The 144,179-nt window shown below is 39.8% G+C and overlaps 4 protein-coding genes across 10 annotated transcripts in view; 3 read left to right on the forward strand and 1 right to left on the reverse strand.

Moving 5' to 3' along the window:
• Positions 1 to 9,021, reverse strand: part of LOC117805454 (proton myo-inositol cotransporter-like) — a 158,126-nt gene extending 149,105 nt beyond the window's left edge. Inside the window, exons 1-3 of the mRNA XM_034674185.1 lie at positions 8,873 to 9,021; positions 5,984 to 6,208; positions 3,993 to 4,195 (exon numbers count right to left, since the gene is read on the reverse strand). Coding sequence (XP_034530076.1) covers positions 3,993 to 4,195; positions 5,984 to 6,208; positions 8,873 to 9,021 — 577 coding nt within the window. The remainder of the gene's footprint in view (positions 1 to 3,992; positions 4,196 to 5,983; positions 6,209 to 8,872) is intronic.
• A 32,007-nt stretch (positions 9,022 to 41,028) lies between these two features.
• LOC117805366 (mucin-2-like) lies at positions 41,029 to 92,050 on the forward strand. 7 transcript variants are annotated; one of them, XM_034674063.1, is made up of 44 exons: positions 41,029 to 41,093; positions 42,127 to 42,171; positions 42,601 to 42,826; positions 48,212 to 48,341; positions 48,451 to 48,514; positions 48,650 to 48,732; positions 49,071 to 49,266; positions 49,394 to 49,519; positions 50,435 to 50,555; positions 56,547 to 56,682; positions 56,768 to 56,845; positions 56,951 to 57,020; positions 59,123 to 59,260; positions 59,389 to 59,538; positions 62,806 to 62,900; positions 62,997 to 63,129; positions 63,385 to 63,628; positions 66,079 to 66,119; positions 67,666 to 67,754; positions 70,734 to 70,888; positions 70,974 to 71,112; positions 71,313 to 71,417; positions 75,397 to 75,588; positions 75,733 to 75,805; positions 75,886 to 76,055; positions 76,798 to 76,954; positions 77,376 to 77,483; positions 77,733 to 77,874; positions 80,498 to 80,526; positions 80,647 to 82,210; positions 82,900 to 83,108; positions 83,876 to 84,114; positions 84,239 to 84,425; positions 85,180 to 85,402; positions 85,544 to 85,710; positions 85,829 to 85,898; positions 88,029 to 88,138; positions 88,313 to 88,344; positions 88,454 to 88,604; positions 88,706 to 88,743; positions 90,174 to 90,281; positions 90,601 to 90,640; positions 91,431 to 91,539; positions 91,715 to 92,050. In XM_034674063.1, the coding sequence occupies exons 1-44, from the start codon at positions 41,045 to 41,047 to the stop codon at positions 91,881 to 91,883; spliced, it is 6,900 nt and encodes a 2,299-aa protein (XP_034529954.1). In that variant the 5' UTR covers positions 41,029 to 41,044; the 3' UTR covers positions 91,884 to 92,050. The 7 variants fall into 7 exon arrangements, with proteins under 7 accessions (XP_034529954.1, XP_034529959.1, XP_034529958.1 ...); XM_034674068.1 differs by lacking the exon at positions 80,647 to 82,210 and having other exon boundaries at positions 82,905 to 83,108; XM_034674065.1 differs by lacking the exons at positions 41,029 to 41,093; positions 42,127 to 42,171; positions 42,601 to 42,826 and adding an exon at positions 46,343 to 46,392 and having other exon boundaries at positions 80,647 to 82,272; positions 82,905 to 83,108.
• A 1,993-nt stretch (positions 92,051 to 94,043) lies between these two features.
• Positions 94,044 to 110,287, forward strand: LOC117805081 (solute carrier organic anion transporter family member 1C1-like). The gene is made up of 14 exons (XM_034673664.1): positions 94,044 to 94,162; positions 96,290 to 96,431; positions 97,589 to 97,721; positions 100,387 to 100,511; positions 100,680 to 100,826; positions 100,952 to 101,050; positions 103,405 to 103,665; positions 104,481 to 104,645; positions 106,015 to 106,210; positions 106,340 to 106,505; positions 106,742 to 106,926; positions 107,043 to 107,107; positions 107,267 to 107,384; positions 109,111 to 110,287. The coding sequence occupies exons 1-14, from the start codon at positions 94,112 to 94,114 to the stop codon at positions 109,322 to 109,324; spliced, it is 2,067 nt and encodes a 688-aa protein (XP_034529555.1). The 5' UTR covers positions 94,044 to 94,111; the 3' UTR covers positions 109,325 to 110,287.
• Positions 110,288 to 116,676: 6,389 nt separating this feature from the next.
• On the forward strand, positions 116,677 to 139,717 carry LOC117805082 (solute carrier organic anion transporter family member 1C1-like). The gene is made up of 15 exons (XM_034673665.1): positions 116,677 to 116,809; positions 118,781 to 118,915; positions 124,560 to 124,701; positions 124,863 to 124,995; positions 125,100 to 125,221; positions 128,953 to 129,099; positions 129,356 to 129,454; positions 131,686 to 131,901; positions 132,058 to 132,222; positions 134,512 to 134,707; positions 134,843 to 135,008; positions 135,142 to 135,326; positions 135,692 to 135,756; positions 138,558 to 138,675; positions 138,835 to 139,717. The coding sequence occupies exons 2-15, from the start codon at positions 118,814 to 118,816 to the stop codon at positions 139,349 to 139,351; spliced, it is 2,373 nt and encodes a 790-aa protein (XP_034529556.1). The 5' UTR covers positions 116,677 to 116,809; positions 118,781 to 118,813; the 3' UTR covers positions 139,352 to 139,717.
• The last annotated feature ends 4,462 nt before the right edge of the window (positions 139,718 to 144,179 follow it).

Genomic DNA, 144,179 nt, shown 5'->3' on the forward strand with positions numbered 1-144,179 from the left:
ACTCTATGTCAAATTATGAACAGAGACCCAACACCAAGACAGGATAAGATCCAGTCTCCTCCCTACTGACTCGATCTTATCTCACCTTAATCCACCATGAGCATTGCACCTCGCAGTTTTTAGCAGTAAGGAAAAACTTCTTTTAACAGGCAGAAACCTTGAGCAGAACCAGACTCATGTTAGACATGTTAACCGAGTTGTAGTGGTAATAATATTAATTTCCAACATCTTAAAAGTAGCACAATTAAACATGCAGGGAAGCAAAGCAAAAAAGCTACAGAGGCATACTTTATGTAAAGACTCCATTCATAAATGAAGCTCTAACATAAGTTCAGTCAGGAAGACTATATCCTCCATGCTATTTCAGTCTTCATTCCACTTCATTGATTGCACTCACTTCACCACACATGTTCACTCCTATTTCCTGTTCTCATCACCTGGTCATAGGGCTGGGGGATAATTCGAGAACGTAAATTATTGTGATATAATTTTTCTCAAAATAAATATAACAAATGTTTGATGAATCTAATTTGATTTGTGATAATTATGGATGTTGACTGCTATGAAAAATGTTATGGTGAAAGCATCTTTTTCAATATCGCCAAGCTTTACCTGGTCGTATCTATCCAACAGCACTGTGACACACCCTCATTGTTAGTCTATTATCTTAATACTGCCCTTTTTAAATATGGTTCTCTCTTCCCTCAGTCATTCATTTAATTGATGCGTGCGACCTTCCACCTCTCCATCACCGGACAGTTTTGCAACTGCATCAGCGCTACATGTAATTTCGTCATCACTGCTCAGCTTCATCAGCCCTGGATATCTTTATCAACAATCTCCCGATCGCCACCTCGTCTTTGCAGTTTTGATCAGCTCCTTATGTAATCAGCCTCAGACATCATCAATGACACCTCCACCACCAGTGTCTGAACTCTGCGGAGGGATAGGTTTTGCCGATCCCCCTATCTCCCTTGTGTTCAAGTGCCAAAGAGACTAACATTAATTCAAAATCACTCAATCTTTGTCAAATGAAAATTATATTTACTTCATTAACCTGTCTCTCCTGAAATACATTTTCTAGTCCTCCCCCTTCATCCACTTTAAATAGGTAAATTAAATCCACTAAACAAGGGCAGAGGCATTGAACATAATGAGAATCCAGATGGAAATAAAAGCAACAAAAAATGCAACAAAATAACAAGTCCATGAGTACACGGTACACATAGGGCCCGATCTACTAAAGGTTTGTGTGTATAAAAACACGTGCAAACTTGATAGTGTGCGCAAAGCAGATGTATTAACCGGGAGCACCGAGGATTGCGTCTGACAAATGAGCAAAATAGCACTCGCTATCCATTTAGCGTGTTTGCCTTCATGAATATGCAGAATACATGTAGATCATCAGAACGTGCAAAATACTGGGAGGAGGAGATGAAAATGTAATCATTTAGCACACGCAATGTGATTTATCAAACCTGCAGCAGATAGCGGGCGGTATTTTTGCGTCTACATTTAGCACGTTTGAAAGGCAGGTGCAAACTGGCACAGCGGTACACACACATGGCTGCGGTCACTGTAAAGCTCATCATAACTTTACAACATGCCCGCAACAGCGGGGCTTACAAGCATTACTACAGTTTTTACACACGGTTATGTCATTTTGAAGTCAATCAAATGGACATGAAGTCTAACAAACCAAGAGAACAACACAAATAAGTAAATAAAACAACACAAATTCAAAGCAGTTCAGCACCACGGATAGCGACCGCATCATTCTGACACCCACTTTAACTTTTTCATATAATGAGAGCACAGTAGGTCACTGTATCAACAGATATAAAGTTTAGTAAAATTGGCACAGCGGCCCACATGTTCACATACAAACAAAAAATCAACATGAAGTACTCGGCCTACTCACCACTGTTTGGACGAGCCTTAAGCTCCGCGAACTTTTCCACGATGCGCTGTATGTCCATTTTCTTTGCTCTGTCATTCTCAGTAGATAACATGACATGTCCACTCAGTCTCTCCTGTCCCACCGTGCTCATCAAGGGGTTTTTAGTTAGTTTTAACTTGGAGAATGAGCGCCCAGAAGGTGCAACGTTGATGGGAAGAGTAAAATATAAAAGCAGGGACAGGCCTCATCAAATTGCTCTATGAACTCCATCAAAACACTGATTGAGTTTTGGAGAAGAGTAGATGTGTTTATTTCATCAGCAGATCTTCTGTTTTTTCTCACAGCATTCACCTTTTCACAGATGGCCTCCCAAATCGCGTTTCTAACGCTGAGATGTCTCTGCTGGAGTTCACCGATGTGTTTATTTCCCTCCTCCACAAAGACCACCAACTCCATGTCTTCAAACTTCATTTATCACTTAAGGCCACTCTGTTCTCTCAAACTCTCCATGGTGACAGCCGATAGCACAAGCAAAATCCTCATTAAAGGGCTGTCCTCATCACTTTTGCACTTGTTATCATTTGTGCACGCAGTCTTAGTAGATCACCTGCAACACGCCCAGAAATAACACGTGCAAACTTATTATTTGCACACGCAAATTAGCGCTCGCTATTTGGGATCTTAGTAGATCAGGCCCATTGTGTTACAATTTAACCCTTTGTTCTTCCAGTCTGTAACTGTTAAATATCTTTATCTCTTATCACATCTTTATGATGTTTATTGTCACAATACTGACATAAGTTCTCAAACAATCAAAGACTGTGAAATTGTTGATCATGTGATCATTCTGTTTTGGTCTGTTGTGGGTTGTGGTGTTTGTTGTCTCTCTCCCTCCCCTTTCTGTTCCCCTTCTCCTGCAGAGTATGTGTGTGGCAGGAGGTACGGCTGGCCTCTCTCCTGACAGCAAACAAGGCACACCTGTTTCTACTCAGCTCATCAACCTGACCATAAAGGCACGGTCTTCTCGTTTGGTAGTGCTCTGTCTACCACACTGTTTAAGCTGACAGTTTTGCAGCAGAGCTTGTGATTTTTTGAGCTTACCTGTGTTTTTTCTTTGCGCCCAGGTAAGCCTCTGCGTCTAGTTGCTGAGCCAGCCTTATAGTGTCTACAGTGCCTGAGTTTCTCCATTTGTTCAGCCCTTGTGTCATCTCTAGAAACCCATCCTCCCCTCACTGGTGATTATTATCCACAAGCCACCCAGCTCCCTGCCTACACGGCCTGCTCTTTTGTCTTTCTTTTGTTCAGTAAACTCTTTTCCTGAATACCTTCCCACGTCAGTCTCTGCTTTAGTGTCCAAAATAAACCAAACTCTAACTAACAGTAACATACTCCCCACATTTCCTATCTCCCTTCAGCTTTCCAAACCGTTAAAGGCAAAAAAAATTAAACCCCCAACCACTGGATGTCCACTGCGACCGGAGTACAACTGAATCACTCCGCCTGTAACCCCTTATTGTAATCCTATGTTGTGTTCACGCTATTGCTCCAACACAAACGCACAAACTCACTTTATTCTCGCTAATGCCCCCCGAACTGGAGACCCTCCTCCCCCCGGCTGCGCCTTGAGATCCTGTCCATAAAAATTACAATTAGGATCGGTGACAAGGGGCAACCCTGGGGAAGGCCAACACTGAGAGCATGTCCGACTTTGTGCCAAGTATGAGATCCCAGCTCTCACTTTGGTTGTATAGGGATCAGATAGCTCGCAGTAGTGGCCCCCCGAACCCCATACCCCCACAAGAGCCCCCGTGGAACACGATCTCAGGCCTTCTCCAAGTCCAAGAAGTTTATCAGAGAACTAAATCCCAGATATAAGCTAACAAACTATCTTCAACTTTCACTCAAGGGCAAAAATCTGCCTCTAAATTTGAATGAAATAAGGATTTGATGTTATTGTGATAACATATTTCTAAATATAGCCCAGCTCTACGGACAAAGACAAACAAAAAATGTTGCTGCTATAAACACAAGGAAAACCAACATGCATGTGGTGCCCTTTTCCCCCCATCCTCTCCCCTTTCCCCACCTTTACCTCCTCCGCTTTCCTCCTCGTCGATGCTGTTCTTGATACTATCATATTCCTCGTCAATGTTCTGGTTTCCTCGGATCTGGCTGAGCACGCGACGGGCCTTCTGGGTCAGCCCGCACTTGATTAACCAGCGAGGGCTCTCCGGCAGGAAAAGGAACCCGATGAACTGAAGTACAGCAGGAAGCACGGAGAGACCCAACATGTACCTGGAGATGGAAGCAGATGAGATATGGAAAAGAGAATGTTCCGATTAAAAATGTCTGAAACCAATCTGTTTTTCTCTAGGTTGTGAAAAGGTTGCACTCACATTACGTTGTGCTATTGATAGAAGCATCAGGTGGTTTACTTCATTAAAATTTTATGCATGGAATAAGGTCAAGTCTATATGCAGCCTCAGCAACTGCATTGAGCATTCTACTTTAATCTTTAACATAACAGATGAGGTGATCAGCAGATGTACATGACAGTGTAATGTGGAACAGCTACAGTGGTGGATAAATGTGAGACTATAAGTTATGTTTTTGGGGCTTTTACACCTTCATTTTGAGAGAACAGGACAGCGGTAAGGAAGGAAATTGGGAGAGAGCAGGGGAATGACACTCGGGGAAAGGGGCTGGAATCCAATCCGGGCCGCCCGCTATAAGGGCATGCGACTTATCCATTTGTCAGGACTAGAGAAACTAGGAGGAGGAGCCAAGTGCATATTTCAAGAAAAGGTTTTAATTTACTAAAGAAACGGCACAGAATGGAGAAACACAGAGGGTGCATCTAAAAGCTCTAAACTTCAGTTTACTCTCTTCTCTCTCCTCTGCCAGACCAGAAGTAGTTACTAACCTGCCATATTAAGTGGCGTCCCAAAGCTTTTAAAGGTGCTTGGAGGTCAGAGGAAAGAGTACTTGGGAGACCAATCTAAGGAGGGATGATAGTGGATACACGAGAACAGACTTTGCAAGAGACTTTTCGCTGACAGACATGCCCCCTTATAGAATATCACTCACTGATTGGACGCTGGAGCGGCTCAGACTTCTCTTAAACTTCACATCACCAGAGTTTAATAACAGCGAAAATACAGACCTTAAAACAGTCACTAAGGGTGTCCTGAAACAGATCATAAACAAACGGCAGTTTCTAAAAATTCAGTATGTGATGCGCTGAGTGGTTTTGGGGTGTAATAACAGGTAACATATATCAAATTTTTATCGAACATTTGTTATATTTATAATGATAAAATTATATAACAATAGTTCTAGTTATCGAATTATTGCCCAGCCCTATTTGTCCATGCAGTGGGAAGCAGTTCATTGGATATCTGTGATCAACTGTTTGATGTGAGTATTAGCACAAAATACTGAACATAAAAGCAAAATCATAAAACCAAAATAACAGGATCACTCCCAAGGTTTAGGAACTTTAGAGCTTTGAGATGCACCTAGAGACTATATACACTGAGTAACGAGTAACGAGACAATTGTAGACAATTATAAAGGAGGGAAAACAGAGGAAGTAAAATTAGACTTAAAACACACAGGAAGAATATGCTACAAAATAAAACACTGAAAACCAACTCAGCAGCAAGACCACAGGAAATCACATCGGGAGTAAACAGACAAGAAACTAAACACACAAGAGAACACATTAAGGTAACAAATTAAACTAGGGCTGGGCAATAATTTGAAAAATCAAAACAATACTGTACTAAAATGACACAGCATATCATTTTATATATATATCTTTGTAGTAAATTTAAATCAAATTATGCAAATAACCCCCTCTCCATAGGTCGCCACCTTAATGTGGTGGAGGGGTTTGGGTGCCCTAATGATCCTAGGAGCTATGTGTTTCGGGGGCAATTGCCCCTGATAGGGTCTCCAAAGGCAAACAGGTCATAGGTGAGGGGTCAGTCAAAGTGCGGCCCCTAGACACCTGATGAAGGAAAACAACAAGAATGCCCCACCCTGGAGCCAGGCCTGGAGTTCAGGCCCACAGGTGAGTGCCTGGTGGCCAGGCCTTTACCCATGAGGCCTGGTCGGGCCCAGCCTGGATGGATGAGATGGATTTGTCCTCCTGTTGGTTCACCACCCGCAGGGGGAGTCACAGGGGTCTGGTGCAGTGGGGATTGGGCAGCAGACAAAGACTGGGGCCTTGGCCGTCCGATCCCGAAACTGGCTTTTGGGACATGGGAGGTCTCCTCTCTGGTGGGGAAGGAACCGGAGTTGGTGCTGGAGGTTGAGAGTTACCGGCTAGATATAGTCGGGCTCACCTCTATGCACGGCTCGGGTTCTGGAACCAACCTTCTCGAGCAGTGGCCTCCAGCTGCGACGGTTTGCAGCTGAGTGTAAAGCAGTGGGGATGGGGATCAGCACCTCTAAGTCTGAGGCCATGGTGCTCAGTTGGAAAAAGGTGGCTTGCCCTCTCCGGGTCAGAGGAGAGTCTTTGCCCCAAGCGGGGGAGTTTAAAGGCTGATTTATACTTCTGCGTCTCCCCTACGCAGCAGGGGCTGACGCGGACATGAGCCCCACATACTTGTGCGTCGATGTGTCCGTGTCGCGCAGCAATTCTCCTCCGAAACGCTTGAGGTCTCTCTGATAGCCGGTCGCCTGCTTCTGGTCCTGCTACGATCTCTGTTTACTTTTCCACAGAGATTCAGAGCGTGTTCTGTTAATCTACAGCTGATACATGTTGCTGTTTATCATACAGACATGATTACATGAAGAATAGAGAGGAGGAGATGAAATACGCGGCCGATGTGCGGCCGATGTCCGGGATCCCGGAAGTGCTGTGAATGCGGGAAAGACAAAGCCGTCGAGCGGACCAATCACAGAGCTTGCGGTCCGCGTCGGCTCTACGCTTAGTTACATTTTGGAGGAGGTGCACGTCAGCTACGTGCGTAGGCCTCTGCGTAGGTACGGGAGCTACGCGGACCTACGGCGTAGGCTACGCTGTCGATTCGACGCAGAAGTATAAATCAGCCTTAAGTGTCTTGGGGTCTTGTTCACGAGTGGTGGGAAGAGGGAGCACGAGATTGACAGACTGATCGGGGGAGCGTCTGCAGTGATGCAGACTATGTACCAGTCTGTTGTGGGGAAGAGGGAGCTGAGCCGAAAGGCAAAGCATTCAATTTACCAGTTGGTCTATGTTCCAACCCTCACCTTTTGGTCATGAGCTGTGGGTTGTGACCGAAAGAATAAGATCTTGGATACAAGCGGCCGAAACAGGCTTTCTCTGCAGGGTGTCTGGGCTCGGCCTTGGAGAGAGGGTCAGGAGCTCAGACATTCGGGAGAGGCTCAAAGTAGAGCCACTGCTCCTTCGGATCGAGAGGAACCAGATGAGGTGGTTCGGGCATCTAGTCAAGATGCCTACGGGGGTGTGTCCCTGTGAAAGGTGTTTCATGCATGTACGTCTGGGAGGAGGCCACAAGGCAGACCCAGGACACGCTGGTGAGATTATATCTCTCAGCTGGCCTGGGAACGCCTCGGTATCCTCTCAGAAGAGCTGGTGGAAGAGGGAGAGGAGGGTCTGGGCTTCCCTGCTGAGACTGCTGCCCCCAAGACCCAGACCTGGATAAGTAAGGGATGGATGGATGGATGGATAGATGGATATGCAAATACCCTCAACCTGAGAGAAACAAGAATCTACAAACTACAACTTCACAAAAGTCTCATATTATACAAAACCTGTTTCCAGTTTGCACCGTCAAAAATGATGGATTCAAGAGGGTAATCAGAAAACTAAATCCCAGATACAAGCTAACAAACCATTTAGTTTATTCAACTTTCACTCAGGACCAAAAATTTAAAATTTAAACGAAATAATGATTTGATATTCATCGTGATAATTATCGATATCAACTGATATTAAAAATGTTATCATGATTACATATTTTTCAATATCGCCCAGCTCTAAATAAAACACAGTACATGAATCACGAAATCACAACACTGGAAAGTCCCAAGGATAACTGTATTCATGACCTAGCCATTTCTCACAGCACAGCTAAACTGTAAAGCACTAAATTGTAATAAACATAATACATGTTATTTCTTCTAACAGTGCCACACAAGTCAAAATATCTCTGTTTCCACTGTCACATATGAAGGATGAAGCAATTTCTGTAAAAGGGTGGTTCTACAAATCTTAAATGTAATATGAAATGAAGACAGAGAAGGAGGAAAAACTAATTATGATTCAATGTTAGCATTAGCAGTCATAAAAGCGGAGGAACAGCAGGTTGCCATTTTTCTCCAGAGAGGAAAAAATCCATGAAATCTCACTGAAGTGAACACACAGACATCTGTGAGGCTTTTCTTCTGCCGGGCAAGCAAAGACGTCAATCAGACAACATTCAAATGCTAAACTCAATCAATGTCTGAGGAAAGCCATTATCTTATATGAATCACATCAATCTGAGGGCTCCTAAACAATCTCAACTATCTCCATTAGTTGAAGCAAGTCCTCGCAAACATGAAGATTCTTATCTACAATTCCCAACAGCTCAACATTCAAATAAGCAAGACTGTAAACCTGATTTCAGTGTGACAGCAAGGAAGAGAGAAAATAAAGGACATGAGTGAATAAGATAACAAATAAAAGAGAGGGAGAACAGAGGGACAGACATGTCTCATGTACAGTGGCTGCAAATGTTAGGGATTGACCCATGCATGTGTTGACATTTAGAAGAAGAGTGTGAGCCAGCCTGACTTTTCCTGGCATTTGATATGATAAGAACCCAAATAATATATGCTGCTCATATCATATCTAACTGTATCACCATCCATCAAATACAAAGGAGCCCTGCAGCCTTGGGCAAGAAGCTAAAGCATGAATTCATCCATATCCTGTGCATGTTTAGAGTGGGGGTCTTAGTGTTTGCCTCCAGGTCTCACCTCCAGCCATCCCGCTGCATGTAGCTGAAGGCACCATCGATGAGGCTGGCAGTGAACTGTCCACCGGTGATGAAGAGCATGTTGACTGTAACCAGCTGACCCCTGAGGTGTGGAGGAGAAGCCTCAGCAATGTACACCGGCACTGTCATAGAGGCAATACCTATACAGCAGGGAAAAGAGAGAGAGAGAGAGAGAGAGAGAGAGAGAGAGAGAGAGAGAGAGAGAGAGAGAGAGAGAGAGAGAGAGAGAGAGAGAGAGAGAGAGAGAGAGAGAGAGAGAGAGAGGCAGTGGTTAGAGGGTGTTTCTGCTCAATGAGGTTTCTGGGTTTACAACACTCTGTAAACCCAGAGTAAACTGACACTCTGGATTGTGTAGTATAGATGTTGCTGGTTCATAAAATACAGACTAACATGAAAAGGAGTTAGCTTTATGTGTATAACATTAAAAATGTACCACAGCTCATACAAAACGGTAACTTTTGGAAAGCATCAGTAGAAAACCTGGAGGGCATTTTTAAATATTTCTCTCAATTTATTCGGAGCAGAAAATGTAAGAATGGTGATTAGTGGATGGCCGGTCACCAGCAGAGAAAAGAAGTGGGACAAAAAAGCGTGGAAATAAGGAAGAGACGTTGAAACACACTAGAGGCTGCAAATGAAAGAGACATTGACCAAATTGAAGAAAACAGACTTGAAGCAATGACAAACCTCAACATGGTATGGGCTTTGGCAGTGTTATGGGACTGGTTGAGTGAAAAGAAAGTACAGATTGTAAAAGTTACTGGGGACGGGACGTTATGCCAAATCAGCACAACTAAAAAGTTCCTTGCAGGAGCTTTAAATGTTAATTAAATGGTCTATTTATTTTATCCTGTTGTTTTATTTATTGTGTTTTAATCTGTCTGTAAAGCAACCTTGAGTGCTTTGAAAGGCGCTTCTAAATAAAATGTATTATTATTATTATTAAAAAGAGTGCCTTAAAGTTAATAACTCCCACCTTTGCCACAATTAGTGTCCAAATTGTACCCCACTAAATCACAATTTCAGGGACGCACAGTATGGACTTCTTTGAGTGGGTACGAACAACCAATTAATTAACACAACTATTAATTTTCACAAAGTCTGCTGTTTCAGTTTTTATAATGGCAATTTGCATATACTCCAGAATGTTATGAGGAGTGATCAGCTCAACTGCAATTAATTGCAAAATCCCTCTTTGCCTTGAAAATGAACTTTATCACCAAAAACACATTTCCACTGCATTTCAGCCCTGCCACAAAAGGACCAGCTCACATCATTTCAATGACACACAGGTGTCACACACATTAACACAGGTGTGGGTGTTGATGAGGACAAGGCTGGCGATCAATCTGTCATGATTGAGTGACTGGACACTTTAAAAGGAAGATGGTGCATGACACCATTGTTCCTCATCTGTTAGCCATGGTTACCTGCAAGGAAACACGTGCAGCCATCATTGCATTGCACAAAAAGGGCCTAACAGGGAAGTTTATAGCAGCGAGTAAGATTGCACCTCAGTCAACCGTCTATCCAATTATCAAGAACTTCAAGGAGAGAGGTTCAATTGTTGCCAAACAGGCTCCAGGGCGCCCAAGAAAGTCCAGCAAGCGCCAGGACCGTCTCCTGAAGGTGTTACAGCTGCGGGATCGGGCCACCACCAGTGCAGAGCTTGCTCAGGAATGGCAGCAGGCAGGTGTGAGTGCATCTGCACGCACAGTGAGGCGAAGACTTTTGGAGGAAGGCCTGGTGTCAAGGAGGGCAGCAAAGAAGCCACTTCTCTCCAGTAAAAACATCAGGGACAGACTGATATTCTGCAGAAGGTACAGGGACTGGACTGCTGAGGACTGGGGTAAAGTCATTTTCTCTGATGAATCCCCTTTCCCATTGTTTGGGGCATCTGGAGGAAGGCTTGTTCGGAGAAGACGAGGTGAGCGCTACCATCAGTCCTGTCTCTTGCCAACAGTGAAGCATCCTGAGACCATTCATGTGTGGGGTTGCTTTTCGGTCAAGGGAGTGGGCTCTCTCTCAATCTTGCCTAAAAACACAGCCATGAATAAAGAATGGTACCAGAACGTCCTCCGAGAGCAACTTCTCCCAACCATCCAAGGGCAGTTTGGTGATGAAGAATGCCTTTTCCAGCATGATGGAGCACCTTGCCATAAAGCAAAAGTCATAACAAAATGGCTCGGGGAACAAAACATTAAGATTTTGGGCCCTTGACCAGGAAACTCCCCAGATCTTAATCCCATTGAGAACTTGTGGTCAATCCTCAAGAGGTGGGTGGACAATCAAAAACCCACAAATTCTGACAAACTCCAAGCATTGATTATGCAAGAATGGACTGCCATCAGTCAGGATTTGGTCCAGAAGTTGATTGACAGCATGCCAGGGAGAATTGCAGAGGTCTTGAAAAAGAAGGGTCAACACTGCAAATATTGACTTATTGCATGAATTCTGTGTAATTCTCAATAAAAGCTTTTGATACTTATGAAATGCTTCTAATTGTATTTCATTATACCATAGAAACATCTGACAAAAACACCTAAAAACCCTGAAGCAGCAGACTTTGTGAAAATGTAATATTTGTGTCATTCTCAAAACTTTTGGCCATGACTGTAGTTCTGATAAGCTGATCATTATTTTTAATTTTGTTTATAAAAAAAAAAAAGTTTATAATGTGTAGAATATGCAGACGTCAGGACAAGGAAGGCTAAATTAGCAATGATGGATATATATTAATATTCTATACTGGTTAAAATGATCTTTATGTCCCGATGGTAATCAATAAATAATGTGTTCTTAAAAAAGAGAATAAAAGAAGCTGCTATCTAGTAACCTGTAAACCTGGGAAAACACCAACCAATCCCTGCCATCAGGAGCCAAATGATGAAACCAATCAAATCCTGTCCTGCCGTTCTGCCCGCCTCCTGCAAAGCGTACATTTCATGTTTGTTTGTGTTTTTAACTTTCACTATGAGAATGTTTTGGTGTTTTCTTACCGCTGAGTGAGACATGAGTTGACATAGTGCAAAACACAAACCATGTGTTGAGGACCGGTCTGGAATCAGTCACATGCATGTGAGTGGGGGCGTCGTTTTAGAGGAGCTCCGAGGGGAGGGGGGGGGGGGGATTATACGGAGTCCTGAGGAAATGATACATTTACCCTAACTTGAACTCTCCCTTAGTGAATTATTTAGTAGTTTGACGTTCTGTGTTGTTGCTAAAATACTGTTGAGACTTCTGGTAAAAGCACCACTTTCTTAATGATTGGATTGACTTTGGTTAAATTTCATGTAACTGATTTGTTAATTTACTTCTCAAAACACTCACAAAGCTAAAGTTTAAAAAGGGTATTGTCAATATTAAAAATAAAATTTTTGATTATTAAAGCTCCTGTGTGAGCAACTTTTTGTGTATATTGACTTTGGCACTCCCTGTTGTCAAAGTGATACCTCTCTTATTGCTGATCTTGACTTGTACATGTGGAAAGCATATCATCCTGCTTTATTTTCAGTCATATGGATCACTCACTCTGAGTATTTGCTCTGGAAAAGTCCATCGTCTGGTCAGACACCTACCCCTCTACAATGGTTGCAGGCACCAAAAGTCACATTTATAAATTATCAATCTTGTTCCTTATGGTCTCATTTGCTTTTGTAGATCATTAAAAAAAAAAGCATAATTAAGAATTTAAATATTTTTCATTACTAACCAAAAACTTCTCACAGGACCTTAAATTTTTACTTTAAACCACTTTGACATTTGACTCTAGAGTCAATAACAGCAACCGCAATGTCCCATCAATAATGGGCTCTGCACCGCTCCTATCCAGAAAACATGCTTTCAAACACACACTCTATACAGCATCACAACACACTTAAATATACACCAATAGTCACATGCGCTCTTCTCTCTCTCACACACTCTGAACGAACAGTAAGTGTTTTTCCAGGATGTATCTGATGAAGTGAGACCTCAGCTTTGTGCAGCTGGCTTCTGATAAGCTCTATTAATAGTCTTGCTACTGCTTTCTCTTACACCCCTCCCCTACTGCCACACACCCTGCCCTCGATGGCCGCCATGACTACGTGGCTACCTGTTGCTATGGCAACCACTTCCTGGGAAACCGGCCGTGCTGTCTCCTAGCGGGCACCACACTGTGGCAGCTCTTGGAAGGTAAATCAATAACCAAGCGCATGTTTGTGTGTGTGTTTGTTTGTTTCTTTAGTGAGAGAAGAGAGAGGAGCTTTTTGAGGAAATCCCCATCATCAACATTTTAAAGTCTATTTACATTTTTAGAAAGAGTACACAGCATCACAACACACCTTTGTCAACAAAACACAAGAGAAAAGGCACACAGTCAAAGGTTTAAGTCCTGTGTTGACACTGAGAGACACTCTGGGGAGACTGTACAGTTCTTCAGCCTGCAATCATCAACAGAGCTGTCAGACTTTTTCTTGATTTGAATTGATTTCCTGACTGTGCAAACACACCCCAAGGATTTCAACTCAAGTCTTTATCTTGGTTATAGCTTAAAAAAAGATTAGCATCTGACAGCGGAAACCCTAAGATCCAGATCACTGCTGAAATCAAATCAACTGCTCTTGGCATGAAGCCTATCTTCTGAGGAAAATTCTGCTTAATGAGATCATTTCATGTGCGTTTGATAGATGGTAGGTGGTATACTAGTTGTGTAATGCACAGAGCATTGGTTTCATGTCATGGAGCATCTGCAGCACCAACTAAGACGTCTACAAAAGTCTGATTTAAACAAAAAACATACAAACAGTGCCTATAAACTCTGCATCTTAAAGGGGACATATCACACTTTTTTCATCAATATATATTGGTCTAAGAGGTCCCCAAAACATGATTTTAAAGTTTATGCTCAAAAAAACACTTTGAAATCAGATTTTGGTCTGCCTGAAAAACCCTCTTCTTCATTCCTCATCAGAACACTGTTTTCCCTCTGACCACGCCCCCTCAGGAAGTGGGTGTGCCTCGGCTCTCCAGCACGTTGATCTAATGTTTACATGTTGGCTGAATATACAAGGCTGCTCAGAGATCACGTTACTTCAACCCTCTGAGTCTGATCCAGAATCTGATCCTGATGGAGAGGCGCCTGTAGCAGGACCTTTCTGAAGGATTGGTCACAGATTTAGTGTTTCTTGTTGTTTTATTTATCAGTATGTCGACGTGTGTCTTGGTACACAGCTACGAACATGTAGCTATGTGGCTATGCTAACTAGCGCTAGCACTTATCCATGATAAATAAAAATCATCCACTAGATCTTCAAATCTGCAGACGTGGGGAGTAAAACCGACCTCTGCCAGAAAGGCAGCGGGACCTTTCTGAAGGATTGGTCACAGATTCTGTGTTTCTTGTTGTTTATTTGTCAGTATGTCGACGTGTGTCTTGGTACACAGCTACAGGTATGAACATGTAGCTATGTGGCTATGCTAATTAGCGCTAGCACTTATCCATGACAAATAAAAATCATCCACTAGATCTTCAAATCTGCAGACGTGGGGAGTAAAACCGACCTTTGTGTTTATTAAGACAGCCTACAACTAGCATGCCTCCCTCCTAAGCTCCTTGTTAGCACACATTTGTGCAGGTAATGAAAAACGAAGGGGGGATTCAGTATTATTTTATACAGTCTATGGGCTGAACAAGCTCCGAGCTCTGACTCCGTGACAGACCGGATATTGTTGTTACGTAACAAAAACACTGAAGTCTGAAACGGCTGGTTTCACACACATTTACAGAAAGGTGTAGAAATCAGAACAGGGGCAGAATGGATTTTTTTCATTCTCGGGGGGTTTGTAGACATGCCAGGGACACATATTTCAGGTAAAGAACCATTAAAAAGTGGATTTTGCATGATATGTCACCTTTAAAGCAAACTTCGTCCATGCTGGGACTCCAACCGGCGACCCTTCGGTTCCCAAGCCAAGTCCCTATGGACTGAGCTACTGCCGCCCCAAGTTGAGTTATCTAAATAAATGACTTAAGCATTAAACTGGAAGTGAACACCCAATTTTATTTTCCCATATCTTGCATACTTTTTACAGGTTTAGAGTAAAAAAATTAACTGAAATGTTAAACCGGAAGTTCAACCTGGTGTTGTTGAAACTTTTGCATGTGTTTCCGGCCTTGACTGCGTAGGGGCTTCACTGGGGAGGTCTGTAGAGGTAGGGGCCTGGTTGTGAAGGCCTTACATTTCACTTTACTGCCTAGTTTTTTTGCCTCTCCATGAGACTTGTTTCTATTAAATAAAAATCAAAGTAGCTTCTTGTCACTACATTCAGTTGTACATAAAAAGTCATATCTGTCAGGAAGTGTTTGAGCAGTAAAACAGTTTATGGGCAATTGAACCAAAGGAAACTGCGACTCATTTTCTTTGAATGGAAAAAGCAACATGTGAACAAGTATGACCTTGGGAATCAATAGTGAGAGGGATCGTTTGCTTCAGTCTTTTCATGGCATTTGTTGACCAGAAAAACACACAAACTGAACTCATCTTTTTCTATGTTGAAGGCTAATACATGGAAGTCGTCTCTGTGACATCACATTGTTTTTTCTGAAGCAGAGTTTTGAAGAGTATCGTCGGCTGTACCATATTGGAACTGCTGACTCAACCTAACTTTAGTCGACCTAGCATGAGGCAAAGAGGTGGCGTTGAGGCGGGCCAGCTACAGTGTACCCTCCTGTCAGTCAAGCTTCATAGAAGTTTGAACTTTATTATTGTGTCATGCAGACAATCATATCCCCAGCACGCATGGGCTTACAAGACACCATGAATTTGTGCAGTCCAGGATCAGAGCGTACAGCACGGTCATTCCTTGTAAGGAAACTGAGGGAGAAAATGATAACAGAGAAAAATAAAATAATACAAGTAAAAAAGCACACTACTTCAAAAGACTATCTTGTCTTCTCTTCTAGGCTTTAGATACAAAATTTGAAAGTTAAACAACCAATTTAGTTTTTGTACATCAGTTCACCACAATATTTCAAGCTTTTTACAGGCAATTTCTTGAAACAATCTTTCTCTGAGACCATGATAGTTTGTACAGTACAAAAGAAAATGGGACTTCATTGAAATCACACATACCACAGTCTGTTTTCTTTTGGGATATTTTCAAAATCGACCGACCTCCATGGCCAGAGGAAGAATACCAGATCTTTACTTATCTTCATGTCTTCTATGTTACTGAGTTATGAAAAAAAAAACACCCCAACAGTGTGTGCTGTTAGAAAAATAAGCTATTCAGACCTAAATCATTTTTAGTACCAGGCTGTAAACATGTTTATTTTGCTGTAAAGATGGACTTTTTCAGTGTGTGTGTGTGTGTGTATCTTCCTGTACTTCCAGAGGCAGCATCAAGCGGGCATCACACTTTTTTTCGGCTAAATTTCTCACGGCAGAGGTTGCAGCTTGCGTAGATTTTGGTCTTGAAAATTATATCAATTTACAAAAACTGAAATACCCCTGAAAAAAATTACAACATATTTCCTGTTAAAGTCAAATAATTTTGCACTGGAGTAACTGCATTCTGAAATTAAGTTGATCATCATCTCTCTGAGGACTATTTAACAAATCACTTCTATCACCGTCCTCCCTTCCATCCCTTGCTACGAACGTGCCGAACTCCAGCAGCAACAGCAACTACTACTATCCGATCTCTCTCTCTCTCTCTCTCTCTCTCTCTCCCTCTCTCTCTCTCTCTCTCTCTCTCTCTCTTCCTCTCTCTCTCCCTCGCCCCCTCTCGCTCTCTCTCTCTCTCTCTCTCTCTCTCTCTCTCTCTCTCCCTCTCTCTCACTCCCTCTCTCTTTCTCTCTCTCTCTGTATCTCCCTCTCTCTCTCTCTCTCCTTCTCTCTCTCTCTCCCTCTCTCTGTCTCTCCTCTCTCTCTCTCTCTCTCTCTCTCTCTCTCTCTCCCTCTCTCTCTCCCTCTCTCCCTCTCTCCCTCTCTCTCTCCCTCTCCCTCTCTCCCTCTCTCCCTCTCTCCCTCTCTCTCTCCCTCTCCCTCTCTCTCTCCCTCTCCCTCTCCAACACAAACTTGGTCGAGGCAGATGGCTGTCTAACATGAGTCTGGTCCTGCTCGAGGTTTCTGCTTGTAGCCTGTAGGCTACAATACTCACAGGGGCACTCAGATACACAGATGTTTGAGTGGATTCCTGTACTACTCAAGCCATTGGGACAGAAACAGCCAGCAGTTTTGCTCTCAAATGAGGCTCCAGTATGTTGCACTCTGTAAAGCAAAACCACAACATCATATCTATCTCTCTTTTCATCTCCTCTATCCATCTTTCCAACTCTAACTCGGTCTAGGTTTGAGGTTTCTGTCTGTTAAAGTGACGTTTTTCCATGCCATGAGATAACTTTTGTTGTGATTGATTGATTGATTGATTGATTGATTGATTGACTGATTGATTGATGAGTTGAATTAGAAACACAAAGGACACAATAGCTTCAAAAAACAAACAGTTAAATCTGACAAGCAGTGTGTAATTTAGCTTAAAGCTGATGATTTATCATTGAGCTTGTAAAGCACTATGTGATTAGTTATATGAAATTGAATTTTTTTGTCCAGACTTTTCAGCTACATCATTAGTGGCCTCCAGACCACAAAGTTGTCCTAGTTCACATAGAGTCATTGTAGTTGTTATCGTGCGATATCATTATATTGTTTATCTAATTTGATTTAAAAGGTAAAAATAACTGGCTAGAGACATGAAGTTGGTGAACATGTTAGGAAAGATCATGCAAGGAATTCAGACCACAACACAAAACCTGAACCTTGAACAGAGACTGTGGTAAATACTAGAATATGTCGTTTTCTGTAAGCGCTATCAGAGATACAGTAAAACTAATAATCTCAACCCAAGGTCCAGCTTGTTTGAAAAAGGCTATACATAATAAGATTGAATGATATTTCAATCAGAAGAGAAAGATGCTGATAGGACTCAAGTGGAGACTAAAAACATCGAAAGCCATGCAATCTGTTTCAGCATCTCTGTTTGCACACTTAGAATTAGAGGCACACACACACACACCAACATATGCACAGATTACCGCACACTTAACCCAAACAAAATCCCACAGCCACAATGCCTCTATCTGTATTCACTTCATGCAGCTAAACCTCTTCTTCTCCTCTTGTTTGCTTATTTCCTATCATGTTCCTGTTTTATCCATGTTAGCCATATGTATCAGCAGCTTGTCTCGGTCCATGTCACATCTGCTGCCACAGACACCCCACTTCAAATACCATATACAGTGATAAGTACGCTGGTGGACTACGCTTTTCAGTCATATTTTTAGCAAAGATATACAATACAGGAACACAGACCGCACATCAGAAGAGAAACGACGCGTCCACAGCCATCTGCAGAATATGGATGCCGATGCATGTCAGTAATTAGAACAGTAGCATGTGAAGGGGCTAGAGTAATGGATCATTTCATTTGCTATTATGCTGCAGGTGGTAATGGGAAAGAGTGCCTGAGCTCATTGAAGCTAAAACTATGGCACATCAGTAAAGAGGATAGCACTTCAAAGTGTTGCGTCAATATGCTGACTCTTTGATTTTAATTGTTTATTGGCTGAAAGTCTTGACTGTCCAGCTTCCCAGACAGTTTTGCATTAGCTGTTAAAGTGCAGTGAGTATCTTCATTTTGATTTGATAATACTTTAAATTGTAGCTACATCTTGTTGCATGAATAACATTCTGTATTCTTCACTTTAAGAAAAAGTATTATCCTCTCTGAAACAACAAGGGACTAAAGTCATTTTATCAAAAAGGATGGGTCATTTGCGAGCATACTTTTATAGCATGTTTAGCCTTACTATTTACTTTTTTATCAGGGGGTAAATTACTATTCATGGCAAAATAAAGCTTATCAAGAGGGTTAATTTCTGTGTTCCACAGCTGTGACAGTCATGCATGAATGAATGAATGAATGACTGAATCAATGAATCAGTGAATCAATCAATCAATCAATCAATCAAATCAATCAATCAATCAATCAATCAATCTTTATTTGTATAGCCCTTATTTGTAATTTTGTAATCCACTATGAGCATTGCATCTTGCAGTATTTAGCTAGTTATAGCGGCAAGGACAAACTTCCTTTTAACAGGCAGAAACCTCCAGCAGGACCAGACTCATGTTAGACAGCCATCTTCCTTCACCAGGTTGGGGTTGGAAAGAGGGATAGAGGAGAATAAGAGAGAGAGAGGGAGAGAGAGAGAGAGAGAGAGAGAGAGAGAGCGATGATAGTGAGACGGATAATAGTAGTAGTAACGTGCAGAAACCTCAAGCAGAACCAGATTCATGTTAGACCGCCATCTGCCTCGACTGAGTTTGGGTTGAAAAAAATACAAAGAAGCATGTTAGCTGTGCTTTGTGGGAAACAGAACGTGAGGGAGACTGGTCTGCCTACTGAGAGATTTTCCTGAATAAGTATGGCATCCGGGTAGTTTTGGTCGAGGCAGATACATGAGTTTGGTTCTGCTCGAGGTTTCTGCCTGTTAAATATATGTTTTTCCTTGCTGTTGCAACTAGCTAAATACTGCGAGGTACAATGCTCATAGTGGATTAAGATGAGATGAGATCGAGTCCTGTCAGTAAGAGGGGACTGGATCTTACCCTGTCTTGGTGTTGGGTCTCTGTTCATAATTTAACATAGAGTGGTCTAGACTTGCTCTGTTTGTAAAAGCATCATGAGATAACGTTTGTTGTGATTTGAGGCTATACAAATAAAGATTGATTATTGATTGATTTATTAATTTTGGTATACCGCAGATTTCGCTCTTGTTCACATACTGCATTCTGCATACTGAATTTTGGCCAAATCAGTACATACTGCTAGTATAGTAGGTGGTTTAGAAAACAGCCAAACTGCTAATCCATGTTTGCATTTCCCAATCTTGGAGGTGAGCAAGGGGGAATGAAAAACTAGTCACAAAGGCAGAGAAATATCAGAATTCTACTTAAAGCTTTTGATTGTTTGTTTGTTTTGCTTTGTTTTTTGTGTATTTTGGACATGCTCTCTAATGCTGATTAACCTGGCAAACCTAACAGGTTAAATGTATTTCTATTGATGATAATAGCTAGTATAAGTGACATTTTTGGTGAAGTGAAGCCACTCCTAATATTCATTTTCTGTTTGAATTCCCCTCAGGGTCTGAAACTCATCTTAAAACAGACAAAATTAGCTCGACTAGGGGCAAGATTTCTTTACTTGCTTGAACTCTTTACACAGTTGCAGTTCTCCCTTTCTTGTTAATGAGCTCTCTTTTCAGCACCAGGGACAGCTCCCAGCGCTCCCTTCATTACATACAAACACACACACATACACACACTTTCTCTAAAGTCATCGCCTGGTCAGACTCTAGCTCAAATCAGGCCTGACCACTTGAACAAAGGAAGTGTCTGGTCTTGTGAAAGCAGCCTCAAGGCACTTAGTATGAAGCTCAGGACTGACTAACTCAATCAGAGTATGAGGGAGATACTTCATGAGACCGTGTGTAAGAGTGATGAAGTTAAGGAACAGGCAGGACGTTTTCTGGTGATAAGAAGATGGTTGTGATGGAGGAGGCTAATCAGAGGCTAATGGAAGGTCCTTGAAAACGCAGGGTGAAAAAAAGAATCTCAAAGTAAAGCAGTTGCTTATTTTCCAATAGTTCTGTCAAGTGAGGGTTTTTTAGATCCAATGATATCTATTTCTTAATCTAATGGAGTAGAGTGTGCTGAATTTCCATTATGCCAATGGAGTGTTTTTTGTGTTTTTATTTAAAAGCAAATAAAAACCTAAGATAGACTTACTGTGTGACTCCAGTTTCATTGGGTTTTCAATATATTAATCCCCTTTTTAACTAGAAAAGCCACAAGAGGTCATTTTGACTGCCCAATTCCAAATTGTAATATCTATTATGATAGAGACACAATATAGAGAATGATGTGTTTGTAGTTTAAGGTTATGTTGTACTTTTTCTATATATGATGAAACTTTCCACTACAAGTCACTTTTTTTCTGCTTCTTCTTCACATAGATCACCAGACTGCGCTGTCCCATTCCTGGAACAACTTCCAGGCTAGAGCTGAAGATATTGAAGATATCTATCATTTTAAACGGTCTCGGGTCGGGCTCAGGCTTGCGCGGTAAATGAGCGGTCAGGTGAATCTGGACTCCCCTCAGCAAGCAGTCGTGCGTCAACGGCTCAAGCACTGACTCGCACATAAAGTGATAATACGGGACCTCTATAAGATCGCATCATTCCTCTGGCCAAAATTTAACCAGCTGAGAATGTTGTCACACTCAGACAGGGATGCCCGCACTCTTCTGCATGTGGAGACTTGAGACCCAGAGCGCCTCCAGAGACGAGCGCGCTCATCCTCCGGCCAAAAGAGCGACTTTTGAGGAGTGGGAAAATGTACAGCGAGGTGACTGGGAAGATGACGAGGTATCTCACTACATTAAAACAACTGCAGACTGCAGGAAGATGAAACTGATGTTCTTGGCTGGTGGAAGATCAATAGACCATCCTACCCAAAACTCACAAAATTAGCCAGATCAGTAATGAATAATGTCGGGGCAGTCGGGTTGTAAACGGGTGCAGGCTTTAAAAAAATCTAGGTCATTGGAGTTTGGACGGGTTCGGGCAGAATTCTGTTGGGCTTGGGTCGGGTCGGGTCTAACTTTTAAGGCCCGACTACAGCTCTATTCCAGGCTTCCTCAGCAGTCATCGCTCTCTTTTTGCTTCTCCTAGCTATTATTGCCAAGAGAGAGTTGTCAAGCAACCAAGAGGTGCAATAATGTATCAATCTAGTCACAGCAGTCGTTATGACTGCCTGTGGCCAAAGTAGGTAAACATGATAATATCATTTTTGACTTTCCTGCAATTTGTATAAATGACATTTTAAACTTTAGGAAAAGTCAGGAACCCACAGCACTGTAATCTTTAATTCAACAAAGTTACATTACGTATAGGGATGGGTTCCGAATTCGGTACTTTTATAGGTACTGACCGAATTCTGTCGGTATGACCGAGTGCCGATTCATGTAAAATCAAACGGTACCATGTTTCGGTACCCAAACGCATCCTTGTGACTGTGAGGGAGTGGAAGAGGAGGCGATTTTCCATACTTTCGCCCTGTAATAAATACAGGTGGACATCTCTGCTCTCTGCTCTCTGCATCTGCACGGGAGCGTGCCAAACGGAGCCTGCAGCTGACAGGCGCGAGCACTCACTCGAGGCAGAACTGCAGGAGGGTTAAGTTCAGACTGACCCTCTCGCTCTGACTACCTGCCCTGTTTATAACCGTTCCTGTGTGCGTGAATACCCAACAAGTAAGTTGTGTGTCCTGTTATTATAAAGAGACGGAGAACTGACTTTTTCCCATCCGCAGGCGTTCACATGTGTTCATTGATAAACTCCTGAAAGAGCAATTAGACGCCACGAGCACGTGTCAGCTAATATATCTAATCACCTATATAATCCTGTTTCTGTTCATTTCATGTTAAATGAAATAAATGTTAAAGGGGACATATCACGCTTTTTTCATCAATATATATTGGTCTAAGAGGTCCCCAAAACATGTCTTTAAAGTTTATGCTCAAAAAAACACTTTGAAATCAGATTTTGGTCTGCCTGAAAAACCCTCTTCTTCATTCCTCATCAGAACACTCTGTTTTCCCTCTGACCACGCCCCCTCCGGAAGTGGATGTGCCTCGGCTCTCCAGCACGTTGATCTAATGTTTACATGTTGGCTGAATATACACGGCTGCTCACAGACCCGCGTTACTTCAACCCTCTGAATCTGATCCTGACGGAGAGGCGCCTGTAGCAGGACCTTTCTGAAGGATTGGTCATAGATTTAGTGTTTCTTGTTGTTTTATTTATCAGTATGTAGACGTGTGTCTTGGTACACAGCTACGAACATGTAGCTATGTGGCTATGCTAACTAGCGCTAGCACTTATCCATGATAAATAAAAATCATCCACTAGATCTTCAAATCTGCAGACGTGGGGAGTAAAACCGACCTCTGCCAGAAAGGCAGCAGGACCTTTTATGAAGGATTGGTCACAGATTCTGTGTTTCTTGTTGTTTTATTTGTCAGTATGTAGACGTGTGTCTTGGTACACAGCTACAGCTACAGCTACAGCTACAGCTATGAACATGTAGCTATGTGGCTATGCCAATTAGCGCTAGCACTTATCCATGATAAATAAAAATCATCCACTAGATCTTCAAATCTGCAGACGTGGGGAGTAAAACCGACCTTTGTGTTTATTAAGACAGCCTATAACTAGCATGCCTCCCTCCTAAGCTCCTTGTTAGCACACATTTGTGCAGGGAATGAAAAACAGAGGAGGGATTCAGTATTATTTTATACAGTCTATGGGCTGAACAAGCTCCGAGCTCTGACTCCGTGACAGACCGGATATTGTTGTTACGTAACAAAAACACTGAAGTCTGAAACGGCTCGTTTCACACACATTTACAGAAAGGTGGAGAAATCAGAACAGGGGCAGAATGGATTCTTTTCATTCTCGGGGGGTTTGTAGACATGCCAGGGAAACATATTTCAGGTAAAGAACCATTAAAAAGTCCATTTTGCATGATATGTCACCTTTAAATAAAAAAAAAATGGAGATTTTATTATTAAACAAATGAACATTAATTACCACATAAACACAAAAAAGTACTGTAAATTGGTACCGTTGAGTACCGGTACCGATTCCAAGGTACCGGGTATCGGTACCGTATCGGTTCAAATGTGAAAGGTACCCATCCCTAGTTACATATAAATGTGAAAACAGTCAACATGACCCCCATGGCTGTTCTAGTGTTAAAAGATTTCCCACACAGTTAGTAATAAAGCATAGAGTACAGTCTAGAACTGGGAGATAATTTGATAATGATAGTTATCGTGATAATGCCTGTAATTACTACCCCTAACCACTGGAAAGGGGGTAGGGGGTGGGGGGTGGGGTGGGGGGGTGTGTGTAATGTGCCTTAAAAACTAGTTGCCACCCAACATGAACAGAAGAAGAAGACAGCATTGAACAGCCAATAATTTTGCTGGGTAAGAGGTAGGCGGAAATGTAAACACAGCTGAGACGAGCGACAGTGACTCTGAAGAAAACTGAAAACCTAGCAGCTCAAAGCAGAGTCGTTAGTCTGACACTGAGTCGACTCTGCGTTAACTATTAACTTCATACACTTCATTAAATCTACTTTCAGGATGTGGGTAAAGGAAGAGCACAGAGACAACTTCTGCTGTGAACATGTTTAATGTCCACTGTGACTGTAGGACAACTGAACACTGAATAATAGTGATACATTCACTGCACTAAATCCAGAGGCAAGATAACAAACCATCTGGTTTCTTCAAAGTTTACTCAGGACCAAAAATCTGACTTTAAATTTAAATGAAATAATGATTTAACATGTATCATGATAATTATTGCTATTGATTGACGTGAAACATTTTATCATGATAACATCTGTTCCAATACCGCCCAGCTCTAGTACAATCTAGAACTACTCTGTTTGTAAACCATCTAAGGAAAACATTTGTTGTGATTTGGCACTACATAAATGAAAGGAACAAAAGGTAACATCACTCCATGTTTTTAAAAGGCCACTTTTGGAAGAAATTAAAAATACAAATAAATAAATTAAATGCCAAGCCAAAAAAGAGACACACATGTTTGAAATACTTCAGAGATGTGACTTTCACACTGCAACAAAAATATGCACAAAAATATCCTCATTAAGTCTTCACTTGTCATCTACCCAGTTATGACGAGAATTGCGACTTAATTATATAAACCAACCATTTAATCATCAAGCCTCCAGGTATAATTAAATGTTATCACAATGTAATTAGCTGCACCGTTTTTATGCAGAGCCTTCATCCACTGTTTCCAAGGACAAAAATATTCCAAACTCGCTACTGCTTAATTATCTCGCCAGAAAACTTGATTATACACAAACTGTGAGGACGGCTGTGGGCCTTCAGTTATGTGAGTAAATAATTAGTGGCTGAAGGCATGGGGCTGATTTCTTTTAAGAACAACCTTTTGTAGTGTCTGTGTAACCCCTTAAATCAAAAACATTGTTGTAGAGAGCATACAAAGAATCCATTACTCAAGAGAAAGACCAAATAAGTCTCTAAAGACTCTTCAGCTGCTCCAAAATGCTGCAGCTCGAGTACTGACTAGAACTAGGGAAAGAGAGCACATCTCTCCAGTGTTAGCTTCTCCACACTGACTACCAATAAAATCTAGACTAGAATTTAAAATCCTTCTTCTTACCTACAAAGCTCTTAATGATCAGACACCTTCATATCTTAAAGAGCTCATAGTGCCCTATTACCCCTCTAGAACACTACGCTCCCAACATGCAGGCCTGCTTGTCAAACCTAAAGTCTCTAAAAGTAGTATGGGAGGTAGAACCTTCAGTTATCAGGCCCCTCTCCTTTGGAATCATCTACCAATCAGGGTCCGGGAGGCAGACACCCTCTCTACTTAGACTTCAAACTTTCCTTTTTGATAAAGCTTATAGTTAGAGCTGGATCAGGCTTGGACCAGCTCTTAGTTATGCTGCTATAGGCTTAGACTGCCAGGGGAACTGACACACTGACGCACTGGGATCCTGCCTGTTAAAGGAAGTTTTTCCTTGCCACTGTAACAAGCTAAATACTTTGAGGTGCTCTGCTCATGGTGGATTAGGATGAGATTAGACTGAGTCCTGTCTTAAGAGGGGACTGGATCTTATCCTGTCTTGGTGTTGGGTCTCTGTTCATAATTTGACATAGAGTGGTCTAGACCTGCTCTGTTTGTAAAAGCATCTTGAGATAACGTTTGTTGTGATTTGGTGCTACACAAATACAGATTGATTGATTGATTGACTGACCACAAAGTGCTGCACTGTCACATAGCACATACAGGCCCTGACAAACTATCCAGTATGTCGACTCCACTGCCTTTACCTAATTCTTATAACTTATTCTTATAACATTCTTATACCAACTTTCTCATATCATTTATGTTACAAGCATCATTACAAAACATACTTAGTTAATTCAATCAGTTTCTACCGATGATGGTACAAACCAAAATTCAAAATGATGCTAATACATAGCATAGTGAAGATGCTAGCAGAGTTGCTTGTTAGCTCTCATTCTAGTGCTAGCTCAATCCCTACCTCTGAAGTGAGAGTTGTCCTTACTTTTGTTGTTTCATCGTACCACATGAAATAACTGACCAAATCTTATAAAGAAGATTGGTAAGTAAATAAAAAATGTCAACTTACTTCCATTACACATGAAAAACTGCACATCACTAAGATAGCTAACCAGATGAGAGTTTTCCTTTCAAGAGAGAGCCATCGCTCTACCAATACCCCATGCAGCAGACAAACATCTTCATTTAAATGAAGTAATGAAATTAAGCTGTAAACCCTGTTCAGTCCTGGTTCAATACTGTCTGTTGGCCCAGACAAGCAGTGGCTCGTATCTCACGACAGCGCCTGTGCACAGACAAAGGTCAGATCAACAATAACCAGCCAGGAGCAGACAAACCACAGGCTTCTTGGATAGAAATATGGAGAGGCAGGACTTGGTGGTGCTTGGCCTTTCCCTGGTTTGACAAACAGCTCTGATGACCTTTAAGGCGAGTTAGGTTCAGAAATGCAGAGTTCTCTGGAGAAATGGGGGTCATGATAATGGGAGTGTGCAGGTGACACGGCTGGAATAATTGCATGCGATGAAAATTGTTGCCTTATAACTGTCTTCGTTGTGTTTTGTTATCTATGAGGGCCGGCTCGTGCACACTTACACTACCGTTCAAAAGTTTGGGGTCACTTAGAAATGTCCTTATTTTTGAAAGAAACGCAGTTTTTTTCAATAAGGATAACATTAAATTAATCAGAAATACACTCTATACATTGCTAATGCTGTAAATGATTATTCTAGCTGCAAACATCTGTTTTTTTAATGGAATATCTACATAGGTGTATAGAGGCTCATTTCCAGCAACCATCACTCCAGTGTTCTAATGGTACATTGTGTTTGCTAATCACGTTAGAAAGCTAATGGATGATTAGAAACACGTTGAAAACCTTTGTGCAGTTACGTTAGCACAGCTGAAAACGGTTTTGCTGGTTAGAGAAGCTGTAAAACTGGCCTTTCTTTGAGCTAGTTCAGTATCTGGAGCATCACATTTGTGGGTTTGATTATACTCTCAGAATGGCCAGAAAAAGAGAACTTTCATATGAAACTCCACAGTCTATTCTTGTTCTTAGAAATGAAGGCTATTCCATGCAAGAAATTGCCAAGAAACTGAACATTTCCTACAACGATGTGTACTACTCCCTTCAGAGAACATCACAAACAGGCTCTAACCAGAGTAGAAAGAGAAGTGGGAGGCCCCGGTGCACAACTGAACAAGAAGACAAGTACAGTAGAGTCTCTAGTTTGAGAAATAGACGCCTCACAGGTCCTGAACTGGCAGCTTCATTAAATGGTACCCGCAAAACGTCAGTGTCAACATCTACAGTGAAGAGGTGACTCCAGGATGCTGGCCTTCTAGGCAGAGTGGCAAAGAAAAGGCCATATCTGAGACTGGCCAATAAAAGGAAAAGATTAATATGGGTAAAAGAACACAGACATTGGACAGAAGAAGATTAGTGAGATGCAGAACAAGTGAAAAGATGCTGGAAGAGTGCCTGACGCCATCGGTCAAGCATGTTATAGGTAATGTGATGGTCTGGGGATGCATTGGTGCCAGTAAGTGGGAGATTTGTACAAGATAAAAGGGATTTTGAATAATGAGGGCTATCACTCAATTTTGCAACGCCATGCATCGCTGTGGACAGCGCTTGATTGGAGACAATTTCCTCCTACAACAGGACAATGACCCAAAGCACACCTCCAGATTATGCAAGAACTATTTAGGGAAGAAGCAGGCAGCTGGTATTCTGTCTGTAATGGAGTGGACAGCGCAGTCACCAGATCTCAACCCCATTGAGCTGTTGTGGGAGCAGCTTGACAGTATATGGTACGCAAGAAGTGTCCATCAAGCCAATCCAACTTGTGGGAGGTGCTTCAGAAAGCGTGAGGTGAAATTTCTTCAGATTCCCTCAACAACTTAACAGCTAGAATGCCAAAGGTCTGCAATGCTGTAATTGCTGCAAAGGGAGCATTCTTTGATGAAAGCAAAGTTTGAAGGACAAAATTATTATTTCAACTAAAAATCATTATTTCTAACTTTGTCAATGTCTTGACTATATTTTCTATTCATTTTGTAATTCATTTGATAAATAAAAGTGTGAGTTTTCATGGAAAACACAAAAATGTCTGGGTGACCCCAAACTTTTGAACGGTAGTGTATGTCAAAAGGAAAAGATTATAATGGCAGAAGGGGAAGGGAAACATGGCATAGAACACCTAGTTTACATGTGACAGCTGACATAGCACAGGTAAATACTATTATTATCTTTCTTTCCCCTGTATTTAGAGCATTTATCAGAGCTAGTGCATTGAAATGATTGAACTACCATGATTGTTTGTGTTGATACCATGCAACATTTTGTTGGCTTGCATGTCATATGACAGTGAAAAAACAACAGATGGAGACCTTCTCTTTAAAAAACGTGTGGTTAGTGACTTTCTGTATGCAAGACAGAAATGTACTCTTGATTCAGCTTGTGATAAAAAAATAATAATTCTGAGATATATAAATTAGATGAAGAAATAGTGCTGGGCGATATTTAAAAAGATGTTATCACCATAGCATATTTCATATCGGTCCATATCGATAATTATCACCATAAATATGAAATCATTCTTTCATTTAAATGTAAAGGCAGATTTTTGGTCCTGGGTAAAAGTTGAACCCATAGGAAAATAAATTTAGAGAGGAGATCTCAAAAGTGTTTCATTTCTGTCTCCTAGACAACAATGAGATCTATTTGAAAGCAAAATGAGACTATAGCTGATGTCTCCTGTTTCTCATTCTTGCCTCCAGAAAAAAAGTTTCAAAAAGTCTCAGCTTAGTCTCCCTTTCAGTTCCAAAGGAGATCTCGTCAAAATCTGAAATGATTCTCAGGTATTTCTCAAGTGTTGTGACTCCTTTTGAGCTCAGGTGGAGAAATCAGGGGGCTCTCTCAATTGTCTCAATCTAACCTCATCCATTTGTTTTTGTCAGACTCAGTTTTTGGGTCTCAAGCTGAGCTCAGATGGAGCAAAGAAAGAGCCTGAGCTCATCTTTCCATGAACATTTATAATGCCCTGCAAATTAAGATTTCAATGGAATTGTCCACAAACTTACAATTCTCATTAGAACATTTCACTTCACAAAGATTTAGTGTATTCCCGGCTTTAGTGTATCGATTCCCGGCTGGTTGACCATTTCCTGCAAGTCTTTCCCCGCTCACTACTCCCCACATTTCCTGTCTCTCTTCAGCTGTCCTGTCAAATAAAGGCAAAAAGGCCAAAAATATATTTAAAAAAGAGAAGAAAATTAGCCGTTAATGAGATCTCTCATTTAAAGGTGACATATCACGCTTTTTTCATCAATATATATTGGTCTAAGAGGTCCCCAAAACATGTCTTTAAAGTGTATGCTCAAAAAAACACTTTGAAATCAGATTTTGGTCTGCCTGAAAATCCCTCTTCTTCAGTCCTCCTCAGAACACTCTGTTTTCTCTCTGACCACGCCCCCTCAGGAAGTGGATGTGCCTCGGCTGTCCAGCACGTTGATCTAATGTTTACATGTTGGCTGAATATACACGGCTGCTCAGAGATCACGTTACTTCTGAATCTGATCCAGAATCTGATCCTGATGGAGAGGCGCCTGCAGCAGGACCTTTCTAAAGGATTGGTCACAGATTTAGTGTTTCTTGTTGTTTTATTTATCAGTATGTCGACGTGTGTCTTGGTACACAGCTACGAGCATGTAGCTATGTGGCTATGCTAACTAGCGCTAGCACTTATCCATGATAAATAAAAATCATCCACTAGATCTTCAAATCTGCAGACGTGGGGAGTAAAACCGACCTTTGTGTTTATTAAGACAGCCTACAACTAGCATGCCTCCCTCCTAAGCTCCTTGTTAGCACACATTTGTGCAGGTAATGAAAAACGGAGGAGGGATTCAGTATTATTTTATACAGTCTATGGGCTGAACAAGCTCCGAGCTCTGACTCCGTGACAGACCGGATATTGTTGTTACGTAACAAAAACACTGAAGTCTGAAACGGCTCGTTTCACACACATTTACAGAAAGGTGGAGAAATCAGAACAGGGGCAGAATGGATTTTTTTCATTCTCGGGGGGTTTGTAGACATGCCAGGGACACATATTTCAGGTAGAGAACCATTAAAAAGTCCATTTTGCATGATATGTCACCTTTGAGTCTCAAATAATACTCATGTCAAGGTCTCAACTATTTCTCCTAGTGAATTTTAGGAGAAACTAATGAGAACAATTTGAAACTTGAATGAGGCTGAAGTGAGAATCTCAATTTTGTCTCCGGAGACTTAGAAGAGAAAGCCTTGAGCAGTAACATTTTCCTCTGGGAAGAAACCAGACAGTTTCTTAGTTTGTATCTGGATTTAGTTTTCTGATCAGCTTCTTGAGTCCATCATTTTTGATGGTGCTAACAGGAAGCAGGTTTTTAATGTAAGATGAGATTTTTTTGAAGTTTTAGTTTGTAGATTCTTATTTTTCTCAGCTTGAGATAATTTGCAGGATTTGATTTGGATTTACAACAAAGATATATGAAATTGTGGAATGTGTATCAGTTTAGTAGAGTATTGTTTTGAGTGGTGCCCCTTTAAGATTACTACACGTTACAGGCAGAGTGATGTTGTTCCCCACAGTGCAGTGAATGCATCACGGTTATTCAGCGTTCAGTTGTCCTACGGTCACGGTGGACATTAAACGTGTTCACAGCAGAAGTTGTCTCTGTGCTCTTCCTTTACCCACATCCTGAAAGTAGATTTAATGAAGTGTGTGAAGTTAATAGTTAACACAGAGTCGACTCAGTGTCAGACTCTGCTTTGAGCTGCTAGGTTGAGGTTAAGTTTTCTTCAGTTGCTGTTGCTGTGTTTACATTCCGCTCAAAGCGTCTTTAAGCCCGCCTCTTCCTCTGCAAAATGATTGGCTGTTCAATGCCATCTTCTTCTTCTGTTAATGTTGGGTGGCAACTAGTGGTTGGGAGGTATAATTAAAGGCATAAATTAATTAAAATTTTATCACAGATTTGTTATATTTATATTGAGTAAATTATATTACGACAATTATCGTTATGGAGTTATCGCACAGCCCTAGAAAGAAGAGTTCTCAGGTCTCTTCAAATCATTATCTCTTGTTTTTCCCACACTTTCCTTTGTTCACAGGAAGTCAGCTAAATAAGCATATGCTAATCAAAGTTGGACTAGTTTTTAAGTCACACAAGAAACCAAATTGCTGCCTTAAAAAACATTACACTTTCTAGTTTTTGGTATCTACATTGAATGGCTTTGGTCGGAAGCAAAAACAGCATTCTTTATTTAAGATCTAGGCTTCCACTCCCATCCCAATGGGGACAAATGGTCTGCAATCCCTTCAGGTATCACTGCTCTAAGCTTTTACTACTCTCAAAGGAGGCAGCAGACGTGTGCCATCAACGTGGCACTCAGCCTGGAAAACCTCAAAGGATGTGAGTCATGAGTAACAGCAGCCTGTGCAAATGATTTGGGGTACATTGAGTTCTGATGAAAAAGGAGCATCACATGTAAAAGCATGCAGAGCGCAGAGGAAGGAACGGGAAGAGGAAGGAATCAAGAGAGGAGGAAGCATAGTGTGAAAAGTACTCATGTAGGAAAGGAAATAGTACAATGGATTGTGCAAAAAAGAAGAGGAAGCATAAGAAGGGCCAGCAAATAAGAAAGAGCTAGTGTCCACAGAGTGAGATATTGGTACTAAAAGTCTCCTGTGTGACTTGTAGCTCTGTCTTTCTACCTCTAGGTAATTTGTAATGGACTCAACCTCTTACTCACCAGGACTTAGCCTTTCCAACTTAACAGTACCTTGATAAATTCAATATTCACAGTGATAATAAAAGTAAGAATAATAATAATTTGTATTATTATTATAACAATAAATATAATAATAATAATAGCAAGCTGTGTAACAGGCAGGCACAGGAGGCTTTTCAGTCTGAACAAGCAAGGGCCACACTGTGTGATTAGAAGCTGTGTGTAACTGCAAATGCCAGTCTAGAGGCAGGGACTGCCATGAGAGACAGAGACAGAGACAGAGACAGCAACAAACCAAATCCCATTAAATGTGAGTTAGGGGGAAGAGCAATCTGTGACCCGTATGTGCACTTAGTCTGATTCTGACCTCTGAACTTTCTGATTTTGCTCTTTCCCTCTCAGTCGAGGCAGATGGCTGTCTAACATGAGTCTGGTCCTGCTGGAGGTTTCTGCCTGTTAAAAGGAAGTTTGTCCTCGCCACTATAACTAGCTAAATACTGCAAGGTGTATTGCTCATAGTGGATTAAGATGAGATCAGTTCGAGTCCTGTCAGTAAGAGGGGACTGGATCTTATCCTGTCTTGGTGTTGGGTCTCTGCTCATAATTTAACATAGAGTGGTCTAGACCTGCTCTGTTTGTAAAAGAGTCTTGCAATACCATTTGTTGTGAAATCTGAGAGTATCCCATTAGTGCTGCCAATTGGGATATATAATTACCCATAATTAGCTATTAGTCTTTATTATAGTGACAGTTATGGAGACTGAGTTTGATCTTAAAACATAATGCAAGAGCTCAAACAAGTTCTTTTTGAGACCAACTGTTGTAACAAAACTACAATCAATCAATCAATCAATCAATATTTATTTATTTATTTATTTACATAGCGCCAAATCACAACGCTTTTGCAAACAGCAGTTTTAGGTTTAACTTCCTTTAAGAGGCAGAAACCTTGAGCAGAACCAGATTAATGTTTGAAAGCCATCTGCCTCGACCGACAAGAGTTGGAAGCTTTTATGAAAAAAATAGGGAATCAAACAAGCTAGACTGATACTGAGGGTCAGAGGGCAAATTCAACACATCTCTTACCAAGTCCAACTCCGACAATGAGCCTCCCCGCCAAGAGAACCTCCTTCCCCGGCGCAGAGCTCAGTACGATCCCCCCGACGGTGAAGAAGAAGCTGGCCAGCAGTATGCAAACTCTTCGGCCGAACAACCCGTTGAGGAAGCCCCCCAGCAGAGCTGACAGGGCAGCGGCGGCCACAGTACTAGATATGAGCAGCTCCTGCCACAGTGCGCTCAGGTCCAGCTCCCTCTTCAGCAGAAGCATCGCCCCGGAGATCACCCCGGTGTCATAGCCGAACAAGAAGCCTCCCAGGGCGGAGAAGGCAGCGAGGACATAGACGAAGCCAGGTGTGACATCTTGCTGGAACTGTTTGCGGGCAGCTCTCTCCAGGTCCCCCGTGTTAGAGGGGGGTGCTGCGGGCGCACTGGCGGAGGAAGCCGCGGATGCGCCCTGCTGGCTGCTGATGCTGGCATTGGAAGGAGCCTTGATGAGACTCCGCTCTCCTCCATCGTTCACTTTCTTCCACCGCTCTCCCATCAGGTTGCTCATACTACGGAGATTGTAGTCATGGTCGACCTGCTTTCGCGACATATGGGAAACACAATGATAGGACCACTGAGTTGTTTTTGGTGCTTCAGAAAGAGAAAAAAGAAAACAAAAGCGCACTCACCCACTAAACTAATCCGCCCCCTCTTCCCCACGATTTTAAGAGTTACTACCGCGTTGGCTATTCAAAACTAACACCAATAAAGTTCTTCAGCCTTGTGTGTATCCGTGTTTTACATCCCCGTGGTCCTGATGGGAGAGTTGAAGAGGAGTGGGGAGGGAAAGGTAAGATAGGAGGAGTGTAGTGGAGCAGTTCGTCACTACCAGCGTCGGCATGACGCAAAGAAATATTGTTTTGGAAACGTAATGCTGTAGTGGGGACAGTGGATCATTTAATGATGAATTATTAGTCTGCAATAATTTGATATATTTCTGAAGATTATATTCAGTGGAAAAAAACATCCAACTGATAATACAATGTAGCCTTTAGAGCCCAATACGTTAGAATGTATAACCCACAGTATAATCCTGATATAATAGGTGCCGAGTGATCACGAAGAAACCAATGACATTATTTGTTTGTTTTTTGCAAGCAATATCAAAATTATGCAGTAGGATATATTCCTGTGCGTAAAACCAATATGCCATGTACCGATTCTTAAGAATGAGACAAACGAGGTATAAATGTAAAAAGTAACAGTATAAACGTTTCTGATACTGATCTTGAAAAATATCCACTTGTCTTCACCTGATGCTGTTTCTCAGCTTGTCTTTGGCATGTAAGTGAAACGGCTACCCCCTGCAGGACACACGCATGTATTACAGGTCCAAGTTTCCATGGACCACATGCTCAACACACAATTCCACCACAATAATCCAGGGTTAAGATACTTTGACGGTTTTACTTAATGTCTTAATTAGAAAGCACACATCGGAATACCTTAAAACTATGTTAAAGATTGACGTCTGAAAATCTGAAAAGGCCTTATTTCTGTAGGCTACTTTTTAAAAATCAAATCTGTCTTACAGATTTATCTTTAGAAATGACTAACAACGAGCCTATTCTATTCTACTTTCTTTTTAAACTTAGTCAGTGCGTCCACTAAATTATTGAATCTAAAAGAGATCATTCAATTCTTTTTGATCAATTAGGGATTGACCGGTATGGTTGTAACATCTCTCTCTCTCTCTCTCTCTCTCTCTCTCTCTCTCTCTCTCTCTCTCTCTCTCTCTCTCTCTCTCTCTCTCTCTCTCTCTCTCTCTCTCTCTCTCTCTCTCTCTCTCTCTCTCTTATTCCCTCTTTCCAACCCCAACTTGGTCAAGGCAGATGACTGTCTAACATGAGTCTGGTTCTGCCTGAGGTTTCTGCCTTAAAGGAAGTTTGTCCTCGCCGCTGTAACTAGCTAAAAACTGCGAGGTGCAATGCTCATGGTGGATTAAGGTGAGATAAGATCGAGTCAGTAGGGAGGGGACTGGATCTTATCCTGTCTTGGTGTTGGGTCTCTGTTCATAATTTAACATAGAGTGGTCTAGACCTGCTCTGTTTGTAAAAAAGTCTTGAGATAATGTTTGTTGTGATTTGGTGCTATACAAATAAAGATTGATTGATTGATTGATTGATTGATTGATTGATTGATTGATTGATTGATTGATTGATTGATTGATTGATTGATTGATACAACCCCTCCTACTGCTAGCTAAGGACTACTGTTAAAGGAAGTTTGTCCTCACCGCTGTAACTAGCTAAATACTGCGAGGTGCAATGCTCATGGTGGATTAAGATGAGATAAGATTGAGTCCTATGGTCTAGACCTTACAGTGGCCCTGAAGGACAAAACAAATTTACAAAAGATGAAACACTTTTACAATGTTGGAGACAAATTTACATTTTGGAAAACATTTTTACATTTTATAAAACAAAATTACATCAGCAAAACACTTTTACCAAGAACAAAAAAAAATTACATTTAATGAAACAATTTTACAAACGACGGAACACTTTGACCGTTAAGTCTGACACCTTTTAACCCGACTCCGTTTAGCCTGAGGCTATGTGGTCTGAGGCTGTTCATCTGAATTCTGACACTGCTTTTCTGGAGACATGATGCTTTTTCATCTGAGGTCTGACACCTCTCTCTGAGACCTGAGGATGTCCTTAAATGTAAACCATGTCCATCTCAGTTTGGTTTTTCTCCATCAAAACAAACTAATTGACCCCTCACTACATCACTTCCGGATCACTATTTGGTACATTCCCTTTCCGTAAAAATGAAATGTTCAATTGTTTCAGAAATGGTAAAAGTGTTTCATCATTTGTAAAATTGTCTCCAGCTTTGTAAAAGTGTTTCATCTTTTGTAAATTTGTTTCCTTAAATGTAATTTTGTTTTGGCCTTGGTAAAAGAGTTTTGCTGATGTAATTTTGTTTTATAAAATCAAAAAATATTTTCCAAAATGTAAATTTGTCTCAAACTTTGTAAAAGTATTTCATCTTTTGTAAATTTGTTTTGTCCTTCAGGGCCACCATAAGACCTGCTATGTTTGTAAAAGCGTCTCAGATTATCATTAACCTTATTGAGCAGTGTGTGATTAGTTGTATGAAATTGAAAAATTTTGTCCAGAGCTTTCAGCTGTACCATTAGTGCCCACCAGAAGACAAAGTTGTTGCTTAGATAGAGTCACTGTAGTTGTTAGCGTGTGATTTCATAATATTGTTGAACTAAATTTGATTTAAAAGATAAAAATAGGTGCTCTGCTCATGGTGGATTGAGATGAGATCAGACTGAGTCCTGTCAGTAAGAGGGGACTGAGTCTTATCCTGTCTTGGTGTTGGGTCTCTGTTCATAATTTGACATAGAGTGATCTAGACCTCCTATGTTTGTAAAAGAGTCTTGAGATAACGTTTGTTGTGATTTGACACTGTACAAATACAGATTGATTGATGATTGATGATAAGAGCCGGAGAGTTGTGACACTATTTGCACCAATCAGTGATAACACTGGAGTCACATGATCATTTCAGTGTTTACTCACTCTTTCAACATGTGGGATGCCAATTTTAAGTAATCTCTGTGATCGATCTTTGGGAATGTTAATAATTAATAATGGATGAATCATTAAAAAAAAAACATTTATGAGTTTTCTCATGTAAAAAAAAAAATGCTAACTACGTTTTTTTCCCCTAACTAATTTTTCTCTGCGACACAATGTTTATAACTGACAGTGTTGAATATCTACAGATCTTATATAGGGGTACAAAATGTTAAACACGTTGAATATCAACTTGTAGGGCAGGCTTGTAAAAATAATCTCTGCAGACTCACAGTCATTGACAGTGAGGGCTCAGGCTACAACATGTTGGTTTACTGCAACAAGAGAACTGAACAGAAACATATTTCAGACTCAAGGTGTCCAGATTTCTGCCCACTAGTTCTTATTGAGAAAATTAAGCATGCATGTGTATGTGGTCAGGTGTCAGTCGGGAGCCCAACTGGGTTTAATCCGTTAAAGGTATAGTCTGCTAACATAGCGTGCCAGTAACATTGGTGCCATCTCACCAGTCTGTTGGCTTTGTACCAAAAGATGGGGTCCTGTGTAAAATTCTCAACCTACATGTCCGTGTCTTTGCTGGCAACTGTTGTGTATTGCTCCCTTTAAAAAAGCGCTTGTGGAGGCCTGGCACACAGCCACAGACCCCTGCTGATTCACATTGAAACATCTTTTAAAGTTAAGACACCACCCTGATAGCTGAAGGACATGAGACCACATGATGTTTGTTCCACGCAGAAAGAAAATTGAAAACAAAAATGCATTTTCAAGTAAGTTCTTAGCAATCAATGAATCAATACTGGATCAATTGTCAATTGTTAACACCCCTAACAATGGCAGAAACTGTAATCAAGAAAAATGTATTAGATGTGCATTTTAATTTGATAGTTTTCCATCTATGAACACGGAGGAGGCAGGCGTCATGACCTTTACTGAAGCCAGCCAGTATGAGGAGCTCCAGATATTGTTGTCTTCACTTTAAGGAAGCCGTCATGACATTGATTTTTGATACAGTCTACGGATGTGTTTGAAACAACAGACTTGTATACTACCTAAATTATTATTACCTACTACATATTCAAACAGTAGCCGTGTAATGCATTCTACCTAATAACTTGGTGGTTAGTATGCCATTGATGATATAATAATGCGCTTCATCTCTTGTTTATATGACTAAATCAATCAATCAGTCAGTCAGTCAGTCAGTCAGTCAGTCAGTCAGTCAGTCAGTCAGTCAGTCAATCAATCGCGCCAAATCACAACAAACGTTATCTCAAGACGCTTTTACAAACAGAGCAGGTCTAGACCACTCTATGTTAAATTATGAACAGAGACCCAACACCAAGACAGGATAAGATCCAGTCCCCTCTTACTGGCAGGACTCGATCTGATCTCATCTTAATCTACTATGAGCATTACACCTTGCAGTATTTAGCAAGTTATAGTGGCGAGGACAAACTTCCTTTTAACAGGCAGAAACCTCCAGCAGGACCAGACTCATGTTAGACAGCCATCTGCTTCGACCAAGTTGGGGTTGGAAAGACGGATAGAGGAGAATAAGAGCGAGAGCGATGATAGGCAGGAGACGGATAGTGGTAGTAGTAGCTGTTGCCACTGGAGTCCAGCACATCTGTATCAGCTGGAGTCTAGAACGTCCACAGCAGGAGGACGTCTACAGCAGCTCAGAGGAACCTTCGAGACAAGGGAGTTCAGGGACTCCAGAAAGGTCTATGGTTAGCAACTTTAATGGGACAGGGAGAGTTAAAGTAAGTGAGGGGGTTGGGGGTAAGGGGGGTGAGATAGGATCCCAGTGTGTCAGTCTAAGCCAATAGCAGCACAACTAAGAGCTGGTCCAAGCCTGATCCAGCTCTAACTATAAGCTTTATCAAAAAGGAAAGTTTGAAGCCTACTCTTAAAAGTAGAGAGGGTGTCTGCCTCCTGGACCCTGACTGGTAGATGATTCCAAAGGAGAGGGGCCTGATACCTGAAGGCTCTACCTCCCATACTACTTTTAGAGACATTAGGTACCACCAGCAGGCCTGAGCTACATTGACTAAGCCAAATAAAACTGAGAACAAATGTAATGAGTCACAGGAGCTGAAGCAGAAAGTGTTACAACCATACCACTCTCCTCAAAGACAGATCAATAGGCCTCGGTAGACGTGATGTTTATCATTTGACTGACAAAAATGTCTCCATAAGAACCCATGATGTTTGGAACTATTTATTCACACACTTTAGCCAATGTTTACCTTTTTCAATATTGAACAAGCTGAAAGGAAAGTAAGAAAAAGAATCTCTGTAAACATGAACAATGACTGTCAACTGGAGAAACGATGTGGTTGTAAATGCACTCATGGGGAGGGGATCAATTTGTGGACAGTGGTGTCACACAAAATGTAGAAGAACAAGCTGATAATGACTCTTGAATGAGCCCATTAGTGAAAGAGGATAGCAATAAGACATCTTTCCTGTACATATAGTGGTATACATGGCCCGATGGTGAAAAACTATAATGTCTCTAATGGACAAATTAACTTTGTGAGTTTAGCTCATTAAGAAGCAGCGTCTAAGGGTGACGTACAGATATTCTGTCCATCTGGCTCTCTCTTTACAACTAGTTTGCAAATCTTTTGACAGCTTTGTATAAATTGCAGTGAAACAATATAGGCAAAATGTAGTGTATGTACTAAATGTACTAAAGTCAAACTATGGATATGGAGAGTACAGACAGATACAACTGTCCCTGATAACATACATGTGAGGTCACACAGGTCACTTGTACTTCCTGTAAACACTCCACCATGTGTTTTCCATCTGCTTCTGTAATCCCTGAGGTCTGACCAAATGAGCAATACAATTAATTGCATGTATTACAGGTCCAAGTTTCCATGGACCACTTGCTCAACAAACACACTCCCAACACAATAATCCTAATACTTTGACTGTTTTACTTCAGGTCTCAATCAGTTGGAAAAGCATCTGAATTATCTACCTTATCCAAAACCATGTTAAAGACCAGGTCCGACAATCTGAAAATACCTGTTCTATTTCTTCAGACTACTTTTCAAAGAAGAACATAAGTCTTAGTCTTAGTCTTTTTAAAGTTTGAAGTGTCACTTTGTTTGAATGTGTGTGTGTTGGTGGATGTGCTTGTGTGCCTGTGTGTATCGGTACTTGGGGTGCCCTTCTTTTGTTTTGTTTTACTTTTATTTTTATTTACTTATTTGTTTTTCCTATATCTCTCCCCTTCAATTTATTTATTCCTTTTTCTTACTCCATCAATTTTGAAATGACAAATTTTCAATTGCTCCAAGATCCATTACTACTACTTACTACTAGCATATCCTTCTTCTTCTTCTTCTTCTTCTTCTTCTTCTTCTTCTTCTTCTTCTTCTTCTTCTCTTACAATAGTCATCTGAGCTTTGTTGAAACACCAGTATACTTTCTATTAGTTATTCTGCTGTTCCCAGTTATGTGTTGTGTATAACATTGTTAATTGTCCCTCTGCACATCTGTCTGTGATGAAAATTACAATTAAATTAAAAAATAATATTAATAATGATAAAAAATGACAGGGGGGGGTTGTCGGTGGATATAATATCAGCCTATTAACACTTTTTTTTTTATCACTACACTGGTGTAATTTCAGGGACTTGTTTTGATTTAAGCTCAAAGTACTTAAGAACAGGACAAATCTATGCAGGAAACCGTGGCAAAGAAAAGAAATGAGTAGCTTGACAAGACGTCTCTTATTCCATGTTACATTTTCCCTCAGATCTCAAATTGAAAATTAACTAACAACATCCTGGTTCGTGCACCCTGGTCATTTACCTAACCTCATTTTATACTCTCTCATTGGTCCCTTGGCCCTGTGTTCAGTGGCAGGGTATTGTCTGCATCAACAGTGTTTGCCAAAGACAAACATGGCCATTTGTTCGAAGAGATGACTGCCCATCAAGTTGGTGAAAAACGTATTGAAAGGTTCTGTCATTTGAGAAAGTTAACCTGTTTAAAGGTATAAAAGAAACGGCTCGAGTTTCAAACTGTCCTTTCACTGTTTTTTTGGGTGTTTAATGAGACTGTGTTTATGCATATCATACATGTTTTAAGACAATACCGTGCACACAATTTCCCACTGGAGAAAATATCAGTGTAATTATGTTATCATGGTATACATTTCCTTACAGTAAATACAACTTCATAGAAGGAAATGATCTTTGATAATCATTTCCCTGTCCCTGCCTGATTATAATCCAGTTGAATGTTTAATCTGCTATTGTTTTTCTATTTCAAGTTTCCTGGTAAAACTCAAAGAATGCATGTGTGAGTGAGCAGGTCCATGAGTACAAGGTGGGTTGTGTCTGTGTGCACAGACACAGCATATAAAAGCCATGTTAAGGGGCTGTTTGTGCAGTTTATCTTAAGATTACCTGCAAGACAGCATCAGGCAGCATGACAACACAGCAATGGCTGCTTGCCATGTGCTTTTCTCTGGCCTCAGGTGCTATAAACTCTTTTATTTATAATTAGATGTTCAATTATTCTGCATGGATATTGACAAAAAAGTAATTTGTTTTCATGGTTGTAGAGCTAGTCTTTAGTTGTACTATTTTTTCAGTTATAAAAGGTAGGGAGAGTTATTCTAAACAGTTAGTGGTGGTTTGCTAAGATTTTGTATTTGACCACAATTTTGTGAGTGACTTAATGCCATGCTACTTTGTGTTTCCTTCAGAACGCAAACATTTAAGTAGCTGTTATAATAATTTTAAAATTGTACTTAGATACCTAGTATAATACTGTCAAAAGCTAATGTTATGGATTGGATAACTTTTGCTCATTTATAATATTACAGTTTTAATTATTTGACATTTTCAAAGTAGGACTTATATTTTTAAACTATTCCCATATTTTTTAAGTAAGCTGCCACTTTTACATGAAGTATGTTCTTATGTCTGTATTTGTATGCATCATCCATACAATTCAAAAATATGTGTAAGATTTATATTTTTAAAAATGATAATTATTATTACTATCATTATCAGAATTATTATTATGTTATTATTGTATTAGTAGTAGTAGTATTGTGATTATTATTATATTATTATTATCATCATTCTAATTCTTCTTCCATGTACTATTATTATAACTATTACTGCCATTATCATCATTATTGTTATTTCATAGTTATGTTATTATTATTAGTAGTAGTAGTAGTGTTGTGGTTATTATTATCATTATTTTTAATATTATTTATAATATTATTGTTATTATTATAAGTATCATGATTGTTGTTAATAGTATTATTATCATTACTATTATTACTATTCCTATCATTATTATTGTTATTATAATTGTATTATTATATTAGTAGTAGTAGAAGTATTGTTATTATTATTATAATCATTATTATCATTACTATTATCACTATAGCTATAATTATCATCATTTTTATTATTTTATATAATTATTATTATTACTTTATTTTCATCACAAATGTTAACCTTGTTAACCATGGTGTTGTATTTCTCTCATAGTTTTAAGAACAGGAGAATCAGTCACAGCAGCAGAAACTCAGAAATGTAAGTGATTTATAATTTTTTCATTTCACATTTTATCAATGCTTAGATCAGTTACCTCTTTTAAGTTGTATTTTTGGCGCTTATTATATCTTAATTTGGAGAGGTTGGGACAGTGAATAGAGCAGGGAATCAGGAAAGAGAGAAGGTAGTGAAATGTGGAATAGGGGCCTCAGTTTGAAACTGAACAGCCTCTGTACAGGGGGCATGCAACTTAACCACTAGGCCAAAGTGGTGGCCCAGATGGGTTCATTTTAAAGGTTACCATTATAACACTTGAAATAACATCTTCATAACTTCTGAAATTTGACACCAACATTTGAAATGTTACACTATAAAAACATATAAATGAATGTAGCGCTTCATTATTCTCTCCATTTAGTCTGCTGGCATTGATTAGAATTACTCATTGAATCGCTCTGTTATAATCAGACACTTGCAGGACATTTGGCAGCGGAGTTGTTCAGCCTTTCAAAGGGTCAAGTTTTCATGTCCGGTCCAATTGTCCTTTTACCCTGACCCACTTCACCCACAATCGGGTGGAATGTGATATCATCATACAACGAGGAGACAGTGGACTCCTGGTTCAAGTGGAGATCATCATCAACAAAATCAGGACTGTTCTGCAGAATGGAAGTATTCTGGTGGAGAAGAAAAGGTTTGGGCTTTACTTTGACACACCCTGATACAATCTTATTACAACACAGAAACTACATTACTGATCACCATGGAATTTGACTGACAAGCATGTTCACTGATACTGTTTTAGTTTGGATCAAATATCAAGTGTCATAAAAATGAGCGAGTCCCATCAACTAAGAGTAAGGAAACAACAGAAAGGTGTTCGGCCCAAAGACATTCACTCAATTAGAAGTAATGCCCATTCACACAGTCAGCTGCTTGATGTGGTAAGCATTGTTAATGTGCATTTACAATGACTTAGATGGAAGTTGATTATTGACTTCAAGTCTGGTGAAGTGTGAACTTTAATGGTTTGTATCTTTGGTTGATTTAAAAGAAAACAAGCTTCCTTAACATTCTGCAAGGTGACCTAGAGCATTTCACGCTCCATGTATTTGCTCTTAAACAGTGTGTATTCACAATGAGGGTACTTACTTTATACTAAAGACTTAATAGATGACTCATTATTATCATAAGCATACTTTTAATAGGATGTATCATTAATTCCTGTTGCTCACGAACCAAATGATAAGGTCACTATGACTTTAACTAGTGGGTTCGCCTTAAATGAGTTATCAGTCATCATCATATCATCAGTTGAGGAACAATAATTTACTGTAACTTCATATAGAAGTTGGTATGGACCATATTTCAATCAGGAGAGACACAATTTGAATATTAAAGGTTATTTATTAAAACTGAATGAATAATGAAACTTGACAGAAATCTTTGGAGTCAGGACTCTATGGGCCCGATCTGCTACAGGTTTGCGTGTATAAAAACACGTGCAAACTTGATAGCGCGCGCAAAGCTGACATACTAACCGGGAGCACCGAGGATTGCGTCTGTCAAATGAGCAAAATAGCACTCGCAAATCATTTAGCGTGTTTGCCTTCATGAATATAATAATAATAATAATAATAATAATAATAATAATAATAATAATAATAATACCTAAGTTTTATATAGCGCTTTTCAAGATATGCAGAATACATGTAGATCATCAGAACGCGCAAAATACTGGGAGGAGGAGATGCAAATGTAATCATTTAGCACACGCAATGTGATTTATCAAACCTGAAGCAGATAGCGAGCGCTGTATTTGCGTCTATATTTAGCACGTTTGAAAAGCAGGTGCAAACTGGCACAGCGTTAAGCACACTTGGCTGCGGTCACTGTAAAGCTCATCATAACATCGCTTTACAACATGCCCACAACAGCTGGGCTTGCAAGCATTACTAAATGTTTTAGTCAATCAAACCAAGAGAACAAAATAATAATAATAAAACAACACAAATTCAAAGCAGTTCAGCACCACGGATAGCGACCGCATCATTCTGACACCCACTTTAACTTTTTCATATAATGAGAGCACAGTAGGTCACTGTATCAACAGCTATACAGTTTAGTCAAATTGGCACAGCGGCCCACATCTTCACATACAAACAAAAAATCAATATGAAGTACTCGGCCTACTCACCACTGTTTGGACGAGCCTTAAGCTCCGCGGACTTGTCCACGATGCACTGTATGTCCATTTTCTTTGATCTGTCATTCTCAATGGATAACATGACATGTCCACTCAGTCTATCCTGTCCCATCGTGCTCATCAAGGGGTTTTTAGTTAGTTTTAACTTGGAGAATGAGCGCTCACTGAGCTGCGCCAGGCAGCTCTGCGTAACTCCTCATCTCGTGCTTGCAGCAGTGTGTTGGGGTGAATTGACTCAAACATGTTCCCAGTTCCATTTAAGCTGGTGAATCTTTGGGACAGTTGCTGGATGATGATATCAGGCATTGAAAACGTTCACCTGAAAGTTGCTCCCTGGGACAGTGAGGCGACTGTCTTCATCCAAGTGACGCCTAACTTTTCTAGAGCAAGAGTGGCAGACTAAGCCTCATCAAATCGCTCTCTAAACTCCATCAAAACACTGATTGCGTTTTGGAGAAGAGTAGATGTGTTTATTTCATTGGCAGATCTTCTGTTTTTTCTCACATCATTCACCTTTTCACAGATGGCCTCCCAAATCGCGTTTCTAACACTGACATGTCTCTGCTGGAGTTCACCGATGTGTTTATTTCCCTCCTCCACTAAAACCTCCAACTCCATGTCTTCAAACTTCATTTATCCCTTAAGACCATTCTGTTCTCTCAAACTCTCCATGGTGACAGCCGATAGCACACACAAAATCCTCATTAAAATAGGGCGGTCCGCACCACTTTTGCACTCGTTATCATTTGCGCACACAGTCTTAAGGCTGATTTATACTTCTGCGTCTCCCCTACGCAGCAGGGACTGACGCCGACGTGAGCACCGCATACTTGTGCGTCGGTGTGTCCGTGTCGCGCAGCAATTCTCCACCGAAACGCCTGAGGGCAGTGTGGTCTCTCTGATAGCCGGCCGCCTGCTTCCGGCCCCGCTACGATCTCTGTTTACTTTTCCACAGAGTTTCAGAGCGTGTTATGTTAATCTACAGCTGATACATGTTGCTGTTTATCATACAGACATGATTACTTGAAGAATAGAGAGGAGGAGATGAAATACACGGCCGATGTGCGGCCGATGTCCGGGATCCCGGAAGTGTTGTAAATGCGGGAAAGACGAGGGCTGTTTCCGAAACGGCCTGCTACATACTACTTACTAATGTAGTAGGCAGTAGGTATTGCCTACTACATACTGCGTTTGAATTTAGTATGTAGTATGACTGTTCTGTTCGATCTGTCATGCAGCATGCTGAGACAGACTTCGCTGGATTTCCGGTTTCGGAAAGCGGAAGTAAACAACGGCGAAGCCGATAAATAAAAAGCTTATTTAGCATCCATTTATGATTTAAAAAGTTAGGAAGTGGTTTATATGTAATTTGATAACTTTCACAGCACCCAAAAACGGATTTCCTCCCGTCAAAAAATGAGGAAAAAGAAAAAGCAGAACGAGCGCTGTGCATTATGGGAAACAGTACGCGAGGCAGACTGGTCCGATGCACACTGAAATGTTTTCCCGAATCAGTAAACATCCGGGGAGTTTTGGCATACTGCAGATTTTGCTCTTGTTCACATACTACTTACTACATACTGAATTTTGGACATATCAGTACGTACTGCTAGTATAGTAGGCGATTTCGGAAACAGCCAAAGCCGCCGAGCGGACCAATCACCGAGCTTGCGGTCCGCGTCGGCTCTACGGGGAGTTGGAGGAGGTGCACGTCAGCTACGTGCGTAGGCCACGGCGTAGGTACGGGAGCCATGCGGACCCCCGGCGTAGGGTACGCCGTTGATTCAACGCAGAAGTATAAATCAGCCTTTAGTAGATAACCTGTAGCACGCCCAGAAATAACACGTGCAAAATTATTATTTGCACACGCAAATTAGCGATGGGGAGGTTGAGGGGTGCGCACCCTCAATGCAAGAAGGAACTAGCAAGAGAGAGACACATTTAAAAAGACAGCAGAGAGTTGATAGGCTGATGATAAGGGCGTGCCACTGAGCTATTGGATGACGCCGCTGCTGATTCGCCAATGACAGCTCCGGAGCAGCAGCTGGAAGCGGGTGAGCTATTGAATGAGGGAGAGAGTTAAACAACTGCTGTGATTGCTTTTATAGTCTTCCTGTCTGAACTTTCACTAGAGGTACATTAGCTGGACATCAGTTTCTTTTATGTCCATACATTGTCTTATGTTCTCTGATTAAATATAAAAAACTTAATTTCTCTGAATGATCCATACCCTGGAAAAAAAATGGACGTAGTATCCGTGACATCACACATCTGTTCCCGAAGCGCTGTTCTAAAGCCAGGCGGCGGCGGCAGCCATATTGGAAATGCTGAACATGACTTCTTCCAAGTTAAGGCTGATTTATGCTTCTGCGTCGAATCGACGGCGTAACCTACGCCGTAGGTCCGCGTAGCTCCCGTACCTACGCAGAGGCCTACGCACGTAGCTGACGTGCACCTCCTCCAAAATGTAACTACGCGTAGAGCCGACGCGGACCGCAAGCTCTGTGATTGGTCCGCTCAACGGCTTTGTCTTTCCCGCATTCACAGCACTTCCGGGGTCCCGGACATCGGCCACACATCGGCCGTGTATTTCATCTCCTCCTCTCTATTCTTCATGTAATCATGTCTTTATGATAAACAGCAACATATATCAGCTGTAGATTAACAGAACACGCTCTGAATCTCTGTGGAAAAGTAAACAGAGATTGTAGCGGGACCGGAAGCAGGCGACCGGCTATCAGAGAGACCGCACTGCCCTCAGGCGTTTCGGCGGAGAATTGCTGCGCGACACAGACACACCGACGCAGAAGTATGAGGGGCTCATGTCCGCGTCAGCCCCTGCTGCGTAGGGCGACGCAGAAGTATAAATCAGCCTTTAGCGTGAAGTAAAGAGGCTGACCTTTAGCCTTTTCGCTAACAGCTACAGGGTGCCTGCCTGTCAATCAAGTCAGCTATGTCCTTATTTGGGCAAAACTCGTAAGTTTAATGTCTTCCAAAATACTGTGATATAAAAAAATTCACCTCCCTTACAGTGTGTGCCGATAGAGGAATCAGCTATTGAGACCCAAACAGTTTTTGAACCAGGCTGTAAATGTTTTTATTTTGCTGCAAAGATTGTGTTTTATGAATGGGTGTGTATGTGGTTTCTGGTGTTTAGAATTGAATGACTATTATTATTTCTTAATATTGATTAAAATGATTTTCATTGCATCATCATTGTAAATGTTGTATATTGATTGTTCTTGTTGTTGATAATAATATCAATCAATCAATTAATCATTATTCATATAGCACCAAATCACAACAAACGCTATCTCAAGACGCTTTTGCAAACAGAGCAGGTCTAGATCGTAGGCCTCTCTCTCTCTCTTATCCTCCTCTATCCCTCTTTCCAACCCCAACTCAGTTGAGGCAGATGGCTGTTTAACATGAGTCTGGTTCTGCTTGAGGCTTCTGCCTGTTAAAGGAAGTTTTTCCTCGCCGCTGTAACTAGCTAAATACAGCAAGGTGCAATGCTCATGGTGGATTAAGGTGAGATAAGATTGAGTCCTGTCAGTAAGAGGGGACTGGATCTTATCCTGTCTTGATGTTGGGTCTTTGTTTATAATTGAACATAGAATGGTCTAGACCTGCTCTGTTAGTAAAAGTGTCTTGAGATTATGTTTGTTGTGATGTGGGTCTATATTAATAAAGATTGATTGATTGATTGATTGATTGATTGATTGATTGATTGATTGATTGATTGACTGACTGATTGATTGATTGATTGATTGATTGATTGATTGATTGATTGACTGATTGATTGATTGATTGATTGATTGATTGATTGAGGTATCTGTATTTGTTCTGAATTGTGTATGTTTGTGTTCACAGTGTTTCCCTTCCGTATGATCACATGTATCAGCACATCTTTCAGTATGGCATCTACACCAAACTAAGGAGCACCCTGCTTCCTCTGTCCATCACCTGGCACAATGTACCTGGAGGAATAGACACTGCATGGGTTAGAGGACACAAAGATTTCATATTTGTTTATATTCACAACATGATGTAGACCTATAGAAGAGTGACATTAAACTCACACAGAAATTAAAAAACCTCTTTTTGTACAGGTGGAGCTTGATCAGGAGCTGAGCACAGACATGACTGGACTGTGTGGGGAACAAAGCATCCAAGGTATGATGGTTAGTGAGCCAAGTGAGCTTAGACGCTTCTTAAGTCATCATTGGAGGAGTTTAAGTTCTTAAACTTTGACAGAAATATGTTTGCATTCAGTTTGCTCAAACAATGAACATTTTTTAATGAAATCAGGCGACATGCAGCAGTTGATCACAGAGAGTGTGCTAGCTGAGGACACATGTCAAATCCGAGATCCTGTCTCCACTGAGAATGAAGTAAGTTCACTGTTTTAGTGACAAACAGTTATCATTTTTAACACAGGTACATCAGTATCATCACAACAATGTGTTTATTCAGTCTGCTGTAATTTGCACATTTTCTACACACTGATCACTTGAAGAAAAAAACTGGTGCAAAGTAATTATTGCCGCAAGCTTTTATAAAAAGTGTTTTTACATTGGATTAAATATTTTTGATAACATTTTAAAATTTTCATTTGATATAAATACTCATAAACATTGCTTTATTTGAAAAGACGTAACAATAGTATTTAGAATAGGGGTAAAAATGTCAGTTCCAGAGTTTAACATGGTTCCTTGTTTGATTTTTGTAGGACTGCATGAGGTTCTTATCCTTCACATATGATTGTCTTCAAGCCAAGACGCTTCATTACCTTAAGCTCTGTGAACAGAACATCCACGGCTATGAAAATAGCGAATACGTTAGCTGTGCTTTCTTCAAAGAGATCGTCCAGCAGTGTGGAAACGACAGCTTCGCCTGGAACCTTTGGAGAACTGTTTCTCAATGTGGTAGGTACATTTTAATTCTTGATTTTATTTTTCTTCAGATTGATTGGCTCAGATTTATATTTGGACTTTGATAGCATTGACTGAATGGATATTTGATATGACTGTATGTTTCGCTGGGTTTATATAGCAAAACCAACTTGTCCTGGAGACCTTGGATATGTAGAACAAGGCGAGGCCTTTATTCCCAGCTGCTCCAGCCCAGGCCCCTCATACTCCAACCAGGAACTCATCAGCTCCTGTGTCTGCCCAGAGGGTGAGTGTTATCTAATTGGGACAACTATCTCAGTCCTTACATGACTCTTGTGATTGATTGTATGTTAAGCCAACAAACTACTACTGCTGCTTATTCTTCTCTATCCCTCTTTCCAACACCAACCTGGTCGAGGCAGATGACTGTCTAACATGAGTCTAGTTCTGCTGAAGGTTTCTGCCTGTTAAAGGAAGTTTGTCCTTTACTAGTGAAATACTGAGAGGTGTAATGCTCATGGAGGATTAAGATGAGATAAGATTGAGTCCTGTTAGTAAGAGGGAATTGGAGGGGATGCCCATTATTATATTATCAATGGCATACTGACCGCCAAGTTATTAGGCAGTATGCAGTACACGGCTACTGTTTGAGTATGTAGTAGGTAGAACATGAGTGTGTTGTTTCAAACACAGCCTTAGACTGTATCAAAAATCAATATCATGACAGCTTCCCAAAAGTGAAGACAAAAATATCTAGAAGAAGAATGTTAGTTGTGCATTGTGGGAAACAGTACGTGAGGGAGACTGGTCTGCTGCATACTGAGACATTTTTCTGAATTGGTACGACATCCGGGTAGTTTCGGTAAAGGCAGATGGATGTCTAACATGAGTCTGGTTCTGCTCGAGGTTTCTGCCTGTTAAAGGAAGTTTTTCCTTGCTGCTGTTGCTTGCTAAATGCTGTGAGGTGCAATGCTCATGGTGGATTAAGATGCGATCAGATCTAGTCCTGTCAGTAAGAGGGGACTGGATCTTATCCTGTCTTGGTGTTGGGTCTCTGTTCATAATTTGACATAGAGTGGTCTAGACCTGCTCTGTTTGTAAAAGAGTCTTGAGATAACATTGTTGTGATTTGGGGCTATACTAATAAAGATTGATTGATTAATTGGGGAAATAAAAAAAGTTGTACTAATTTATGTTGTAGGTAAGGTGGTCAATAATTTTGCTGAAGGATATCAGTGTGTGAGTGCGTCCAGCTGCCCGTGTGAGTTTGCGGGCATGACCTATTCATCTGGAGACATACGTCAAACCAAGTGTCAGTCATGGTGAGTAGGTTATTTAAATGATCTTACAATTCAAATCCTTGAGCAATTATGTCTTTGAATATCACTGACGCAAGGTTCTTTTCTCCGCTCACTTATTTGCATAAAACACAGGCGTAATTGGAAAATTCGATATAGGTGGAATTGTATTGCTTGTCGGCCTCCCAAAAGTGCAGAGCAAATATTTACAAAAAAAGTGCAAAAAATTAAAATACTATTTACAAAAATGTACAAACAAAATTCAAACATGGTATGACTCTACAATCCCTCATAATCACGATAGAAGAGCTGTATTTGGAAAAACACGGCTCAGCGACTGATCTTCTTTGTAAGCCAGACAAGACTGAGAGAGAGAGAAAGAGAGAGAGAGAGAGAAGAGCTTCTTCTTCTTCTTCTTCTTTTTCATGTATCACGGCGGTTGGCATCCAGCTTAATGCTGCATTACCGCCCCCTTCTGCTCGGGAGTGTGGATCAAACAGTGAGCTCAAAAAAACTAAACTAAACAAAAACAAAACAAAAAACCTAACCAAAACCACAAGCACACGTTCATACACTCCCTATTAGTGATGGGAATTCCGGCTCTTTTTAGAGAGCCGGTTCTTTTGGCTCGGCTCACTACAAAGAGCCGGCTCTTTCGGCTCCCAAGTGGCTCCTCAGATTTTTTCTTGTTTGAATGAATGTATTACCTAAAATAATGTTAAATTATATGTAAAATGAATTACTAATGTAAAAAACATACATTATATGAAATGTGCATCATTTAAAAGGCTTTATTTATATTCTCAACATGGAGCAGAGTTCTACAGAAATTAAATTATAAAGTACAAAAAACAAGACCCATCACAATTAGACAAAAAGGTCCAATCTCTGATTGTATGTATATTATTTATAAACTTTTAAACACCTTCATTAACAGCAGGTTACCTTGACTGTCTTTATTCTTCACTTATTGCTCTGATGGATAAACAGCTCTAATGTCCATGACCTGGATGACTGAGAACCTGCACAGACACTTCTAATGTGCCTTTGCAGGTTTTTTGTGGAGCCTGATTGATGACACTTTCACCTTGCAGTCTTCCCTCTGCCGTTGAACAGTCTATGCCTTTTAAATGTGTCTAAAGTTTTCTGTGTTTTCTGCAGTCACTCACTTTCTCACCTTTCCAGTGCGTTCTCTCTGTCGCGCACATTCTCCCTCTCGTCTCCCTCCTGTTGGTGTGCTCACTGTCCTGTCTGTGTCTCTGACCCCTCCCCTCCCCGTTCTGCTCAATGTAGACACGTGATTGGTCAAGACGCCACCATGTCTTGACCAATCACGTGAGGCTTTCACAGAAAAAGACGAGGAAAAAAAACCAAAAACGGCTCCCTGTCAGGAGCCGGCTCTCATCGTTCACCTCAAAGAGCCGGCTCTTAGAGCCGGATCGTTCGCGACCGACACATCACTACTCCCTATACACCCCTTTACCCCAACTTCCCTCTATCTAAACCATCTAACCCCCTCATTATCCTCCCAATTCACCTCACACTCTTTGAAAAACCCCTGTGCTCTTTAGGAATGCTAACAAAACCCTGACCTGTGCTCTCTCACCTATACTCAATACCCCTTTCAATGTGAACTCCCCTACTCTATATTCCCCTAGCTCCCTCCTCATCCTTTCTCTCTTAACTTTTTTCCACCAACATGAACTGGGTTGTATTTCTGGGCTGGTGCTCGCGCTGATTTGGACCTGGTTGAACTCCCAAACCAACACAGCACCTGTTTGTTTTCCCGCCCGCTCCAGCCTGTGGAAGAGGCACGTCATGATGTCAGGTTAACGTGACCACTTTTCCCAGCAGTGCTAGCGCAAACTTTCCCTCACAACAACCACGATGGGGGACAACGGCAGCTTGTCTTCTCGGCCGACCGCTGCTCTGCCTTGGAATCCATTAGACTCTTTTATTTTTTCGCTGCAGGATAATGACGGAAACACATTTGGTTTGTGTTTTGGATCACAGCAATAAGTGGTTCGCGGTTCTAGATCAGCAAAGAGTTGGAGCCACTCTTGAACCAATTTTCCTGGCCGGTTCACTCGCAGTCAAAACACGAAAAATGGTTCTCAATTGAGTGCCGGCCCCGAACCAGCCCCGGACTGCACCTCAAATAACGTTCTCTACAGACTCCTCCTCCTCCTCGTGACATCCCTCACATGCTGAGAGAGAAAGCAGCCCAACTGGGTTTCAATAATTACACAAAAACTTTTCTTTTTAACATTTAAAGCATAAACATTTAGAAACAAAATCACCTTTAACAGTTATATTATTTCACATTTTTTGGTCGTAATTTATTTAAACAAAACCCCCATTTTTACGCTATAAATTACGACCGACACACAAAGATTATATTTATAAACCCATGTGGCACCTTTCGCCCGCCATAGCCGCCTATTTATTGTGCAGAAACAGAACGCTCTGTTTCCTCATTTGAAATATGAATGGCTATGGCGGAGCGCAGATTCAACGCCACCTAGCAGGTAATTGAACTCTATAGTGTATAAATGTATTCCCTAAGACAATAGAGAGAGGGACAGTTGAATACTGAAGTTGTTTACCGGGTGGTGAGTAACTGACGGTGATTGAAAGTTTAGTGTGTGTGTACTGTATAAAATATGGACGTAGTATCTGTGTGATGTCACCCATCTGCTTCTGAAGCGCTGTTTTGAGGCCAATCGGCGGAGGCAGCCATATTGCTGCTGTCGAGCGATTGTGAGGTAAAGAGGCGGGCTTTGAGCCTCCTAGCCAACAGCTAAAGTGTTCCCGCCTGCCAATCAAGTCAGCTGTGCCTCTAATTGGAAGACTCGTAATCTCAATATCTTTGAAATTGCCGCGTTAGAAAAAAAACTCACCCCTGTACAGTGTGTGGCGATCGAGAAATGAGCTATCCAGACTACACTTGTCTTTTGAACCAGGCTGTAAACATGTTTATTTCTGCTGTAAAGATCGGCTTCTTTGAATTGGTGTGTATGTGGTTTCCAGTACTTCCGGAGCCAGCCTCAAGCGGATCCTCCATGAACTGTAGTTTTAAGCACCCCGCATTGGACTCGTACTTTCAAACCGGAGGTTGCCGCTTGGTGTGTGTCCCTGAGCACAGTTTTTTTTTTTGGGGGGGGGGGGGGGGGGGGGTTAGAATTTTTTTTTGGAAGTCACCCAAATAAATAAAAGAGATGAGGAGAAAATATAAAACAAAACATGAATGGGAAATATAACTCATATTAACATATGAATAAAAATATATGCAATTTTTCAGATGAAAATCCTGTTCAAGAAACTCATTCAAAAGATCTGCTGTTTTGTTTTTTTGTTTTCAACTTTTTGTTAATGTCAACACAACGTCAATCAATCAATTCAAGGGTTTCAAAGTATAGTTTTAGTTCTTGTAACTACACAGGGGAATAGGAGGTGCATTTTTCAGTTTAAATTTGTGAATATGAAATTTACTATATAGTATCATTAAATTTACAATCAATTCTGTATTTTTTAAGATTTTTAAAATACAATGTAACAGCCTTACAATCAATAATAATATTATTTGTAGTTTTGCTCATCAAATATCTCGTCTCATTCGGGACCAGAGAGGAGTGGATTATGTACAATTATAAAACAGGTGCTGCAGGGATTCTGGTTCATCGTGACAAAAAGAACAATTACGATTAATATCTAAGAATTTGGACAGAAGCAAATGAGACGGATAAATGTTATATGATATGTATTCCTTTAATCTTATTGGATATACAGAACTTAAAAGGGAATAACCTTTAGCCTGTTGCCAATCCGAATCATTGAAAAAGTGATTCCAGAAAGCTTTTCCTCTCGGACCAACTCTCCTTCTTTCAGTCAAGACATTACTTATGTGTTTATCATTACATTTCTCATTTTTAAATCAATACCATTTAGTGTTAATGTGTAATTGTAAATGACTTTTCATTAAGTGAATTAAACCTTAGCCTTCATTACAGAGTTGAAATCTTTGCTTGTAACAGAAAATTACTTCACGTAAAGGAATCGTTCAGAACTAAATAGCTTGCCATTGTCAGCAAAGTGATCACTAATATGTATAATATCTCGCTCCACCCATTCTGCTTAAAGAGAGATTTTTTTTACCAATGGCTATGTGTTTGTTATTCCAAATGATAGTTTTGTGGGGAGAAAATGTATGTGAGTAGCACAATTTCCATGCAAACAGTGCCTGTTGATAAAACTTAGATCATTTAAAAGGTCAGTTGGTATGGCAGAAGTTGCAGGTAAGTAAGAATTGAAAGCCTCCAATACTACTATATACAGTTGAGGTCAAAAGTATTAGCCCCCCTTGTGAAATAAGATAAAACCCTTGATTTCTCCATGAAAATGACCATTAAAAACAATGGTTTATAGTTTATTTGTTTCCAAAAGAACAAAGTCAAAATGTTCACTATGTTTGATTTGGATATTTTATTGATGCAATGAATTGAAACAAGAAAAAGTAAAAATGACATGTCCAAAATGATTAGCCCCCTGGCCCTAAGTAGTCAATAGTTCACCCTTTCTGAGCCACACCAGACAACAACCTCTTCAAGTAGTTCTTTACAAGGTTGGCACATGTCTCTGGAGGGATTTTGGCCCATTCTTCTAATGTAAATTGTTCCAGCTGGTCCAAAGTACATGGTTTCTCCACAGGATTTAGATCTGGGCTCTGCACGGGCCACTCCAGGACCTTGGTTTAGGTGTTGTTTAAGAACTGTTGGACCAATTTTAAAGTATTCTTTGGGTCACTGTCTTGTTGGAAGACCCAGCACCGATGGAAGCCATAGACTAAGAGCAGAGTTCTTCATATTATCCCTCAAAATGTCAACATAACTTTCTTTTTTCATGATGCCATGCACCCAAACATGGCTCCCTGTGCCTGAGGCTGAAAAACAGCCCGACAGTACGATGCTCCCTCCACCATGTTTAATTCTGAGGATTGTGTTCTAAGGGTTGAAGGACTCTCCCTTTCTTGGCCAAACATGAACAACATCCATATGCCCAAAAAGTTCCATCAGAACAAAAGATGGACTTCCAAACTCATCTTTACCTTTCAAATGTTCACGGGCAAACCTCAGTCTGGCTCTGATGTGCTGCTCTTTGAGTAAAGGGGTTCTTCTGGGATGATGGTCCTGAAGCCCACTATGATGAAGATCCCTTACAACTGTGTTCCTTCAAAAATCAAGTCCAGGGGAGGTCAGGTCAGCAACCATCACCTTGGAGGATGTCTGGGGCTTCTTGTTGACATCTTCGACTACTTTCCTCTCCAAAGTTCTTTAAATATTGTGTTTTCTACCACGCCTAGGTTTGTTTCTAACAGAGATAGTCTCCTTGTACTTTGCAATGATGCAACATACAGCTGTTCTAGACACTGTAAAACGCCTGGAAATGACAGTATAGCCTTCCCCCTTATTATGAGCCTCCATTATCTTCTTTCTGAGCTCAAGACTGATTCTCTTTGTCTTTGGCATGGTTAGTATAAGTAGTCTCTCTCAATAACGTGTTCAAGTGCCCTGTTTGGAGTCCCTTAAGTAAATCTCAAAGCTGTTTGAATGCTCAGATGTTGTTAGGAAGCCAACAGACATACAGGTGTTGTTAGGAAACCAGCTGACTGCTCAGGTGTGTTTTAAAAGCAAAAATTCACAGGGGGGCTAATATTTTTGACCACCCCTTTTTTCACTATATTTGATATAAAGTTATACTGAAAATGTATTTTACATTCCAAAATGTACCAAATCTACTAAAGAACACTGGTGAATGTTTGCTTATATCAAGTTGTATCAATGATGCAAACATTGGGCAGAATTTAAGGAAAATGTTCCAGACTTCCTGGGGGCTAATAATTTTGACCTCAAGTGTATATGGTTTGGAATAAAATTCCTCCATGCATGCACTGCCTTCAGTCAGTGACGATGCGGCTCCGTCTCAATCACCCAATTTCCATATCATTCCTCTTCACAGTATGTGCGACAGTGGGAAATGGCAATGCTCTGAAAACTTCTGCCCATCCAGATGTTTAATCGAAGGGCATTTTGTGACCACATTCGATGGCAAACAATATGTTGTCCCTGGTAAATGTTCTTATGTAGCCTTGCAGGTAAATTTTCCTCAATATTACAACATTTAATATTTACCAAGTCTGTCTGCTTTTGATACTGATTACTCTTTGAATTATTTTAAAGGGTCTTGACTGGAAAATTCAAATTGAGTTTTCAGCAAAGGCTCCCTTTTTGAAAACAGTTATACTACAGATTTTTCAGGTATGAGCCATGTTAAAGCTATATTTAAAAATAAAAACTATCCAATACGTGTGAAAATAACTGATGTCTCTAAATAAATGTGTGCTCCTATTTTGGATTTTACAGGAAGAATATACATTCTTAACCAACAAGGTTACAGTTGGAGAAGAGGAGATCACTGAACTTCACCAGTCTGGTAAATATAATGCAAAGAAATGTGGTCCAATTGATTTTTGTCAGTCCTTAATGCAAAGGTCTATAAATGATAGCTTGATTAGTTACCCACTAGATTCAAGAAAACGTTGCCTATCACATAGCTATAGCAATAATCTTTAGATAGATAGGGGCTCAAATTGTCTCACTGGGTTACAAACAAAGGAGGAGATGTGGAGATGTATTAATAAATCAAAAGGGCAAGAGATGAAACAAAACCTGCTTAAAAAATGTCCATAATAAATCCATTAATCCATAATAGAATCTCAAACGGTCCAAACAAAAACACCAGGAAACGATGGAGGTCATAAGAAGGATTGTCATAAAGAACAATGATAGCAGGAAACACAGACTAAAAACACACATGGTAACGAGCAGCAGGTGTGGACACAGGTGGAACTAATAAGGGTAATCAAAGTGGAGGGAAACACAAGAGCAGGAAGTAAACCAAAAAAATAAAAAGAGGGAAAGTCCGCACAACAGAGAGTGCCCCAATAAGCATTTCATGAAAGCAATTCATTACACAATTATATACATACACACACCTGCAATCATATACACATAAAGATATGGTCAGAATTTATTAATTTATTTATTTACAGTCTATGGTCAGAATCAATTGTTGTAATACTGCTGCAGTACCAGGCAGCGCCACAAGGTGGTGCCACCTTTCTGTTTTGGTTTCATACAGACAAGTTGCAACCAAAGACTGTAGAAATAATGGACGCAGTATCCGTGACGTCACCCATCTGTCTCTGAAGTGCAGTGTTGAAGCCAATCGTTGGCGGGAGACATATTGGAAATTCCGAAGAGGCTTTGAGACCACCTAGCCAACAGCTACAGTGTTCCCGCCATAGACTGTATAAATATGGACGTAGTATCCGTGGTGTCACCCATCTGTTTCTGAATGCTGTTTTGAAGCCAATCGGCTGCAGCAGCCATATTGCTGCTGTTGAGCCAGTGTGACGTAAAGAGGCGGAGTTTGAGCCTCCTAGCCAACAGCTGCAGTGTTCCCACAGTCAGCTGTGCCTCTCATTGGAAGACTAGTAATCTCAATATCTTCAAAATTGCTGCGTTAGAAGAAAATTCACTCCCCTCACAGTGAGAGGACATCGAGAAATGAGCTATTCAGACTACACTCATCTTTTGTACCAGGCTGTAAACATGTTTATTAATGCTGCAAAGATCGTCTTTTTCCCATTCATGTGTATGTGACTTCCGGTACTTCCGGAGCCAGCCTCAAGTGGATCCTCGATGAACTGCAGCTTTTAACACTTCCTCATTGACTCATGTTTTTAGACCAGAGGTTGCCGCTTGGTTCCCCGCCTGTCAATCAAGGATCCAATAAAACAAAACCACACACATAGGGATCAAGAACTACAAAATATAACAGGAAGCACGATAGCCTTAACTAAGAAACAATTACAAAAACAATTAAATTAAGTAATTTCTTATTTTTAATTTTTTTAAATAGTGTATTATAATTATTATTCCGGTTGTTATTCCGGAGTATCATTATGAATTTTATTATAATAATGTTTATAATAATTATTATTATTACTATCATGGTATCCATTCAAACTTACTCAATTTGCTACTTGCCCACTGAAGTATTTACCTTTATTTATTTATTATTATAATTGTAGAATTCTTCATTTGTATAACTATGGTTAGGGTTTATTTATCTTACATTTATTTATTTTATTTATTATTACTTTTATTATTATTATTACTACGATTATTATTATTTTTTAAATTCCACTTTATTGTTAATTGATTAATTAAAAATCAAATGATGTATCTAGCTCAACCAGAATTACAATTTAAAAAAACTAAGGACCACAAGAGTAAATATACACCCACAAGGAATACAACACAAGACATTGACACTAACAAACAACACAAGGAAGACATAAGGATAACCTGTAACTAATACAGAATAGTCAGGGAGGAAAGAAGACATGAAACACAAGGTGATCAACAACATAAAACAGGATACCAAAGACAGATTACAACACAAAGAAAGATCTGAAACTAAACAAGTGCAACTCTTGACACAACTTGCCATCCTCTGTCTTCTCCCAGATCATGTTCTGATTTACTGGCAGTCATCCATGTACATTCAGGTGCATACATCGCTTGGAATCGACATCCAAATCCAGATGTCCCCTGAAATCCAGCTGTACATCTCATCGCCTGGAAACCACACTGGTGTTATCTCAGGTTAGGATCTCAGAAATACAATGGTATCGTCACTCCCTTTGAGATTTACTCTCTGAAATTGACTCTGTCTCTGTACTCTGGGGTGTCACCAAGTTTGATTTTTGATCATCATTTTTTTGATCTTTCAGGTCTTTGTGGCAATAACAACGATGACACCACAGACGACTTCACCACCAGTAGTGGGATTGTTGAGAACTCGCCTCAACTTTTTGCTATGTCCTGGAGTGTTGGTGCTTGTGTCCATGGCATACCACCCACCTGCATCAAAACAGACTATGGTACATTTTAACAATACACATTTGCTCCAAAAACACTAACAATGTTTATTTAGGCTTCTACATTGAATTCTCTATATGATAGAGTTAAAACGCTATTAAGAGTTATGGAAAAGGATAATTTATTATTCCATGATGATTCAGAGTCTGGGTTATGGGGCCCTGTCAGCTTAAAAAAAAAGATGTGAGAAAGGGATCTTAACCTGACATTGGATGATGAGGTGGTGGGACTGGATTTAAAGTAGTCAATGTAATGTCAAGGGATGCAAGAGCATGCCCCATCCGATCAGTAAGACTGTGTATCCCATTTATCAGAATCTATGCAGGTTGTTTTGGTTAGGATTAACAGACACATTGAATAGTCAATGAGGATGTGATGCCAATCTGAGTAGTGTCATTTCATTTGTTTCCAAGTCCAACAGTTCTTGTACAGAATATGTAATAATCAATGAATCACTCAATTAATCAATCTTTATTTGTATAGCGCCAAAACACAACAAACGTTATCTCAAGACTCTTTTACAACAGAGCAGGTCTAGACCACTCACCAGACAGGATAAGACCCAGTCCCGTTTCACTGACAGGACTTGATCTTATCCCATTGTAATCCAACATGAGCATTGCACCTCACAGTATTAAGATAGTTACAGTGGTAAGGAAAAATGTCCTTTTTAGCAGGCAGAAACCTTGAGGAAAGCCAGACTCATGTTAGACAGCCATCTGCCTCGACCGAGTTGATAATCTCTGAGTCTTTAGACACCAAAATTCCATGTAGCCCTATGTAATTGATTGTGGGTGATATATCAGCCAAAACTAGGGGACTGAAAGGGTAACCTCAATGCAGGATGCGCTGCATAGATGGCAAGAGTAGCAGCATTTAAAAACGGTAATCAAAATTGTATGAGTATCGAGTGAAATGAAATGCATCTTTTATTTAAGGGATAATGTATGGTTAGCAGGTAAATATTGGGAATAGAATCTCAAAAGGATGTGACAAGTCCCCCACGTGAAGCTACTATCATCACCACTGCTCATGGTTTAAGTTTCTTTTTAGCAACTGGTAACCTTGAGTTTCACTCGACTGCTCCGCTCGTTGCTAGGATTGCTCGACAGGATCCAATACAAAAATGTCCGTAGCCTGTTGATTTAGCATGCTAACCAAAACTAGACACATTGGGCCCGATCTACTAAAGGTTTGCATGTATAAAAACACATGCAAACTTGATAGCGTGCGCAAAACAGATGTATTAACTGGGTACACCGAGGATTGCATCTGTCAAATGAGCAAAATAGCACTCGCTATCCATTTAGCGTGTTAGCCTTCATGAATATGCACAATGCATGTAGATCATCAGAACGCGCAAAATACTGGGAGGAGGAGATGCAAATGTAATCATTTAGCACACGCAATGTGATTTATCAAACCTGAAGCAGATAGCGAGCGCTGTTTTTGCGTCCATATTTAGCACGTTTGAAAGGCAGGTGCAAACTGGCACATCGTTACGCACACATGGCTGCGGTCACTGTAAAGCTCATCATCGCTTTACAACATGCCCGCAACAGCTGGGCTTACAAGCATTACTACATGTTTTTAATCAATCAAACCAAGAGAACAAAATAATAATAATAATAAAACAACACAAATTCAAAGCAGTTCAGCACCACGGATAGCGACCGCATCATTTTGACACCCACTTTAACTGTTTCAACTAATGAGAGCACAGCAGGTCACTGTATCAACAGATATACAGTTTAGTAAAATTGGCACAGCGGCCCACATGCTCACACATGTTCCCAGTTCCATTTAAGCTGGTGAATCTTTGGGACAGTTGCTGGATGATGATATCAGGCATTAAAAACGTTCACCTGAAAGTTGCTCTCTGCGTCAGTGAGGCGACTGTCTTCATCAAAGTGACGCCTAACTTTTCTGGCCCTGGTTGTTTCAAAACTGCGATTGACTTCCCAGTTAAGTAGCTAGAGCAAGAGTGGAAGACTTAGCCTCATCAAATCGCTCTCTAAACTCCATCAAAACACTGATTGTGTTTTGGAGTAGAGTAGATGCGTTTATTTCATCGGCAGATCTTCTGTTTTTTCTCACATCATTCACCTTTTCACAGATGGCCTCCCAAATCGCGTTTCTAACGCTGAGATGTCTCTGCTGGAGTTCACTGATGTGTTTATTTCCCTCCTCCACAAAGACCTCCAACTCCATGTCTTCAAACTTCATTTATCACTTAAGGCCACTCTGCTCTCTCAAACTCTACATGGTGACAGCAGATAGCACACGCAAAATCCTCATTAAAATAGGGCGGTCCGCACCACTTTTGCACTCGTTATCATTTGCGCAAGCAGTCTTAGTAGATCACCCGCAACACGCCCAGAAATAACACGTGCAAAATGATTATTTGCACACGCAAATTAGCGCTCGCTATTTGGGATCTTAGTAGATCAGGCCCATTGTTTTGATGCAAATGGAAGCTAACAGTTTTACCTCACCTTACGGTCTATGGTGTCAACAAGCAGAAGCTAAATGTGTCTGAACTCTTTTCTGCAGATTGATTTGACATGACGTGTGATCAGTTTGTCTCTGGCGTTGCTCATGTTAGTGAAAGTTAATAACTGTTTTCAAGGGGTTTTGACCAATCAGAATCAAGCATCTTACACAAGGATCAGTAAGAGAGCCTGGTAATAAGTGTACATCATATCAATGCATACATACCTATACATGCAGTTATGTATATTGGTACAATGTATATGGACAAAGGTCTTTTGTAATTTTCTGTTTATTTAGTTGTTTTCAAATTAATTTTGTTGTTAACTATTCTATTTTTACTTTTGAAAGCTCATTAGTATTACTGGCACTGTTGTTATGAATATTGTTTTTATTAAATCTATGAGGGAGCATGATTTTATATCAACAACCATGGACAGATAGATGTATGGTATGGTATATTAAGGTGTTTTTTGTTTTGGGGGTATTATAAATAAATAAAAAATAAATATATATATATATATATATATATATATATATATATATATATATATACTGTGAATCTGATATTTTGTTATGATATATCTATTCAAATGATTGAATGTATTTATTTATTTACAAATCAGCAGCATAAAAACTTTTGATAATGGAAAAACAAAGTAGAAAAGGACTAATTATGACATGTTTTGAAGTTCAAGTACCAGGATTTGCTCAACCACATCCCTCTGAATAGTTTTGCAAAAATATTTCTGTTCTCAGTTTCTTTTTTTCTTTTCCAGAAATATTTGCTGATGAAAAGTGCTCTGTGCTGAATGACATAAATGGCATATTTTCTAAGTGCCACGCTCATATCCCGCCTGATTACTACCACACGGTAATAAGACTTATTGTGCTAAACTACATCAGCATTAACTTGTCAATGATAAATATATGACACTTTCTTTTAATATGGATCATCTTTCAATTCTAGGCCTGCCTCCTAAGAACCTGTAACTGTGACAGCAACCTGAAGCAGTGCCTGTGTTTGGCTCTGGGCAATTATGTCAAAGCTTGCTCCAGTCTGGGTGTTGTAGTTGGTGACTGGCGGGAAGCTAGCGACTGCGGTGAGTTCCTCTTGAATATATTGATATCTTGTCCTGTCTGCATCTTCACAGTATAAGAAACAATAGATCCAACAACAGATCCAAAAAGCCTCAATAATTATTTTGGAATTTGTCATTTGTGAGTTTGTTGTTTTTTAGACACCAGATGTTTAAACAATCTTTCATAACCGGATGTTTACAGAAAATATTAATAAGAAGGGTGGTGACTTGAAATACCTGTGATGCAAAAATGGTAATCACTATGCTGTGTCACAGCTGTTGAATGCCAAAACAACCAAGAGTTTTCCTACAACATCCAATCCTGCAACCGTACATGCCGTTCACTATCTGGCCCTGACCCTCGCTGCTGGCTGGATGATGTTCCCGTGGAGGGCTGTGGCTGCCCGGAGGGGACTCGTCTGAACCAGGGACAAATCTGTACACCGAAGGCAGAATGCGATTGTTACGACCAAGACCGTACAATACAACCTGGGCCTGTTGTTATCGACGGACAAAAGTGGTGGGTTGATCATCAGACTGCTATCAATCAATCAATCAACCAATCAACCAATCAATCAACCAATCAATCAATCAATCAATCAATCAATCAATCAATCAATCAATCAATCAATCAATCAATCAATCAATCTTTATTTGTATATCACCAAATCCCAACAAACATTATCTCAAGACTCTTTTACAAACAGAGCAGGTCTAGACCACTCTATGTCAAATTATGAACAGAGACCCAACACCAAGACAGGATAAGATCCAGTCCCTTCTTACTGACAGGACTTGATCTGATCTCATCTTAATCCACCATGAGCATTGCACCTCGCAGCATTTAGCAAGTTACAGCGGAAAGGAAAAACTTCCTTTAACAGGCAGAAACCTCCAGCAGAACCAGACTCATGTTAGACAGCCATCTGCTGAGACCGAGTTGGGGTTGGAAAGAGGGATAGAGGAGAATAAGAGCGAGATATGATAGTGATGAGACGTATAGTAGTAGTAGTAGCTGTTGCCGCTGGAGTCCAGCACATCCATAGCAGCTGGAGTCTGGAACGTCCACAGCAGCAAGCCGTCTAAGGTAGCAACTCAGAGGAACCTACGAGACAAGGGAGCTCAGGGACTCCAGAAAGGTCTATGGTTAGTCACTTTATTTATTTATTTTATTTTACCTTTATTTTAATTGAGAAGTAATTCTCATTTACAATAATGACCTGAGTGAAAAGGCAACACAGGTGGCATGACAATAAATAAAAACAAAACAAAAAACAGAGAGGACATACAGAGAAACCTAGAAACAGGTTACTTTAATGGGACAGGCAGAGTTAAAGTAAGAGATAAGGGGCAATTTAGAACTGAGTGTCCGTGTGCCAGTTCCGCCGGCAGTCTAAGCCTATAGCAGCATAACTAAAAGCCTGATCCATCTCTAACTATAAGCTTTATCAAAAAGGAAAGTTTGAAGCCTAGTCTTAAAAGTAGAGAGGGGGTCTGCCTCCCGGACCCTGAATGGTAGATGATTCCAAAGGAGAGGGGCCTGATAACTGAATTCTACCTCCCATGTTACTTTTAGAGACTTTAGGTACGCCCAGCAGGCCTGCATGGTGGGAGTGTAGCGTTCTAGAGGGGTAATAGGCACTATGAGCTCTTAAATCTTAACAACTTGCTTTCAAGATTTTCTCCTCAGCAGCTAAAGCTATTAATTACTTTCTGTCGTCCTAACTAGCTGTCTAATCTACAACTGAAGAATACATTTTAGGGTCATTTGTGTCCTTTATCTACACTGGTAACTCAGATTTTATTATTGAATATATTTTCATGTGAAAACAAAATGATTTAAAATAAGATGTTTTTCAGAAGTTTTAAATAGAGCTCTGTAGTTAAAGCTCCTGTGAGGAGTTTTTGAGTGGTCATGAAATGGACTGAAAAGAACAGTGATGCCTCATTATGACCTGGGAAAGCAAACAAGATTGTTAGAAAAGGTATTGATCATTTCCGTTTTGTTATTTTAAAGCCTGAAATCACTGTGAGAGGGTAGGTGTCAGATGAGGTGATGGACAGCATGTCACAAAAAATCCTTTTTCTGCAGTAAATATTCTTAATGAGTGAAATAGTTGACTGTTAGTTGAAAGCAGGAGGAGATAACATAATTTACACATGTACAGGACAAAATAAGCAAGATCACTTAGTGCATAGGGGGGCGCCAAAGTCAACACAAACAGAAAGTTCCTCACAGGAGCTTTAATGAGCACTTCCACTCAGAAGTCAAAGGAATAAAATGTCAAAATGAAACTCATGAAATCAATCATTCAATCAATCAATCAATCTTTATTTGTATAGCACCAAATCACAACAAACGTTATCTCAAGACGCTTTTACAAACATAGGAGGTCTAGACCACTCTATGTCAAATTATGAACAGAGACCCAACACCAAGACAGGATAAGATTCAGTCTGACCCCACCTTAATCCACCATGAGCATTGCACCTCGCAGTATTTAGCTAGTTACAGTGGAGAGGACAAACTTCCTTTCAACAGGCAGAAACCTCCAGCAGGACCAGACTCATGTTAGACAGCCATCATGCCTCGACCGAGTTGGATCTGGAAAGACAGATAGAGGGGAGTAAGAGAGAGAAGTGATAGTGATGAGACGAAATTCGCCCTAGGTGTTTGATGAAGACAGTCACTCCAATGAAGCTTATCAATCAACTAACTATCTCACTTCTATGTTTTATAGAAAAGTATTCAAATGGATTTTAACCTGTTAAGGTGTTCATTTAGATTTGGCTCAAACATTTGCATCCAACAGAAGCCACTCTCCCATCTTGAGTCTCACCCTCACTTCATCACATGTCAGTCATCCTCTGTAATGCAGTAAAACAGCAGTCAACTGTCTTTTTGTCCAGCTCCTGAACATATACTGAAGTAAAGATGTGTCTTATCTCAACTAAAAACTGTGTTTGCAGCTCCTGTGACAGCGGAGAACTGCACTGCTCCAAGAACTGTGGTAAATACCTCTTTTTATATCATAACCTAATCATCATTTAATCATCTGGATGTTTTCTTTCCTCCAGTTTTATTGGTTAAAAGTGGAATTTTATGAGTTGATGATAAAGTTGTGCAAACTGAAAAGAAAAGCAACATATCTCTACATTTAGCTCTAAACATCATGAAAGTGTGAATTTTGATGTTAGTGTGAATTTTTTAAAGTCATTTTTTAATTACATTTATAGCAATATTTATGATCTTTTTCCACTTTATTTTTGTCTTTACTAATATGTTTATGTTAAAATCTCTGTTAAATGTAAATGCTGAATATAAATATAAATGTTAAATCTAAATATAATTGTTAAATGTTAAATCTAAATATTAAATATAAATGTTAAATCTAAAATTTGAAAGTTAAATCTAAATGTTGAATCTAAAATTTGAAAGTTAAATCTAAATGTTAAATCTTAAATTTGAAAGTAAAAATCTAAATGTTGAATCTAAAATTTGAAAGTTAAATCTAAATGTTAAATCTAAAATTTGAAAGTTAAATCTAAATGTTGAATCTAAAATTCAAAAAATAAAAATCTAAATGTTAAATCTAATATTTGAAAGTTAAATCTAAATGTTGAATCTAAAATTTGAAAGTTAAATCTAAATGTTGAATCTAAAATTTGAAAGTTAAATCTAAATGTTAAATCTAAAATTTGAAAGTTAAATCTAAATGTTGAATCTAAAATTTGAAAGTTAAATCTAAATGTTAAATCTAAAATTTGAAAGTTAAATCTAAATGTTAAATCTAAAATTTGAAAGTTAAATCTGAATGTTGAATCTAACATCTGAAAGTTAAATCTAATGTTAAATCTAAAATTTGAAAGTTAAATCTAAATGTTGAATCTAAAATTTGAAAGTTAAATCTGAATGTTGAATCTAAAATTTGAAAGTTAAATCTAAATGTTAAATCTAAAATTTGAAAGTTAAATCTAAATGTTAAATCTAAAATTTGAAAGTTAAATCTAAATGTTGAATCTAAAATTCGAAAGTTGAATCTAAATGTTAAATCTAAAATTTGAAAGTTAAATCTAAATGTTAAATCTAAAATTTGAAAGTTAAATCTAAATTATCTGAACAATCTTAAATATTTAGCTAATATGCTAATTCACACTGCCGCCCATCCAAAGTACCAAAATAAAGCTTGTTAAGCGATACAGCTATCCCAACCATAATCTGTAAGTACTGACTCTTACAAGTTACTGGTGGGTCTGCTCCCCGTCCATAATGTGCACTGATTTATCAGAGAATATTTGAAAGGCAGTTTGAGGCCATCAAGAGATTTCACAATGCTCAGAGTGAGACAGTACAGACCCAGTCTATGGTATGGACAAGCAAAGTTGGTATTGCTAAATCTGTATCACTTTACAATGCTTTTATTTGGTACTTCCGTAGGCGGCAGTGAGAATTTGCATATAAGCTAAATATTTAGGATCGCAGAGCAACATAAGAAAAGAAAATTCTTGGTGATGTGTCAGATTTTGTATATAATCTTTGTTTGTTTTTTTGATCAGGTTGCGGGAATGGGAAAGTTTGTATTCACTGCTCAGAGAACCCCACTAACACGACTCAAAAAACCTGTGACAGCCTCAGCAAACCAATGGTAGGTCAACACAATACAGACTCTAGTCAGGCAACTACCTGCTCAATCCATAAGATCAACATTACAGGCTTGAATTCAAACACAATTAAGAACAGCATCTGCTTAATTGCATCATTTAATTGTACTTGAGGATTCAGTTAACACGTCTATAACTAGGGATGTCCCGATCCCGATCTCAACTATCAGATTGGAGCAGATCTGGACGTTTTTAAATTGATCGGTGATCAGCATTTGAGCCAATCAGCTCATCCAATCATTTACATCCGTTGTCACTGAAACAATTGAGCATTCGGAGTTCACATAACTGTATACATAATGAGAAAATAATAAATGGGACATTGATGTAGAACTCAAGCCATGATTTAAATGTGATTGTAGAACTCACATGTACAGTCATGGCCAAAAGTTTTGAGAATGACACAAATATTACATTTTCACAAAGTCTGCTGCTTCAGGGTTTTTAGGTGTTTTTGTCAGATGTTTCTATGGTATAATGAAATACAATTAGAAGCATTTCATAAGTATCAAAAGCTTTTATTGAGAATTACACAGAATTCATGCAATAAGTCAATATTTGCAGTGTTGACCCTTCTTTTTCAAGACCTCTGCAATTCTCCCTGGCATGCTGTCAATCAACTTCTGGACCAAATCCTGACTGATGGCAGTCCATTCTTGCATAATCAATGCTTGGAGTTTGTCAGAATTTGTGGGTTTTTGATTGTCCACCCGCCTCTTGAGGCTTGACCACAAGTTCTCAATGGGATTAAGATCTGGGGAGTTTCCTGGCCAAGGGTCCAAAATCTTAATGTTTTGTTCCCCGAGCCATTTTGTTATGACTTTTGCTTTATGGCAAGGTGCTCCATCATGCTGGAAAAGGCATTCTTCATCACCAAACTGCCCTTGGATGGTTGGGAGAAGTTGCTCTTGGAGGACGTTCTGGTACCATTCTTTATTCATGGCTGTGTTTTTAGGCAAGATTGTGAGAGAGCCCACTCCCTTGACCGAAAAGCAACCCCACACATGAATGGTCTCAGGATGCTTCACTGTTGGCAAGAGACAGGACTGATGGTAGCGCTCACCTCGTCTTCTCCGAACAAGCCTTCCTCCAGATGCCCCAAACAATGGGAAAGGGGATTGATCAGAGAAAATGACTTTACCCCAGTCCTCAGCAGTCCAGTCCCTGTACCTTCTGCAGAATATCAGTCTGTCCCTGATGTTTTTACTGGAGAGAAGTGGCTTCTTTGCTGCCCTCCTTGACACCAGGCCTTCCTCCAAAAGTCTTCGCCTCACTGTGCGTGCAGATGCACTCACACCTGCCTGCTGCCATTCCTGAGCAAGCTCTGCACTGGTGGTGGCCCGATCCCGCAGCTATAACACCTTCAGGAGACGGTCCTGGAGCTTGCTGGACTTTCTTGGGCGCCCTGGAGCCTGTTTGGCAACAATTGAACCTCTCTCCTTGAAGTTCTTGATAATTGGATAGACGGTTGACTGAGGTGCAATCTTACTCGCTGCTATAAACTTCCCTGTTAGGCCCTTTTTGTGCAATGCAATGATGGCTGCATGTGTTTCCTTGCAGGTAACCATGGCTAACAGATGAGGAACAATGGTGTCATGCACCATCTTCCTTTTAAAGTGTCCAGTCACTCAATCATGACAGATTGATCGCCAGCCTTGTCCTCATCAACACCCACACCTGTGTTAATGTGTGTGACACCTGTGTGTCATTGAAATGATGTTAGCTGGTCCTTTTGTGGCAGGGCTGAAATGCAGTGGAAATGTGTTTTTGGTGATAAAGTTCATTTTCAAGGCAAAGAGGGACTTTGCAATTAATTGCAGTTGAGCTGATCACTCCTCATAACATTCTGGAGTATATGCAAATTGCCATTATAAAAACTGAAACAGCAGACTTTGTGAAAATTAATAGTTGTGTCATTCTCAAAACTTTTGGCCATGACTGTACACCACCAGATACAGGAAAAAGCATCTGCTCTATGCACCCTATGGTAACTCTGCAGGGACATATGATTCAAAAAGGTGAAAACATAAACCAAACACAGGACAGTCTGTTACATTAGCATTAGAAACCTCATGGCTAGCGGCAGCTGCTGTTCTCTATACCGGCATGTCGCTCTGTAGCTAGTGGCATGTAACCGGGCGTGTTTCCATCTCACTGTCACTCCCAATATTTACGTTCTCTGTCACGCAGCAGGATGCTAACATTGTGAATCATGCACTGTCTCATGAGAGTTGCGTTGGACTTGGACTGGACTTGTACTTACATAGTGTTTTTCTAGTCTTTCTGACCACTCAAAGCGCTTTTACACTACTCGTCACATTCACCCATTCATACCCATTCACTCACTGATGGTAGAGGCTGCTATGTAGTGAGGGACCATCAGTATTAGCTAATCTCATTCGTACACATTCACACACCTCTGAACAACAGAGGGAGCAATTCAGGGTTCAGTGTCTTGCTCAAGGACACTTCGGAATGTGACTGCAAGAGCTGGGATCGAACCACCAACCTTCCAATTGATAGACGACCGACTCTACCCACTGTGCCACAGCCGCCCCCGTTCAGAGCAGCCTCAGATTTAAGTGTGCTGTAATGCATATGCAAGAGTTTAGTGAGTCTCATACAGCAGAGCTTGTAAAACAGATTATGAGTATTACATCAATATTAGCTGGATTATGTTAAACGGAATATATAGATATATTTTAGTTATTTTTTTAATGAATTATTTTTGTGAAAGGAAAGAAAATAGTGTGTCACTCAACTCTCTAATCTCTTTATCTAGGCAAGTCTGGAGTCTGGACTCGGTATTGGCAAATATTCAATATTCAAAATTTTGATCGGGGCCAAAAAAGCTGAGCGGGACATCCCTATCGATAACATTTATTCTTTGTCCAAAACTGTTTTTTGATTTTGATGTGTAAATGTAACCTATTGCTCAAGAACTATTTTGAATGTGATTTAAGGGCAGAAGCATGGCCTGTGAGAGTGGCTGTTACTGCCCACATGACAAGTATGAGGATCACCGTGAAAGCTGTGTCACTCTGGATGAATGCACCTGTGTGTACAGTGGCAAAATATTCAACGCAGGACAAAGTGTCAAAACCAACTGCAAAACATGGTAACACCTGCATCTGTGCTGCTATTCCTACTAACAAAATAAGTGCAGAGGTTGACTTGAAGTTTTACATCACTGTGTTTTGCAGTGTCTGTGGACAGGGTTTGTGGCACTGCAAAGAAGAGCCTTGTCCTGGGAGGTGTCAGGTTTATGGAAATGGGCATTACCAGACCTTTGACTCCAAATGGTTCCGCTTTGATGGGAACTGCCAGTACACTCTAGTAGAGGTGAGATCAAACATGAAAGTGGGAATAAAATTCATGCTCATGATTCTTTGATCCAGCTGTGGAAGTTTACCATGTGTTGCCTTCAAAGGACTTGCTCCATCTATATACTCTCACTGCAGGGCATCCAAATATATTGGCTTAGGATTCCCATGTTTGTTTCAGAGATATGTTTTGAAGTAGGATTTTTTCTTAATCTACAGGACGGTTGTGGACATAGAAACAGCACCTTTTCTGTCCGAGTGGAGAGTGTTCCATGCTGTGATGAGGCACTCACATGCTCTCGCTCTATCATCTTCGATCTCCAGGTGGATGGCTCATTTTACTATTCACATTTTTCAGTCACTGCTACTACTTCTTTATAATCCAAGAATGTCCATGCTTTATCAACCTGTTCATTCCATTGCTTCAGTTACCCGTTAACAACATCATCCAATCAACAACTAGTTACACTCTTTTTTAGATTCAACTTTTTATCATGTTTTTTTAGTATTTCTTGTACACGGCAAGTTCACAAATTACATATACGTTATACAAACAATAAGAACAAATATATTAAAATAATAATAACAATAATAATATAATTAAATCTATATTTTTTTATGTAAAAAATAAAGATAAACATAAGAAAACAAAATAAATAAACAGAGTAAAATGAATAAATAAAATGCAGTTAACATGTATAGGTTTCTGTGTCACAATATTACTTTTCATAATCATACATGATGTTCATTGGAAATAGAGGACAGATTAATTGCAAATCAAATCATCATAGTCATCTTCTCCAATAGTTTCCAGATGGGGATCTCATAGAGATCTGGATACCTTAGTTTTATATTCATTCTGTAAACAAGCTGTTCTAAAGAACCTACCCTGTCTACTTCATCTCTCCATTCACTAAACTGATCTTCTGTTTTGATTTCCATTGCCTCAGCACTGTCCCGCAACCCAAGAATACATGTTTGAGGGCAGATCAGCCTCCTCTGGTAAAATACCCAGTACACATAATGCTGGGCTCTTATCCCATAGGAAAAGATATTTAGAGAGGATATCTCAAAAGTGTTTCATTTCTGTCTCCTAGACAACAATGAGATCTGTTTGAAAGCAAAATGAGACTATAGCTTATGTCTCCTGTTTCTCATTCTTGCCTCCAGAAAAAAAGTTGCAAAAAGTCTCAGCTTAGTCTCCCTTTCAGTTCAAAAGGAGATCTGGTCAAAATCTGAAATGATTCTCAGGTATTTCTCAAGTGTTGTGACTCCTTTTGAGCTCAGGTGGAGAAATCAGGGAGCTCTCTCAATTGTCTCAATCTAACCTCATCCATTTGTTTTTGTCAGACTCAGTTTTTGGGTCTCAAGCTGAGCTCAGATGGAGCAAAGAAAGAGCCTGAGCTCATCTTTTCATCAACATTTATAGTGCCCTGCAAAATTAACATTTCAATGTAACTGTCCACAAACTTACAATTCTCATTCAAACATTTGAACCACTTCAGATCAGCTATTTAGATGTCAAATGATCTCTTCTTTGACTTCACAGTATGGTCCTTCCTTTACAAGTCTGTTTGGAACAAAACAACTTCACAAAGATTTAGTGGATTTGAGAGAAACTGCAACAGATAGAGATTTCATACCAGGTATGACAGACCATTTATTTAAAATATGGGCCACAAAAGGGCTGACCAGATTTAGACAGAGTATTACAATTAAAGGGATTGATTCTTTTGGGTGCTGGTGGCCTAGCGGTCTAAGCGCCCCACATACAGAGGCTACAGTCTTTGTCGCAGGGGTAGCGGGTTCTATTCCCGGCCAGTCGACCATTTCCTGCATGTCTTCCCCCGCTCACTACTCGCCACATTTCCTGTCTCTCTTCAGCTGTCCTGTCAAATAAAGGCAAAAAGGCCTAAAAATATATTTAAAAAAGAGAAGAAAATCAGCCATTAATGAGATCTCTCATTGAAGTCTCAAATAAGACTCATGTCATGGTCTCAACTATTTCTCCTAGTGAATTTTAGGAGAAACTAATGAGAAACCAATGAGAACAATTTGAAACTTGAATGAGGCTGAAGTGAGAATCTCAATTTTGTCTCCAGAGACTTGAGCAGTAACATTTTCCTCTGGGATGGTTCATACATTTAACTACAGCTGATCAGAAGTCCTTTGAAATTTCACATTCATACAACATGTGGATCACTGGGCCCTGTTTTTATTACATCTACAACAACTGTGGACTTGTCTAAGCCCCACCCTTGACATTTTTGTGGGTGTTGTGGTGGAAATCTGGAAATGGTAGACTCAAACAACAACGGTTTGTCTTTGTGAGCTTTATTCCGGCCTTCAGTAAACTTTGCAAAGCGGTCAGATGACAACCGAGACCAGGTCTGCTCAACTGACCCAGAGTGAAGATACAACACGTTACTTATCCTCTTCAGAGAATAATATTAACACATCATTAAGCATCTTCAAAGAACTGTAAGACAAACAAGAGAGTTTCTTATCACCTCTTGCTTCCTGGTCACCTTCCTGACTTCTCACCTTATGGTCTGCTCCTCAACCATGGGAACAGATAACAATATGCAAATCACAGAAGGTTTGGTATGTGTGAATGTTTCTAGCTTCTGATCAAAGCAAGAACAACATACTATCATGTCAGTATTTTTCCCACCACAGTGTCCAGTAACTCCTGTTTGTTATTTTGAATAAGATTAGGCGTGTCTACATATCTCGTTATGTAGTACCATGACTGAACTACTTTTACCCAGGCATCGACATTGCTAGATATTTTCCCCATGCAAGTTTAACGCCTGCATAGTTTGGCAGTTGATATTTCCTTAATTCTTTATAAGACCTGGATGGCCCCCTCTAAGCTTCCAATTTGATCGCCATAGCTCCTGAATGCAAGTGACTGGGGCAATGGTTTTGTTTCTTTCTGCTTTAAACACACAACTTCTTATTTGAAGATATTTCCCAAAATCTTTGTTTTTAGAAACTAGATGTTCAGAGGAGAGTGAATGTTTCCCATCAAACTAGTTACACTCTTAGAGCAATTATAATAACTTTATTTATACAGCACCTTTAAAAATAAATGATTACAAAGTGCTGTGACAAGCAGAGTATGGCAGGATTCAATAAAGCATGGCAGGGTTGGAGTGTAGAAATTCTAACAATGACAAAAAAAGATACAATGCCAAAGATTTCAAGGAATAAATGCAAACTAAACAGAATAAAGTGCTGAGACAGAAGACCTACAAATCATTGTTAGTTGGTTTCAGAAATACATAAAATAAATTGAATAAATTAAGTGAAAATACAAATAAGTCAATAAAAACATTAAAGGATAAATAAATGTATAAATTTAAAAAATAATAGAAATAAATTAATAAATATAATAATTAGATGATATATATACAAATTTAAAAAACATTAAAGGATACATTAAAAAATAAGTAAATAAAATAATGTAAGGATAAATAAATAATTATATGAATAAATAAAAGTGAATAAGTAAATAAAAGCATTAAAGGACAATAGAAATGTTTTAAGAAGAAGACATCACATCAGTGAAAATAGAAAATAGAAACCAGAACATTTAAATGAAAAATGAAAAAAATAATTATTAAACAATAAATAAACAAATACAATTAAAAAAAATGAATAAGTTGGATAAAAAATGAAAATAAATAAATAAGAATAAAAAGCAGTTTAAAGGTTGAAGTTACATAAAAGCATGTATGTAAAAGTGGGTCCTAAGAAGAGATTTAAAAGATGTCACTGACCCTGCAAGCCTTATCTCTTCAGGGAGGTTGTTCCACAGTTGAGGGGCTCTGATAGAGAAATCTCAATCCTCTTTGGATTTGAGCCTCGACTTTGTGATGGCCTGAGGATCTAAGGCTGTGAGATGGCTCGCATGGTGTCAGCATTTCAGCATTGTTGCTCGGTGCAAGACCCAGGCGAGCTTTAAATGTGGCCAGTACAATCTTAAAATAGTGAGCCAAATTACAGGGCCCAACCGTATCTATAACTTCTTTGAGAAATGTAGTGGGGATGAGGTCAAGGCTATACATAGTCAGATTCATATGAGATGAGATATCAGAGAAAATGGGCAAAGAAATGTGTGTAAAGGCAGTAAAACAATGTCATTTATTTTATTTGTAAAAAATTCTAAAACTCTCTCATATGCCTCCTGAGAGGCATCCATTCATCATCAGACAAACAAAAGGCTATCTGCTGATTCAAACTTCTTTGTAAGTCATTAAAATATTCTTATACCTTGTCCCTGTGCTGTCCTCCCAAGAACAAACTCACATTAACACTGAGTGACATGAGGGTGACCGGTCGCTGCCATGGTGCTGGGACTCAGGAAGGCTCACTTTACTCCATACACACTGTTGGACTCTACATCATAATCTCAGTTCCCAGCAAAGGGATAACTCTCATCTGGGATAAACACACCCGGATCACTGTGGAACTGAGTGCATACTGGAGGGTGAGATATGGGAAAATGCAATGTAGTCAAATATAATATGTCACATCACAACATCTTTTTATACTCTGTGCAGCATAATCTTATTGTTTGTGTCAAAACTTGTTATAAAAAGATGAACTCCTGTCTCTACCATCTCTCCCACAGAATAAAGTGTGTGGCCTCTGTGGGAACTTCGACTCCAATGAGATGAATGACCTACAGATAAGCAGTTCAGCAGGTAAAACTTGTGTCTCTTTGTCCAATGAAGTGCAATGTTTTTGGAAAGGTGGTCAAAATAACAGTAAAGATTTGTTCTAGTTATGTCCAGCCCACTGGCATTTGGAAACAGCTGGAAGGCTGCCACTCCTCCTTGCTCCGATGTGATGACTGAGATTTTTCCATGTGAACGCAACTCTTACTGCTCCGCCTGGGCTGAGCGACGCTGTATGATTCTTACAGGAGATACATTCAAAGGCTGTCACGTGAAAGTATGTATTTTACTTCTTTACAATGGCTCCAACCCTGGGGTTAGGAAGTCATTTTATAGACAGGTGTTAAATTACAATTTTCATTTGGAATTATATTCCTACATAGTATGCTATTTAGCATTAGTATTTAGTTTCTGAGCAGCCATGTATATTCAGCCAACATGTAAACATTAGATCAACGTGCTGGACAGCCGAGGGCACATCCACTTCCTGAGGGGGCGTGGTCAGAGAGAAAACAGACTGTTCTGAGGAGGGTTGAAGAAGAGGGATTTTCAGGCAGACCAAAATCTGATTTCAAAGTGTTTTTTTGAGCATAAACTTTAAAGACATGTTTTTGGGACCTCTTAGACCAATATATATTGATGAAAAAAGCGTGATATGTCACCTTTAAAGGGACAGGGAGAGTTAAAGTAAGTGATAGGCAGAGAGAGCGGTGAGATAGGATCCCAGTGTGTCAGTATGCCAGTTCCCCCGGCAGTCTAAGCCTATAGCAGCATAACCAAGAGCTGGTCCAAGCCTGATCCAGCTCTAACTATAAGCTTTATCAAAAAGGAAAGTTTGAAGCCTTCTCTTTAAAGTTGAGATTGGGTCTGCTTCCCGGACCCTGACTTGTAGATGATTCCAAAGATGAGGTTCCTAATAACTGAGGGCCCTACCTCCCATACTACTTTTAGAGACTTTTGGTATAGACGTATAGGTGTAATAGATAAAAGCTCTATTGTTGATTTCCTGAATTTTCAAGGTGGATCCAGAGCCCTACTACCGGGCCTGCGTGCAGGAGTCTTGCTCTTGTGAGTTTGAAGGCAAGTTCTTGGGCTTCTGCACAGCTGTGGCAGCCTACGCAGAGGCCTGCAGTGACCAGGATGTGTGTGTAGACTGGAGAACACCTGATTTGTGTCGTAAGTTATGACCTATTTTAGTAATACTCCTTAAGCCAGGTTTTTCTTTGATGATTTACAGGAAGGAACAAATGATAAGCTCAGGATGTATCATCTCCAGTTATAGTTTACTTCCTTGTTGGCAAGTTGAATATTATGGTTCATGCAGTACTTATTAACACTTTGAAAGAAAATATAAAAATAACTATTATTCACTTACTTTGTAAACTTTGAACAATGTTTATCAATGAATAAGTTTCTCTCTGTCACAAGGCAGAGAACTGACAAAAGATGAGATGCATCAATAAACCATTTCATGAATATAGTAAACAATCCATGATTAAAGGTGTGTTAATCATTAAGGAAAGTTTGCAGAACAGAACTAAACTAATGTCTGTAACAGGCATCTGTAATAATTCAGCTTTTGACTATTGAACTTCAGCGGTCTACTGTGACTACTACAACGAGAAGGGCCAGTATAGCTGGCACTATGAAGCCTGTGGTCAGATGCTCACCTGCGGCAGAGTCGACTTCAACCACAAACTGGAAGGTACCAAGACATCCTTAGTTATAAGTATAAAGGAACATTTTTGTTTAACTCACCAGTTGACTCTGTTTAGTGAAATTATGCATCATTTTGACCTACTTTCAGTCTTATTCTGGTAGTATTCAAACATAAGGATAGCATCCCAATAATTTATATGTCTAATTATTGTTTTTCTAGTCCAAGTCTTGACCAAGTTAATGTTTGTAAGTCATTTGTACACAATCATTAATGGGATGTTTTTTCTTGAAAAAGGTTGCTACCCAAGATGTTCAAAGGATGTTCCATACTATGATGAAAATACTGGTGAATGCACTGGATTGAGAAACTGCACATGCTATTTTAATGGCAAAGTCATTCAGCCTTGGGAACATGTGCTGATACAGTATGAAAAGTGGTAAGTTTGGGAATATGATTCCTCAATATTTACAATTTTTTTTAACTCAACAATATTTGTATTAGTTTTTTATACAGATTAATACAGTACAGTGAGCTCTTGGAAAGACTGAAAGATACAGAAAAGAAACAGTAACCCCCTCCCTCCCTCTTTCCCTCAAATCCATGTCTACTGACGGATATTCATGTCACTGTGATTAAATATCAAATTCTGGAGTTAATGGACAAATTAGTGCTGGAATTCGGGTATCATACAGCCTGAAATAAAGAGAATGACATTGAAAAACAAAAAATTTAAAGGAAATAAAAAGAAGTAACCTACTGTGTGCTGGGAAAAATACAAAAGTAGATGAGTAACAGAAAAGTGACCAAGTATGAAAGAAAGGCAATAGGGATTCAAATTGTATGATTATAATATATCACAGATGTATATTCAAAAAGAAAAAGACTAGAAGATGAGAGTGCTGGTTTAAAATGATGGGAGTTTCTGAATGTGTTCCAGGAAAGGTCCCCATATCTTTTTGAATTTGTTGTTACTGCCAGCGATCGAGTAGCAAATCTTCTCAAGATCAAGACATAAGGTCTTTCAGCCACTGAACAGAGTTCGGCTTTTAATAGGACTGAGGTTCGTATCCTCCTCCACAGTACCAAAAATGGCCACTATAGGATTAGGTTCCAAGGTTATGTTCAGGATTAGTGATAGGGTTTGAAAGACCTCTCTCCAAAATGTTTCAAGGCTGGGACATGTCCAGAACATGTGAAACAGAGAGCCTTCAGCCGATCTGCATTTGTCACAGAGGAGATCCACTTCAGGATAAAAACCAGATCATTTACATTTAGATATGTGAGCTCTGTGAACGACTTTAAACTGCAGCAGGCAGTGACGGGCACAGAAAGATGTTGAGTTAATGAGCCCGAGGATGGATTCCCACAGATTTTCTAACAGTGTTAAGTTCAGGTCACGTTCCCAGGCAGCCTTTATTTTGTCTAGGGGATCGTGTCTCCTGAAGACCACTGTCATCTCTACCGTCTTGAGTTGGTTCAGCTCCAGATGGTTCTGACTACACCAGAGAGCCAGCTGTTTCCTGAAAACTGGCCAAAATGGGAAAGCAATGACAAAGTGGAAGGTAATAAAGTGTCCGGGTGCGAAATAAAGACCAGCAGGTCATCTGCTTAAAGGGACACCTTGTGTTCAACTCCCTCCCTCCAGATACCGTTGATGTCTGGGCAGCTTCGCAGGGCAATAGCCAGAGGCTCCAAGGCAAGGTTGAAAAGGAGTGGGCTCAGGGGACAACCCTGACGAGTACCGCACTCAAAACTAAATGGCTGGGATTTTTGGGAGTTTGTAAGAACTGAAGCAGTAGGGCATGAATACAGTAGTTTAATCCAACTAATAAAGCATGGTCCAAAGTCAAAATTTTCTAAAACATTGAATAAATATGCCCATTCCACACGGTCAAACACCTTTTTCGCATTCCAAAGACGGGACACATTCGGGCACTGCATCAGAAGGAGTATACAAGAGATTGAGAAGACGGCGAATATTAAAATAAGGTTGGCAGTTTGTAATAAGCCAGTTTGATCCTCAGAAATAATCGATGGGAGAACATTTTCTAATCTGCAGGCCAGAACCGTGGCTAAGATTTTAACATCCATATTCAACAGAGAGACTGTCTGTAGGAAGAGCATTCAGTTGGATTCCTTGCCTTTTTTTGCAATAAGAGTGATGCATGCTTCATAGAATGTTGATGGGAGCTTACCCTGTTTCAGCGAATCAGATAACACGAAACTTAGCTGAGGTGCAAGCAATGGAGAGAATGATTTAAACAATTCAGTGGAAAACCCATCTGGACCAGGAGATTTTTTCAGACTGTAATGAGGAGATAGCTGCCACTATTTCTTGTTTTGATATGGGTCCCTCTAATTTAACTTGACTTTCAGAAAAGATTAAGGGAATATTTAGATCATTTAGAAACTGATCTAATTTGTTGTCATTGGGATATTCTGAAGTATAAAGCTGGGACTAATAATTTCTAAATGTATCATTCATTTCAGAATAATCAGAGGTGATGTTCCCATTTTCCGTGCATATTTTCGATATGAACTGTTTGGCTTTAAGTCCTCTCAGCTGACTAGCAAGCAGTTTACCAGATTTATCGCCATGAATATACAACATGCTTTTGTTCATCTTCAACTGTCTTTGGACTTGATGTGTTGAGAGAAGGTCATACTTAGTCTGGAGTTCAGTTCTCAATTTATAAAGTTTGGGGTCTTTTGCTAATGCACATTGACAATCTATTACTCCAATATTATTCGCTAGATCTTCCTGTTCTCTTCTGGCCTTTGACCCCTGAAGTAGGCTGTCATAGCATCCCACACAACCAGGCTGGGGGTCTCAGCTGACAAGTTTGTGCTGAAAAAAAAGTGATTTGCTCCTCCATAAATGAAACAGATGAAAACAGACATGAGCTGCTCTCCCTTGCTTCTACTCCATGCGGCCGCTTAACCGGACCAATATTTACATTTTAAAAAGATTAACTTTATGATGAAAATGATGCAGATTTAATTATTCATGACATTTTCAACTGGATGAAACTTAACCATACTTTCATTTTCCTTGTCAGCCACTGTGAGAATGGAATAATCCGATGTCGTAAGTATAGTTATTCTTCTGTGCACATGTATTTAGCATTTACAGACAGTTTGGTTGTATCAGGTACTCCAACCACAACAGCCTCCACTACCACTGAAACAACTGTGCTTTCTACATCAGTCCCACCACCAACTACAGCTGGAACAACAACTCCTTTCCCCTCTACTACACCATCAACAACTGCCTACTCTACCACAGAAACAACAACGTCTTTCACCTCTACAACACCATCAACAACTACCTACTCTACCACAGAAACAACAACGTCTTTCACCTCTACTACACCATCAACAACTACCTACTCTACCACAGAAACAACAACGCCTTTCACCTCTACTACACCATCAACAACTACCTACTCTACCACAGAAACAACAACGCCTTTCACCTCTACAACACCATCAACAACTACCTACTCTACCACAGAAACAACAACGCCTACTACACCATCAACAACTACCTACTCTACCACTGAAACAACAACGCCTTTCACCTCTACTACACCATCAACAACTACCTACTCTACCACAGAAACAACAACGCCTACTACACCATCAACAACTACCTACTCTACCACTGAAACAACAACGCCTTTCACCTCTACAACACCATCAACAACTACCTACTCTACCACTGAAACAACAACGCCTTTCACCTCTACTACACCATCAACAACTACCTACTCTACCACAGAAACAACAATGCCTACTACACCATCAACAACTACCTACTCTACCACTGAAACAACGCCTTTCACCTCTTCTACACCATCAACAACTACCTACTCTACCACTGAAACAACAACGCCTTTCACCTCTACTACACCATCAACAACTACCTACTCTACCACTGAAACAACAACGCCTTTCACCTCTACAACACCATCAACAACTACCTACTCTACCAATGAAACAACAACGCCTTTCACCTCTACTACACCATCAACAACTACCTACTCTACCAATGAAACAACAACGTCTTTCACCTCTACTACACCATCAACAACTACCTACTCTACCACTGAAACAACAACGCCTTTCACCTCTACTACACCATCAACAACTACCTACTCTACCACAGAAACAACAACGCCTTTCACCTCTACTACACCATCAACAACTACCTACTCTACCACAGAAACAACAACGCCTTTCACCTCTACTACACCATCAACAACTACCTACTCTACCACTGAAACAACAACGCCTTTCACCTCTACTACACCATCAACAACTACCTACTCTACCACAGAAACAACAACGCCTTTCACCTCTACTACACCATCAACAACTACCTACTCTACCACTGAAACAACGCCTTTCACCTCTACTACACCATCAACAACTACCTACTCTACCACTGAAAGAACAACGCCTTTCACCTCTACTACACCATCAACAACTACCTACTCTACCACAGAAACAACAACGCCTTTCACCTCTACTACACCATCAACAACTACCTACTCTACCACTGAAACAACGCCTTTCACCTCTACTACACCATCAACAACTACCTACTCTACCACTGAAACAACAACGCCTTTCACCTCTACTACACCATCAACAACTGCCTACTCTACCACAGAAACAACAATGCCTTTCACCTCTGATACACCATCAACAACTGCCTACTCTACCACAGAAACAACAACGCCTTTCACCTCTACTACACCATCAACAACTACCTACTCTACCACTGAAACAACAACGTCTTTCACCTCTACCACACCATCAACAACAACAGGTAAAAAACATACCACCTTTACCCTAACAGGTAGCCCATTCAAGACTAACGTTACCTATGTCAACAACAGTTTTTGAAATAGGACCACCCCTTGTTTGTTGGGCATTTGGTCTGCATGATACTCAAGTTGTTAGTTATCCTGGCACTGTGTTCAGTGAACTACCAAAAATTGAGCACAGTCCACAAAGTCAAGCTCGGCCTACAGAACATCAGCTGCAAAATGGGCTTTTTAAATTGATTTAGCCTGCCTTCTCTCGCAGCTTCCCCTTTCAAACTGCATTGCAACCTACCTTCACCCATTCACCTCCTTTTATGCAGTGTCTGATTTTACCAGTGTCATATGTATTGGGGGGGTCTTTGCTGCTGCTGCTCTCCCTGCCTTGGCTTTTCATGTATTCACATAAAAGAGAGGGGAGGTGTGCTCTCCCTACCTCAGGCTTTGGCATTCCACGTAGGCACATGGAAGGGCAGGGAGCTCCCAGAGCAGAGCCATACCACCAAATATAACTTATTGCATGAAAGTAATCAATTATTTTAACGAGAGTGGTCCTGAATGAAACATGTCTTTGTCTTTTCTGTGTCTACTGTCTTCTACTTAATGTTGTTTTTTTTTGTTTTTTTTATGAAACCAGCTCCATGTGTGTGTAAAGATCTGAAGAGGAAAAAAAGCTGGTCTTGCAATGAATCATGGGAAGAGGACTGCTTCTATAAGATGTGTGTAAATGGGACGATAGTGTTGACTCCAGTAGTTTGTCCCGAGGTGACTAAACCCAGCTGCCCCAGACAGCAGATCACAAAAGTCTCAGATGGATGCTGTGAAACATGGAAGTGTGACTGTAAGTGGATATTTCACCGTTATACGCTTGTCTCTGTCACTTTGCTTGTTTACTCCTATGTATTTTCCCTCATTACTTCTTTGGAATTCAACACGTATTTGCTTCGATATATATGCCTCTATTTTTTTGTGTTGTGCATGATGTTATAATGTGGCTTTGCTCTGTTGAAAGCATCGTATCAACTTACCAGTAGTAGCCTGCCCTTGAGTCAACCAGCCCAACATATCTGCTTTGGCTTAGGTGTTACCACCTGTATGCTAACATGTTGCAATGCAAAAGTTATACTATGGATGTGACGGGTGATGTCTACATACAGTCATCATCTTTGTTTAATGAGTTAGCATGCTAGCTTTGGCTAAGTAGAACAAAACTTATAGCATAGTTTAAGTTGATAAGTACATTCATTTTTAAGCTAGTAGGTCATTATTTGACTTAAAAATGGCCTTTGGTTAATAATGAGATAGCATGCTAACTTTTGCTGAATAGAAAAAAACTTATAGCATAGTTTAAGTTCATAAGTACATACATTTTTAAGCAAGAAGGTCATATTATTGGACTTAAAAAATGGCCAAATGTTGGTATTAGAGGATCACAACTGTCATTACAATCAGCCTGAATGTCCTTAGATAGTTTTAAGTTTTAGTAAACCACAGTCTTGATAACAGTGGTGGATTTACCAACCAACCAGCCAATCATTGCTAATCTTTTTCTATTTTATTTATATATTAAAGTATATCTACTCATATCACTTCTTATTATTTTGCCAGGTCGCTGTGATTTATTTGGAGACCCCCACTACATCACTTTTCAGGGGGTAACCTTCGATTTTATGGATGCCTGCACCTACATCCTAGTGGAGGAGCGATCACCACGTCATCATCTGACCATTGCGGTGGACAATTTCTTCTGTGTGCCAGGGCTCAAAGGCTCCTGTGTTAAAGGCATTATCCTGAAATATCAGGACAGCACAGCTACACTCAATATCGACCCACCGTCTTCAGTACAGGTAGGACTAAATACCTCTTTCTGTGCGATTTCTAATATGAACCGTCACCCTGTAAGGTATTGGAGGCTACTTTTTTCTTTTGAACTCGTGATGATTGGTTTGTTACTGGTCTAATCTAACACAGGCCACTCTGAACAACATGACAATAAAGCCACCATATGAGGAGCATGGGTGGAGGTTTGAGGTCACAGGATACAAAGTGTCCATCTACCTCCCGGAGCTCCGCTCTTACATCTCTCTTAGTCCGTCTGGTAACTTGGCGATCAATCTGGCTATGGAGCACTTCTTCAACAACACTCAGGGACAATGTGGTGGGTAACTGAACAAAATGGATGGTTCAGGTCAAACTGAGTACTCATAATTAATGTGTGTGTTTGTTACTGCAGAGGAAATTATTCAAATGATGTAAAAGCCTTTAAAATCTTACAGATTCTGGTGCTTGCTTTCTGGCCAAATGCTACTTTCAGCTTAAAGGTGTATTGAACAGATATGTCCACAAGAGGGCAGAAAAAGACCAAACTCCCGAAGAAACACTATTCACTTGTGTGATTGTTCACAATCTAGGAACAGAGCACAGAACACTCCAACTAATGTCGTGTTAGGCAAGAGAACCTTAAAGATGTGTTCTGATTGGCTGAAAACCATAAAAATAGTTATTGGTTTAGGTACTTTTGCTCCAGTGTCCATTATAAATTTATAGGGTAGATTTATTTGAATTGGGACTCAGAAGACAATCAATCAATCAATCAATCAATCAATCAATCAATCAATCAATCAATCAATCAATCAGTCAATCAGTCAATCAATCAATCTTTACTTGTGTTGCCCCAAATCAGGCAGAAACCTTGAGCAGAACCAGACTCATGTCAGACAGCCATCTGCCTCAACCGTCTAGCTTACTGTGTGGCAATAAACAATAAAAGATCATTTGGGTTTATAGTGTTAACAGTATCCTCTATTACTGATTCAGCTTTTTTTATTGTTATTTTTGATGGCATCAATAGGATAAGCCAAATAGGATTCCAGGTTTTGGCTGAAGGCTCCCCACCTTTATTCTCTCTCCAGGTGTTTGTGGTGATGCATCCTGTATCCGTAAAGGAGGGCAGATAGAGGATGACAACTGCTGTGAAAAGACATCCTATGACTGGGTGTATGCTGATCCACTTAAGCCAGCGTGTTCTTCTGCACCAAGGGATGTGCCTTGTGACTTTGGGACGACTGTTACCCCCACTGACACACCACCCACCTCTTGCCCTGCAAGCCAACTATGTGAACTGCTAGACCACCCGTAAGCTCCATTCACACATCGTCAGTCATGGAATTTTTCTGCATACTATAGGTTATTTATTTTGTCTGTGTAAGTTTTTTGTCTTTGTGGTTGTATTTGAGCGAATTCTTAACATCAAAAAATCATCTTCTGTTTCCTCAGAGTCTTTTCAAATTGCAGTGATTATGTGGATCTGATCATTAAAAAGAGGAACTGTGAGTTTGACTCGTGCAGGACTGGTGCTTGCTCTGCAATAGAGCAAGCTGCGGTGGAATGCAAGGCAGCTGGTTTCTGTTTTGACTGGAGAAAACTGACTGAAGGAATCTGTGGTACGCACCTTTTTCCAATGCATTGGAGGAACTCATTACTAGTACTGGCTACTAAAATTTTATCATTTTCTGCTTCAACTGATCAATGATTAATTCAGCGCTTGTGTTCATGTTTCAGATTGGACATGTCCAGAAGGACTCATTTACAGAGAGTGTCATGACAAGCTGGATGACTTCTGCAACGGAGGGTTTGTTCAGTTCCCCAGTGAACATCCTCATGGTTTTGTGACATTTATTATCACTTTGTGAAGTCTAAACCAGTGTTGCAGTCAAGTAACCAAACCTCAAGTTGAGTCTGAGTCTCAAGTCCTGACTGTTCAAGTCAGAGTCGAGTCTGAGGCTGTTTTCGAAACGAGCAAGCTGATAGAGAAACTGCTTCTTTAGCATCACTTATGATTTAAAAAGTTAGGAAGTGGTTTATCTGGAATTTAATAACTTTCACAGCACCCAAAAACGGATTTCCTCCCGTCAAGAAAGAAGGGAAAAAGAAAAAGCGGAACAAGCGCTGTGCATTGTGGGAAACAGTACAAGAGGCAGACTGGTCTGGTGCATACTGTCATATTTTCCTGAACCAGTAGACATCTGGAGAGTTTTGGTAGATTTTGCTCTTGTTCACATACTACATACTGAATTTTGGCCAAATCAGTACATACTGCTAGTAAAGTAGGCGGTTTCGAAAACAGTCTGAGTCTGTCACGTGTGTAATAAAACAAAGAAGGAGGGCCCAGGTGCAGACAGTGAAGATTTGTTAACAAAAGGTCAAACAGGCAAGAGGTCTTACTAAAACGCACTTGAAATGTTCAGTAAACAAAATCCAAAAAGATTAAACTGAAATCACAAGAAATCAACTACGGAGAGCACAACAAGGTTAACCACAAAAGGCTCGAGAGCAGGATAGACTCAGTGGACCGACACAGAATGGCTGAAACACCTGACAGGGGCAATCAGACACAGGTGAGACAAGGAGACACAGGTGTTACTAATCAGCACACTATCACAAGAGAGGGAGATCCAACAAAGACACTGAGCTCTTCTTAACAGGGACATGCACCAATTGATTCTGCACTGGTGTCTAACAAACTCATACATAACACAACATACCTGCAACCCACCCACTATTAATCAGAATTTTAATGAACCATCAACTTGGACCCAGAGGTTGAAACACTTAAGAGGCTAGCGTAAGCATTAGCCTGCTAACAGTAGTGTAATCAACACTCCAAGTAGGCCAACTATGGCATCTCTCTTACTTTTCAGGGTGAATCCAGGACAGTTGTCTGTTAAAGTTTGAGCTGTCCTTTTACATATCTTATATGTTACTGTAAAATCTTTGAAAGCAAAGCACCCAGTTGGTAGTGTCTCTGTCAGCACCCGTGCAGGAACTGTTGCTTAACAAGAGGCATTGTCTCTGTCTCCTGCCCAGGGACTACAGATGTAAATGAGCTAATAGCTAACACTTGTACAGCTAATTGGCTGTACACTGTCCCTGTCCAAATAAACAAATAAACAAACAAGACAGCAGGTGAAAAAATGTGACCGCTGCTCCAAACTACAAAATCACCAGCACCTTGTACATAAAAAAAACATTCAAAAATAATAAAACTGTCTTTATCAATAAATGTGTCGGAGTCCTAAAGCAGTGCTGGAGTCAAAAACAAGTCTGCGTCATCCATGCATTAGTCCAAGTCGAGTGACGAGTCCTAAAAATCTGTACTCAAGTTCGATTGAAGTCTGAGTCCTGGACTTAAGTACTACAACACTGGTCTAAACTACTTATCCAGCAAGATTTTAACACATTTTGTGCATGTTCAAACAATCAATCAATCAAGGCAGATGGCTGTCTAACATGAGTCTGGTTCTGCTCAAGGTTTCTGCCTGTTAAAAGGAAGTCTTTCCTCGCCGCTTTAACTAGCTAAATACTTTGAGGTGCAATGCTCATGGTGGATTAAAATCAGACTGAGTCCTGTCAGTAAGCGAGGACAGGATTTTGTCCTCTCTTGATGTTGGGTCTTTGTTTATGAATTAACATAGAGTGGTCTAGACCTGATATTGTTTGTAAAAGCGTCTTGAGATAACGTTCTTTGCGATTTGGAGCTATCCAAATAAAGATAGATTTATTTGATCTTAAATCTTAAATCACCATGAGTAGAGGACTTTTCAGCATTTAGCAAGTTATAGTGGCAAGGAAAACATGGCAGAAACCTTGAGCAGAACCAGACTCATGTTAGACATCCATCAGCCTAGACCGAGTTAGGGTTGGGAAGATGGATAGAGGAGAATAAGAGAGAGATATATGATGTTGTGGTATTGCTTTACAGAGTGCAACATACTGGAGCCTCATTTGAGAGCAAAACTGCTGGCTGTTTCTGTCCAAATGGCCTGAGTAGGACAGGAAACCACTCAAACATCTGTGTATCTGAGTGCCCCTGTGAGTATTGTAGCCTACAGGCTGACACTCAAAGACGCTTACAGACTACCTTATTTATCTTCTCCATTGATGTGTTTTTCTATGGTCTGCCAAACCTTCTGATTACAGTAGAAGTATATGGCATCCATATTTCATAAAAAGTGTTGATGAAAAGTTTGTGTTCTCCTCCATCAGATTGTAAGGGACCACTTGGTGAGCCCAAACAGGTAACTGTCTAATTAAAGTGAGAATATTCATCCCTCTATCTGGATGGATAAGCATCAATCAATATATCTTTCTCGACTGAATCTTTCATTTCATTTATGTATCTCTCAGGTTGGAGAGGAGTGGAAGTCTGGCTGTCACATATGTACATGTAACAACCAAACACGGACAGAAGAATGTTCTCCAAAACCTCCCAAGCCAACTCCTACCTGTAGCCTCAGTGCTAAATTAGTAAACGATTGTTGTGGTGATCCAATTTGTGGTGAGCACTGGTACTTTAATCATTATACGATTAGAAAATATATATATGTTCAACCTTTTGTATTTGGCATTCATTACTTGTTTCCTTGTTTCCCCTTCCAGTTGAGAAGACATGCATACATAATGGAAAAACATACAAGGTATGTGTTATTAAACTTACTTAACATGTCACAGAGAAGTATCCTAAGGAGCAAATTAGATTTGAAAAAGATTTAATCAATCAATCAATCAATCAATCAATCAATCAATCAGTCAATCAACAAATCAATCAATCAATCAATCAGTCAGTCAGTCAACCAATCAATCAATTGCTATTGCACCAAATCCCAACTTTTACCAACAGATCAGGTCTGACCACTCTATAAACAAAGATCAAACATCAAGACAGGATAAGATCCAGTCCCCTCTTACTGACAGGACTGAGTCTAATCTCATCTTAATCCACCATGAGCATTGCACCTTGTAGTATTTAGCTAGTTACAGGGACAAGGAAAAACTTCCTTTTAACAGGCAGAAACCTCGAGCAGAACCAGACTCATGTTAGACATCTGCCTCGACCGAATTGGGGTTGGAAAAAGAATAGAGGAGATTAAGACAGAGAGAGATGATAGTGATGAGGATTAGGATTAGTTAGAGCGGTGAAAGGACTCAGTCTGAACTCATTTTAATCCACCATGAGCTTTGCTCTTTCTAGTATTTAGCTAGTTACAGCGACAAGGAAAAACTTCCTTTAACAGGCAGAAACCTCGAGCAGGACCAGACTCATGTTAGACAGACATCTGCCTCGACTGAGTTGGGGTTGGAAAGAGGGATAGAGGAGAATAAGAGCGAGAGAGATGATAGTGGTGAGACAGATAGTAGTAGTAGTAGTAGCTGTTGCTGCTGGAGTCTGAAAAGTCCACAGTAGCGACTTTAATATGACTCTCTATACTTTATAATTTATTTGTTTAGCTGTTTGCACAATCTATAACTGGACCAATCAGACCAACAGACTAAGTAGGAGGGGGTAGAACAAGGTTTTATTGTCCACAAAAGCTGGAGTTGGTACTGGCAGATTGAAGGTGGAAGGTGGAGGCTGGGGCAGAGGCACCCAGGAGAGAAAGGCGGGGTTAAGGCCCTGGTAGGACAGTGACGGGGCCCTTATGGGTTAAGGACACATTGACGCATAAGTATGTGGTGCTCATGTCCGCGTCAGCCTCTGCTGCGTAGGGGAGGCGCAGAAGTATAAATCAGCCTTAAGTGGTGAGAGGCACTGGAAGTTGGTAGAAGAACAAAAAGGGTAAGTCACAGAGAAACAAGTACCAATTCAAAAAACTAGGCTTCACCTACAGGCCAACTATCTGGCAATGAGGAGGAGATGAGCAAGTGTCTACTGTACATATTGCAGCAGGTGATTGTTGATGAAACCCAGGTATGCCTGTTGGGAGTTCCAGTACCTAGAAGCCACGCGCTGCCTCTGAAAGAAAAAACACAGAGGAAACCAAACCAAAAGTGCACAGGGAAAAGAAGAAATATTTGACAAAAAAACTGGTTCACTACAGTCTTTTCAACATGTGTCTTTTTTGTGTAGATGGGTGACAAATGGAGGGATGTCGACCATCCCTGCATGTCATTCACATGTGACATGGATGGTGTTCAAACCGAGACTCAAGTCTGTCCCACAGAAAACTGTCAGGAGGTACAGAACGGATGCTTCTACTGTTTAACTTCTAATGACCATTACAGCTTGAAATACTGCGATCCTACAGAAGTGTTGTTTTAAAATACAAGAATTTAGAGCTCCTTTAGAAAGTACCTTTTCTCTGAATTACAAATGTAATAATAAAATGTACATTTCTTGGGTATTGAAAGAAAGCATTTTGTTCCACAAGCGAACAATAAGTTACAAAATCTTTCCTTTTCTTTTACGTTTAATGTTAGTACACCAAGTCATAATTAACTGCCAATGAGGCCAAACATACAAAATTAACCACAACCAATTTTGATTTATACACCAGGAGGACAGAGTTTGGGACGATCAACACTGCTGCTTTTCATGTAAGTCAATCAATCAATCAATCTTTATTTGTATAGCGCCAAATCACAACAAACGTTATCTCAAGACTCTTTTACAAACAGAGCAGGTCTAGACCACTCTATGTCAAATTATGAACAGAGACCCAACACCAAGACAGGATAAGATCCAGTCCCATTTACTGACAGGATTCAGTCTGATCTCATCTTAATCCACCATGAGCAGAGCACCTTGCAGTTTTTAGCCAGTTGTAGCGACGAGGAAAAACTTCCTTTAACAGGCAGAAACCTCGAGCAGGACCAGACTCATGTTAGACATCCATCTGCTGAGACCGAGTTGGGGTTGTAAAGAGGGATAGAGAGAGAGAGATGATAGTGATGAGACAGGTAGTAGTAGTTGTAGCTGTTCCTGCTTGAGTCTAGAACATCCACAGCAGCAAACCGTCTACAGCAGCAGCTCAGAGGAACCTACGAGACAAGGGAGCTCAGGAACTCCAGAAAGGTCTATGGTTGGTAACTTCAATGGAACAGGGAGAGTAAGTCAAGTTAAAAAGGCATTTAGAGCTACTGACTTTATCTTTTCAACCTATATCATGTTGTTTCAGTTTGTGTGGTGTGCATGTAGGTACATTTACATGCGTCTGGCTCTTTTGCATTGTCTTCAAAGTTATACTCAGCCCCACTGGAGACGTGGAAATAGACTCTAACTGCTGCATTCAAAATTAAAAATAAAGAAGCAAATATTGTCACATGTTGTAGGCATTGCTCTTACACTGATTAAACTGTCAGTGGTGTTAATTTGCTTTGACTCCAGGTAACCATAGCTGTGCCCCGAATGTGACCAGCATCAACATTACCATAGACAACTGTACCACCATCTTGCAGATGCCTGTGTGTCAGGGCCAGTGCGTTTCTCAGCCCAGGTAAGAAGAATTGACCTGATAACAGCTGAGTGTGGATACATGGATATGCCAAACAACACAGTTTTAACTCTGTAGAGTTCATTTTTGGGACTGAACCGTTTTACCCAGGAACTCCTCCTCCACGTGTCACTAACTCCCCCCTTCCTCTCCTCTGCCTCTCCATTCACTGCGACAGGGTTGTGTTACAAGGTGACCTGCAGGTGGAGCAGAAGCACCGGTGCTGTCAGGAGCAGAGTTCAGAGAGGAGATCAGTGACTCTGCAGTGCTTTGACCTCAGTGCCAGACATTACACCTACAAACATATCACTAGGTGCGAGTGCAGAGCCTGCAACATACTGAGATGAAAGTTACTGACACCACACTACAGGCACCATTTTTGTTTATACATCTTTTCAAATTAAAAATCACAATCTGATCTTTTTCAAATCTGATTGATTAAAAGTTGAAATACTTGAAATGACAATGATTTATATTTGGATTACTACATCTGTACATCACATAAATTGAATCGTGCACCAGCCTTCTAAGTCTGTAGTGTCTTTTGTTCATATGCAAAACTTTGATCAATTCCATCCACACTATTTTACCTTCATTACTTATTGACAGCCACATTGCTTTGCCCTTGATCATACCCATTTATATGCAAGTAGTCGTCTTAGTTAGAGTGGTTTCATGAAAACTACAGAAGCAGACTTGAGTGGAGAAGCTATCCATGCAGGTAGTTGTGAGGCCAGAAGACACACTTTTTTAGCTTGCATAAACTGGCCTTTTAAGATTCACTGGTGATTGCACATTTCTAAGTTTCTATGTTAAAACACTCAAAAATGAAACACAACTTATATCCCATCGAATTTTGTTAAGGATAATTATATAAGATAAGATAAGATATTACTTTATTGTTCCCCCGGGGGGGAAATTCAGTTGTTACAGCAACCCAGACATAAGTACAATCAAGAAAGAAGTTTCAATAAGTACATTAAGTACAAAATAAGTACAAAATAAAAATAAAACAAAAATAAAACAAAATAACAACATAAAATAAAATAAAATAAAAATAAGTAAAATAAAATAGATAAATAAAGCTAGAGTACAATTTAGATATATACAATGTTACAAATGGAATTTAAATTAAATAGCAGTAATTACAGGCAGTATTAAAAAAAAAATATGTTTCAGTAGTGACAGGTTGACATGGTGTGATTATGGTTGGTAATGACAAATTAAGCAATAAATAGAAGATTATTTGTATGTAATATGACCATGGGTTGTACTTAGAATAGTAATGTAATTTAACAAAATATAATATAGCAAGATAATTATATAAGGAGCGTCTGTAAATAATATTTAGGTGCTGCAGAATGTCCTCCTAAGTAATGAGGGTTGTGCAACATTGTGTATAGGCTACATAATTTTAGAGAACACTTGTAATGCTTGATCTAAGAAGTCTTTTCAGGTGATATGATGTGCCGTACTCAGCCATTAGTACTTAGAGAGAAGCCATTGTTAGGGGCTATCAATAGGACAGGAAGACTTTGATCATGCCTAGGAAACACCCAGCCTTACAAAAGCTACATTTCTCCTGAAGAGGAAAGCATTTCAGTCTTTGAAAACAGCAGACTAACACAAAACAGCAGGCTTGTAAAATAAGCTTTGGCTAGCTTCACGCTGCTGTTGTTTGTTGTGCATTCAAAAGGATGGATACTCTGGAGGCTTGTGATGTTCACAGAGGAGGATGTGTTTGTGTGTGCAGGCTGTGAGTGTCTGTGCGTGTTTGCATTCAGTGAACCTGTGAACCTTCCGGTGCTGGTCGGACTTGTGTCCCACTGGACCTTACCCAACCAGAGTGGTCACGTTTGGGTTTGCGTGTGTGCGGGTGTTTGTGTGCATGAGGGGTCGCAGGAGCTGAAGGGCTTTTTATTGACATGATCAACAAGTGGCTGGGTTACTGATTACAGGTGATGTTATAGTTTGTTTGTGATAAGACTGCGGCTTTGAGCACAAAGTCCTGGCAGGTACAAGCCTGCAGCTACTACACCACATCCTTCCCATCCCTCACAGGAACACTGCTGCCTCTCAGGTAAATACTTTTACATTGTTTTCACTTTTTCTAACTCTGCTCAGCTTTCTTCTTAAATTTACACTGAAAAAAAAGTAAGTACTTGAATGTGTGAGTGTAATTGCTGTGTCTAGTGTCTTTTAAAAGGCCAGAAAAGTGCCTAACAAGGAGAATTTAGAAGAAAAAAAATCTACAATTGACATTTTCTTGATTTTTTTTATTTATTAAAACTTCATTCTACTTTTTCAAATTTTGGTATCAATTGTCATCAGTCAATTTTTATTTCCTATCATGCAATTATCATTATAATGCATCTGTTATTTAAGGCATTAAGTTATACAATTGAAGTTGGTCCTTCTTTATTATTTTGATATTTCTAATTCATCAAGATTTTAAATAAATTAACATTTTCTTTTGCCCCAAATACTGATATGCTTCTGATCTTGGTGTCTCTCTACATGTGTGTTAGTGAGGTGTTTTCTGCTCCCTTGCATCTGTTTAGCACACAGCAGCATCATGAGTGTGGAGTCCAAAAAAACACGGGAGGCTTGCTGCTCCAAGCTCAAGGTAAGTGAAATGTAATATCACAAAGAGTTACTTTCTTGATTTTTTTTTACTTTTGAGAAAATAAATAGACAATCATCCAAAAGACAAGCCTGTTAAGAAAACTAATCATGAACCTACTTTTCTTACACCTTATCACCTTGTCCATGTCAGTACTATGTGTTCAACTAATGCTTTACTTGGTGAAGCAGTAAAAGGAAAAGCATCAACGCAAAAAAAATGCAACCTTATATTCTCCTGAGCTGATAAACTTTGAGACTTTGACACCAAAAGATGCTTTACTAGGTTTTGAAATGAGAACAGAGCTGTTTATGAGCGTCTTGGAGAGGTAAGGTGCAGGTTAACCACAGTCAATAGAGATAACATTAAGAGCCAGTGAGGTGAGCTTTTATGTGCCTGATAGAAATAAAAGCAGTGGGTTGGTTGCAGTGACCTGACCTGTATTTGGACCATGTAACAGCTCTTTGTTTTTTTAGAGACTGATTATTCAAGTAAATGGGACATCAGCTGTCACTATTCTGTACTCATTCAGTTTTGTTAACTTACACAGTACCAGTCAAAAGTTCGGACACACCTTCTCATTCAATGGTTTTTATTCATTTAAATTACTTTCAACATTGTAGAGTAATACTGATGGCATCAACACTTTCAAAGAACACATGGAATTATTGAATGACCAAAAAAGTGTTAAACAAAGCAGAATCTGTTTTATATTTTAGATTCTGTAAAGTAGCCCCCTTTTTCCTTCATGACAGCTTTGCACACTCTTGGTATTCTCTCAGTCTGCTTCATGAAGTGGTCTCCTGGAATGGTTTTTAATTAACATGAGCCTTGTCAAGAGTTCATTTTTAGAATGACTTGCCTTCTTAATGTGTTTGAGACCATCAGTTGTGTTGTTCAGAGGTAGGGTTAGTACACAATGGATCGCCTTATTTGACTACTGTTGTAATCCAGATTATGGCAAAACCAGATTATTTCATAGTTTAGATGTCTTCAGTATTAATCTACAATGTTGAACATAATTAAATAAATAAAAACCATTGAATAAGAAGGTGTGTCCAAACTTTTGACTGGCATTGTATATGGTAAAAATAATAAAATTGAAGATTAAAATTTGAATGAATAAATCAATAAATAAATACAAATTAAATGATTAATTTTGAATAAGAACATTTAAAACAAAAAATTTGAGGAATATCTTGGAACTCTATAAAACTCAAAAATGACTCAGGTGGCCAAAGATTCAGATTCCAGATTTTCAAAGACAACATTTAGTTCAATATCCAGAACCCAAACACAACATTGTTAGATTTATGCCCTTATAGGTACTTTATCAATTGAAATATTTCTTGACATTTGCTGTGTCAAAGTGTTGTAATATCTGTGTTCTCTTTCTTTGTTATGCATGGACTGAAGAGAAAATGTAATCCTTTTAAAGTAAATTTAAATTAACGAATCCCATCTAAATTAGTACCAATCAATATTTATGTTATAGCACTAAATCACAACTAACATTATCCCAAGAGGCTTTTAAAAACATAGCAGGTCTATACCACACTGTATGTTAAACTATCAACAAAGACCCAACATCAAGACAGAGTAAGATCCAGTCCCCTGTTACTGACAGGATTAGATCTTCTCTCATCTTAATTCACCATGAGCATTGCACCTCACAGTATTTAGTTAGTTACAGCAGAGAGGAAAAACTTCCTTTTAACAGGCAGAAACCTCGAGCAGGACCAGACTCATGTTAGACAGCCATCTGCCTCAACTGAGTTGGGGTTGGAAAGAGGGATAGAGGAGAATAAGAGAGAGAGAGATGACAGTGATGACCACCAATCAATACCAATCAGTGTTTAAAGAAGGTGTGAAGTACTGAGGTTGCCATTGTAGGTGTTGAAAGTGTGAATTAACCTAATTTATCACTGGAGTATGAGAAGACATTCATTTCTATTTACACCTGCATGTAGCTGTAACATCGTTTGTACTGAATTAAGCCTCATTAAGAAACTTTAATTACTGGAACCTCATAGAATTAGACCAATCCACTCACATGGAAGTCTCACTTTACTTGATGTAATCCACTCAAAGATCAAATAAAGTTTTCATGAACGTCTTGTTTTTTTTCAGCTCTTCCTGGCCTCTATGGCCTTTGTGTACTTTTCCAAAGCCTTCTGTGGAGCCTACATGAAGAGCTCCATCACCCAGATTGAGAGGCGCTTTGATATCCCCAGCTCCCTCATTGGGGTAATAGATGGCAGCTTTGAAATGGGTATGTGCAATCATTTTTTCTTTTAAGATTTTGGGCCGTAAGATTAAATAGATCATGGATTTTTTGATAGGGATGGGTTCATTTCTTCTTTCACGAAAGAAGCTTCAACTTGAAATATCAAGCATAGTTTTGCCAAAAGATAACCGCATTATTAACACTATAGCAGAAACAATCATGTAAGGGTATCAATAGAACATTTGAATTCGAAATAAACACAAAAAGATTATGCTTTAATAAAAAGGATAAGCAATCAGTGGAGAAACCCATCATACTATCCACTCATATTAACAAATGTATCCTACCACATGTCTCCTCATGTCCCCCACAGCCCAAAAGAGATGGGAGCAGATGGGGAACAAAAGCCAATACATCTCTTGGGTTATCAAATGAACACCACCTTACACCAGTGTTCCATTTAGTTTGGTCCAAGACACCTAAGTGAGGCTAACAGTTAGCTTGAAAGCCTAACCTCCCATGCTAGCTTCAACAGCCCATCATATCCTCAGACAACACTACCAATACAGCATTGCTGTGTTAACATACAGAGTGACAATACAGATACTATCTTCTCTACCACATGGCCCCCAATGGCCCCCATAACCCAAAACACAGAAAAGACAACAGATTAGGCAGTGCACTCCAATTTCCCTGTAGTCCCCCTAATGTAATGAGCAAAGCGCAGAAAGAAGAGAGAGAAAACAGAGAGAATAGTACGTGGAAAGATGACAGGGAACTCAGAGTATGGGGAAGAAGCCTGTGTTGGCTAGAGCTCACCCCCACCGTGTTAGGATGTACAGTCTGCTCCCTACTCCCCCATTGAACCCTATGAACCCTTGACATCTAACTTCTACTGGACTGAAAACATGTCAGTTAGGTTTTAGACGTGACTTTAAAGGGCCATGTGTAACTGTGAAGTTATCTGGAGATTTCTATGTGCTGGTCTTCACAACATATTGTTAAGAAAGACCGATAGAAGTGCTGGTTAACATAGGTAGCCAGACGAACTGTCTCTACCTGTTTTCATCACTAATGATGAGCTATGCTAACAGGGTAATTGATTATAGTTTTACACTGGGAAGAAATCTGTCTGCAAATATGTATTTATAAAAGTTGTTAATAATAGAAAATCTATTTTCTTCTTCTTCATCTTCTTGTAGGTAACTTGTTGGTCATAGCCTTTGTGAGCTACTTCGGTGCAAAGCTCCATCGTCCCAGGCTGATCGGCATCGGTTGTGTGATCATGGCTGCTGGATCCTATCTCATCGCTCTGCCTCATTTCTTCCAGGGACAGTAAGTACACTGCTGTCTTTATCCTCTTTATCCTGTTAATACTCAAGTTTTGTTCAAGTTGTAAATGGTGGCACTGTTAGAATATCCTGCAGTAATATGTTCCATGGAGGCAAAGCTATGGGACGCCGTTTGTAAAGTTGTACACACTGAAAAGAACCGCAACATTTCTCCATATGTAGCTCCAAAACATCATAAAAACATGGTGTGAATTTTTTTTTTAAAGTCACTTTTCACATTTAGAGCAAAATTTGTGAACTTTTTCCATTTCATTTTTGTCGGGACATATATATTTGATTTAAAATAACCATTAAATCCAAATGCTAAATATAAATCTAAATGTTAAATATCCAATATAAATGTTAATGTTAAATCCAAATGTTAAATGTTGCTCTGTGATCCTAAATATTTAGCTAATATGCTAATTCCCACTACCGCCTAACGGAAGTAACAAAATAAAAGCATCATAAGTGATACAGATCTCCCAACCAGAGTCTGTCAGTACTGACTCCTGAGGGTTACCAGCAAGACTGCCCACTGTCCATAATGTGCACTGATTTAGCAGGGAAAATTGGAGTTAGTTCTGGATGCCACTAAGAGATTAACTGAATACTTATGATCGCAGCGCAACATTTAACATCTAGATTTAACGTTTAACATTTATATTTAACATTTAGCATTTATATTTATATTTAACATTTAGATTTAACAGTGATTTTAACTTAAAGGTGACATATCACGCCTTTTTCATCAATATATATTGGTCTAAGAGGTCCCCAAAACATGTCTTTAAAGTTTATGCTCAAAAAAACACTTTGAAATCAGGTTTTGGTCTGCCTGAAAAACCCTCTTCTTCAGTCCTCCTCAGAACACTCTGTTTTCTCTCTGACCACGCCCCCTCAGGAAGTGGATGTGCCTCGGCTCTCCAGCACGTTGATCTAATGTTTACATGTTGGCTGAATATACACGGCTGCTCAGAGATCACGTTACTTCAACCCTCTGAATCTGATCCAGAATCTGATCCTGACGGAGAGGCGCCTGTAGCAGGACCTTTCTGAAGGATTGGTCACAGATTTAGTGTTTCTTGTTGTTTTATTTATCAGTATGTCGACGTGTGTCTTGGTACACAGCTACGAACATGTAGCTATGTGGCTATGCTAACTAGCGCTAGCACTTAACCATGATAAATAAAAATCATCCACTAGATCTTCAAATCTGCAGACGTGGGGAGTAAAACTGACCTCTGCCAGAGAGTCAGCAGGACCTTTCTGAAGGATTGGTCACAGATTCTGTGTTTCTTGTTGTTTTATTTGTCAGTATGTCGACGTGTGTCTTGGTACACAGCTGCAGCTACGATATGTAGCTATGCTAACTAGCGCTAGCACTTATCCATGATAAATAAAAATCATCCACTAGATCTTCAAATCTGCAGACGTGGGGAGTAAAACCGACCTTTGTGTTTATTAAGACAGCATACCACTAGCATGCCTCCCTCCTAAGCTCCTTGTTAGCACACATGTGTGCAGGGAATGAAAAACGGGGGAGGGATTCAGTATTATTTTATACAGTCTATGGGCTGAACAAGCTCCGAGCTCTGACTCCGTGACAGACCGGATATTGTTGTTACGTAACAAAAACACTGAAGTCTGAAACGGCTGGTTTCACACACATTTACAGAAAGGTGGAGAAATCAGAACAGGGGCAGAATGGATTTTTTTCATTCTCGGGGGGTTTGTAGACATGCCAGGGACACATATTTCAGGTAAAGAACCATTAAAAAGTCCATTTTGCATGATATGTCACCTTTAAATATATTTGTCACAAATGACCACAATGACCACAAATAGTCCTCTAAATGTAATTTTACATTTTACATTCACTTTAAAAAGTGACCTTTCATCATTCACAGTACATAGAGCTAAATGTGGGGAATTGTTGCTGTTATTTTCAGTGTGCACAGCTTTACAAACAGCGCCCCATACAAAGCTGCTATGAACAAGCACTCTAGTAACAGGATGGGAGTTAAAGAACTTCAGTCTCAAGTGTCGTTTTCAAAAACCCAGAAGTTAGACAGCAGGTGTACAACTATAGCTAATTACATTAAATCTAATTTTCATATGGTGAGAACAACCTGTCCAAGACCCCAGGGCAAACATCTTCTGTTGATCCCTTTTTGAGGTCTCTCTCCAAAATGTAATGTCCCTGTATCCAAGTTTTGTGCTCATAGAAGAGCTCAAGTGGTATACATGACACAGGAATGAGGGCACAAATGTTTTATTTATTGTTTGATTTAATAAAACATCAATTCTTACCAGATGTTAACTATTGAAATCAAATTTTGACTCAAGCCCCTGCTTCTCAGGGCTTACTTAGTTACAGGATTAAGAAAAAATGCAACACCCCCTCACCTCAGGTCCTGTGCTTTAGCAGGGCAAATTCCTCAGAAAAGTCAAGTTAATTAAATTCCAAAATGTGAACAAATACAAAGTAAGTCAACAATCCAGAGCATTTCTGCCTCAATAAGACTGAAAAATAAGAAGTGTATGATTTTAATAATATTTATGAGATGTTCAGAGTGCTTTACCACATTGTTGTTGCCAATCTTTTAAGAAAATGAATTGTCATGTTGTAAGAAATAAATTGTGTAACATTTCTTAATATTTTTCAGCTATAAATATGAGACTAGTATGTCTCATAGTACAGCTGTCAACAGCACTGAGAACATCCTGCCATGTCTGTCCAACCACACTGTGATTGATGAAGACGAATCGCCTGATTTAGAGGCTCGGACAGGTATCCGGATCTTACTTGATTGAGGTTTCATTCTGTTGTTCATTTGGTATTTCGGTAGCTTATTTAATTCATTGATGCAGAGGATGATCAAAGCTCTACAGAGAATTTTCAACATACTGTTTGAACAGCTTCAATCCACATCCTGATTCATTTTTTGGTCTTTCTTAGCTTGTGAAAAGGCAGCTGGTTCATCCATGTGGATCTATGTATTCCTGGGTAACATGCTACGTGGAATTGGTGAGACTCCCATCATGCCTCTGGGTGTTTCCTACTTGGATGACTTCTCCAGAGAAGAGAACACTCCTTTTTATTTAGGTTAGTAACATTTTACGTTGTATTGCAGTTGCTAGTCTTGTGTGATAATTTCAAGAAATTAGGTTTACACTGTTTTGTAACCTTAATCTTTCATAACCTTTCTTTTCTTTTTCTCCATTTTCCAGCCTGCATTCATACTGTGGGAATCTTGGGACCGATGTTTGGGTTCATGCTCGGGTCCTACCTTGCCAAGATCTATGTAGATGTTGGATCTGTGGATTTAGGTAGGCTATGGCAAAGGAAACTTTAACTTCACATGTTGTATTATATTTGTTTGACTTAGTCACTTTGCATTGAGTATGAAACAAGTATTGAGTCCTTAGCTATGTGTAGAGATAGTAGATGCAACCCTTTGTCCAAATCTGCCATCTAACCTGTTTGGCAAGTATGGGGCAACATTTCTGCACATTTAGCTCCAAAATGTCATAAAAACGTTGTGTACATATTTAAAAGTCACTGTTTTATCAAATCTAGAGTAATTTTTGTGACCTTTGCACTTTATTTTTGTCATGACTAATATATTTAAAGGTGACATATCATGCAAAATTGACTTTTTAATAGTTCTCTACCTGAAATATGTGTCCCTGGCATGTCTACAAACCCCCCGAGAATGAAAAAAATCCATTCTGCCCGTTTGGATTTCTCCACCTTTCTGTAAATGTGTGTGAAACGAGCCGTTTCAGACTTCCGTGTTTTTGATACGTAACAACAATATCCGGTCTGTCACGGAGTCAGAGCTCGGAGCTTGTTCAGCCCATAGACTGCATAAAATAATACTGAATCCCCCCTCCGTTTTTCATTACCTGCACAAATGTGTGCTAACAAGGAGCTTAGGAGGGAGGCATGCTAGTTGTAGGCTGTCTTAATAAACACAAAGGTCGGTTTTACTCCCCACGTCTGCAGATTTGAAGATCTAGTGGATGATTTTTAGTTATCATGGATTAGTGCTAGCGCTAATTAGCATAGCTACATGTCGTAGCTGTAGCTGTGTACCAAGACAAACGTGGACATACTGACAAATAAAACAACAAGAAACACAGAATCTGTGACCAATCCTTTAGAAAGGTCCTGCTGCCTTTCTGGTAGAGGTCGGTTTTACTCCCCACGTCTGCAGATTTGAAGATCTAGTGGATGATTTTTATTTATCATGGATAAGTGCTAGCGCTAGTTAGCATAGCCACATAGCTACATGTTCGTAGCTGTGTACCAAGACACACGTTGACATACTGATAAATAAAACAACAAGAAACACTAAATCTGTGACCAATCCTTCAGAAAGGTCCTGCTACAGGCGCCTCTCCGTCAGGATCAGATTCTGGATCAGATTCAGAGGGTTGAAGTAACGTGATCTCTGAGCAGCCGTGTATATTCAGCCAACATGTAAACATTAGATCAACGTGCTGGACAGCCGAGGCACATCCACTTCCTGAGGGGGCGTGGTCAGAGAGAGAACAGAGTGTTCTGAGGAGGACTGAAGAAGAGGGTTTTTCAGGCAGACCAAAATCTGATTTCAAAGTGTTTTTTGGAGCATAAACTTTAAAGACATGTTTTGGGGACCTCTTAGACCAATATATATTGATGAAAAAAGCGTGATATGTCACCTTTAAGTTAAAATCACCGTTAAGTCTAAATGCTAAATATAAATGTAAATGTTAAATATATATTTTGAATGTAAATATCAAATGTTAAATCCAAATATTAAATGTTGCTCTGCGATCCTAAATATTTAGCTAATATGCAATTTCCCACTGCCGCCTAGCGGAAATACCAAAATAAAAGCATCACAAAGAGATACAGATATCCCAACCAGAGTCTCTCATTACTGATTCCTACGGGTTACTTGCCAGACTGCCCACTGTCCATAATGTGCACTGATTTATCAGAAAATATTGGAAGTTATTCTTTTTTATTATTATTAAAGATTTCACAACGCTCAGGGACAGTGCTGAACCAGTCTGTGGTACAGACAAGCTGAGTTGGTATTGCTAAGTCTGTAATGTATGATGCTTTTATTTTGGTATTTCCACTGGGCAGCAGTGTGAATTTGCATATTTGCTTAATATTGAGGATCGCAGAGCAACATTTAACATTTAGATTAACATTTAACATTTGGATTTAACATTTAGATTTAGATTTAACATGAAGATTTAACAGGGATTTAACTTAAATATATTTGTAACAACAAAATAAAATGTAAAAACGACCACAAATATTCTTCTTAATGTGATAAAAAAAAGTGACTTTTCATCATTCACACTACATAGAGCTAAATGTGGAGAATTGTTGCTGTTATTTTCAGTGTGCACAACTTTACAAACAGGGTCTTATTTGCAAAACAGCCAAACAAATCTTCCAGGGACAAGAGGGATTCCCAACATTTCATCATGCTCAGTAGAACTAGCTCAGTATTTACTCTGTGACTTAGGGCTTTTGACAGTCCATGAACTAGAGTACTCACTCCATTACCTCTAGCTAATATGTAAGTTGTTACGACAAAAGGGTTAAAGGGTTACCAGTGGAAGTCAAACAAACAAACTCCCCTCCATAATCTGTTTCTTTGCTTGTCCTCCTCTATCAGACAGCATCACAATCACCTATAAAGACTCCCGCTGGGTGGGAGCCTGGTGGCTGGGCTTTATAGTTACTGGAACCGTTGTCCTGCTGTCCGGTATCCCATTCTGGTTCCTCCCTAAGTCTTTGCCCAAGCAAGGAGAAGAGCAGAGTCAGAGTAAAAGCACAGAGCTCGCTACAGTGCCAGAGCAGGAAAACTTCCTGCCAGATGAAAACCAGGATCACGAGGAGAAGGAAAAGCCAGTTACATTCCAGGAGATGGCTAAAGGTACAATCCAAGCATAGCATGCTCTTCAGTGATGTCACTACTTCTTTTTGCCTGAGGATGCATTGGCAAACTCAAGGTTTATCAGGAAAGTAGAATAGAATCAAAGATTTTGTATCTAAGTTTTGACAACCATAAATTTAGAAGCTCTCCCAAAACCTTCTAGAATAAAAAGGAAGGTGACACTGTTCAAACAGTTCTGGGCTTTATGGGCTTAATTAATAACAAGGCAGTTAGCTCAGACAAACTATGAGTAAGACTGTTAACCCTGATGTCTGGACTTCGAGAACTGACCACAATGCAATCTAGGCAAGAGTTGAATGACCCATCAGGACAGCCACACGTGGAGCTGGATACTTAAGCACAGGCCTAGTCATACCATGGTGCATCCATCCTTTATTAGGTTCACATAAAGTTGTCTTCAGAACATTAGTATCAACATCCAGGTCAGATAATTATATTGTACTGGATACAATATGAATGCATGATATTGTATTCAAAAGCTTCCCAATATTCCAGAGAAAATTACATTAATTTGAACTAGAAGCTATGCATAAGGCGTATGTGCTTTATAAATAATGCTCATCTGAATAACTGTTTTGTGATTATGACTATAGATAAAGATATATATGAAATGCAAAAACAGTAAGAAGTTTAGCATACGTAATCATTTTAAGTGGTCAGAACTGCTGCTATTTTTTGTAGGAGAACACCAAGTTAACTAATTAGATTGACATTTTTAATTTTGCTGCTGCTGCAAGAAGGAAGTCATTTAACATTTCTTTCTATACTTTGTGTCGTCCTTTGCTTTATACCAGATTTCGTTCCATCTCTAAGGAGACTTTTCAAGAACAGCATCTATTCCATGATGATTCTCACCTACCTGGTTGCTGTTAACGGCTTCATTGGCATGATCACCTTCAAGCCAAAGTTCTTGGAGCAGATCTACGGCCAATCAGCCTCAAAGGCCATTTTCCTCATAGGTACGGAGCATGAGGGGAACCCCACTCACTGTAACAATGATGTTGTTTAAGGGAAGTGTGATCACAAGAGATAAAGTTGACTTGAAGTGGAAGCACTAAGTAGCCCACTGCGGACTCTCCCATTGTGTTTCTGTAAAGTAGGCCCCTTAGCTGTGATTAACTTTTTATGACTGCTTACCAACAGAACTTTGTTATTGTTATAGTATGTTTATTTTGAAATCATTGTTCAAAAAAATCACCTATTATTATAACACTTGTTGTTAGAACCTCTGCAGATGCAACGATTTTAAGCAAAAGACACATTATGTCACATGAGCTTCACTGACTTATAACATAGTTCTCAAGCACAGTGCTTGTTAAGATAGTAACAGATAGATAAAATAGTTCAGTATTTACAAATTAAGTACTTTTTTTTTAACACTGTAGACATTAAGTGACTAAGACATTAGATCTAAAACTATCCTACAAATGGTTAAACTAGAGAAATGAAGATTAAGTGTTAAAGCCATGAATAGTGTGAAATATTTTTTAAAAACATAGCTTATGTTTTTTTTAAATGTTAGCCTTAAATTAATTAATTAACAAATGGTCAAAACAGAGAGCTACATATATGTAAATATGGGATATTTGTATATATATCCTGGATGTATTATGTATGAAAAGTAGTGGATAACTCTTATAGCTAATACTATAATGATAATAATAATAATAATAATACAAATAATAATAATACTAATAATAATAATAATAATAATAATAATAATAACAATAAAAATAATATTAATATTAATAACAACAATAATAATAATAATAATAATAACAATAATAACAAAGATAATACTACTACTAATAATAATAATAATAATAAACAATAATAATAATAATAATAATAATAATAATAATAATAATAATAATAATAATAGTGATAATAATTATTGAAGGTATTGAATTATTAGTCAACATAGTTACAAATTTGGGATAAACAATGAATATATGGAGCTTAAATTGTTCAATGAATGTATTTAACATTTTGTTTAAGGAGTAGATATTTATTTTTAAAAGTAGGCCATCTGTGATATCAATATGTTGCTAAAAAAGCATCTGAAATTAGAAAGCTAGCTAGCAATCTAGATAGATATGTGTGAAGTGTAGTAGATAACGGTTAAACTCATAGATCATAGATATCTATATTTAGAGATCTAAGATATATTTATATATTATTTTATTTTATTTTATTTTCCATTTGTTGGTATTGAGTCTTAAAATAGGTTGAAAGGTATGCCTTTTTATAAATAGCTAAAGGCGTTGGGTAAATTGTAGTCTTTTCAGTGTTGATTGATTTCAATGTTCCTCTTATCAATCCTTCTAGGAATTCTGAATCTGCCAGCAGTAGCCTTGGGCATCATCACTGGAGGTTTTATTTTGAAGAAATTCAAGTTGGGTGTTATCGGAGCAGCCAGGGTGTCGATGGCTGCCTCCCTTGGGTCCTTTTGTCTGCTCTCGGTTCAGGTCTTCATCCACTGTGACAATGCAGATGTTGGAGGTTTAACTGTAACATATCAGGGGTGAGTGGCATGTCAACCATTCTTCCATTCTTCAATGCTTTGTTATTTGTTTTTGCTGTTTTTTCTTCAGGGTTTTTCACTTGACCAATGTCCTGTGCTTCTGTGTGTTTGTTCATGTCTGATCACCAGGGATTCCCACGTGTCCTATAACCAACAGACTATGGTGTCACAGTGCAACATGGGCTGCTCATGCTCTATGAAGCATTGGGATCCAGTATGTGCTTATAACGGCATGACGTATGCATCGCCCTGCTTGGCTGGCTGCAAGACCTCCAGTGGTACTGGCAAGGAAATGGTAAGGCAGCAACTTCTGTGTCTTCATAGATTCCATTGAACATACATGAGATGTTAATCTCATTGTAGATTAATCAGAAATTTAAGAAAAATTATCTCACACAATCAAACCATGCTTCAAATTTTGAAATCCTAAAAGAAAGGTTCTGGCCATGGCATTATCATGATTTAAAAGTGTCCACTTACGATCCAACAATGGCGGCCAATGTTCCAATCACTGTCTGCTGCTGTTTTTAGGTGTTTCATAACTGTACCTGTGTCGGGGAAATGATGACTCCTGGCATGAACATGTCTACAGTGCTGGGTCAGTGCCCAAGGAAGAGCAGCTGTGAGGGCATATTCAAGATCTTTATGTCTTTGTCTGTGGTGGGGTCCTTCATTTCTGCCTGTGGAGGAACACCAGGATACATTGTGCTGCTCAGGTACATCAAAGCTTTATACAGCTAGTTTTGTTTCTTTATCTCTGCAGCAAGCACTCCTATGGTTTATTCTTTCAGCATCAAAGTGTGACATGATAATATTTGTGCAAATATTCCAGGTCCATTCAGCCGGATCTAAAGGCACTTGCCTTGGGAATGCAAACACTGATAGTAAGAACTCTGGGTGAGTACCAAAATGTTTCAGACATTATATTACTGGGAATTTTCTATCATCAAAATGTTTTAAGTTTACTGTAGTACTACTGAAGTATTTATCTGAAAGAACAGTGTTAACACTGAGAGTGATGATAAGTGACTGATGTGTGACTGTGTGTGTTTTCAGGTGGGATTCCTCCTCCCATTTACTTTGGAGCACTGATTGACCGAACCTGTCTGAAGTGGGGTTCCAAGCAGTGTGGAGGCCGTGGAGCGTGTCGACTCTATGATGCTAATGCATTTAGGTACAGTGAAACCAAACTCAACATTTTCTGTAATTTCCTCCCTGCATAATTTCCCAATGGCACGGTATTAGCCATGTGAACATGTAGGATTTTCTATTGTTAGCTTTTAATATAAATAATACAAAATTGTCATCTACTGAAAGGAAAGCCAGTAAGCATAGCTTAGCATAAAGGACAGGAGATATTCAATAGATGTGTCTCAAAGTTTTGGTATGCTTTGGAGCTCAATTTTAAATTACATCAACAAATACACTTACCAGCCAACTAACCAACTACTAGTAAGCTTATCATAGTATTAGGGACAGGAAAATAATTTAACATTTCTCTCAGGTATAGCTCATTTTTTTAGTCTGGTTTCAGACTGTTATTACCAGTGGTTCAAAGTACATTAAAAGACACAAATGCAAAATTAGCATGGCAAAGTAAAAAAATTAATTCAGTCAGTTATTAGTTTAACACATAAGACATATTGAGATATTATTTACGCACTGTAGTTGCAACAAAACTTAAAGCTCCTGTGAGGAACTTCTGGTTTGTGTTGATTTTGGCGCCCCCTCTGGGTAACGCATTACTTCTTACACCTTTGCTGATTTTGTCCAGTATATGTGGAGTGATATGTAGTGTTTTTTGCACAGTGAAATGTATCACTCACTGTATTTGCCAACATGGCGCTGTCAGTTGTCTGGTCTGACACCTACCCCCTCACAGTATATGAATGAATAGTCCTGTTGTTGATGTACTCGTTTGCCTTTGTAGGTCATTCAGAGGTATCACATTCTGTCACACACAGTTTCTATCTATCTGTTTAATTGTCAGTCAAAAACTTCTCAGAGTTTGAAGTATTTTGGGAATGTGACTTGATCCTAAAAATGAAGCTTTTGCAACCTTCCACTTAGCTCAGTTTTAGCTTAGCCTTTAAATACATGAATAAAGGAATGAATAGATAATTGATCAATTAATTCATTGATTAATTAATTACAGTTGAGAAACTGTTGTTGTATAATATTTTTTACAAAAACTTCAATAAATTCCATATTATGAGAATTATGCATACTAGCTTTATCCTTAACCATACATTATCCTGCTTATTACCCAGCTACTTACTTAAAATACAAACATGTTGGCAAAAATCAATCAATCAATCAATAAGTTGCAAATAGTCTGATCGATTCCAGTTGATGTTCCAATGGAGATGGATTCTTGCTAATATTGCAGGACAGGATCTAATATGAAAATGTCCGTGGCCATGCCGATTTAGCATGCTAACCTAAGCTAACATTTTAGCCACATTGTTTTTATGCGAACGGAACCTAATGGTTTTACATCACCTTACAGTCTATGGTGTCAACAAGCAGAAGAAAAATGTGCTGGAACTCTACTCCGTAGATTAGTTTGACTTGACGTGTGATCAGTTTGCCTCTGGCGTTGCTCATGTTAGTAAAAGTTAATATCGGTTGTCAAGGGGTTTAGACCAATCAGAATAAAGCATCTTACAAAGTCGGAAGATCAGTTAGAGGTTCTGGTTTGCAGATTCACCATAAAAGAATCACATCATTTATGCTGGATTTCCTCACTTGAAAAACAAAACACAGCTCAAATATGTCACATGGTAGATTTTCTTTCCAATTTGAGAGCTCAGACTGACACTTCAGGAAGTGAAAGCACCAGAATTAAGTTAATAAGTTGAGCTTAACCTGTTGCAATGCATTTCTCTCCTTCCTTACAGAATGACATTCATGGGATTGATAACTGGACTCTACTTCCTGTCTAATACACTCTGGGGATTCCTCTATGTCAAACTTGTCAAGAGACACAAAAAGTTGGCACTGCGGAATCAGGCCAAAGAAAATGGACATGATGGTAACAATGTGGGTAACGGACACGCCAACATCAACATTGCCAAAAACAAAGAAGAAATGAACAAGGAGAGCACTATTTAAGGTGTTGGAGGAAGGCAACACCGTTGTTTTATTCAAACTACAAAGATTTCTCACTGCCTAAGTTCACTGCTGCATCCATACTGGACCAAAATGGGAAATGGTACAGTGTCAGCACTCTTTACTCTACAAGCAGTAAACCTGTGTTTTGCACTGATATTGTTGCAAAACATCAACTGAGTTTTTGGGTTGTGGGCTTGTTTGTTGTTTCAGTTCAGAGGTCAAAGAATAGTTTCACAAGAATCTAATGGCATTTCATGATATGCAATCCATATCTGAAAAGCAACATTTAAGGTTATTTTTAGCCCGTCTATACAACAGTCAAGGAAACATCATAGGGTTTGTACCGCTGGGCAAAAGCAGTTTCCTTTCGATGATGTTCACTTTTGAAACATTTCAGTATTTTAGAGGTAGCTGTCAAATATATCAAATTAAGGAAAAGTTGTGTCAACTGTGTGTACTTGAAGAGCATTAGGTCATGTAATTATAGTAATGTCTCCTCTTTATATTCAAAGTGATTTATGTGTAGATTCAAACATGTATACAGTTTATACAATACAGCTTTGTACAGTGTTTTATAGTTTGAATAACTATTTCAGACAACCAAAGTGGTTTGGGCCAAAGATGCAGTGACATCACTGATTTGACATTTGACATTTTGTCCTTGTAAATGTTCTGTTTTGTGTTTTTTAAAGTTTGCGAGATTATTGGGCCTTACTTAACATATTCTGAATAATTTGGTGATGGATGACCTGTCAATCAATCAATCTTCATTTCTATAGCACCAAATCACAACAAAAGTTATCTCAAGACTCTTTGAGAAACAGAGCAGGTCTAGACCACTCTATGTTCAATATTAAAGACCAAAAAACACGAAAGGATAGGATCCAGTTCCCTCTTACTGACAGGACTCAGTCTGATATCATCTTATCCACCATGAGCAGAGCACTTTGCAGTTTTTAGCTAGTTACAGCGGTGAGAAAAACTTCCATTAACAGGCAGAAACCTCGAGCAGAACCAGACTCATGTTAGACAGCCATCTGCCTCGACTAAATTGGGGTTGGAAAGAGGGATAGAGGAGATTAAGAGAGAGAGAGAGAGAGAGAGAGAGAGAGAGAGAGAGAGAGAGAGAGAGAGAGAGAGAGAGAGAGAGATACCTCTGGAGTGTGTTAGAGCAGAGTAACAACATGTTGTGGAACTTAAACTTTCCCAGTACATGAACCAGCTAAAAATAATCATAAAGAAGACATCTGTTAAAAATCATTACAATAAATTCAAAAGATACAATGTGTTTGTGTCTACAGCTGGTATATTTATAACTTAAAGATCTGATATCCAGGCAAGCTTGACTTTTTTAATGCTTGATTTTATTACACTGGTGTGTAATATAGTGTATATTTTCCCAAATGTGGGACTATTCCTGCAGGGCATTAAAAATCAGTTCATTAATTAAAGGTGGACATTGACAGAGGGTTTGAGAAACAACAGGTTGGATGTATGCTATGTAACTGTTTTTCTGACTGTTGTAAATGTATGAACGCCTCACCTGTTATATCAGCTGATTCTACAGAAACCCTATTGGTTATTTAAATTTACATAATCCTCAGACTCACAGTGTTTGTCTTTCAAAGTTCACTGTGGTTTGGAAAGGGAACTTAAAGTGAAAGGAATGTTACTCAACGTGACTGTTTTGTAGTTGTGAATCAAAGTGTTTCATTGTTTTTATATAATTACTGTTAATAGTGACGGTGTATATTTTTAGTTCATTATGTTTGTACTCATTTACTATTTTGTATTATCATAACTGCCAATCTTTTTTTTACACCTTTGTTGATTGTCCCTGAAGCATATCTTTAAGCATTAAAGACAATTTTCCACAATATGTTTTTAACCTTTGTATGTTTTTGATTATGTTATCATTATTATAAATTAGTATTTTTACTTTGTTATATTTTATTATGTATCATATTTTTATATTTTTGTTCTTATTTGTATCATGTTCTGCTTTCAGCTTTCCTACCACAAAAAAACCTAATAGACAAAAACCTGCAGCAGCAGCACATGACAAACAAAGTTAGTGAAGAAGCTTGTAACATATTGAATATGTAGCAGATATCAATCAATAATAATAATAATAATACATTTTATTTAGAAGCGCCTTTCAAAGCACTCAAGGTCGCTTTACAGACAGATCAAAACACAATAAATAAAAGAACACGATAAGATAAATAAAAACAACAAGCAAAGTAACACCAAGTTAAAAATGAAGCAGTGGAAATTAAACAGAGAATGCAGTTTGAAACAGATGGGTTTTGAGTTTTGATTTGAAGAGGGGTAGTGAGTCAGAGTTTCGGATGTCCGGTGGGAGTGAGTTCCAGAGTTGGGGAGCAGAGCGACTGAAAGCTCTGCTCCCCATGGTGCTGAGACGGGCGGGGGGCACAGAGAGGTGGAGGGAGGAGGAAGACCTGAGGGAGCGAGAGGGGGTGACGATGTGGAGGAGATCAGAGAGATACGGGGGGGAGAGGTTGTGGACGGCCTTGAATGTGTAAAGGAGGATTTTGAAATTGATTCTGAGTTTGACCGGTAGCCAGTGGAGCTGCTGGAGGATGGGGGTGATGTGGTGAAAGGAGGGGGTTCTAGTGATGATGCAGGCTGCAGAGTTTTGGACCAGTTGAAGTTTATGGAGGGATTTGTGAGGGACACCGAAGAGGAGTGAATTACAATAATCGATACGGGAGGTGACAAAACTGTGGACCAGGTGGCGCTGGTGGCCTAGCGGTCTAAGCGCCCCACATACAGAGGCTGCAGTCCTCGTCGCAGGGGTTGCCGGTTCGATTCCCGGCCGGTCAACCATTTCCTGCATGTCTTCCCCCACTCTCTACTCCCCACATTTCCTGTCTCTCTTCAGCTGTCCTCTCAAATAAAGGCAAAAGGCCAAAAATATAACTTTAAAAAAAAGACTGTGGACCAGGATAGCAGTGGTGTGAGGGGTGAGAGAGGGGCGAATCAATGTATCAATCTATATTTATACAGTGCCAAATTACAACAAATGTTATCTCAAGACACTTTTACAAACAGAGCAGGTCTAGACCACTCTATGTCAAATTATTAACAGAGACCCAACACCAAGACAGGATAAGATCCAGTCCCCTCTTACTGATAGGACGCAATCTTATCTCATCTTGATCCACCATGAGCAGAGCACTTTGCTGCATTTAACAAGTTACAGTGTCAAGGACAAACTTCCTTTAAGAGGCAGAAACCTTGAGCAGAACCAGACTCATGTTAGACATCTGCCTCGACTAAATTGGGGTTGGAAAGAGGGATAAAGGATATGAAGAGAGAGAGAGAGATGATAGTGGTGAGAAGGAGAGTAGTAGTTGTAGCCACTGGAGTCTGGAACATCCACAGCAGCAGGCCAACATAGGCAGCGACTCAGAGGAACCTACAAGACAAGGGAGCTCAGGGACTCCAGAAAGGTCTGTGGTTAGTAACTTTAATGGGACAGGGAGTCTTAAAGTAAGTGATAGCCAGAGAGAGGGGATCTCAGTGGGTCAGTTCCCCCGGCAGTTTAAGCCTATAGCAGCATAACTAAGAGCTGCTCCAAGCCTGATCAAGCTCTAACTATAAGCTTTATCAAAATGGAAAGTTTGAAGCCTACTCTTAAAAGTAGAGAGGATGTCTGCCTCCTGGACCCTGACTGGTAGATGATTCCAAAGGAGAGGGGCCTGATAACTGAAGGTTCTACCTCCCATACTACTTTTAGAGACTTTAGGTACGATGAGCAGGCCTGCATGTTGGGAGCGTAGTGTTCTAGAGGAGTAATAGGACACTATGAGCTCTTAAAAACATGATGGAGCAATGTGTTCACCTTTTAGAATGTGACTTTCACTCATCAGGGAGCAAAAGCTTAACTCCTGATTACAATGCTCCAAGTTTTTGAAAAATTGGACACTGAATCATTAAAAAACTTAGACAATATGTTGACAATGAGTTTCTATTTTGTTTGTAATGACGTCAAAAAGTTAAAAAAAAAAAAAAAAAGTCAAATATTTCAGGGGTGAAGTTAATCAGAAGCTAGTTCAACATACTGTTTCCTGAGCAGTAATAACTTACTAACACGACATTGTAGCCTGTTTATGTACAGTAGTGTTGTAAAACTTACCACATTAGCATGTTTAACATTACAAAGCTAATGGAATATTTAGCAGGTGTAATGTTTACCACAATATTTAACTTTGTCTTGCTTGTAAGCATGCTGGAATTTCTACCAAAGATGCTTGAGATCTTTCCCTCCAAGTAATATCAACATGGTGTCACTAGAGGAAAGGTAAGGGGCATCAATGGAGTCATTAGGACAAACCATCTGGGAAGCTAGCATGGCAAAATGAAGGGAATAAGAATGCAAGATCAGGACCTTGACGTTTTTATATATCTTCAAAGGCCGGAGAGGGGTTAGTGGCACAAGTAAAGCCTGAGTGGAAAGCTTGCAACGTCCGCAACAACCACAACCTCAACCAGTCCGGATCACTAAGAAACATTCTTATATTTCAATGTGGAAACAACGTGAACACTTCCAGCCTCCTCTTTCTCTCACATGTTTGAGGTATCACTCTGTCTGGCATAAAGGTGAAGGTTGTTTTTACATAACAAGTTACAGTGAACTTTGATTCCTCTGTGTTTGCTTTGTTCCTCATTAAATAGGTTTTTGTCTTATTTTGGACAACAGATACTCCGCCTTTTTTTCTGTCTCTTTCTTCTTTTTTTTGTACATTTTCTATGTTATAATTTTTTTTTGTGACTGATATGACCACCAACATTTAAAAAAAAATCTAAACCAATACAACAATAATGTGTTAGGTATGTGTAAAAAAAAAAAGAAAAAAAAGAAACATTTCAATGTTAAAATGTTTTATTGATGTTAAATATTTAAATCTTTTTTTTTTTTTTTTTACTTTTTATTTATATACTTTTTTCAATTGACACACAGCAAGCACACATACATACAGGAGATGTATTCCCTTACACTTAATATTTACATCTTAATGAGAAAATTACCTATGACTAGAATCGTCGTCATTACATTCTTATCTTAATTCACAGTATAGATTCATTACTTATAGCTTACATTTACAGAGGTGTATTTAGGGAAAAACTGAACTGGAATCAATAAATCAAATCAAATAAATAAGTAAATATATAAATAAATAAAACAAGAGGTGACTAGAGCTCAGGCATCGCCTGTATCACTGGTGCCCATGTATTGAGAAACTTGTTTGTCTTCAGCTGTAACCTTGCTGTGATTTTTTCCATTATAAGGACAGCTTTAACTCTGCCTCTCCATTGCGAAATGATGGGAGGAAGCGGATTCAACCAGGACATTGTAATTGTTTTTTTGGCTATTAAAAGCAAAATTCTTAGTAAAGATATTAAGTCTGCATTTTTAATGTTATCAGGGGTTATGCCGAGTATGAAGAGAGAAGGATTTAAAGAAAATGTGATCCCAAAGATTTGTTGGAGTTCTTTTTGGATGTTTTTCCAAAAATCACTAAGTTTTAGGCATTCCCAAAATATATGTGTGAAGTTCCCGACTAACCCACAGTCCCTCCAACACAACTCAGATGTGTTACTGTATTTGGAGGTTATAGAAGGAGTATTAAAATACCGCATTTTGACCTTCCAATCAAATTCTCTCCATGCCGGGCTGTGTGTCAGTCTGTGTCCTGCTCTAAATGTTTCCATCCAGTCTTCATCTGTTATTATGATGTTTGCTTCCATTTCCCATTATTCTTTCACCCCTAAGTTGTCATCCCCAGATTCGTGTTGCAATGCTTTGTAAATTCTTGAAATCACTCCTTTTTTAACTTCATTCTCTTTAAATGACAGGAACACTTCCTCTAGTTCGGATGTTGTTTTACAAATATTATCCCATTGTTTATGTCTTTGAAGGTAATTTCGGAGTTGTAGAAATTTATAAAAATCATGTGTTGGGAGGTTAAATTCCCTTTTAAGTTGCTCGAAAGATTTCATGGTTTGATCAGTGAACATTTGTGCGATATATGCTACTTTTTTCTCTAGGCTTCATAAACATTACACAGAAGTGACAGCGTGGACAAAGGAGACAAAGGGTTAAAATATTTAAATCTTAATGAACTTTGTGAGTACATCTTCAATTTTATCCTCACCATCTGTGTTTTCCTTTAAATGTAGCTGCTTGTGAGTTTGTGCAATGTCTGTTTTCACCAGCAGGCTGTACTCTATTCAACAATATATCCACTGCAGGTACTGCAAAGCCACTGAGGGTGTCTCACTGCTTCTATTTGTACTATTAATACAGGAAAATTGATTTAGATTCAAAACAAATCATGGTTTTTGTATCATTATTTTGCAGCACCTACAGTAGCTGCATCACACTGCATTCCTGCCAAAATGTCACAGTTACAAATGAAATGTTAACTTTATTCCTCAAGTGCAAAATTCTTTAGCCAGGTTCACATTTTCCAAAGGGTAAATGCTTTCTTCACTGTTGCTGTACAGGAATGTGAAGGCTCTTAATCTTAATCCTCTGAATTTTGTGGGGAGGTAAAGCTGATTGTGTGACCTGCTGCCTGGCTGCCCAAACCCCCCACCAGCTCCTGGTCTCATAGAGAACTCCCTGACACGTGTTTACACCAAACACAGTGTTGACACTCAGACAGCTTCATTTTTTAAATCTACATTGAAGAAAAACAGAAAATCTGAGGAATGAGAGGTGGACCTAAGGTTTAAATGTCATGAAGTTTGGAAAATTAGACTGCCTTTTTAAGTCAGAGTCACAAACTTCACTTTGGAACAACAGTCATCTGATTTTTCCTTGTGAGAAGAAAAAATATCCAAAGGGTCTGGTTTGGAGTTACTAATCTGTCTCCCTTCATCTCCCCCCTGTGCTCTAGTTGCTGTCCCCCTCCTGGCCGGCTGGCATGTGTGTGGAATAAAAATGTAAGAGGCCTTTGTCCAGCTGGTTCCAAGTAACAGCTCTGCCCTCATAAGGGAGAATAGGAGTTTGAGGAAAGCAGGTTTGGAGCAGAGGAGGACGAGAAGAGAGGGGACACCAGTCCTGGAGATGCTTTTTGTACAACTTCCCTATAAGTTATTTTTTAATATTTATCTGGCTTTCTATTTTTACTGATTATGACTCATTTATATTCACTTTGGTGAGACCAGAGCTTGCTGGTCATAAAGGAATCAGACTCTTAAGGTGAGCTGTAATTTTGGAAAAGGCATTATCAAGGTTCAACCTGAAAGTGATGCATGGAGTTAGTCAGTGATGACATACTAAATGGTGTGTAGTCTCTGTCTGTTTTTCCCCTCCAAAGTTATCCTAGAGCACAAAGGGGGAGAAATGTCATGGGAAACTGTTGTCCTCTTTGACATGGACTCAAGCTGCAGCTCCTGACCGGTCCTGAGCTCAGAGGATTGTGAGAAGAAGAGGCTAGGAAAGTTAATCAGGTAATTAAAGTTGTGCTGCTTCCACTCACATGAATCATTTTGCAATTCATGAAATGTTTCAAAACCATGACTCATTTTTAACATTGCAGTATTTTTGCTAGTCAAATTTAAATAGGCAATTTTTGTGCTCAAGTCAAATTCCAATAATGTCTCACTAACTTTCCATATTTGGTCAAATCCAGCTACATTTTCAGAAACTTAGCATTCCTCAGTCCACATTTATTCTGTGTGAACCTTTTCATCTTAATATGCCATGTTAATATCGGTTATAGCAATAGGTAGCTAGCTTAGCTTGGTATGGGAATAAGAAATAGTGTGTTCAGATTAGGCTAGTTGTTAGCAATCTGTGTCCTTAACCAGGCAAACTAGCAGAAAGGGACAAGCACAATTCTTGAAATGTCAAATTAGTATTTCTTAAAAATGTTAAGTTTTACAAAGGATGTATCGGTATGACTTAGCACATCATACACACTTGATCATTTATTAAGATAGAACCAGCTGCGCCCCAAAAGCTCTGGTTTTTAAGCGTTTACTACAAATCAATGCTAGGACCTTACAATGGTGGACTTTCAACCCTCCAAACTTGCATCATCCTATCCTGCAGAGTATAATTTAAAAAACAAAAAGCATTCAGTGTCAAATCCTGCATCCCAGCTACCCTGGCATACTTAGCGTAACTCTTCTTTCTAGACAGTCCTTGGTTAACTGTTACATTTTGGCAATCTTTAGTGCCCTTTGGGGTGAGGTGCTTTGAGTGTTTCGTTGCACCACTGCTGTAAGGAGAATTATATAGCATGGGGAACAACACCATGCTCCCATTTGGATTTTTAAAAAGTGATAACAAAATCAATGTATACCCTATGGAGGATAAGAAGCCATACGTTACCCTGCTCATAAGCTTGTGTCACTTCCAGCCTTAAATTAACTCTCTGTGATCAAGGGCCTTTCATTTTTGATGACAGAGAGCCAATAAGATTGAAGTTATGTGGCCTCATGCTGTCAGCATGGAGGAGTGGTTTTAATGCATATGTGAAGCAAAGTAGCTCAAGGAATGGAACCCAATGGAGAAACAGCTTAGTCAATGCTCATATAGTTTTCATAACCTCTATTTAATGAATCAATTTTAGATGTGTAATAATATGGATGTTGAACTTGTTAGTTGATGGTTTAAAGTGGTTATTTTGTTAAAATACTGAACAGATATTAGAGAGTAACAAAGTTCATCAGGACAATGAGGGAAATAGCAATCCATCCTTTGGACTACTCATAGCCCTTAACACTACATACCAATAACCCCATGTAGACACATTCACAGTGCTGACAGGTCATCAGGTTTAGGATTAGGTTTAAACTGGGGGAAAAAAGAGTTCATAGATCAAAAGACTAGAAAGGTACCAACTAAGTTAAGCTCTCTCACCATTTCCTTATTGGTGGGCGGGGTTACATTTCCCAATGGGGTACATTTGGAACTAATTGGAAGAAAGCCATCAAGTTTTTATGATACAGTAACCCAACAGTAATGTAATAATAAGTGATTCTATATAGCAAAGTTACAGGAGCAGGACAACACCTCAAGCAGGCCTCTTCCAGCTCTATTATGAATTCAAACCTATCCCTCTCCTCACTTTCGCTCTCAGATGTCACACCCCATCCTCCCACCCAGTGTCTTCTGGGAGGTTAGTTGTGCTGAGAGCTATAGCAGATCCCCTTATAAGTGTCCCCAAACTAATTACAGCAAGAAATGCAAACACTTTTCTAATCAAGTCAATAAACCATTGTTGAATTACATCGTGTTGATGGTGTGGTCCTTACCAGTAAAGTAAACGGCAGTAGCTCAGTCCATAGGGACTTGGCTTGGGATCTGGAGGGTTGCTGGTTCAAGTTCTTGCATGGACCAAGTTTGGCAATTGGAAGAAGAAAAGGCATTTCTTTATTTTGGTTCATCTTTAGTCTGTGTCCTTTTCTTTACAGTGCCCTGAAGGAAGGTTTCAGCAGACCAGCAAGATGGAGGAAATACCTGAAGGTGGGGGGAAGATGACCAGCCAGCAGGCTCTGTGTGATCCTGACATGAAGACCAGAAAAGAGCCTTGCATCTCCACCCTCAAAGTACTGAAGCTTTTTTTTATTCAATCATATTTGTTACATACAATTCCGTCTCCATGATAAACTACAGACCATCCTTAAGGTGCCATGAAAAGCAGGTCGTGCAGTTTTTGGAGCTGTCTGCAGTGAGGGCTCAAACTTCAATATGCTAGCATGTAAGTTAGAGAATGATGTAAAATTGATGAAAATGTGACATGTGCACCCCCAAAGTGGTTGGAATCAAGCTAAGAGGTGATAACATGTAGTTTTGAAAGTCTTGGGTGTCCATGATTTGACTCTATATCACCTTTTGTCAACTAGCATCAGTTTTGCCTGATTGCAGCACTACATTGGATGTGCAGAGATAATGGAGCATTTCTCAAAACACTCATCCATGCATGGAGGCCTTTTCCTCATGGCCCCAAGTTCAGTCAGTAGATACTGGTTAAAATGTACATTTCTAGGTAAAAGCCCAAAATACAATACCATAATAAAAATATATATATTGTAAATGAAGACCCATTACTTAACTTACCATCAGTCCCTTCCAAATCAGACAAGGAAGTAGAGCACATTAGATTACACTTGCTGCATATCATATAGCTATTTATACCCCGTCTGTGCACTCTAATAGACTCCCTAGAACACTTGAGCCCTAAGAGTCCAGTTATAACAAGTTTAAGATGAGAACCCAAGCCTCAGTAGTAATTTGGCAGAACTGATACACAACATGGAAAGGCATGGTAATAATCCTCAATGGAGATCTGTTAAGTAACAAAAGGACTCAGGGTGCCCACACACAGAGTTAAACCAAAGACTGTGGAGGCTGCAGTAGAGGAGGTGGAAACAGTTGCAAGCATATGAAAGTAGCTTACAGGTTGGATGATTACGCCAAGCATGATGCCCTACTTCCTCTTTAAATGTAGATTATCTGGAGAATGTCTTCAGACTGGTAACATACATGAATTATATTGTTTTACATACACTTTTACAAGTTTGTAGAATATCCAGTTTCAAATAAAAACATTAAATTGGTCACCTCCAGTCACTGTATATTGTTTCGCTTTGAGCTGAAGTTTACTGTTTACCTGTCCAACCCATTGAGTATACAAATAAAGTTGTAAAGTTGTGCACTCTGAAAATAAGAGCAACAATTCTCCACCTTTAGCTCCAAAACATCTTAAAAATGAAGAGTGAATCATGAAATGTTTTTTTAAAACAATTACAGGAATATTTGTGATCATTTTCACATTTAACTTTGTTGTGAAAAACATGTTTAAGTTAAGATCACTGTTAAATCTAAATGCTTACTATAAATCTAAATGTTAAATCTAAATGTAAATGTTAAATCTAAATGTTAAATGTTGCTCAGTGGTCCTTAATATTTAGCCAATATTTAAATTCACACTGACGCCCAGCGGAAATGCCAAAATAAAAGCATCATACATTAAAGGTGACATATCATGCAAAATGGACTTTTTAATGGTTCGCTACCTGAAATATGTTTCCCTGGCATGTCTACAAACCCCCTGAGAATGAAAAGAATCCATTCTGCCCCTGTTCTGATTTCTCCACCTTTCTGTAAATGTGTGTGAAACCAGCCGTTTCAGACTTCAGTGTTTTTGTTACGTAACAACAATATCCGGTCTGTCACGGAGTCAGAGCTCGGAGCTTGTTCAGCCCATAGACTGTATAAAATAATACTGAATCCCCCCTCTGTTTTTCATTCCCTGCACAAATGTGTGCTAACAAGGAGCTTAGGAGGGAGGCATGCTAGTTGTAGGCTGTCTTAATAAACACAAAGGTCCGTTTTACTCCCCACGTCTGCAGATTTGAAGATCTAGTGGAGGATTTTTATTTATCATGGATAAGTGCTAGCGCTAGTTAGCATAGCCACATAGCTACATGTTCGTAGCTGTGTACCAAGACACACGTCTACATACTGATAAATAAAACAACAAGAAACACTAAATCTGTGACCGATCCTTCAGAAAGGTCCTGCTGCAGGCGCCTCTCCATCAGGATCAGATTCTGGATCAGATTCAGAGGGTTGAAGTAACGTGATCTCTGAGCAGCCGTGTATATTCAGCCAACATGTAAACATTAGAACAATGTGCTGGAGAGCCGAGGCCACATCCACTTCCTGAGGGGGCGTGGTCAGAGAGAAAACAGAGTGTTCTGAGGAGGACTGAAGAAGAGGGCTTTTCAGGCAGACCAAAATCTGATTTCAAAGTGTTTTTTTGAGCATAAACTTTAAAGACATGTTTTGGGGACCTCTTAGACCAATATATATTGATGAAAAAAGCGTGATATGTCACCTTTAAAGACTTAGCAATACCAACTTTGCTTGTCCATACCATAGACTGGTTCAGTGCTGTCTCTGAGTGTTGTGAAATCTCTTAATGGCCTCCAACTGCCTCAAATATTTTCTGCTAAATCATTATGGACAGCGGGCAGTCCGGCTGACATTTAGATTTAACATTTAGATTTAACAGTGATTTTAACTTAGATATATCTGTAATGATAAAATGAAGTGGAAAAAGATTGGTGGTGCCACAGTATATTTATTGGAGCCAGCTGATATCAGTTTGTAATGTACTGAAGTTTTGATCATTTAGCTACCAAAAAACACACAACCTACTTATTCACAAAATGCTCAGGTTGGCAAGAGAACTGCTCCTAGTGTTGGTCTGAAGTGGACACTCTTGGCTACAGAGGGGCGCTTCTTTTCTGCTCTGCTAATCTGGTACAGAGCCCTGCCGGAACCACATTGTGGAGCTGACAACCATGATGTTAAACCCCCTTTCTTTATTGCATCAAAGCTAATTAAAACAAAAACTTCAAACACTTGAAAATACAGTTCAGCAAAACCTTTTCAGCCCAAGACACCCAAAATGATGATGCAACTGACTGGCGATCCCCACTGTCCCTCAAGGTGGTTAAATGTTCCTCACAGCCATGGGCAAGCACTAATGACTATGACAATGGAGCAAAACACTAAAGAAAAAAACAGCTAAAAACCAGAATATTATTTATTCTGGTTAGTAATTTATAAAAGGCTAGAAGCAGAATATGAGCAATCTTCCTGTTTTGACTCCAGCAGTGAAAGGACTTTTTATTATGCAGGTCTGTGTGCGTCTGGGAGCTTCATACCTACTTAAAGTTACTTCATGTAGTGGTTCTGCAGAAAATTAAATATGTGCACATGTCTCTGTGTTTTCTATGCAGCTGTGAATTAACCAGCTGCTATTGATCCTTTTGTTAATGTGTTGTAATCACCTCGGGAGTCACCTGGCAACAAATCATGGCAGAAAACGAATTAAATTTTGTTGTTTTCAAAGTTTTACTTCAACTTTAATGATTGTTTGTGTCTTTGCTTACACAACAATGAGTAAATTATGCAATCCCAGGTGATTTGAAAAACTATTTTAGAAGGCATCTCACGACTAACCATTCGTGTCCAGGGTCCTGACCTCCACTTTTGGAACCACAACAGTTCAATAAATCAGCATGACGAGAACCAGCCATATTGACAGAAACCATGTTTGGGATCTTTTTTTTTTACATATGGTTTGATATTATTCAGCACGTCCCATTTGTTTACATGGAGTAGGCAGGCTTTCCGAGCAGTACTGCAGCCAGACACCAGGGGATGTTCACAATGTTTTATCATCATTTAAGGCCTGCTGTTATTTTGTCCATCTTTGTATACAGTCCATATTACAACCATAAACTGTATAATAAATAGACGTAGTAGGGGTGAGCCCGACTAAGGATTTGCTTAGTCGAATCTGATTCATCAGATTTTGCCCATAGTCGACGAATAGTGGAATGTTTGTTGTTTTTCCTTATTGACCCAAAGTCTGCATGATGGTGACCACATGACAATATTACACATAACCCTTTACAATTAAGAGACTCATAGCTTAAAGTAAAAGGGACAACAGAATATTATAAGTATAAAACTTAGATTTTTTAATCTATATTGCAAAAACAACGAGGTGATGAAGGAGAGAAAACTAAAATAAGGCCACCATCCGTTAAACATGGAACAACACGCCGTTATAGAATAAGGAATCAGGAGATATTTAAACAGTGTTCACACAGAGGAGAGCAGCACTGTGGAGGGTAGTTTGTCCAACTTAAGGCTAAACATTTGTATAATGTTCAAAATCAAACCTGAACCAGCTAAAGGGTTTTTAAATCTCTTAACAGAACCTTTTAAAACAGTCTTTCATCACGTCTTGAGTCTTTTCAAACTGTACGTGAGGAAAACCATCGTGTGTACGGGCAGAAGTGCGCTCCTGTCTTTGTTGACTGTAAATCCTGTCTTTGAGAATATCTTCTCTGATGGTGTGGAGGTGGATGGGATGCTGTGGATTGTTTTTGAGGCTTCAGACAGCTTTGGGTATCGCTCCTGGTTCTTTTGGCCCCGTACAGTTTTTGTGTGGTCCGGTAATCCTTGATCTCACAGTCCTCTTCATGAAGCTGCTCCTCATCTTCATCACTAGTTTTTAGGATCATCTGAAGTTTTATTTCCTGACATTTTGAGCTGCCATGAACGTAGAAAGATTTAAAGACCAGCTGAGGTACGTCTGCTCCACAGGTCCCACTAAATGGTCCACCTTTAATTACCAGGGGAGATTTAATTACCACTTTAAGGAGATTTAACACTTCAAGAGCTGTTCTCAGAATTACATTAAATAAGTCTATATTTATATCAAAACAGGATATATGAGACACTATTTTTACGGGAAACAGGAAAATAATGTAAAATTAGACATTGAGCACCCCCATGGTTTGAATGGAATGATCCACGTTTCATATGCAAATATTCCACTATGAGATTGGCAGTCGACTAAGGCTCGTTAGAACGAATCGTCCAATATTCGACTATTTGGGGTCACCCCTAATACGTAGTATCCTTGACGTCACCAATCTGTTTCTGAAGCGTTGTTTTTAAGCCAATCGTCGGCGGGTGTCATATTGTAAATGCTGAACTCAACCTAACTGCTGTCAAGCTACTTTTAGGTAAAGAGATAGGCTTTGAGCCTCCTCACTAACACCTACAGTGTTCTTGCCTGTCAATCAAGTCAGCTGTGCCTTTCATAATGGAAAACTTGTAATCTTAATGTCTGCAAAACTGCTGCGTTATGAAATAATTCACCCCCTGTACAGTGTGTTCTGATCGAAATGAGCTATTCAGTAAACATGTTTATTTCTGATAAGATTGGCTTTTTTCAATCAATGTGTATGTGGTGCCCGATACTTCCAGGAGCCAGCCTCAAGAGGACACTCGAGGAACTGCACTTTGAACACTATTGCATTGGCCTCAACTCTCGTGGTCGGAGGTTGCCACTTGGGTTCAACCCCAAAAGTACTGTTGCGGTTCCTTCTCACTGCTCTGTATTTAGCCAAAAGCTAACCAACATGTCTGGGTATTTAAGAGTGAAAGAGATGGATTTCTCCCCCACTGGTTGGTGGAGACCAAAACCAAGCCAAATGAGATAATTCTGTCAGTTGGCCGAGAACAAGACATCAAAGTCAACATGCATTCATTTTATGTGTTTCACTGAGATATAGCATTACATAAGGATAATTGATGATAAAATCATAATTTGTGGTATGCATTTTTAATGACTAAAGCATTTCCCCTTGTGTTTTCTAGTTGTTTATTGTGGCGCTATCCTTCGCCTGTTTCTCCAAAGCTCTCACGGGAACCTACATGAAGAGCTCCATCACTCAGATTGAAAGACGTTTTGACCTCTCCAGTACACACGTTGGACTTATAGATGGCAGTTTTGAGATGGGTATCTATGTGTTGAGTAAACCCTAATCTTTTGTGTGTTTAGACTTACTTTTGTCTCTGCTACCTAATTTCTGATTTGACAGAAATGTAGCTGGTGATGCTCTACATGTACCATATAACACTGTTCTTGTGCTCTCATGGCTTCTCGTTTCTGTCTGTAAGGAAACTTGTTGTTTCTTGCTGTGGTCAGTCATTTTGGAGCCAAGTTACATCGTCCTCGACTCATTGCTGTGGGCTGTTTCCTGATGGCTGTTGGGGCCTTTCTTACCGGTCTGACACACTTCTTCATGGGAAGGTAAATGTTACAAAAAACCTGATTTAAAAAAACTCCATTTTAAAAAAATGTTTATCTTCAAACAATCAAGGTTTTGTCTAACTATGGCATGCTGACTTCCCCAGCTACAAGTACGACACGATCATTCAGGTTTTCCAGAATGACAGCGTCAAAATAACTGCATGTGTGGATCCTCTGGAAAAAGAAGGTGGAGTTCAGATTGAGCCATCTATTGAAGACAACAAAGGTAAGACAGTAGGCTAAACATTGAGATCATATGGATGTCTTCAACTAAATTACCAGTGATTTGAATTCTGATCTGACTATACTTTGGAAATTTCACTCCAAACCATTTAACATTTGAATGTTTTTAGAAACATTTGTTACAGATAGAATATGAATTTGCGTTGTACACCATTCACCAGCACTCAATATAACCCCATAGTTATCTATGTGCCTCTTCTGTTATGATAGCCCCATGGCTTTATGGATGGTTACAGTTAACTACTTTTTCTACAACTATATTTCTCAAATAATGTATACTGGATATACAGTATGTCCATTAAATTTGTTTGAACATTATTCTTTGCAACCAAGAATATGAATCCTAACTTCTGGCTTCTCCTCTCCTGATTTCCTCATTCGAGTTTGTACGACAAGTAGTTAAAAAAAATCACATAAATCAAGCTTTTATTTTGAAGGGAAGATTCATTCTAGCACAATAAATTAAAGGTACAGTGTGTAGAAATGAAAGCATTTTGCTATAACTAGAGGGTCAGATTCTGCATTGAAACATTCCATTGCTCATCCCTCCCGACGCTGATCTTTGAGGACCAGAAGCTGCTGTGATGCATGATAAGTATGATCCTCCATTGGTCAGGGGTCTACCATCAAAAACTCCTATGAATGCAAATTATTTAGCACACAATAACAACCACTCTCTTCTTCTTCTTCTTCTTCTTCTTCTTCTTCTTCTTCTTCTTCTTCTTCTTCTTCTTCTTCTTCTTCTTCTTCTTCTTCTTCTCCTCTCCCTCCTTTCTTCTTTGTCCGACTACTCACTAAATACAAAACACATATGCTAATATTTTGTCCATTCTGTGCTACTATAGAAACATGGCCATGCAAGATGGCAGCCTCCATGGAAGGGGAACTGTTCCTATGTAGCAAAAAAGGCTCATTCTAAGTTAACAAAATGACATTATTTCTATATGCAGATGATTCTGTACTAATTTAAACATGCTTAAGAATAATATATGCATTTTTTTCCAAGCCTGTCCCCCTAAATTCTACTCACTGTACCTTTAACAGGGCCCCAGTTAATCTCAGACAGTAGAGCAGACACCCCTACAGTACTTATTGCACTGATTATAGGATCGATTCCTGTCCCGGCGTGATTTGGTGTGTGTCCTCCCTTTTATTATACAGTCTATGGTCATTCCTGGCCCTCTCTCCTTACATTTCCTGTCTCTCTCAAGCTGCCCTATCAAAATAAAGCCCAAAAAACAAGTTAACACATTACATAAAACTAGAAAGAGTCAGTTGAAAAGTCTGCTTTGAACATAGTTCCCACTTTTCAATAAACCTCTTCTGATGGTGTTAAAATCCACAGGACCACCTCTTGGCTACTATCAGCATATGGTTTGTGAATGTGAGAGCAAAACCGTCTTTGTCAAAGTAAATCCTGATTAAAACCATTAGTTACTTCTTTAGAATATGCCTGGAATGTACAGATCACAGTCTGACCTTCAAAGGGACCCCCCACACCCACACCACTACCCCCTCAAGCTGTGAACATACTGCTCCACAACAGAGCTGCTGAAATTCTCTGTAGGGACGTGCAGGAAAGAAAAGAATTACAAAATAAAATTGGACAATCCGGTCTTACAACGTCACCTTAAAATCAGACATCGTCTATACATAGTAATACACTAAACATGGACACAGATCCGTTGATGTATTCTTCAGAGTTCTTTTCGAAGCAGCCCAGATCCAATCAGTCCTGGTTCCCTGAGACGGGCCTCAGTTGAAATGTTATTCCAGTCGTTCTATTGTAAAACCGTAATTAATTCTACTTCTCACAAAAACATGTCATCCACCCACAGAATGGCATGTATTGATCCTGTTCAGCCGCTCAGACAAGGCATGTTTAGAAAGAAACACAATCTAAAAATCACATACAATGCAGTGGTATGCAAGCTGAAATTAGCATCCCATTAAATTGAGACTGAATGGACACCACATTGTATTCATATGTCATTTACAAAGTTTGGATAATCAAGGATGGAGACTTTATTTTCTCAATCTCAATAGCGTGAATAGAAGGCAGTGCTGAAAAAACTGCAAAGACCTTTTCAATCAACTTTGAATAAACATGCTCTTAAATCCTTTAAAAAAAAATCTAAATTATATATTTATTTATACAAAAACTGTACACAGGCTTCACTACTCCAAAGCTAGACGTCATGCCATATATGCTAACACTTCTCCACTTTGCATATATATCAATGCACTGGAATACCTGCCAATCACGTTAGGTCCTGCCCTACATTAGCCTCCTTCTGGGGCCTTGTGTTTGATTATATATCAAGAGCAGTTAACAGATGGGTGACGTCACAGATACTACGTCCATTATTGATACAGTCTATGCTCCAGACTTACTTCTTGCTATCTTTGGTTCAGTAAACACAAACCCATGCATTGATAAATATTTAGGGTAATCTATCTCCTTATGTACATTGTTGGCTACACGCCTTATCTTACAAATGTGGAAATCAGAAGTGAGTCCTTCATTTCAACAATGGCTCAAAGATTTGGGGAATGTTTTGCACTTGGGGAGATTGCAATACAAATTGGGTAACGGAGAAAATACTTTCATGAAAATAAGGAAGCCCCTGTCGGATAAATGGATGACCTCCAATATACAGCGTCTACCTCTTAAGCCACCTTGCATTGCGCTTGAACCTATCGGAACATTTATGAAGCTGTCACCAAACCCCTTTGTAATACGCTGATGCTTACGTTACAATTTTATCAAAGTTCCCCTGAAATACTTGGAAGCTACGGGACCAAACTGAGGTTGTCCAGATTCCAAATATACTATTCAGATCTTATGAAGTGGTATCTATGATGATCATGTTATTGTTGTTTCTTAATGTGTCTTCATGAAGCCTGTGTGAATAAACATGCTCTTAAATCCTTTAAAAAAAAATCTAAATTATATATTTATTTATACAAAAACTGTACACAGGGTTCACTACTCCAAAGCTAGACGTCATGCCATATATAATAACACTTCTCCACTTTGCATATATATCAATGCACTGGAATACCTGCCAATCACGTTAGGTCCTGCCCTACATTAGCCTCCTTCTGGGGCCTTGTGTTTGATTATATATCAAGAGCAGTTAACAGATGGGTGACGTCACAGATACTACGTCCATTATTGATACAGTCTATGCTCCAGACTTACTTCTTGCTATCTTTGGTTCAGTAAACACAAACCCATGCATTGATAAATATTTAGGGTAATCTATCTCCTTATGTACATTGTTGGCTACACGCCTTATCTTACAAATGTGGAAATCAGAAGTGAGTCCTTCATTTCAACAATGGCTCAAAGATTTGGGGAATGTTTTGCACTTGGGGAGATTGCAATACAAATTGGGTAACAGAGAAAACACTTTCATGAAAATAAGGAAGCCCCTGTCGGATAAATGGATGACCTCCAATATACAGCGTCTACCTCTTAAGCCACCTTGCATTGCGCTTGAACCTATCGGAACATTTATGAAGCTGTCACCAAACCCCTTTGTAATACGCTGATGCTTACGTTACAATTTTATCAAAGTTCCCCTGAAATACTTGGAAGCTACGGGACTAAACTGAGGTTGTCCAGATTCCAAATATACTATTCAGATCTTATGAAGCGGTATCTATGATGATCATGTTATTGTTGTTTCTTAATGTGTCTTCATGAAGCCTGTGTGAGGGAGTCTGGTTCCAGCATGTGGATCTATGTGTTCCTCGGGAACGCCCTGAGGGGGATTGGAGAAACACCGGTCACACCTCTGGGCATCTCGTACATCGACGACTTTGCTAAAGCTGAAAACTCACCCTTTTATATTGGTAAAGTATGATTTCTTCATTTTGATTTCCAGTAGGATTTAACATTTCAACGTCAAAATTGTGTTAACCAAAAAAGAGATATTTCCTAAAACCTTTAAGTTAGAATGCTGCTTTCTGCTGCACTTCCTGTTTGGTAACTGATTACAAATATTAAAAATTTGTCATGTTTATTATTGTAAAATCTGGTACTTCCCACTCTCTTCTGGATCACATTAGACAAAATGACATTATTTCATCATTACTTTGTGATCTGCAGCTTGCCTCCAGACCATCACTCTCCTGGGCCCCATGTTTGGCTTCCTCCTGGGCTCTTACTGTGCCAGACTATACGTGGACATTGGATACGTGGATATAGGTATATTGAATGATGCTTTGCACATGTGGAGAGCCTCTAATGCTAAGCTTTTATTACAGATTATCTAACAGCTAGCTACACTTAAACAAAGAGTAAGCTGGTGGCTGGAAATAAAAATCCTGCATACGTATCCATCCACTCAAAAAACAACATTGGGTTCTAAGTTGGTAACTTCTACTGTCATCACTATTAAATACATGTGAAAAAAATGTCCATCAAGACATCTACAAAGTGATCTCACCATACTGGGAGTGTACATTGACCATATCAGTGTGCTTTTTAGCTGTGAAGCTCCACCTACTGGTTACTGGGAGCACTTTGGTCAGCTCTTTTGAGGTTTTGTGCATGCGTGATGTCACCACCTTACTTATATTTCCTCTCAGTGCAACATTCATAGTGCTAAGTATGTGGCTAGTAATATAGCAGTAAACAACCCCCTCTCCCTTTCAAAGTTGGAAACCATACTGGTTGTCAATGTTTAAGTTCAAGCAAAGCAAGTAGACCAGAGGGATAGAGACCTCAAGACAATGGCAAAGCAATAAGGAGGTTGGCTGCTGGCCAAGTTCTTCCTGCTGTTTTCATTTCCCTGGACAAACTTTAACATTTCAGCTTGGGTACAACACACTACACAAAACAGTTTGTCAATCCTGTATGCTTGTGTGGTTTGGAGTATCCTCTTCTTCTACTGCTTCTCCTTCTTTTTTTCCCCTCAATGAATTCTGCCTCTGATGGACCAACTGTACAATACATAAATAAGCTGCAGTCTTTATCAACAGATGACGACTTTTGGCAGGTTGATGTCTAAATGTGTCCCCTGGTCTTTGTGGTTACCATGCCCACGGAAATATACTTACAGTATGTACATGCTGGGTTATATTTGAATAGTACAGCAAGCTTTAGGGAAATAAAGTAAACAAAACACATACATTTAGTGTCTTTGAATCTTTGTAACAGTCCCAAAAGTATTATGGGAAGTAGAACCTTCAGTTCTCAGGCCCTTCTCCTTTGGAATCATCTACAAGTCAGGGTTCGGGAGGCAGACACCCTCTCTACTTTTAAGAGTAGTCTTCAAACTTACTTTTTTGATAAAGCTTATAGTTAGAGCTGGATCAGGCTCGGACCAGCTCTTAGTTATGCTGCTAGAGGCTTAGACTGCCAGGGGAAATGACACACTGGGACCTAGTCTTTCTCTCTCTCTTCTCTGTCTGCATGTCATTAAAAGTCCCCATGCCCCATTAAAGTTACTAACAATGTTTCTAGACCTGATCTTCATACCTAAGGTCTCTAAAAGTAGTATGGGAGGTAGAGCCCTCACTTCTCAGGCCCCTCTGCTTTGGAATCATCTACCAGTCAGTGTCTAGGAGGCACCCTCACTAGTTTTAAGAGTAGGCTTTCTTTTTTGATAAAGCTTATAGTTAGGGCTGGGTCAGGCTTGGACCAGCTCTTGATTTGCTGCTATAGGCTTAGACTGCCGTTTAGGAGTAGGCACTTGTTTTTCCTTGCTGTTGTAACTTGCTAAATGCGGCCTAGTGGTGTATTAAGACAAGATAAGACTGAGTCTTGGCTGTAAGATGGTACTGGAACGTATCCTGTCTTCATTTTGGATTTGTATAAATAATTTAACATAGAGTGGTCTAGACCTGCTCTGTTGTAAAGCGTCTGGAGATAACATTTGTTGTGATTTGTGCTATGTACGTAAATGAAGATTGATTGATTGATTGATTGATTGATTGATTGATTGATTGATTGATTGATTGAGGCATTTGCATATCGTCCCGCCTACAGTCACACACACCCACCCTCTCGAATACACAGACTACCTCTATCATACACACACACACACACACACACACACACACACACACACACACACACACACACACACACACACACACACACACACACACACACACACACACACACTAACCCTTACTGACAGTCAAAACAGGACTTGCACTAAGCTGCACTTTCATTTTGTTTGTAAATATTATCATTCTATTCTAAGGCTGTTTTTTTTTACTTTTATGTACTTATTTATGTGTGTTTTATTTATGTGCCTTGCCGAGAGACTTTTCTTTCGTTATGCCTGCATAGTGACAATAAAGAATCTTGAATCTTGAATCTTGATCTCCAATCTCCAATAATTGTCCTGAAATAAGCAAAGATTGAACACGAGGCCGACTTCCTGCTTTTGCTGTGCACTTCCTCAAAAACTTTCTTCTGTCTTTCAGAAAGTGTGACCATAACCCCAAAGGATGCTCGCTGGGTGGGTGCCTGGTGGATGGGTTTCATGGTGTCCTCTGTCCTCCTGCTTATCTCCAGCATTCCCTTCTGGTTCCTGCCTCGATCGTTAGTGAAGGAGAGGGATGAAAGCAAGTGTGAGAGCTTAGATGAGACAGAGGATGTCCTCAGCAACAACCACCTCCAGCTGACTGACATTGCAAAAGGTTGATTTAAGCCTCTGCTTCTTTGCATCACAGAACACTGATTACACTTCAATCCATTTGCAGTTCAAATCAAAAGATCAAAGTTTGTACTCACTGAGTATCATGTGTGCAGGTTTCTGGTCATTGCTTGTACTCACATTGGGCATTATTTTACAGGGTTTCTTCCCGCACTGAAGCGCCTGCTGGGAACTCCCGCCTACTTCTTGCTTATTTGTGGGAGCGTCCTTAAGTTCAACTCTTTCATTGGCTTGTTCACTTTCAAAGCCAAATACATGGAACAACAGTTTGGGCAGTCTGCATCCAGAGCCAATTTCCTCATAGGTAATGTATAAATGTTATCTAAACAGTTGCTTTAAAAAGAGAACCCCCTACATTTTCATCACCACTGTTCTAGTAAGAGTCATGCTAAACATATGTGAAGAGGGATTGAAGTTGAAATGTGAAGGAAAGGTTGTAGAAGTGGTAAAAATGGCCTTCAAATGAGTAAATTGACTCAGTTACAGAGCTATCTCTTTTTCGTGTTCCTGGACTGCTAATCCAAGCTAGCTTTACCCTTGGTGCAGTGTGTTAGCTTTAAAGCTTTTAGTTAACACTAACCAGGTAAGTAAAATCATTTCTAATCTATACACAGAGCCATGCCAGCTCTTTTTGTGATCCTGGGCCCGTATGCACGTGCAGCCATTACACAAACGGGACCATTGGTCGTTATGGAACTATGTGGCCCATTTGGCCGTAGTGTGAGCCGCATGCATGACTGCATGTCGTCCAATTAACTAAGTGCGCCATGAAAGCGAGGCTGGTGGAAAACGTCATATGTCCAGGGAACCTCCTGGAAAACCCTGATCCAACAAATTCAAACTGTGCATCACTACTACGCATAAACAACAATCAACATGGTGAGTGGTATCAATGTGACTGAGAGAAGATCAAGAAGAAACAATGTTTCAGAGGAAGAAGAAATGGACATTTGATTAGAAGAATATAGAATGAACAAACAGCTGTTATCAGCAAGTCAATCCTCAAAGAGAACAAACAAGGAGAAAGGGAAAGTCTGGCTTCAGATCTTGAACCGGGTAAATCTGTGTGGTGTTTCTGAGCGCACAGTAGAAGACCTACAAAATGAAATAAGCAACATGAAAGAGGCTTTGAGCAACAAGCACCGCAACCAAGAATTATGTTGTGTCTCCTAAATCTAAATCTGCTGTATATTTCGACATCATCATACTTTTCCTTTTTTTTTTTTTTTTTTCTTTCTTCTTCTTTTTTCTCTTGTCTGCATATACATTTCTGGTTTGTGTCATGTTTGTCACAAACTGTCAAATATTAATGCAATTTATTCTTGCAGCAAAAGAAAAGAAAGAAAACCTTTTTCTTCTTTGCTTGTGACTGTGTGCATGCGACCATCACCATCCCTCTTAGAACTCTGGCCTATCTTTTATTGACAGCTAATATCATGTTCTGTAAAAGAGGGCGTGCACACCTAGGTGGACCAAAAAAATTAAAAATAAGAGAAAGTGAACGAAAGATTACATAAAGATATACAAAGGGGCAGGGAAAGAGAAGGAGAGAGAGACCTAAGACACTTAGATGGAGAAGGACCATCTCACCATGATGCCAAAAAAACTCTGTGGGGTGATACTAATGATTAAGTAACCCTGAGTGTCCACAATCATTACTGAAGCTTGGGTCGCAGAGGGTTGCCGCTGTGCTGTGTTCTATTTGTGTAACAAGACCACCACTGGTGCAGATGAAACCACTTGGGTCAGATCAGCCGAGCGGTTCGGCCCGGCACCCGGGCCGCGAGAGCAGTCAGACCGAAGGACCCAACCCGCCGCGGGAGACCCAGGCCAGGGGACAAGCCAAGGACCCAGACCGGAAGCAAACAGGTACCGCCGGAGCACCCAGGGCGACCCCCAGGTCACCCAGTAGGAGGAAAGGGGGGCGAGGGGGGAGAGATCCCGCAGCCCCCCCCAGGGACACCCCCACAACACCGCCCCCACAGCCCCCCAAGACAGAGCCAAAGGAGCCACCAGGGCCGAGGGGGCCCAGCACCAGGAGCAGACAGCCAGGCAGCCCGGCAGGACCAGGACCAGAGCCCGCCAACCGGCGCGCCGGAACGGGGGGAGGGCGGAGGCGGCAGGGCCAATCTCTGTTGTCTTCTCATATTTGGTTTTAAATGGTAACTCATAAGCATGATGTCCTCCATCCTTTAAACAGCCTAACAGGTGAGGTAATCCTGCAATGGTGGGGTCTACCTCCATTAAATGTAATGCTGTGTTGGGGCGTTAACCTGGCTCATGCAGACCGCTAATCAATCTTTTTTCACCATTAGTACAAACAACGGTTTTCATCGCTAATGGCTGGACGTGCATACGGGCCCTGGTCTGTTTGCTAATCCAAGCTAGCTTTCACTTGGTGCAGTGTGTTAGCTTTAGAGCTTTTAGTTTGTACTAGCCAGGGAGGATAAAATCAATTAGAACGTATCTACAGAGCCAGGCACACACACAGTGTTATCAGTCTAGCACTTCTGATAAAATCCACTCAGAGTAACAGAATATATGCTGGCTTGCTGATTGGAGAGAATGTGCAGCACTGTTTTTTTTCCTCCAGGCGTGTTGAACCTCCCAGCGGTGGCAGTGGGGATCTTCCTCGGTGGGTTGCTGATGAAAAGATATAAGCTGAGTTTGGTCTCAGGAGCTCAGCTTTCCTTTGCCACATCCTTCTTGGCATACCTCCTCCTGCTACTGCAGTTTGGCACCAAGTGTGATAACATTCCTGTGGCTGGGCTCACTATCTCATACAATGGGTCAGTGCTGTGAGAAGAACCTTACCTGATTGAGATACTGCTTTAACAAACCAAACCATTTCCCTTACAACACACATGTAACTCGTATTCAAGGGGGCGCTATCCACAGCTAAGATTTCAACCTTCTCTCTGCAGGTCACAGAGTGTATCGCACAACCCAGATATGCTCTACGCAGAGTGCAACAGAGATTGCTCGTGTTCTGGAGAGGAATGGGACCCGGTGTGCTCAGACAGTGGCATCACTTACATCTCTCCATGTATGGCTGGCTGCATAAGCTCCAGTGGATCCGGCAAGAACACGGTAGGCCTGCTAATTGTTATCACACAACCATACAATAGAATTCACCATAAACCAGCCAGCCTCCTTTATCAGCACTTCATCTTCTTGTTTCCAGTAAGCCCTCCCAATACTTTGTTTTCTCTTCCTCCACCAGGTTTTTCACAACTGCAGCTGTGTGTCCGACTCTTACCCAGCAGGCAGCAGTACATCTGTGAGGCTGGGCCAGTGTCCTCATGCCAAGGACTGCAGCCGGAGTTTCACCTCCTACATGGGTGTATCTGTTCTCAGCTCCTTTATCAACTCTCTAGGAGCCACGCCTGGTTACATGGTCATCATCAGGTCTGTGCACCCATTCCTGGCCTGCAGAAAATTATCACAACTGGTATTGCTAACATTAACAGTAAGCCCTATTTGATTTAAAGACTGATTCCACATGTTTGATAAGGTGAAAAGATTCAAACCATTGTCATTTTTAGCGCTTAAATGGGAAGCTAGAGCTTTAGCTGAAAGACTGTAAACAGGTGGAAACAGCTGGCAGGTACCAAATCCTGTCAAATTTAGCTTTGATATATGAGTAAAGTTATATCTCATGGAACTTTCAGCAAACAATCTGTTGAAGTAATGCTTTGACTATACCAACAAGAATACTTGCGTTTCCTTCTAAAGGACTCAGGCTGTACTGACCATGTGTTTTATAAATACAGATGTATCGCACCAGAGCTCAAATCCCTTGCACTGGGTATCCAGACCTTGGTGACAAGGACCCTTGGTAAGTCTTAAGACTGGTTTATACTTCTATAGGAAAGGTGAGAAAACGAGTGTCTGCAGGAAATGCAGTAAAATTTGGACGTATTTCAGCATAGACAGTTTAAAGGTGATATATTACGCATTTTCATTAATATATATTGGTCTAAGAGGTCCCCAAAACATGTCTTTAAAGTTTATGCTCAAAAAAACACTTTGAAATCAGATTTTGGCATGCCTGAAAAACCCTCTTCTTCAGTCGTCCTCAGAACACTCTGTTTTCTCTCTGACCACGCCCCCTCAGGAAGTGGATGTGCCCTCGGCTGTCCAGCACGTTGATCTAATGTTTACATGTTGGCTGAATATACACGGCTGCTCACAGACCCGCGCTACTTCAACCCTCTGAATCTGATCCAGAATCTGATCCTGACGGAGAGGTGCCTGCAGCAGGACCTTTCTGAAGGATTGGTCACAGATTTAGTGTTTCTTCTTGTTTTATTTGTCAGTATGTCGACGTGTGTCTTGGTACACAGCTACGAACATGTAGCTATGTGGCTATGCTAACTAGCGCTAGCACTTATCCATGATAAATAAAAATTATCCACTAGATCTTCAAATCTGCAGACGTGGGGAGTAAAACAGACCTTTGTGTTTATTAAGACAGCCTACAACTAGCATGCCTCCCTCCTAAGCTCCTTGTTAGCACACATGTGTGCAGGGAATGAAAAACAGAGGAGGGATTCAGTATTATTTTATACAGTCTATGGGCTGAACAAGCTCCGAGCTCTGACTCCGTTACAGACCGGATATTGTTGTTACGTAACAAAAACACTGAAGTCTGAAACGGCTCGTTTCACACACATTTACAGAAAGGTGTAGAAATCAGAACAGGGGCAGAATGGATTTTTTTCATTCTCGGGGGGTTTGTAGACATGCCAGGGACACATATTTCAGGTAGAGAACCATTAAAAAGTCGTTTTTGCATGATATGTCACCTTTAAAGGCAGAGTGTAGACTGTGCAAGGTGAAAAATGTCATCAATCTGGGTTCTCAGTCATCCAGGTCATGGACATTAGAACTGTTTATCCATCAGTGCAATCAGTGAGGAATAAAGACTTTGAAGGGAACCTGCTGTTAATGAAGGGGTTTAAAAGTTTATGAATTATATACAGACAATCAGAGATTGGACCTTTTTGTCTAGTTGAGATGAGTCTTGTTTTTGTACTTTATAATTATTTTTTTAGAACACTGCTCCATGTTGAGTACAGAAATAAAGCCTTATAGATAATAAACATTTTATAAAATGTATTAAAAAAATCTGAGGAGCCACTCGGGAGCCGAAAGAGCCGGCTCTTTGGGATGAGCCGAGCCAAAAGAACCAGATCTCTATAAAGAGATGGAATTCCCATCACTAGGACATGAGCACTGCATACTTGTGCATCGATGTGTCAGGGTTGCACATCAATACTCCGCTGAAACACTTGAGAGCCCTGCGACGTTCTCTGTTTACTTTGATTCTGAAATTATGATGTTAATTTACAGCTCATACATGTTGCTACGCCGTCAATTCGATGCAGAAGTATAAGCCAAGCTTTACTACTCTTATTTGCAATATATCTATGTAATATAATATTTTGTTTAAAGGGGACATATCACGCTTTTTTCATCAATATATATTGGTCTAAGAGGTCCCCAAAACATGTCTTTAAAGTTTATGCTCAAAAAAACACTTTGAAATCAGATTTTGGCATGCCTGAAAAACCCTCTTCTTCAGTCCTCATCAGAACACTCTGTTTTCTCTCTGACCACGCCCCCTCCGGAATTGGATGTGCCTCGGCTCTCCAGCACGTTGATCTAATGTTTACATGTTGGCTGAATATACACGGCTGCTCAGAGATCGCGTTACTTCAACCCTCTGAATCTGATCCTGACGGAGAGGCGCCTGTAGCAGGACCTTTCTGAAGGATTGGTCATAGATTTAGTGTTTCTTGTTGTTTTATTTATCAGTATGTAGACGTGTGTCTTGGTACACAGCTACGAACATGTAGCTATGTGGCTATGCTAACTAGCGCTAGCACTTATCCATGATAAATAAAAATCATCCACTAGATCTTCAAATCTGCAGACATGGGGAGTAAAACCGACCTTTGTGTTTATTAAGACAGCCTACAACTAGCATGCCTCCCTCCTAAGCTCCTTGTTAGCACACATTTGTGCAGGTAATGAAAAACAGAGGAGGGATTCAGTATTATTTTATACAGTCTATGGGCTGAACAAGCTCCGAGCTCTGACTCCGTGACAGACCGGATATTGTTGTTACGTAACAAAAACACGGAAGTCTGAAACGGCTCGTTTCACACACATTTACAGAAAGGTGGAGAAATCAGAACAGGGGCAGAATGGATTTTTTTCATTCTCGGGGGGGTTTGTAGACATGCCAGGGACACATATTTCAGGTAGAGAACCATTAAAAAGTCCATTTTGCATGATATGTCACCTTTAAATGTGGTCCTGTTTTACTTTTCCATAATAAAACCTTTTCCTATAGGTCACATAATGTAGCTCTGATAGGTATCTTTGGTATCTTGAGCAGTGGTTGTACGCACATCACATAGGTTCAAAACACAGCAGTCTGACAGGATAAGCCTGCACACTTACTCAAAGCTTGTTCAATAACTACATTTGTTGCCACTGATCTGCATCAGGAGAGAAGTAGAATGAAGAAATGTTTTTGTGGCATTGAGTAAAGTGCGGGCTCATCTTGCTTTGACACATTGGTCCAATCAAAACAGAGTACTTGATATTTAGGTACCTCTTTATCTTTAGGTGGAATTCCTGCACCGGTCTATTTCGGAGCCCTGATTGATTCAACGTGCCTGAAGTGGTCCATCAAGAAGTGTGGGGGAAGAGGGGCGTGTCGCATTTATGACTCTGCCATGTACAGGTATGACATGGACTACAAAGGTGGAAGTGGGAATCACTGATCCCGTATTGAGTGGTCTAACAACTCTGAAGCTGAGGAATTATTACATGTAATCATACTTCTTCCAGCACTTGAGATGTCTTCACATAATTGCCTTCTGTCTCTTGCTTCTATTTTCAGAATGATCTTCTTGGGTCTGATCACTTGTCTCAGCGGTTCCTCTTATTTCTTCGTCATTGCTGTCATCATTCTTCTCAGAAGGCAGTTTCGGAAACCCGGGCGTGAAACGGAGATGCAGGAAACAAAAGGGTCAAAGAAAATTGAACTTCAGGCCCCATCAAAATCTAGAGCGGACAAGCCTAGTTCTTCTAAAACTTCCAAACCGCGGAACACTCCCACAGTTTCTGAAAGGATCTCAACACAGCCGATGGAGCTTCTCCAAGATGGCAGACTCATCGCAACCAATAACATCATAGCTGGGCAGAAAGTCCAATCCCTAATGAAGACCACTGTTGAGTTAGCTCCTCTCCCAAGTGAGAAAGTAATGAGAGAGATTGATGGACACAAGTCAGAGGAGGAGTTGAAAGAGGGGAAGGACAACTTTTGCAAGGAGGCAGAAGAGCAGAGACCGGACCATCAGGAAGAGGACAAAAATGAAACAGCACACAGCAAAGAGAAAGAGAGCCCACAACATTAAGACATTCACCAATGTGGATTCAAACACAGGGTCAAACAAGGTCAACAGGGGCCGTTCTGGAAATGTTTGTAAGTTTGACCAAATGTCACTGATGCCCTGATTGTCAAGTGGGGTTGCTTTTTCAACTGGGCTAAAGCATACCCATCTTTTTTACAGGACAGATCTGCTGTATTAGACCTGAGGATTTCCTTAGCTGTAGAAACGTAGCTCAGTATTTGACATAAAACCGGACTTGCTGTGAATGCGCACATTCACCAACAATTCAAAGACTTGATCTAGCACATGATTACATGACCGCCATGCAAGGTTCAGACTGAAAGGAATGTTTTTCTGTCTGTGTCAATAAATGGATTCCTGAGTGGTTCATATCATTTTCACATTGATTTTTTTCAGATCTGATCCGCACACCATCTCACAAATCTCTGTGAAGTCAATGTCAACACATAATCATGCCACGGGCACAACGTAAAGGTCATGGTCCTGCTTATGTTGCTTCTTCTCGAGGGTGTTAGAAATGCAAGTTTTTTTGTTTCTGATTTAAGATCTGATACTCTCCTTCAAAACTCCAAGTTCTTCAATTGCTGTTATTGCTGCTATCCCTGTGTTCACCAGGTAGTATCTTAAAGAAGTCCCTTTTCCACTTCCTGGTGAAGTTAGAACTTTTACATAATCATCAGCACAGCATTGTGAAAGCACAATCCCAAAGCCTCATTATGGCCCTGTAGCAGAATCCCTTTATAAAAAGGGCTTATGGCACTAGTCACATGGGATTAGTATTATCTGGGGACCTATGGTAGTTTGTGAATCACCTGCTGACAGCAGCGTTCAGTCTGACGCATTCACACTGGATAAGCAAAGTCTATAATTTAATAATATTTTAACACATTTTATTTATATAGTGCTTTTCATAACACTCACAGACACTCTACAAATAACATTAAAGGACATGATAAAAGAAACACAGTGGATATACAAACATGAACAGTTAAAAGCAATTCAGAAGAGGTGAGTTGAGAGCCAGGATTTGAACGTTGGTAGGTCCGTGCAGTTACGTATCTGTTTGGGGAGAGAGTTCCAGAAGGAGGGGGCAGCAAAGGAGTAAGCTCTGTAACCCCAGGTTCAGTGCTTGACCCTTGGTACATCTGAAGAGCAGATACCACAGAGGGAGTTTAAAGTGAATGCATTGGGGGACAGGGAGCCAGTGAAGGTTTTGGAGGATGGGGTGATGTGATCGCGGGAACAGGAGTGAGTGAGTAGACGGGCAGCTGAATTCTGGATATACTGGAGTTTCTTAAGTATTTTGGATGTTGAACCATAAAAATGCTATTACAGTAGTCAATTCTGGATCAGGGTTTCAGCTGCAGAAAAGGAGAGTAGTGGGCAAAGTCGAGCGACATTTTTCAGGTGAAAGAATGCAGTTCTGTAGATGTTCATGATGTGCTGCTGAAAGTGAGGTTGGTGTCTAATATGGTCAAGGTTAGAAGATGGGGTGATGGAGACAGAGGGGCATTATTAACAGTGAGGGAGAAGTTATGGGTGGTTTTGGTGAGGGATTTGGAGCAGATGGTGATGTCCGATTTGTTACAGTTTAGCTAGTGAAAGTTGTTTTTTTTACTCAGATTTACTGACATTTCTCATTGAAAAAGTTCCACAATTTCCACCTTGTCTGCAGGGACAGTAACACACTCGTACTCATTGTGTACAGCCTGCTAGAACTTCATAAAGAGAAGAAGATGTCAACGAATAACATACATTTAAACTGTGTGACACACTGTATTAAGTTAAAGACTTGATGTCATAGTTTATAAGCTACCAAAGCAGTAAAGCAGTTTGTATTGAGCCCAGTCACTATGTTTTCCCCTCTATTTTTAATAGTCAAAGATACTATTGATTTGAAAGTGTGACTTTTCATTCTGCTGTTGTAATCTACGGGTTGAGTTAGGACCCACAAGCAGTATCGGAAGCCAAGAGATCAGTTGGCAATGACCTTTATTGAACAGTTCAATAGACACGAGCAACAGGTGAATAGTCTCTCTACCTCGAACACAGGTAGGGAATCGAGTCTCTCGGGGCTAGATGACAGCCTGATGAATCAAGCACCGGTGACAGACAGATCCCGGAGGGAGTTGAAGAACAGACTCACTCGTACTCCGCAGGAGGACAGGACGCCAAACGGCCACGAGGACGGACAGGCAGAACCCCGGAAGGGCGAAGGCAGAACTCGTAGTCAGGTACAGAAGGCGTAGGTGTTTTCCTGGGAAGCGGCGAGGAGGGATGGTCACGGGCAGGCAGGGTCGGCAACGGGAGATCAGTCTGGAGAAGAACGCTGGAAAGTCTTGCATGAGGTCAAAGAACAATCTGGCAAGGAGTGGAGAGTGGCTGCTGCTTATAAACCAGCTTGATTGCAGATGAGGAGCAGGTGAGTGTGCAGGTGAACTGGGTTGCCTGATGAGGGGGCGTGGCTGGCCAGCAGAGTGGAGCAGAGGCAAGGAGAGTGGAAAATTATTGACAGAGGGGAGGAGGTGAGCAGACTGTGACAACTGTATACAAAAAGGCATCGTGGTGCACGTCCTGTTTTGCAGGTGGACTTGTGACTGTTAGCATTAAATGGTAAATGGACTGTGTTTATATACACTTTCTCTGGTCTTCTGACCACTCAAAGCACTTTTACTTTGCTTTTGCTCTTACATCACGCCACATTCTCGCACTGATGGCAGAGGCAGCTATGAAAAGCACCATTAGTATTAAGTAACCCCATTCACACACTGATGGTACAGCCACCAGGGCTTTTAGGGTTAGGTGTCTTGCCCAAGGACACATCGGCATGTGGACAGCAGTACCTGGGATAGAGTCCCAAACCTCCCAATCGAGAGACGACTCTACCACTGAGCCACAGCCACCCCACACTACAAAGGCAATGAACCTGTTTGAAAGATAGAAAATGTGCTTTACAACACACTGCAAAGCCTGTCATCCACCTAATCACTCTTCAGCACCTGGATCCTTTGATGGATTTTAGCTTGCTTCTTCTTCAAACAGGTCTCTATATAATGTAGGGAAATGATCCAGCTGAATTTTCACTGCAACGTCGAATGCAGCCTTCATCATTTTTGACCAGACAAGATGCAGAAAAGTCGAGGAGACCTTCTTGAAAAAATGACACTAAATTACAGAGATGATGATTCGGGTGGGATTAATATTATCAGATGAGCTCTGTGTTTCCCTGATGTATGGTGGAAGGTGATTTGCACTGGAATTCTTACTTTACAAATTACACACATGGTTGATTTACTCTGGTTAAAAATGATCAGAGGTTCTCAGGCAATACTAATCTTGTCCTATCCAATTCTTTGTCTGTCTTTTATTTTGAAACTCTAGTGTACAGCTGGTACACTAAACTTTTTTCTAAAGACACAAATGAGAGTTGAGAGAGTCGACCAAAGCAGTTGGATTGCTCCAAAACAAATTGGTTAAAGGAAAGCTATTTGGCTGGATGGAGCGAAGAGACACTGACGAATTAGAGAACATTTTTCTCTGTGAGCAAAATACTTTTTAAACAACACATTTACTTAATACAATTTTAAAGATGACTCATCCTTCTCTCCCCCTGTCACGTTCACACCAAAAACAAACAATTGTGCTATTTGAGCAAATACAAACGCGAGAATGTGTTGTGTTTACTTGCTCTATACACGAGTAAACAATGTGTTGTGTTTACTTGCTCTATACATGAGTAAACAATGTGTTGTGTTTACTTGCTCTATACACGAGTAAAACAATGTGTTGTGTTTACTTGCTCTATACACGAGTAAACAATGTGTTGTGTTTACTTGCTCTATACATGAGTAAACAATGTGTTGTGTTTACTTTCTCTATACACGAGTAAAACAATGTGTTGTGTTTACTTGCTCTATACACGAGTAAACAATGTGTTGTGTTTACTTGCTCTATACACGAGTAAAACAATGTGTTGTGTTTACTTTCTCTATACACGAGTAAACAATGTGTTGTGTTTACTTGCTCTATACATGAGTAAACAATGTGTTGTGTTTACTTTCTCTATACACGAGTAAAACAATGTGTTGTGTTTACTTTCTCTATACACGAGTAAACAATGTGTTGTGTTTACTTTCTCTATACACGAGTAAAACAATGTGTTGTGTTTACTTGCTCTATACACGAGTAAAACAATGTGTTGTGTTTACTTGCTCTATACACGAGTAAACAATGTGTTGTGTTTACTTTCTCTATACACGAGTAAACAATGTGTTGTGTTTACTTGCTCTATACACGAGTAAAACAATGTGTTGTGTTTACTTGCTCTATACACGAGTTAAAGCCATGTGTACGCGACTGAACAAGACGCACATTTTTGAGAGGGGGAGTTCCCTTCAACGCCATGCAAGTCTGTTGTTATTACATAAGGTTGAGCTCGACTTCATTGAATGTAGAGGCAGGTTATGCTAAAGGGGTCAGTGCTAACTTTCTAGCATAACCAAGCAGCAACCTCCGAAACTACTGGAGCCGAACCAAACTATGAAGCCAATGCGGAAGTGTTATAAACTGCAACTCATCAAGAATCCCCTTGAGGCTGGCTGCAGAAACACCAGGAACCACATACACACCCATTCAAAGAAGACGATCTTTACAGCAGAAATAAACATGTTTAAAGTCAGGCTCTACGTCACTTATTTCTCTATCGGCACACACTGGGTCTGATCTACTAAGATCCCAAATAACGAGCGCTAATTTGCGTGTGCAAATAATAATTCTGCACGTGTTATTTCTGGGCGTGTTGCGGGTGATCTACTAAGACTGCGTGCGCAAA

This window comes from Notolabrus celidotus, chromosome 21 (assembly GCF_009762535.1).
Source record: "Notolabrus celidotus isolate fNotCel1 chromosome 21, fNotCel1.pri, whole genome shotgun sequence".
Classification (NCBI taxonomy): Eukaryota; Metazoa; Chordata; class Actinopteri; order Labriformes; family Labridae; genus Notolabrus; species Notolabrus celidotus.

Bases quoted from the DNA above. Each gene is read 5' to 3' on its own strand.
- LOC117805366 (XM_034674063.1), top strand. From the start codon at position 41,045: ATGACAACACAGCAATGGCTGCTTGCCATGTGCTTTTCTCTGGCCTCA. The intron at 76,955-77,375 runs GTAAGTTATGAC...ATTGAACTTCAG, and splicing joins GAGAACACCTGATTTGTGTC to CGGTCTACTGTGACTACTAC. The intron at 85,403-85,543 runs GTAAGCTCCATT...CTGTTTCCTCAG, and splicing joins TGTGAACTGCTAGACCACCC to AGTCTTTTCAAATTGCAGTG.
- LOC117805082 (XM_034673665.1), top strand. From the start codon at position 118,814: ATGGAGGAAATACCTGAAGGTGGGGGGAAGATGACCAGCCAGCAGGCT. The intron at 124,996-125,099 runs GTAAATGTTACA...TGACTTCCCCAG, and splicing joins ACACACTTCTTCATGGGAAG to CTACAAGTACGACACGATCA. The intron at 135,757-138,557 runs GTAAGTCTTAAG...CTTTATCTTTAG, and splicing joins CTTGGTGACAAGGACCCTTG to GTGGAATTCCTGCACCGGTC.
- LOC117805081 (XM_034673664.1), top strand. From the start codon at position 94,112: ATGAGTGTGGAGTCCAAAAAAACACGGGAGGCTTGCTGCTCCAAGCTC. The intron at 100,512-100,679 runs GTATCCGGATCT...GGTCTTTCTTAG, and splicing joins TGATTTAGAGGCTCGGACAG to CTTGTGAAAAGGCAGCTGGT. The intron at 106,927-107,042 runs GTACATCAAAGC...CAAATATTCCAG, and splicing joins GGATACATTGTGCTGCTCAG to GTCCATTCAGCCGGATCTAA.